The 144,179-nt window shown below is 45.7% G+C and overlaps 1 protein-coding gene across 8 annotated transcripts; it reads left to right on the top strand.

Annotated features, from left to right (window-relative positions):
• Positions 1 to 32,074: 32,074 nt before the first annotated feature.
• On the top strand, positions 32,075 to 134,160 carry MAPRE1 (microtubule associated protein RP/EB family member 1). Of its 8 annotated transcripts, none has more exons than XM_085619476.1 (8): positions 32,075 to 32,216; positions 33,740 to 33,863; positions 49,783 to 49,928; positions 51,250 to 51,454; positions 51,794 to 51,874; positions 52,080 to 52,198; positions 79,375 to 79,527; positions 133,969 to 134,160. In XM_085619476.1, the coding sequence occupies exons 2-8, from the start codon at positions 33,743 to 33,745 to the stop codon at positions 133,993 to 133,995; spliced, it is 852 nt and encodes a 283-aa protein (XP_085475602.1). In that variant the 5' UTR covers positions 32,075 to 32,216; positions 33,740 to 33,742; the 3' UTR covers positions 133,996 to 134,160. The 8 variants fall into 8 exon arrangements, with proteins under 8 accessions (XP_085475602.1, XP_085475600.1, XP_085475606.1 ...); XM_085619474.1 differs by lacking the exon at positions 133,969 to 134,160 and adding an exon at positions 88,148 to 89,446; XM_085619477.1 differs by having other exon boundaries at positions 32,207 to 32,342.
• Positions 134,161 to 144,179: the final 10,019 nt, after the last annotated feature.

The raw sequence follows: 144,179 nt of genomic DNA, 5'->3' as shown, positions 1-144,179 counted from the left end.
AATGTGTGTGAGGTATTAGGGATAAAGCAAAAATTTCACGCTGCAAATCACCCCCAATCAGCTGGATTAGTAGAGTGCTACAATGGCACTCTAAAGCTCAAGCTGGCCAAAATCCAGGCGAGCTCCGGTCTTAAATGGCCTGACGCTCTGCCTCTAGCACTCCTGTCCACCAGAATGACCGTACACTCACGAGTGGGACTTAGCCCATACGAGATCATTTTTGGCCGCCCGGCCAATGTATGGGGTGTGCCAAGACCGACAAAATTCAGCGAAATCGAACATCCAGTACTGCTTGACTATCTGTATGAATTGACGGCTAAATTGCGTGTTTTACACCAACAGGTGCATGATACTCTCCCCCAGGCCTCTGAAGCTCCAGGACACCCTATCGACCCTGGCACGTGGGTTCTCGTAAAGAACTCCCAGCGAAAGAGCAACGATGAGCCCCGTTGGATTGGCCCTCACCTCGTACTTCTGTCAACAAGATCAGCGGTTCGAGTAAAAGGGAAGAAGAATTGGATTCACGGCGCCCACTGTAAGCGGATCCCTTTGCCTCTGCCATATGACCAGTAGGTCCAGGAGGGTATCGCTGATTCTGAAACAGACACTGTACCTCGTTTTGTACCATTTAGTGATGCACGCGTAAGAGGCACAACTTCAGCACAAGAAAGTGACGATATTTTGCAAGAAGCTGTGCCACCGTCAATTCGATTGGACACCACAGAGCCTGAACTCTTGTTTCAAGACCAGACAGTACCTGGCCGTTTCCGCTACAACTTGAGACCAAGGCCTATGGACAAATAAATATTCTTTTCCCTTACTATTTTTGATATTATAGCTCTCCGATCTGAAGGACTTTCTTGATTTTTGTTTTTCGAACCACCATCCGGGTTCAGCCGCAGGGTCGCGGTGCCAAGACTTTGGGGTACAGGCCGAAGACGTTAGGTCAACGGTTCTGGTTGGTCTAGGGCGTTCCCTGGACTGACAGGCGTACTCCTTAGCAGAAGATACTCACCCGCCGCGAGCGGCACGATTAGAGGATGGAGTTTTTCAAGATGGAGAGACCCGCTGAGGAAATGAACTTTAAAACGAAAATATGTAAAATAATGAGGAGCAAACGTTTTGTATTTTTATGTCTGTTTATACTATGTAGTATGATAGTGTTTACTGTAGGATTTGTATTCTTCTCCTCTCAAGAGCCCTTTGCACCCACTGTACAGCCTATACCTCCTCCTACTGCCTCCTTTCACTCTTTTCACCCTCTGCCTGAACATGAACAAGCTAGACGTTCCGAGTTTGTAAATAATTCATTCATCCAACTCCTGCACCAGCACCAACTAGTCATGAATACAACCAATTGCTGGGTGTGTGGTTTAATGCCACATACCATTGACAAAGGTATTCCATATCTAGTGCTGCCGTTTAGTTACAATGGATCGTCATGGGCATTCCAGACCATGTTCCTTTTTTGCATTAGATGCCTACTCCCCGCGACAACCGCGTTCCATCAGACCCAGCACCAATAATAAAGCTTTAATGAAAGGAGTTGCCGATATGAGCAGAGATATCGACGCATACTCATCTATCCCCAAGGATGAATTGCGAGCTTATGTAGGGTGGAACGCGACGGGGTATAGTATTAGTCTGGGTGAAAGGCAGCGAAAAATATCATCCCCAATTTGGGTCGTACCCCACATAGGTCGGTTCTGTTTACAAGGTAATGGCCAGAATCCAAGAGCTCAACTGGGGAAAAGTGACTGTACTGAAACGTACACTTTTCCATCACAGTTTTCCCCTGCATTTTTAGCTGTCAAGGGTACATATTTTGTCTGCAATGACCGAGCATATACATGGTTGCCCCCTGATTTCTCTGGCACATGTTATATTGCAAATTTGCTACCGCCGACTTTTACTACTGCCTCTGATTACCACAAGACCAGAGTTGTGAGAGGAGTGATTAGTAAGGAGGATACTGCCGGTCAGGAAGCGGGAGACTTCTTTTTGGGTTTCCTGCCGTTTTGGGGACCGATGGTCAATAGTAGGAACCTGAGACAACTGACTCGTGTGGTTGAATCCACTGTCAATGTTACGGCTGGTGCCCTTGGTAATTTGACAGCTGAGCTCCAAGCGGATCGCCTCATGACTTTGCAGAACCGTATGGTTCTAGACGTCACACTTGCAGACCGCGGTGGGGTATGTAAGGTTATCCAATCTAGCTGTTGCATTTTCATACCAGATAACGCTCCAACAGTTTATCAAGCCATCTCCAAACTGCACAAAATATCCGAATCCATACACGTGGATAAAGGAGATTGGTCACTGATGGGGTGGTTCTGGGAACTGATATCTGCCTGGGGTTGGAAAATTCTGATGGTCATTGGAATGATCTTAGCCATTCTTTTCCTGTTCTGTCTGTGTATACAGTGTGCTCCTGCGATATGTGGCCTCTGTGCTACATTATGTGTAAGGAAACCTGTATCGAGGGACGAGCTAAGCAATAGGATGATGCTACAGCAACATCTCCATGACTTCATGAATATTGACCTAGACTCGGATTGATATGAGTATAGTTATTGCCTATGTAAGGGCAAAAGGAGGGTCTGTGCTACTTTGGAATTTGGGACCGCGTAGGAGGCAGTACCCTACCCCTGTCTATTCCGGTATTAGCGAACCGCGAATGGTCAATGCGGTATGTACAAGTGCTTTGCATAACATTTCATCAATAAATGCACTATGTATACGATGTTACACATTGACTTCGTGGGTTCCATCTTGGAGCGGTGGCCATCTTATGGTTGCCCTCACATAGGCTACACATTACGAACAAGTACGGGCCTTTAGAACACATGTGCCTTCCATTTGACTTCTCTTTGACCTGTGCAGCTTGGCTCCGCTGCCCCAGGTCAGTCCGGTCCCACAAGCTCCCCGTCCCCTGGCCACCTGTGATTAGCATCAGGGCTTGACACACCATAAAGTCTTTTCATCTCACACGAGCCTCCAGCTAATCTCTTTCACACCTGACTGTTCCTGCTTTATGGCTTGTTTTACAAACAGGAGATGCCCGTGTTTATTGGGGCCTGTTGATATCTGATGTGGGATCTGAGTCTCGCTGGGTAAATAATTGTGGGCTGGCTTAACTGGAATGTGGGATGGTCATCATGACTCTGCCTTTTCGTTTGTAATGGATACATGTGAATGACCATATCGTAAACCAAGGAGTGTGTGCCTGAAGCATGATATTTTGTATTTAAGGAGAAGCCCGTTTCTGTAATTTTAAGCAGTCTCCTGAGAACATACATTGTGTTGTACTTCTCGGACACCTGTAATTGGTCTGCAGCCAATAAATCGATCTTTGACTTCACCTAGAAGACTCTGTGTTTCTGTGGGTCTGAAACAGGAAGAACTCGAAGTCTTAGGGTGTGTCCCCTGCACCGCTGGGTTCTAAAAACCCAGTACTTCACCAGCACCAGATCTCACAACAGAGGCTCGCCTGGACTTTCTGGGAGTTGGGGGGGCCACGGAAGACCAACGGTGCGCCGACCCTGGTACCCCCCCTTACTGCCGAGCACTGGAGTGGGGCGGCTCCTCAGCCGAGATACTGCCAGTCCGGGCGAGAGGACGCAACGTGGGCCCCTGGGGACAGAGGTAGTGTTGAGGCCCCCACCTGCAGGAGAGGTCGATTGTGTACCTGCGGCTACGGGGCACCAGCAACCTCCAACACCAGATAAGTCACGCAGACTTGCCGCAATGGGCGCTTGGCTGACTGGTGTCTGCGCCATGCCAGCTCACACATGCAGATAGCCACGCCTGCTGGGCCTCTGTGTGGGCGAAGAGATACCACCAACCCGAGTAATCACCCCCACCATCCGCTACTAGCAGCAGGCGGTGTGCAGGTGGGGCGTTGACTGGCTATGGGACACGGCACACATACCCTGATCAGAACAAGGAAGACCGCAGACAGACGCCACTTCCAGTAAGCTGCACTAGGTGGGTCCGCGAGATTCCATCCCTTCCGGCGGCCTGCGGTGACGGCACCCCAACTGCCTAACGGACAGCACTCACCTTCCGGGGCGCCCGACACCCACGGTCAAATCTGAGTCCTGCCTCCCTACGGAGCCATTTCCATTTGCACGGGGCACTGCGCAGCAACGGGACACAACGCCAGGAGACCCATCTTCGAGCTGGGACTGCACCTCACCCTGCTAATAATACCCTTCACGTTCGTGGGGCCCCCAACAGACAGCATGGGCAAACCCAGAGCAACGGCGCCGGCCCCCGGGGCTGCATCGGAAGCTCCCGCCAACCATTCCAGTGGCGCCTCCAAAGCCGTGGGACCGTCAGAGGACACCTCTCTATCGGCTAAGCTAGACAAGGTACTAGCGGCAATAGAGCAGTCCAGGCTGTCCATGGAACAACAGTTGGGCACCCTCACAACGGACGTTAGCCTCCTCCGTGATGACCACCGAAAATTATCAGACAAGGTTTCAGACAACGCAAGAGCGGTCACTGACTTCCAACCTATGGAGCAGACACACCAGGACTCGATACGCACCCTGATGGGTCGCGTGTCCACCATGGAAGAACGCATCAATGATCTGGAAGAGCGGTCGCGACGCTGCAATATCCGCGTTCTTGGCCTGCCGGAGGGAATTGAAGGATCTGACGCAGTGGAGTATATGGAGACCTGGACCAAGTCATTCACCCCCGGTGCCGAACGGACAGCGTACTTCTGTATCGAAAGGGCGCACCGTGTTCCAGCGTGTCACCCCCAGCCGGGAGCCCTGCCACGCCCAATGCTGGCAAAATTTCTACACTTCAGAGACCGTGATGCGATGCTCCGGGCAGCCCGAAAGGCTGGACCGCTCCGAGTCGAGAACAAAACCATCATGCTCTTCCCCGACTACTCCTGAGCGGTCCAGCGCCAAAAGGCATCCTTTTTGGAAGTGAAGCGATGCCTACGGACGGAGAAAATACAATACTTCCTGCTTTTCCCTGCCCGCCTTAAAGTCATACACGATGGCACTACTCACTTCTTCGCGACCCCAGAGGAGGTGCATGATTGGGCGGACCAGAACTGTATCGCGGAACGCACCCAGGAGCAACGAGTGAGAGCAACAGGCCCCAGAAGACAGCGCTCACGGCGACGCAACCGACCAGGTGCTTCCGCATCGCTTCCACGCACCCTGGGGTCTCCGGATCTGGAGCAGATAGTTCAGGAGAGACGCAAAGCCCTGAAAGCGGTGGCGGGCCTCTGTCCCGCCTCCCCTACAACAGACATTGAACGGGCCCCCCACATATTTACATCGGAGGAGGAAGGGGACAGTGAAGCAACGCAGTCCGGAGTGGACTCGGTGGCTCTGTCCTCGGTTACCCCGCGAACGGCAGACGACTTGATATGAATGGACCTTTGCAACAAGCTGAGGATTTAGGGCGAGGGGCGATGCCTTCTGCATACTGATACTGATAGCCCTCGTAATACATGCGCCTTCCCGCCACCTTTGGGCATACTCTTCCCAAATGCAAATAGGCAGACCAGCAGACAGTCATAGATTGCGCGCATAGCCCACATGTCGAGACCCCTCGCGGACACGGGCTGGCACCCCTATATTATGTTGATGCTCTCGCACCAATTGAGAGCTAGTTTGGACGTATCGCCCCTGACGATAGGTCCCCCGCGTTGGGGCAGGTTCTTTTCGCCCCACCCCAGTTTTCCCTTACCCCTGAACATACCTATTCCGCACTGTGTCCCCACCCACAAGCCGCTGAGCAGCTGCGCTGACATCCTAGTGGCGCAGGCATTGGAGGAATGGGTTAGAGCTCGGGACATCCGGGGGAGCCCACGGGCCCATCCTGCCCTATACACCTTACGCATGCACCGATGGCACACACTGGTAGAACCACCATCCTTACACTGAATGTGCGCGGTATGCACACCGCACGCAAGAGATACTCAATATATGCTTACATCAAACGCCACCATGCACAAATCGCGTTCCTGCAGGAGACGCACCTTACAGCAGGAGAGGTGGCGAAATTGCGCAGGCTATGGAGGGGTATCATATGTGCCACTACATATTCGGCCTTCGCCCGGGGCACCCTCATATGGGTACGTCCCGGTGTTCCATTTCAGGAGCAGTCTGACACAATTGATCCGGCCACCCGATACGTTCTATTGCAGGGACGGTTGGACGGTCAGGCAGTACTGCTAGGGAGTATCTATGGGCCCAACGCCGACCAAAATAAATTCTGGGACACGCTTTCCACCCCCTTAAGCAGATACACACAAATACCCTGGATCCTGGGTGGGGATTACAACTGCGTGCAAAACATAACACTGGATAGGTCCCATCCTCCCCATCCGACGTCCCCCATTGTAGCGCAGGCAAAACGATTTGTATTATGGGCACAACACTGGTCCCTCGCAGATGCCTGGCAAACCCGGAATCCTACCACTAGACTCTACTCGTTCCATTCAAGACCTCACGACCATAGGGTGCGCCTAGACTGCTTCCTCTGCTCCCCCACTATCCTACCTATCATTTCAGACACGGACTATCTAGGCATAATCATATCAGATCACGACTCCCACACAATAACGATCCGATGGCGCCCGCCGCACCCCCTATTCCTACCTGGCGCCTCCCGAGGAACTGTCTTGACGACCCGGTTTTTAAACAAACTCTAGTGGACCACATACGCCGTTACTTCTAGGAAAACATAAACACGGCCACTACACGCGCGTAGGAGTGGGATGCCTTTAAAGTCAAAATGCGTGGTACCTGCATTCGCCACATCACGGGAGTCCGACAGGTCCTGGAGCGTGACATCCAAAAGGCAGAACAAGCATTGGCCGACCTTACCAAAGAGGTCAACCCGGATAACGCCACACCGGCTCAGATTGCTAGTGCCAAAACTGCCTATGCGGAGGTGTTGGCAAGTATGCGCCGATATAACTTTGCGGTGTATACGGCCCGTGTCCATAAAGAGGGAGACAGGGCGGGCACATTATTGGCATGGCTCGTTAAGCAGGACTCGGCCCTTCCACCCATCATGGCCATTTGTAATGCTCAAGGCACTCTTTTATACTCACAGGACTTGATCCTAGAAGCCTTTCAAGAGCACTACACACTATTATATGTCAGTCCCACCCAGGCACCTGAGGAAACCCTTTCCTATTTTCTAGATCGATTTCAGCTACCCCACATAGATCGCGACACCCGCCAAGACCTCGATGGGCCTATCAAAGCGACAGAAATCAGACACGCAATGAAGGCGTTAGCTACCCACAAGGCCCCTGGTTTAGATGGCCTCCCGCTAGAATTTTACCACGCCTTCACGTCCCAATGGGTCCCCCAGCTGGAGTCACAATTCCAGGCTGCCCTAGATAGGGGTGCTTTACCCCAATCCATGTGTGAATCAGTCATAGTGTCCCATCTTAAGCCAGATAGGGACCCTCACTGGCTGGGCTCCTATCGGCCCATAGCTTTACTGCCGGCAGACTATAAAATTTACGGAAAAATCCTGGCGGATAGGTATGCCACGGTCCTTCCGCAGCTGATCCACCCGGATCAGAATAGATTCGTTCCGGGCAGACATACCTCTTACAACATCCGGCGGCTGTTCCACGTGCAGGATCAGATACGTGATCGATTCCCCCGGGCAGCGTGTCTGGTGTTGGACCTTGAAAAAGCTTTCAACACCCTCTCATGGGCCTACTTATTTCGGGTCCTGCAACGCATGGGCATAGGACCCCGGCTATTAGCCTACACTAAGCTCATTTATTCCGCGCCCCACTCCAGAGCGAGGCTAGGCTCCCATATTTCTGCCTCCTTTCCAGTCCGTCGAGGCACCAGGCAAGGCTGTCCTCTCTCCCCCTTACTTTTCGCCATGGCAATGGAGCCTTTGGCAACCCTCCTCCGTGCCGCGGGCGAGGAGTGGGGTATCCCAATCAACAACTCCACCCATGCAGTGTCACTATACGCTGATGACGTGCTCATTTATGTCCGGGATATTACAGCAGATTTATCCCCTATATTACGGATCTTAAAAGACTTCGAGGAAGTGGCGGGACTCAAAGTCAACTGGCCCAAATCCACTGTATATCCCTTGGTGCAGGCCATGCCCCAATGTCAGTTATGAATGGGTAACGTGGACATCTCATGGAGCCCCCAAGCGGTCCGCTACCTAGGAGTTCGACTATACCATACGCCGCAGGACATATACGAGGGTAACTACCGCAAACTGATTGCTAGCATTCGATCCTCTGTCCACTTTTGGAAAGATCTCCCACTGGCAGTCACAGGGAAGATAGCGTTCGCAAAAATGATCCTCGTTCTGCGCCTGCTATATTTCTTCTCCAATCTTCCGGTGGTCCCCGCACGATCCCAATTTGGTGAGCTCGACACCCTGATGGGGATCCTCATCTGGGGCTCCGGCCGCCGGCGTATTGCCCTTGCAAAACTGCAACTGCCCCTTGACCAAGGAGGACTAGCGGCCCCATCCTATGAGGCGTACTTCTTGGCCGCCCAGTTGCAATGGGTGTCCCGCTGGACGGCGGGCTGGGCACAAAGGGAACTGATCACCACGACAGGGCACATTCAAACCCCTACTATCCACCGTATGCTGCTACCAGGGGCAGCACCGCTGCCGACTAAGCCACTCCAGGTGATGACTGCGCGCGCCTGTCTAGCACGCCTTCATAGAATGAATCGGGCTGCACCTCCGTACTCCCCGCTTCTGCCGCTAATAGGGTTCCCCAAAGGCCGGGTACACTACACAGAGAGAATGCTGCACATATGGACTGACTATGCCTTGACAGAAGTAGGGGCGTTGTATTCTGAGGGACAGTTACAGACGTTTGAGGCGCTTGTCAACGACTTCAAACTTCCCAGGGGACAGTTCCTACTGCATAGACAGCTCCTAGAAGACTGCCGCAAGCAGTGGCACACGATTGACACAGAACCCCCCACACATGCGGTAATCCATGCGATCCTGCAGATGGGGCCAGGGCAACACTTAGTCACCTGGATATATAAAGCCATACGAACTCTTAAACAACCCATGCTTGCACCCCTCAGAGAACAATGGGAAACCGACTTTCGCAGACCACTGCATGACAGGGAATGGACTAGGGCCCTTGAGCATACCAAAAAAGTATCCTGCAACTACTGCTTCAAGAACATACACTTGCACATCCTGCATAGGGCTTACCTCACTCCCGAAACATTACTGAAGTATTTCCCAGACAGCTCCTTTGCCTGCCCCAGATACCTGGAGCCCAATGCCTCATTTTTACACGTGATGGGATTGTCCATCACTTCACAGTTACTGGCACACGATCCACACTGCCCTTCGAACGGTCACGGGGCTACAGGATCTATATACATGGGAGGCTAGCGCCCTGGGTATTCATAAGCGACACAAACACATGAAAGTAGAGAGGCGATTTGCTTCCTTGGTGCTCCTCCTGGCCAAACGGTGCATCACTATGCATTGGAAGGACCCGGAGGGTCCTCCCCTGGCGGCATGGGTGGGTGCGGTCAAAAAGTGGGGTACGGCGGAAGAAGGACTACTCCGAGCGGAGGAAGTCCAGGGTCTTCGCAAACACCCAATTTCCATGCCCTGGGCCATGCTACTACATTCCTTCGCGCAAGAAACAATAACAGAGGCGGGACCGCGGACGATCGGTTCCCCCGAGGCTCCCATGGCCCGTGAGACTACCCAGGGAGACATACAGGGGGTCCAGACACCCGACAGGTCACAACTGCAGGCCACGACTGATTCATCACCACGCCCTCGCACGGGCAGTGATCAGTGATCCCACCTCAACCCCCCACACCTGCGTAACTCCAGCATGATACCTCGCTATGGTATAGCTCTCAGGCAAAATACTATAAGTAACCATCATCTGCGACACAGTGCACCCCAGTTTTATATATCCCCGGTTTGTTCACGGTTAACACACGGCTGACATCCCATAACCCCTATGATAAAGTGCAAGGGGGGAACAGACACACCCCTCAACCCCAGCAAGGTGCAGCGACCACTATGCAAGCTTGTTAGCTATACTTTGACACAGGCCTTTTGGGACTGTCGCCAGCTCAAAGACTGAGTGGGGGCCTACATACTCTAGGTCTACACGCTCTAACGTAAACATAGGGCACGATTGTGTGATATTGCTTGTAAGTCAATATCCTCTACTGAAGAACCGGGTTTTTAGAACCCAGCGGCACCAGGGCCACGCCCAAAGTCTTCGGGTTCACCTGTCTTAGAATACAGAGACACAGGATACTTCTTGGTGGCGTCAGAGATCGAATTTATTGGCTGCAGCCAGTAACAGAAGTCCTAGAAGTCATCACGGTAGGAGTTCTCAGGAGACTGCTCAAATTTACAAAGCAAGTCATCCCTTTTTATACCAAATACATCACATTTCAGACAAACACCCATTCTTTTACAATTTGTCCAATCACATGTAACCATATCGAAGGTATCGCATGACGGTAAAACCCTCTTCTCAGTTGTCCGGCCAATGATCAATCATTGAACAATCACAGCATTCTTCTTTAGACAAGCCGGACAAACCCATAATAAAGAGACCACAACCCATATCGTAAACGGACCATAAAAGAAGAAACAGAAAACAGATAGAAGTAGGATGAGGCATGTTTGTGTGCAATAAAACTTTACGAGGTCCCGTGCTCTGACCCTTTAATCAAGATCAGCTAGCGGGCAGGAACTGGTTTGGCAGGGTCGGCCTCAGGCAACGAGGTCAGCTCACTCAAGTCATGTAGGAGTCAGCACAAACTCGAGCTAAGGTGCGCCTGTCCAAAAAGACTCGTTTGACCACAGTCATCGGCCTATGTGAGGGCAACCACAAAATGGCTACCATGCGCAAAATGGAACCCAGGGTTCGGAACGAAAACCCTAAATACGCAGTGAATCCATTGGTGTAATGTGACGAAAACACGCGTACTAGCTGAACTCACTAGTTACGGTTCGCTGTTACCAAAGTCGTAACGGAACCATGATATTTATAACGCAGATTCAGAATTCACGGAACCTCAGACCCTCCTTTTGCCCTTACATAGGCAATCTCAGTCTGCATCTGAATCGATGTCGATATTCATCAAATCATCAAGGTGCTGTTGAAGCATCATCTTATCTCTCTGTACCCTTCTCAAGACAGGCGGTCTCCTAACACATGTAGTAGCACAAAGGCCACATATGGCAGGACCACACTGTACACAGAGACAACACAAGAAAAGAATTGCTAAAGCCACACCAATGATCGTCAGAATCTTCCATCCCCAAGCGGATAACAGTCCCCAAAACCATCCAGTTAACGACCAATCTCCTCCGTCCGTATGTATTGACTCGGAGATCTTATGTAGCCTGGAGATGTCCTCGTATACTGTTGGAGCATTATCTGGAATGAAAACGCAGCAACTCGATTGGATCACTTTACGTACTCCACCTCGATCTGCAAGTATGACATCTAAAACCATACGATTCTGCAATGTCATAAGGCGATCCGCTTGAAGCTCAGCTGTCAAATTACTAAGGGCACCGGCAGTTTCGTTTATGGTGGATTCAACCACTCTCGTCAATTGCCGCAAGCTCCTACTGTTAGCCATAGGTCCCCAAAACGGTAGGAAACCCTTAAAGAAGTCTCCTACTTCTTGTCCAGCGGTATCTTCCTGATCGAAGACACCCCTAACAACTCTCGTCTTGTGGTAATCTGCGGCAGCAGTATACGTAGGAGGCAACAAATATCCAACATAACACGTTCCCGAAAAATCAGGGGGCAACCATGTATATGCTCTGTTGTAACAAACAAAATACGTACCCTTGGCTGCCAAAAACGGCGGGGAAGACTGAGACGTAAAAACATACGTCTGAGTACAAACACTCTTCCCTAACTGAGCTTTCGGATTCCTGCCAATACCTTGCAGACAAAAATGACCTCGGTGGGGTACGATCCAAATCGGAGGTGCCCTCTTTCGTCTCTGCTTTTCACTCAGGCTAACACTGTATCCAGTCGCGTTCCAGCCAACATAAGCTAGTAACTCGTCCTTGGGAATAGTCCTATACGTATTGATATCCCTACTCATATTCGCAATTCCCTTCACCAAGGCTTTATTACTCGAGTTATCTCTTATGGAACGCAGGGGATAGACTTCGATAGCATAAATGAACATTGTCTGGAAAGCCCATAAAGACCCATTCTGACTAAACGGCAGAACCAGATAGGGAATACCTCTATCCGTAGTATGTGGCATAAGACCACACACCCAACAATTAGTGATGTTCACCACCTAATCTGCTCGTGTTCGGGTAAGATATGAAAAGAATGCAAAGAAGTAGTAATAGGAAAAGACCTAGGTTGGGAAGTGGGTGCAGAAGTCAATTGGGTAGAAAAAACAATCCAACCCACCAAAGCTAACGTCATGCTAAGAAACATCAGAGTGCATGTAATCGGAAAACATTTGAGATGCATTATCCTGCATAGTTTCATCTTAAAGTTCGTTTTCTCAACAGCTCTCTTGATCTCAAAAAACTCCATCCTCTCACCGTGCTGTTCGCGGCGGTTGGTTTTCTTCTGCTAAGGAGTGCGTCTCTCAGTCTAGGGAACGCCATAGGACCAACCAGAACCATCGACCTTGTGTCTACACGGCTGCAATCCCAAGTCATTGCACCGCGACCTTACAGCTGAACCCGGATGGTGGTTCGAAAAAGGAAAAAAAATAGATCAAAACAGTTTCTTGGCTGAGAGAGTGCTGTTCTCAAAACAAAAGGAATTATTTGTTCTTTATTAGTCCATTGTCTCTAGACCGCAGGTTATAACGACTTTTACCGGGCTCTGTCTGACTTTGAAACAACAGTTCAGGTTCAGTGGTGTCCAATCTTAAAGGTGAAGGCACAGTTGCTTGCAAGACATCGTCATCTCCTTTCTCAGACCTTGTCCATACCAACTCAGCGTCGCTAAACGGTGTGAATTTCGGCAATCTCTCAATTTCGGTGTCTGCGATGCCTTCGCGGATCCACTGGTCGTACGGCAGAGGTAAAGGTACCCTCTTACAGTGTACGCCGTGGATCCAATTTCTTTTTCCGAAGACTTTTACAGATGTCCTTGTAGACAACAACACCTGGTGAGGGCCCGTCCAACGGGGCTGATCGTTCTTAGTCCTCTGGAAATTCTTCACCAGGATCCAATCACCAGGATTGATAGTATGACCTGGGTCCACAGATGCTGGTGGCAAGCTATCATGAACCTGTTGATGCAAGACACGCAATTTAGCCGTCAGGTCATACAAATAGTCCACCAACACAGGATAATCGATGTCACAAAATTTTGTTGGTCTCGGCACTCCCCACACATTTGCCGGTCGACCAAAAACAATTTCATACGGACCTAAGTCCAATTCGGGAATGCACTGTAGTTTTAGTTGACAAAAGTGCCAATGGCAAGGCATCGGGCCATTGGAGACCAGAACTCGCCTGAATCTTGGCTAACTTCAGCTTCAGAGTGCCATTATAGCATTCTACTAAACCAGCTGATTGGGGATGATTCACAGCATGGAATTTCTGCTTTATGCCCAAACCCTCACACACTCTCTTCATGATCCTGCCCACAAACTCACTTCCGTTATCACTCCACACCATCCTTGGCAACCCGAACCTAGGGAAATATTCTTTGAGCAAGACTTTAGCTGTGGACAAGGCAGTATTATCTTTTAAGGGGTATGCCTCTACCAATCTAGAAAAGGCACAAACAACTACAAGGACGTATTTCAAATTGTTGCATCTTTCCATGTGGATAAAATCCAATTGCAAAACCTCGAACGGATACGTCGGAGGCGCGAAGTGACCAGCTGGAGTTGGAGTTCCCTTACCAGGATTATACATCAGACACACCATACAATTATTGACCACATTCTCCGCACACTTGGGAATTCCTCCATTCTCCCACACTGGAGCCAACAGCTTACAAATCCCTTTCGCACTGATGTGAGACATTCCATGTGCAATCGTAACCACCGCAAGCACATACGCATCGGGTAACATCCATCTTTGGTGTTCCGACAACTCAACCCAACAACCAGTCGAATCCAATCTACCCGTAGTTTCTCTCCACCCGCTTTTTTCACTCTCCGTAGCTTCGGCCTGAATCGATTTCACACTCTCAATCGTATCCTCACACATTCCAGCCGCACCAATCCATCTCGCAGGGCCTGCAACATACATTCGACCCATCACATTTTTCGCTGTTTCTTTCGCAACTTCGTCCGCAAACGCGTTACCACGACCAACATCATCCGTAACCTTCCGGTGAGCACTACACTTCACGATCGCAACTTGTTTCGGTAAAGTAAGTGACTCAAGAAGCTCATTCACCAACTGTCCATGTTGGATTTTAGTACCATGTGACGTAAGAAATCCTCTCTTTTTCCACAAGCGTCCAAAACTGTGTGCCACACCAAACGCATACTGACTATCGGTATATACATTCACTCTCTTTCCCTCAGGCAAAACACACGCTCTCGTTAATGTGATCAATTCCACTGCTTGTGCCGAATTATAGCTCACTCGTGCAGTTTCAACAATCGTACACAATGTCGTCACGGCATATGCCGCAGTCGTATTACCATTCGGGAGCTTGTAGCATGACCCATCAACCCATAGCGTACCATCTGGATTTGAAAGAGGAGTATCTTTTAGATCAACTCTACCCTTCGTTTCCTCTTCTGTCCTAAGAAAGCAATCATGCTGTTCTTGACCATCCGTATCCACAGAAATCGGCAACAATGTCGCTGGATTTAATACGTTACACCGTTTAATGTGCACGTGACTGGCCAAAAGCGTCAACTCATAACCCGACAACCTTGCACTAGTAAGATGCTGAGTCTTTGTTCTGTTCAATAAAGTATCCACTGCATGTGGAACCATGACAACCAACGTATTATCCATCACCAACCCAGCAGACTGTTGGATGGAAACAGCCGCTGCTGCTGTAGCTCTCAAGCAACTCGGCAACGCTCTAGCTACCGGATCCAAAGTCGATGAGAAATACGCACATAGACGCTGCTTCTCACCAAACTGTTGCGTCAAAACAGACAATGCACAACCCTCTCTCTCATGAACGTAGAGTGTAAAAGGCTTACTGTAGTCAGGAGTACCCAACACCGGAGCAGAACACAACGCGTCACGCAATTCAGAAAAACTTTTATGACAATCGTCAGACCAGGGAAGAGGATTCGGTGTATCCTTACAAGTCAAAGCCAACAAAGGTTTTGCCAACAAGGAAAAATTCGGAATCCACTGTCTACAGTACGACGTGATACCCAAGAAAGCGCGTACCTCTCTCTGCGTACTAGGCACAGTCATTTGAGCAATCGCTCAGATTCGTTCTGGGGTCAACCTTCTTCCCTCCTTCGACAAGAGATGACCTAAGTAGGTCACTTCTTGGCGACAGTACTGTAGCTTTGAAGGTGACACTTTATGATGCAAATCAGACAAATGTTGCAACAACGAAAGAGTAGTTTCTTTACAAGTTTCCTTATCATCAGCAGCCACTAACAGATCGTCAACATACTGAATAAGAGCAGCACCCGCAGGCAACACAAAAGTATCAAGCTGAGTTTTCAAAGCCTGACTATAGATGGACGGACTTTCGCAATAGCCTTGAGGAGCGCGCTTAAACCGGAAGCTTCGTCCTCCTAAAGAGAAGCCAAAAATATCTCTACTTTCTTCGGCTATCGGAATACTAAAGAAAGCGTTCTTCAAGTCTATGACGGAGAACCAGGCAGCTGAAGCAGGAATCAAAGTCAACAAAGCAGTAATGTCCGGAACAACAGGAAACTGGGGCACAACAATCTTATTAACCTCTCGAAGGTCAATCACAAACCGATACTCAGGCTGCTGAGAAGAATCAGTACGCTTCAAGACAGGCAGAACAGGACTGTTACACACATTACCTCTCGTCTCTTCGATCACACCTTTCTCAATTAAATCATAGATAATCGCTAAGAGCGCTCTTTCACGATCACTCGAAATCCGATATTGGGCAATACGAGGCAATCTTTTTTTTTTTTTTTTTTTTTAAACCTTTATTTTCAGAAGTGAGGACACAGCTATTCAGCCGACAACCCGGAGGTTCGGCAGCATCGATATATAGAAACAGAGATGCGTCCCCAGTAGCGTGACAGGAGAAGTGCAAAGGTTCAATTTTAAGTAAACACAAAACACACAACAAACCCCAGCAAGGCAAGAACACTGAAAGCCCATGGTGAAAGCCCCCCAGGGGAGGCCGGACCCCACTCATCTACCAGTTACAGTACAGTGTAAAGAGGAAGAAGGGGGGAGAGCAGAGGCCAAAAAAGAGTCCATTAACCATACTGAGCTGGAAAGAAGGTCAGGAGGAAAGCTGTTCCTCGGGAGGATCCAGATCCGGGGCAACACATATTCCCCCCCTGTATTGATTCCACCGCCCCCAGATGGCGTGCCACTTCCGGGGGCGGCCTCTAGCGCAATATACCGTCTTCTCCCTTAACATGCTCCAGTCCATATTTTCTTTCCACGCGGTCAATGTGGGGGGCCCCGCGGAGCCCCACAGTCTCGCGATATCTCTCTTAGCGACCATGTTGCCCAGAGTCACCCATTGGGTCTGTGCCGCATCGTGGTCAGTGGGCCCCCAGACATTCAGGAGGCAACACCGCGCTTCCGGCTGCATAGCAATGCCCGTCACCTCCCCCATCACTGCATGGACTCTCCTCCAGAATTCCGTAATGACACCACATTCCCAAATGATATGCAGGAAAGTACCCACCATACCACATCCCCTCCTACATAGGCCGTCCTCCGAGAATCCCATGTGAACCAGCCTTGGCCCCGTCACATACACTCAATGCAGTATTTTAAGCTGCACCAGCCTCAGACGCGACGGGATCGCAACCTCCTTAGGAGAGGAAACAGCAGACTGCCAATCCTCATCATCCAACTCGAGGCCATCCCTAGTCCACTGGTCCCTCAGCCCCAGAAGCATGTCCGCCCGGACGTTGATCAGTTTCTTATAGATGAGCGAGATCGTGCTTTCGGGCATATGGCCATCAAGGACCCGGTCCTCCAAAGGAGAGGACTCAGGCACCTTCTCACCCTCTACGAGGACTGATCGGAGGGCGTGACGCACCTGAATATATCGGAAACACTCGGAAGGCCCCAGCTCATACTCCATCTGCAACTCTTCAAAGGACTTTACCTTCCCCTTATTCAGCACATCTCCCACCCTGGAGATGCCGATCAGGTCCCATTTATCAAAACCTTTTGTGTGCCAAAGCCTTCCCAGCATCTCCGATTCAAACAGCGGGGTAGCGAGGGTGAGCCTATCCTTCCAGCCCAGCGAGTCAGTTGCCATCTTCCACACACGCACTGCCACACCAGTGGGCCCCGTGAGGGACGAGTCTAGGGACCGCGAGTACAACGCCCTGTAGTAGTTACCACCACGCAGCAGCCACCTATCCATGGCATACCCAGGGCTGAGGGCAGGGCCATACAACCCATGATTAATCGCGCTCAGCTGGGTGGCCCAATAGTACCGTCGGATGTCTGGGAGCGCAATGCCCCCGTCGTACCATGGAAGCGTCAACTTTGCAATAGCTATTCGCGGCCGCCCATCCCACAGCAACGTTCGTTGGAGGCCTTCAACCTCCCGAAAGTATTTGGCCGGTACCCAGTCCAAAGTATTCTGCAGTGCGTAGAGGAAGCGGGGAAGAGACATCATTTTGAACAGGGCCGCACGCCCAACGAGGGAGAGCGGCAGCCTCCGCCAGCCTTCAACATCCCGCCTCAGGCGCGCCAGGGGGGGGAGCAGGTTCTTCTCATATCGCACAGCAGGGTCCACGGAGATAAAGATCCCCAAGTACACGAAGCCCTGCTGAGCGACCTGTATCGAGCATGTTCTAGGGATCGGTGGTACCTTGCCACTAAGAACATACAAATACGATTTACTCCAGTTGATAACGAGACCCGAGTTCCTACCAAATGATGTGAGTACGTCACAGACCACTATAAGTGATTTCTTGGGTGAGGCAAGATACAGCAGGATATCATCAGCATAGAGCGAAATACGGTCCTCGTGTTCAGGCGACCATCTAAGGCCCCGTATATCCGGGTGCCAACGTATCCACGCAGCCAGCGGCTCAAGGGCGAGGGCGAACAACAAAGGCGACAAGGGACAACCCTGCCGAGTACCCCTCCCAAGCTGAAACGGAGTCGACGCCCGACCATTCACCACCACACTCGCAAGAGGCCCCTCATACAGCAACCTCACCCAGCTCACAAAACCGTGGCCAAAGCCGAACTTGGTCAGCACGGCCCACAAATATGCCCATTCCACCGTGTCAAAGGCCATCGTGGCGTCGAGAGACGCCACAATAGCTGGTTCACGCAGCGTGCCCGCCCTGGCGATTACGCCATGGAGGCGCCGAAGATTTAACGCTGTGTTTCGGTGCGGGATGAAGCCGGATTGATCCGGGTGGACCAAGTCACCGAGTACCCTAATCAATCGGGTCGCCAGGATTTTGGCCAGAATTTTCGGCTCTGCGTTAAGGAGTGAGATAGGCCTATATGAGGCGCACTTATCTCGGGGTTTGCCCTCTTTGTGTATAACCACAATCGTCGCCAGTCGCTGGTCCAACGGGAGGGTCCCACTCCTCCGCGCCTCTACAAACATGGCGCGCAGGTGAGGGGCGACCCCATCCGGAAACAGCTTGTAGAGATTGACCGGCAAGCCGTTCGGTCCCGAGGCCTTGCCCGAGTTTAACGCGCGAATGGCCCCCGCCACCTCGTCAACCGTTATGTCACCATCTAGATCGTCCCTATCTATATCGGAGAGGCAGGGCAACTCGATATCACGGAGGTCACACGAGTCCTCGGGCGGCCTGTCCGACACTGAAGCATAAACCCTACAGAAATAGTCCGAGAAACACTTTACAATCCTCTCAGGTTCCACAATCGCCTCTCCCCTCTCTCCCGTCAACTCTGGCACAACTCTATTGACCCGTTCTTTTCTGTCCAGCCAAGCCAGGAGCTTCCCTGCCTTGTCACCTACATCATACAAACGGCCCTGCTGTTCCCTACTAAGGGTCTTAGCGGCGTTCGTCACCAGGTCCTTATACTCAGTTTGCTTCAAGCAAAGTTCATGCAGTGAGGCCTCTGTAACCTCCTCCTCTAGCGCTCCCTCCAGAGCCGCGATCTCCTCCTCAACCTGCAGAACCTCGCCATCTCTCCGCCGCTTGGCAGCTACTACAAGGGAGAGGGCTTCCCCTCGGAGCACGGTCTTAAATGCTTCCCACAGCGACACTGCCGAGTCCACGGATCCCTGATTGTCCTTGAAGAAATTATCTACTTTCTTTACCAGCGCGCTGCGCATCTTGGGGTCTCGGAAATACCACGGGTTGATAGGGGCCACCCTTCCTCCTCCCTCCCGACCTAGATCCAGCCGGATCCATACTGGCGAATGGTCCGATATACCACGCGCCATGTGCCTCGCCTCGGAGACCAATGAGGCATGCGCAGCCAGAGTGAGTAGATAATCAATCCTGGAAAGGCTACCATGTGCCCCGGAGTGGAACGTGTATTGGCTCTGTGTGGGGTGCCGGAGCCTCCAGCAGTCTATCAGGCCAAGCGTGTCTAGGAAGTCTGGAAGCCACTTCTGAGCCCCCCCTGTGTCTCTGGGCGGGTGTCTATCCAGCAGACCGGAGCCAACAGCGTTGAAATCACCTCCCACCACAAGCATACCCCCCGGGAGATCCAGCAAGGCCCTACCCAGATCTGTGAACGTGGAGGCCTGCAGGGCCGGCGGGACATAAACCGAAACCAAAACCAAAGTTCTTCCTTCCCACCGCCCCGCCACCGCCACAAACCTCCCCCTATCATCAACAATGGTGGAGTCCACCTCAAATGGCAGCGAGGCTCTGACTAGGATGCCCACACCCCTGGACCCGGAAGAGAATCCCGAATGTGCTATGAATTTATAACCCTTCCTATTCAGAGCATAGCACGTATTACCTATAAGATGCGTCTCCTGCAGCAGGGCAACATCCGGCATTGACCGTTTCAAGAATTGCAAAACAATCCCACGCTTAATGCGATCCCCCAAACCATTAACATTCCAGCTTATAACACTTAAACCCCTACCCCCATCCTCAAACGTAAAGAGGCCCACCCCACACCTGAAGAGCCACCATGGAACAGTCCTGGAAATAATCACCATGCCTTGCAGAAATAAACCCCCCAACAACAAACCCAAAATCCCAGAAACCCCCCCCACCCTGCACCCCTGTTGCAGCTTACAAAGCCCCCCCAACTTGCAGTGTGCCTGTCGCCCTACAAAAACCCAAAATCTACAAAAAGTACCCTAAGGGAGGAAAAGAGCACCCCTCGTCCTCCCGCAACCCTCCGCATTTACTGCACTCTATTCAAGTCTTCAAATATAGCCAGATCGAGTCAGACCGGCTCCGAAAAATCAGCCCTGCCCATCCCGGCCACTGTCTCCATCCTCGGCAGTGTCCGCCCCCGTCCGTCGTCGGGGCAAAGCGTCCAGCCATTCATCGGCCATAACAGGAGAGTCAAAGAAGAATGTCCGATCTTCGTGCACCACACGTAATCTGGCAGGGAAGAGCATGGCATACTTCAGATCCCTCTCCCGGAGCCGCCTCTTCACCCCCAGAAAGCCCTGTCTCTGCCTCTGCACCTGCTGGGTGAAGTCCGGATAGAAATTCACCGACGCGTTCTGGAAGGGGACCGGGCCCGTCACCCTCGATGCTTGCAGGATAGCGTCCCGATCCCGAAAATGAAAGAGCCGGGCGACGATCGGCCTCGGCGGGGCACCCGCCTTGGGCCTCCCACCCGGCACTCTATGGGCCCTTTCAACCGCAAAGAACTTTCCAAGACCCTTAGGCTGCAGATGATTAAGCACCAAGTCCTCGACAAGCAGGTCAACCGAAGCCTCATCCGAGGACTCCGGGACCCCGATGACGCGCACGTTGTTGCGCCTGGCCCGGCTCTCAAAGTCCTCCAGCCGGCGGGCGGCGAGATCACTCTCGGTCCTCAGCTTACGAACCTCGGTCTGCAGTTTCGTGACATCATCGGTGAGGCCCGTGGTCTTGAGGTCCAGGTTCTTAACCCGTTCATTCGTTTTGCCCAAGTCCGCACGGATCAGGTTGACATCCACCAAGATGGCGTCCACCTTATGCGCCAGGGCATCAAACTGTCTCCCAATCGAAGTCTGCATCCCTTCGAGCGCGCCCATGACATCCTGTAGTGAGAGCTCCGGGGCCAAAGGCGAGGCCGCCTTCTGGGTATCCAGTGACTGGCTCGACCCACTCGGTGATCCCTTCTGCAGAGCATAGTGGTCCATGCTATTGACTTGGGTATAGGCTCCCCGCCTGGTCGACTTAGCCTTCAGCCGATCCACCTCTGCTTTGCCCGACATGGTTGACACCAGGCAGGTCGGTTCAGATAAGACGGGTCCCTCTCAACGAAAGGAATCAGGAGTGATCAGTTCTGCAGTGGGCCGCCAGAGTAGCCTGCAGAGCGTCCATAGGGTAATAGAGCCACCAAGAGCTCTCCAGGGGCAGGGCTGACAAAGGGAGAGAAAGCGAAAGTGAAAGGACGGGGACCTCCGTCCGACAGTTCACACCTCGCCTGGCCGTTGTTGTTCAACTAGGAGTCGGGCATCCTGCCAACTCTAGCCCCTGGCATCCCCCGGAGATAGGCCGCAATCTTCCGCCAGGCATAAGTCCGGTTCCCGGTGGGCGATCCGACCGCGGGTAGCATCAATCGCCTCCCTGACAGGTCATCCACACGATGCCATGCATACCGACAGGATTAAAGACAGGATAGTCGACGGAGGGCGCGAGGGTCTCGGGAGCTCTGAGCTCACGCGGCCATCTTGGTCAAGCGCTAGGCTCCTCCAATACGAGGCAATCTAACATTCGATTTGAGCGTCACAACATATGGTGGAATCCCCAAAAGACCCACGTCATTAGGACCAGTAGCCCAAAGAGTATCAGGGAGACAACGCAATTCCAGTGGAAGCTGATCTTTAGACAGATACATCGGAGAGATCACTCTCTTACCCAATGTCAGGTGTACTCCCGAAGGAGAACAATACAATGTCGCATGCAGTTTCTTTAACAAATCCAGACCCAACAAATTCTCACCACAACCTGTCGTTAAAATAAGGGGTGCTTCCAATTCACAAGGCCCAATAGAAAGAGACAAGGGACTAGAAACTGGATTACGAACTGGGGCGCCAGAAAATCCCACTGAAACATTCGTTAAGCCAGACAAAGGTGCGCCAGGAAGTTTAGTGTGCATGATAGAACTCTTCGCTGCACCAGTATCCAAAAGAAAAAGCTCTACCACACCCGATGTAACCACTGTAACATAAGGTCCATCCTGGTCTACTGGAACTGACACTACTCCCTCTCTTTGTCCTTGGCTGTCCTAGCAATCATTATAGCCAGTACTCTCACTCTCAACATCGTAATCGTCAACATAATATTGCGGAGATCTGCCAGTCTGTACGTTCTGCTGATCAAAATAATTCATAGACGTCTGTGGGGGAAAAGAACGTTCGTTCTGAGGAAACGCGCCACGTCCTCTACCCCTAGACACCTGCTGGAAACTACCACGACCTCTTGGAGCCAACATACTGCTCAAACGTTGTCGTAAAACAGGGCACTCATTCTTATAATGACCTTCCTCTCTACAATACGCGCACTGATTCAGACCCAAAGGCGGTCTTGGAAGAAAATACTCAGGTTTCTGTGACGGTCTCTGAAACGATGGAGGTTGCTGAAACTGTAGACGTTGCTGTGATTCTTGCTGATTCGAGCGAGGCGGATAGGCCTGCTGCAGAAGAACCTTCGTTTTTAAGTCTTTTGTCTTTTTCTCTAATCTATCTTTCTCATCCTTATCCCTATTCTCGTAGTACTGTGCAGTCGCCAATATCTGGGCCGACAAAGAGACAGCCCAAGAACTCTCGGAATCTTTCAACTTATTACACAGTTCGGGAAGTAAATTAAAGACAAACTTATCTACAAACAGTCTCTGGCCACCTTCCGTACTCATATCTTGCCCGCTATGATCTATAAAGGTCTCTTCAAACCTAGTGAAGAAATCAGACACACTTTCGTCCTTCTTCTGCTTACATGCTGTCAACTTGTCCCAATTCACTCGTAAAGCTGGCATCATCGTTTTCATCATATTAATAATTCTACCGGGTAAATCTGCAATTAGAGGTTCAGGTTTAGCTCCTCCTACCTGTCTAGCATCTGCAGCCGCAATATTCACCCATGTGTCACCTAATTCTACCGTATGATCCTCATGGCGAATCTTCGCCCACAACGGTTGAGGAACATTACCCAATAACATATCCACATCAGCTAGATTCATAATGCATGCGTCGACTGTCTGGGACAACTCCTTATAATACCCCGCGGGATTCTTACGGGGGTCGGGTAAGGTTTGTTTAAGAGCCAAAACCTCAGCTCTCTTCCAAGGGACATGTGTCCAAACTCGTTGGAAATGAGCCAAAATAGGTAGATTAGCGTTTGCGTCTCCCTCTCTCCAAACTGGAGGAACCTCTCTCATTGGATATTGTCGTACCTTCTTCCTAACTGAGGGATTAGGCTCAAACAATGGCTGTGGAGGAAGTGCAGACCTATATGTAAGAAGTGTCACTACCGCAATTTCGACACCAGCTCCCACTATCGTCCCTTTAGCGAACTCACTCTGAATATCAAGCAATCCAACAGGAGCCAACTCCAATTCACCATCTTCCCATTGTTCCCGAAGCAAAGTACACATCATATCAAAAACATACCGCTGCGTCTGCTCTTTCCACTGTAGGAACATATTCAAAACCACTCCCGGATCATACCTAGAAACGTTCGTAACCCACCTACGAGCCAACGAATCCAACACTCCACGTTCCACAGAACCAGGGAGCTGACTACGTCTCTGTCTGTCATCAGAAACGGGGGGTCGTGACTAGCGACCCAAATAGAGGAGTTAAGAAATTAGCAACAGTGTCAGCTACTCGCCGACGAACAGAAGAGGAAGCAGTCATAAGAACAGGGGAAAAGGTACCTTGTGATGGCAAAGAAAAAGAAGCAGAAGTGGAAGAAGTCGAAGGGACAGGAGCGAGGGGCAAAGCAGTCTGAGTGAAGGCAGGCAAAGGTAAAGTAGGCAACCCAGGAAGAGGGGGTGCCGGAGGAACTTGAACCAACTGTGGAACAGGCACAGGGGGTTGCGGAGGAACTAAAGGCTGACCAGCAACCTGTTGTACAACAAGGGGTAATATCGGTGCAGTAGCACCTTGCACGTAAGGGGGAGGTGACTTTAACAAATAAGACATTAATGGATCCTTTTCGGGATCCTTAACAGGATTCACTGGAGGGGGTGACAAAACTGGATAACATTTATCAATAGCCATATGATGTTGCCTATTTGACACCTCAATCACTTTATCTTCTTCATCTTCTTTAAACTGCCTAGCAGCTTGCATTATCGATACACCCTTTTCACTCTTATCTCTTTTAGCTTGTTTTATCTCTCGTTGCCTGGCTTCTTTGCGCCAAAGGCGGAAGGAGTCGAACATTGCCAGCCGGGCTTTCTTCCTAAATAATTTTGCTTCCAAATTATCTAAAATCTCTGTATCAAAACTACCATGTTGGAGCCATCGTAAGACACCATCTTTCCTAGTGTAGCGGACCCATACTTCATTGAACGTAATGGGGCCCATGCCGTGTTTAGAATAGAGCTCATAAGTCGGAGTTCCAACTGAAGGTATCGGACATGAGTCCTCCAATCGGAACTTCCTGTTATAACCACAAAAAAAACAAGTACCAAATTTGCTACGATTAGGCATCTTCGCTCACTAATCGAGCTTCAAACTTCAAGGGGCTATCTCTCCCGATACACTCGTAAATATACGAGACCCTCAGCTTTGGAAATTGCAATTTTCAAATCAAAACTAAGGACCAAACAAACTAAGAACCAAACTAAGTACCAAGCAAAATCAAACTAAGGACCAAGTAAAACTAAGAACCAAACAAATTAGTGGGAGCGACCCACTTATACTTAACCAAGTTGTCTGCTACGCCACCCAGAAGATCCGTCGATCGTCTCGCCTTACAAAGTTTCACAAAAAGAGGGGTGGTCCAAGACAGGGCGACAGTCAGGGCAGCGGTCCTTACATAGCCGTCAGAAGGGGGAAACCTCGTGGAAAAGACCTTCGGTCCACGTTTTCGACATGCAGTGGTCGCTGAAGTGGGGGCCCTCCTCCAGAGTTTCCTCACGATCCTCGGGCTTGGACCGGTACCGCTTGATGTCGCCCCGCGTCGGGCGCCAACTGAAGAACCGGGTTTTTAGAACCCAGCGGCACCAGGGGCACGCACAAAGTCTTCGGGTTCATCTGTCTTAGAATACAGAGACACAGGATACTTCTTGGTGGCGTCAGAGATCGAATTTATTGGCTGCAGCCAGTAACAGAAGTCCTAGAAGTCATCACGGTATGAGTTCTCAGGAGACTGCTCAAATTTACAAAGCAAGTCATCCCTTTTTATACCAAATACATCACATTTCAGACAAACACCCATTCTTTTACAATTTGTCCAATCACATGTAACCATATCGAAGGTATCGCATGACGGTAAAACCCTCTTCTCAGTTGTCCGGCCAATGATCAATCATTGAACAATCACAGCATTCTTCTTTAGACAAGCCGGACAAACCCATAATAAAGAGACCACAACCCACATCGTAAATGGACCATAAAAGAAGAAACAGAAAACAGATAGAAGTAGGATGAGGCATGTTTGTGTGCAATAAAACTTTACGAGGTCCCGTGCTCTGACCCTTTAATCAAGATCAGCTAGCGGGCAGGAACTGGTTTGGCAGGGTCGGCCTCAGGCAACGAGGTCAGTTCACTCAAGTCATGTAGGAGTCACCACAAACTCGAGCTAAGGTGCGCCTGTCCAAAAAGACTTGTTTGACCACAGTCATCGGCCTATGTGAGGGCAACCACAAAATGGCTACCATGCGCAAAATGGAACCCAGGGTTCGGAACGAAAACCCTAAATACGCAGTGAATCCATTGGTGTAATGTGACGAAAACACGCGTACTAGCCGAACTCACTAGTTACGGTTCGCTGTTACCAAAGTCGTAACGGAACCATGATATTTATAATGCAGATTCAGAATTCACAGAACCTCACTACATTAACAGATGTGCTGTTTGTACTATTAAATTAATGCCAATAAAAAGGTTTTACATTTTTTTAAAAAAGCCGTGCTTGGCACATGGTATCGCCCTAGAAAATCACATTGGGAAAGGATTACATCATTGCAGTTTTGTATTCTCTCGCTCTCCGCTTTTCCAACCACTTGTTTCCAAAGGAGCACGTCTTTCCTGGTCTCATGAAAAGGACTTAAACCATACAACTGTATTGGAAGGAAATACAGTAATGGCACACTGTGTTCCCAGCTTTATAATAGACTGTGCTTGGTAGACCCTGTAACAGTGCTGTATGAAGGCTTTTATTTGCCATACGATACTGGTCGCCAGAGTAGTTTCTCAACTCTTTTCTAGACAGGCATAATGCAAGCACAGTTCAATATCAAATCTCCCTCAGTGCCTATCTTGAAGAAGCCATATCTTGAGGCTATGACTGTTTATCTTACATTTGCACAGGTGACCTCTGTTGACCGCAATTGTTGGTACTGGGAAAACATTCTATTGGGGTTCACTTTTCTACTTCTGTACTTTAGCCCGTCTCTCTTCTTTCGTGCTATGATCTCTACATTTCAAAATCCAGAGAGACAATGTCTAAAGATGTTACCCTGTAAAATTTGGCATCCCATGGGGCAGAGATAATATCCTCCACTTTCCTCTTAACTTGAAAAACAGAACAAAAATGAAAGAGCACATTTGCAGATGGACATTTTTGGGTTGCAGCATACAAGACAACACAGCTGTCTGGTTTGCTAAAGACATCTTGGGGACATTCAGAAAGTTTACCTAGGAATGCATTCCACCTGATGCTTACCATTGGTTTCTATTTTCTGGCTTTATTTGCTTTAGGTTGTCCAGCTTGAGTTTGTCCCTCCCATTGCCCAAACCTTGTTTACTGTATTTTCCCTCTAACTCACTTTCTGTCAACAGGCCTTTAAATGTTGTTCTTATCTTGTTACTTTTGCTGTGCATTCAAAGACAGAGGTCAAATGTCAGGCTGTGTCTTCCATGGACCTTGGTGTTAATTTGTCTTTCTCCGGCGTCAAAGTGAGATGATTTATGTGACAATTATGCTGACTGGTGGGAGTCTGCTTGAGGAAGGCTCTACGGATGGGTTTTTTTCCTACCACACAACAAAATTTAAATATCTGAAAATAAATTGTGCTGATGATCAAATAAATACATTGAGTGATTACATGTACACATATTGTTTGTGCTCTGTATACTTTTATCAGTAAAACTGTATGATAGTGTAAATGCAATGGTCATTTCATTTGTAGAGGTGTTGTCTGTAATGGCAGTACACTACCATACTTTGCATACTCCACGTTACCCCACTCCACTCTACTCTACTCTGCACCACTCCACACCACTGCACTCTACTCTGCTCCACTCCACACTATGCCACTCCACTCTGCGTCACTGCACGCTTCTCTGCACAACTCCTATGCCACAACACCACTCTACTCTATGCCAATGCACTCTACCCCACACTACTCTACTATGCACCACTGCACTCTAGACCACTCTGTGCCACTTCACTCTATGCCACCCTACTCTGCACTCTATGCCACTGCACCCGACGCCAACGTACTCTACACCACTTTACTAAAAACCAATGCACTCTACACCAGTGTACTCTGCACCAAATCACTCTACGCTAGTGCAGTCTATGCCACTCTATTTCTACTCTGCGTCACTGCCCTCTACGGTACTCTATTTTACTCTGCACAACAGTATTCTACGCCACTCTACTCTGCGCTACTGCATTCTATGCCACTTAACTCTGCGCCACTACACTCTACGCCAGTTCACTCTAGTCTACTCTGCACCACTGCACTCTACAACACTATACTCTATACCACTGCACTCTACCCCACTTTTCTCTACTCTGAAACAATCTGTTCTGCCACTGCACTCTATGACACTCTATTGCAATCTTCATCACTCCACACCACGCCATTGTACTCTCCGCCACTGCACTCTACACCACTTTACTCAAAACCAAAACACTCTATGCAACTGCACTCTATGCCACTGAACTCTATGCCACTGCACTCTTCACCACTCTGAGCCCCTCCACTCTATGACACTGCACTCTACGCTGCACCACTCTACGCTACGCCACTGTACTCTAAAACACTGCACTCGACCACCATTTCACTCAACAACATTTTACTAAAAAAACAATGCATCCTAAGCCACTGTACCTATGCCAACTGTTACCTCACTGCACTTTACGCCACTATACTCTACAACATTCTACTCTTTGTCACTGTACTATACGTCACTCTACACCATCACACTATACACCCCTGCACTCTATTCTACTCTGTCCCACTGTACTCTACGTCACTGCTCTCTGCAAACCTCTACTCTGCACCACTCTATGCCACTGCATTCAATGCCACTGCACTCTGCATGACTGCATTCTATGCCACTTTACTGCACTGTACACCACTGCAGTCTACGCTTTGCCACTGTACTGTAAACCACTGTACTCTACACCAATGCACTGTATACCACTTTACTGTCAGTGCACCCTACGCGACTGCACCTACGACAACTACTTTGCACCAGCACACTTTACGCCACTATGCTCTACAACATTCTACTCCATGCCATATCACTCTACATCACTGCACTCTACGCCACCCTACTCTACTCTGCACCACTGTACTCTATGTCACTGCTCTCTGCACCACTCTACTCTGCGCCACTCTATGGCCCTGCTCTCTGACACTCTACCCTGTACAACTGCACTCTATGCCACTGCACTCTACACCAATGCACCTACACCACTTTACTCAAAACTATGCATTCTACGCCGGTCTACTCTACACTCTACACCAAATTACTCTACGCTACTCTGCGTCACTGCATTCTACGCCACTCTATTCTACTCCGACAACTGTACTCGCCACTCTACTCTGCACCACTGCATTCTATGTTATGTTATGTTATTTATTTGTTAAAGCGCGAACAGCTGCCCCAGCAACGGAGCGTCCCGGCGCTGACCTAACCAGTACCTGAGGGGAGGGGGGACCAACAGAGGAATTAGATGACAGAGAAGAGATGGGTTTTGAGTTCCTTTCGGAAAGCGATCAGATTGGTTTGGGTACGGATGTGCAGAGGTAGGGAGTTCCATAGCTTAGCCCCTAAGACTTTGAAGGAACGTCCACCCTGTCTGCAGAGCTTAGTTCGGGGGACCATCACGAGGTGTTGTCCCAATGAGCGCAAGTTGCGCTGGGGCGTGTATGGTACCAGAAGCGGGCGCAGGAGTTCAGGACAGTCAGAGTTGAGAATTTTAAATGCCATGGTCAGGGTTTTAAAGTGGATCCGAGATTCAATTGGCAGCCAGTGCAAATTACGGATGGTGGCTCTGGCAGAGCACCTACGTGGGAGACCAACCACTGCTCTGGCGGCCGAGTTCTGGATACGTTGCAGTCTTGCTAGTACAGCTTTGTTTGCCCCCAAAAGTAAGACATTGGCATAATCCAGCCGGGCAAGAATCATAGATTGTATGATGAGTTGGCGGGTTTTGGAGTCAAAGAATCCAAGTATGGGGTTGAGGCTCCTCATGAGACCCACACACGTAGCTGCCACTTTCTTCGTGTGGGACTGAAAGCTAAGTGAGGGGTCGAGCCAGACACCTAGGTTTTTGACGACATCTTTTGGCACGGGGGTGGGGCCAAGCACAGAGGGCCACCAATGATGGTTCCAAAGGGTAGGGTTTTTTCCCAGGAGGAGGACCTCCGTTTTCCCGGCATTTAGCTGCAAGCAGTTGAGTGTCATCCACCTAGCGACTGCTGCGAGGCCATCTCTGAATTTGGTTGCCGAAGGTGATGGACCTTCTGAGAGTGTGATGACCAGCTATGTGTCGTCAGCGTACGACACCAGCGTAAGGTCCCACTCTTTTGCCACCACTGCGAGAGGCTGAACGTATAGATTAAATAGGGATGGGCTAAGCGCCGACCCCTGGGGGACCCCTTGCCCGATGGAGTGGGGTTGAGAGATGTAGGGTGGGGCTGAAACTTGAAAGGACCTGTCTTTTAAGAAGGACTGGAACCATTCAAGGGCTAATTCGCCAATCCCAATGGCCTCAAGTCGTTTCAGCAAGATGTTGTGTGAGACCGTGTCAAAGGCCGCGCTGAGATCCAACAGGATCAGCGCGGCACTTTGACCGGCGTCTAGGATACCTCGAAGGTGCTCCGTAGTGGTCAGCAGAGCCGACTCAGTGCTGTGACCTGGCCTGAAGCCGTTTTGGGAAGGGTCCAGGACATGGTTTTGCTGCATGTGATGGGATAGTATTTTGTTGACATGAGCTTCAGCCAGTTTTGACGTCCAGGGGAGCAGTGAAATAGGCCGGAAATTTTCTGGTTTATTGGGGTCCAGTGTGGGTTTTTTGATGATGGGTGAAACCCAAGCAGATTTCCAACAGGTGGGGACCACCGCTGAGGAAAAGGAGAGATTGAGTAGTTTGGCAAGCGGGGGGAGGAAGAAGTCAAGTGATTCCAAGAATTTGGACGGTCGCATGGGGTCTGCTGGGGAACCAGACTTGACCTGTCTACATAGTTTAGAAAGGTCGTCGAGGGATATGTCGGGTATTCTTAGCAGTTTTGATGTCTCTGCCGTCGGATGGGGGGTGTTAGTGGGCGTAGCATCGTCTTGTGGAAAGGACGCGTAGATCTTCCTCACCTTTTCAGTAAAAAAGGTGGCAAGGTCCTCGCATTGTTTCAGGGAGGTGATGCAAGAGCCTGGATTGGGGATTTTCTGGAGATTTTGGACTAAGTTGAAGATGGTTTTGGTGGGATTGGAGCTGCGTTCGATTTCCTTTGCGTAGAAGGAGGCTCGAGTAGTGCGAATCGCCTTGTGGTAGGTGCGAAGTTTAGATAGGTAAAGGGTTTTGTTAGAGTCTAAGTAGTCTTTCCTCCACTCGCGTTCGGCTTTTTTGCACTTTTTCCACACTCTACTCTATACCACGGCACTCTACACCACTTCGCTCTAGTCTGAAATAATGTACTCTGCCACTGCAGTCTACGCCACTCTATTGCAATCTTCGTTACTCCACACCATGCCATTGCACTCTCCGCAACTGCTCTCTACACCACTTAACTCTAAAACACTCCATGCCACTGCACTCTATGCCACTGAACTCTATGTCACTGCACGATTTGGCACTCTGCACCACTCCACTCCGGGTCTAGCCAGCGCTATATAAAACTCAATAAATAAATGACACTGCACTCTGAAGAAATGCGGGCAAACAATGCTTGCATAGATCTAGTCATAGTTAATAATAATTTCCCCCTGGAAATAGTCAAGATAAACAGTTAAAAGATTTGGTAATGTTAACGGGGAAGTGCTCGCTGCCAGTACTAAAGAATCAGGTATGGACATTTGCAGAATCTTACACAGTGATCAAGAGGTCAGTATTTTTCTCCGGTAAACTGGCAATTACACTACAGTTGGGTAAGGTAGTCGTTATGGTTAACAGCTGCTGAGAGTTGAAGGTACAGAACGCTCAGTCTAATCCGAGCCTCCGGTCCTCCAACTGAGTCACAATTTACAACTGCAAGCTGTTTAACAATAAAAAATTGGTATGCTTTTGTTGGAGCACTGCATGCATATGGCGGCTGCTACAAGCCGTTTCAAGCACTTAACTGAGGTATGTTAGCTTTTACCCTAGCTCTTTCCCGTTGATGGTTTAGTCTTTCTTCTACATCTACAGCACTGGGGACCTACTTGGGATTCCCGACTCTTCCTTGTTCCTTTCAGATGCCACGCCTATTTGCAGGGCGCGCAAAATGGCGGTTTGAATTATTCATGAGATGACGTAAAGCCGCAAAGGAAGATGGCTACTTTGCGCATGACGTCAACACGGGCGGTGCCGGTTTGAAGGCGACGGGTAGCACAGGTAACGGGAGGGCTTTGATGCGAAGGCAGCGGTAGCTAAGGATTTTAGTGTTTCAGAGGGACAGTTTTGTTTGTCGCAACACTGCTGAGTGGAGGCGCTTGCGGGAAGGCCGGTCTGGGTGAAACGGTAGGCGGGACATGTGCTTAAATGAACCGAGGCCTAGAATGTGGGACCGATGTGGTGGGGGACTTTGAGGTTTGCTGGCTGGCTGGCTCCGCGGTGTACTGTATCCCACACAGTACACCGCTTCTCCCAGTCTTTGTATAGAAGAGGACCTAAGAAGTTGACAGCGGCTAGGCCAAGTGGGGAGTCGGGGCGGATGGGGTTAAAATTCAGGACGTGTCTGGATCATGGGATCGTTTCGGTGAAATGAGTCTGTCTGGTCGTTGTAATTCTTAGAATGAGGCTGGCACTCGGATAATGAGAATACAGTTACTGGGTAGCTGCGGAATGTGTTTATGGAGAACGATTAGTAAGGCAGTGGGGCCGAGGGGGGTGCCTGTTATGGGGCTGAGAAATGTCGGTGGGTGGAGCTCGTGCAAACCTACTCGAATGCTATGGGTGGCAAAGACGTGGACTCTAGACGGCTGTTTTGTGGCAGTAGAATTTTTTGTGGCATAATGTACCCAGGGAGGTGGAGAAATGACAGAGCAGTTATAGTGTTAATTACAGGAAGAGAATAAAGGGTCTGTTGGAAGAAGTGCCTTTTGGAATAGGATATAATGTGGCAGTTGAGGTAAAGTTAAAGTGCTGAAGGGGTAAAATTAGTTTTCTTAGTATGGGTTTGGTGGGGGGTTAATCCGAGGGTGCTTGGGGCTAATTGGGAATTTTCCTTTTTAGGTAGGACACAATGCGGCATTCATAATGTAGGGGAGAAAGCAATAGTTGTCAGGTTATTGCTTGGAAAGGATCAGATGAGTGGATTATTGACTGAATTCACGGGGGGGGGCATGAAAGAGTGTGCCCGAAAGAACGGGGGGGGGGGGGCGGGGGGAGCGTTATGAGTCCATATCTGATGATGATGGTAAAGGATTTTTTTGCCGAGCTGTGGCACATGAGAGAATTCTTGGTTTAAACCAGTGCTGGCTAAAACGAGATTTCTTGGTGCAGAACTCTAGATAAAGGAAATGTCTTACAATTTATTGTATTTTTTTTTACTGTAATGGCGCTTAGTTATTAATTAGTGGAGATAATGTTGAAAGATATGTATGATAGAATGGTTAGAAAATGCTGTTTAGAGATAGTGGACTTGTGTAAAGTTGTTTTGGGTTGTGACAGTGTTTTTTCCTTTATAGTATTTGAAATGCGTTTGGGGTATTTCGGTTAGGAACCAGGTTATGCTGTGGTCTAGTTCCATGGCATTTACGCATCAATTATAAAGGGCACAGCTAAACCAATTCATTTCAAATTCAGAATGTGGAAATTAGTGGTTGATGAGGCTCATGTACATGGTACCACTGTAATGTGGATGCACCAACATGTCTCATTTGGTAATGGAGAGGTATATTTTTCTTTTTCTTCAGAAAATGGCAGTCAATGTATATTCCACTTCTGTGACCAGTGATAACTTGAGTCGACATGATATGCTTGCATGGATCAACGAGTCTCTGCAGCTGAATCTAACCAAAATTGAACATCTTTGCTCAGGTAATTCGGAAATAATTGTGATGAGGTGTTAAAATATTAACCGAGTTTCTCAGTTAATCGGTACGTCAGCACTCTTTTAATTTTTAAAGTTTGAAATGTTACTCCATTTTATTAAACTTTGTATCTTTTAGATGGTGTAGCTTGCAAGGAAGATATGATAACCTTGTCCCATGAGTAATAAAACACCGTGCTTGGAAACCTAAACCTATATGAAGTATTTCACTGACTTTAAGACAGTCCTGTGGCCTTTTAAACTGAATCGGGAGCACCTGTCGGATACATTAGCTGGTACTTTCTAGCTGCACGAGAGCATGTTTTACTGGTTAGGTAGCTCCAGGCCCCGTAGTATTTATTTTTTTGGGGGGCAAAAATAAGATGCATTTAAGTTTAGCGTCCTGATTCTGTCACACCCAGTCAGCTGTCATACGCTCTTGTTGGCCTCTCCTGTGCTTACTGTCATATCTGCTCCATTTAGTATGGGCTGACGAAGAGGCACACCGGCTTTCAGTCCATTTTTTCTGTAAAGCATTATTTACCAGAGCAGGATATCAGAGGAATATTTTTCTTTTTTTCTTCCTTTTGTTTTTCCTTCATGTTTTTTTTTTTTGTGTTTTTTTTTGTTTTGTTTGTGCCAGTATTTCACTTTGACCATAACTAGTTTTCCCGTTGACTCGGTTTCAGCTTTCACTTTTCCGAGGAGATTTGAGGAACTGTGGCAGTAAGTTACTCACTGGACTGACTTGTGTGCTGGTAGTATTTGGTTATTCCTCCACCATGTGACCCACCTGTTGCTCTAGCCCGTATTTGCAAATATGTTGCTCAAAGTGCCCTGTGGGATTAGGCTGATGGGCGCATTGATAGTCAAAATGCTCAGGTTATCGTAGATTGGTTTGCAAAATTGTGACCTCAAAACAAACATTTTAAAGTGCAAAATATTTTCGTTTGTGATAGGCATTAAATGGACCTGTTGCTAATTCCATGGGCCGCATGTACTGCCTGCAAACAAGCATCCCTATCTTGCAGCGAGAGAGCTGGGTCGAGGGACATCTCCTTGTGAGGAGTGGTCATGAAAAAAGATGCAAGAGACACTAGGATTAAACTCCTTAAAAGTAAGGCCAGGAGAACAGTTTCCTAAACTGCTGAACCCTGGTCTCCCGCAGCCCTGCTGGCATATGTGTTGTGGCTTTTGGTGGGGATAGAGAAGCATTTGCTAGTATGAGAATGTGCAATGTTTTTGGGGTATTGCCAGAAATGCTCCCTGATTTGAGCGAGCTTTCCATAGTTCATTTAGGATTGCTGGTGGGAGCTTAATCCGTAAATAGTCGTCTTTGGTTCTGTATGTCTGTTACTTTATGAAATCCCAATTCATCCACCAACAATTAGAGTCCATTTAAAGTACTTCATTTTTTTATCCAAAAGATGCATTTACTTCGCAAGACCGACTAGATGAAGTCCTATTAGATTTAATTTTTTAACTTCTAAAACATTACATTAACAAGATCAGTTGGGATTTTTTTTGTCACTGATAGCAGAACTGCCTTTGCTGCTAGGGACATTGCCTTCACAACTCCTACTGCATCTACTCCTATTAAATGCACAACAAGTTGTTTGTTTCACTACAGTAATTATTTTTAGTAGTACTATGAATACTTTTGTTGGTACAAGTGTAGGTTGTTCCTATACCACTTAAGATAGTGCGCCAAATTCTTCCTCTTGCACTAGTACAACCAAAGAATTATTACAGTGACTGCTTCTATTGCTAAAACTACTAGTATCCATGGTTTAGTAAAAGTACTGTTGCACCAGCGTTAACTATTACACAAACTAATCCTGTAGTGTAATGGTACTGCAGTCACTCATACCCTTTGTACAGCCCCCACACAATCATGCTTAATGTAATGTTACATAAAGGACTGGAGGTGATGCTGGTTGTCATATTACTACCTTTATTAAACTCTTAACCATGCTTCAGTAGGACAAATCTGTTACCCTAACCAGCAGTATCCTTTCCTCATTTAGATATTTTTTTTTTATTGCCTCTCTAAAGACTTATTGCGTTGAATGTCATCACTATACTCTACATCCAGTTTATTTCATACACAATCCTCTAAATGATTATCTCAAAATATAATTGGCAGAGAACCATTTAGAGGATCTTGTATGAAATAAACTAGATGTAGAGTGTAGTGATATTAACTCAGTACTGGCTTTTTCATAGTTGTTTAATTTCCAGTCTGTCGCAAGTGGATCTCAGACTGGGTGTTGTCTTTGTTCTTGCTATGTTGGTGAGGAAGGGACGCATTCACATGCTACAAGGTCTGCTGCCACCAGCTGATCCATGTGGGTCAAGTGTGCCCGAATCCCTCTTGTACTGTTTTTCTAATACAGGTACCTAAGACTCTGTCCATGCACACACTAGCGTCCCTTTAGTATTCGTTTAAGTGTTGAAAAAATGTGGGCTTTTCTGCCTCCCATATGAATTTTACTTGGTAGGCATTCTTCCCAAATCTACATTGAAAGTTAGTTACCAGCATGTTTGAAAAATGTTTGACAGTTGTGAAATGACATTAATTGTGGTGGTTAACTCTGCCTGCCAGGACCTGCTACAAATTGTACATCATCTTAGATCTTTTATATATTTTCGATATGTCTGCATTTTAAAAATAATCACATTTGGGACTGTTTTCAGTCTTGCTCACTGCAGTGTTTTTGGAGATTTGTTGATTTATTCATGCTTTTGGTTTATAGGTTGATCATTATGGAATCCCGTTTTATGTCTTATGATCATATCTGTTTAAGTCCTGTAGTTAGTAATGTCACCTGTGCTTGGGAGGGAGTTACCTAGCAGGTTGAGCTGTAGGAACATGCACCTGAGCTTTGTTTGATCCTTGTTAAACTTTGTGTGTGTGTGTGTATATATATATGTGTGTGTGTGTGTATATATATATATATATATATATATATATATATAGTGTGTTTACATTGTCTTTTGTAATTTTGTTCTTACTGTTGTGAGGCTTTTCATGCTGAGTGGCGCTTCATTGTGTTTTTGTCTTTTACATACTGCCCTATCATTTCTCTTATTTCAGTTTCTTTGAGGTAGGTTTTTATTACCAACGTTATTCTGCTGAGCCTATTTTTGTTAAAATTCAGCAGTGTGCTCCTGATAGCCTTCTTACTGGCTGTACATTTTTGGCTTGTTTGTGCGAAATTCAACTTTTTTGCTTGGTCACTTCATATTTTTCACCTTTTGCCGGACCCTATAGTTTTCTGGGGTTAGAACTTTGTGCTTTTAAACCTACTAGCCAGCAGTAAAGTCGCTGTGCTCCCTGTTTAAACTTGGTGGCATTAGTATATGGTACAAAATGTACCTAGCACCTATTTGGTAAATGGCACTAGTGGACTGCAGCACCTATTGTCATCCACTACATTGACAGTGTAAAACCCAGTGTAGCCTGTTGCAGTGTTAAATTGCAACTGACTGTTGCTGTGTTAAAATGCAACTCACAATGTTAAACTCCTGACTGAGCAAACCGTCGTTTTAAATGTTAATCAGTCCCTCCTATGTAGGCCTTGGTCCCAACAAGGCTGGGTGCATGATATTTGAATTAGGACATCTGGAAATTTAATGATAACATGTCCTTATAGTGACCAGAATCCCAAAAGTTATTTTTCACAGAGGCAGGCCTAGTTGTCCTATGTAGAAAAGTACAGTACAAATTAAAATCCTAATATTGTATTTTGGAGAAATAGTGGAACTATTAAATGAAGTTTAAAAAAAAAAGAGCATTAAGAAAATGTAACTGTTAGAAAGTTATTGAAGGCTGATTTTACATTGGCTCTTCCACTAATTAGCATCTGAATAGGTGTAAAATCCCTGCCAGGAACTAAACAATAGGCTAACCTAAATGGGCAGTGATTTTTCCTTTTAACCTCCCAGAATATGCAGGGTGGGGTCCACAAGCATCCTTTTTGACATTAGTGTCATATCCTGCTTGAATGTCAAATCATGATTGACAGGTCTTATGGGTTTACCTCTAACACTTTTGAGTACACAGAAAAGGCTGCAAGAGCAGGATGCGTATTTTTGTGTATCCACCGTCTGGTTGTTGAAGGGCCGGCTTTGTCCCACCAGGCTTCTTGCTCAAGAGTTTACATATAACGCAGTGGGTGCACTTGAAGAGAACCAGAATGCCAGAAAAATTCTTGAGTATTCACTGTCTCGCTGCTGGAAAACCCTACTTTTATTCAACCAAGCTTCTGTCTCTGGGTGTATTTTGGGTACAGTGGCTGCCCCAAACTGGATTTTTGTTTTAGATTGGTAGGACACTGGGGTTACCATTATACATTCCCACACCCACTTCCAGCCCTCGGAGTCCAAGTTTAGTGTGACTAAAGACTTTTGCTACCTAGGAATTGCCCCAAAGATGTATGGATGGCCCTAGGAACTTTTACTCCATTGCATAGGGCCCAGGAGAAGTTGTTCCCACAGACTAGCTCGTGTCAGGCATAAATGTGTACCGGCTATGTAAGGAAGAGAAGAGATTACTGGTCCAACACACAAAGTAATGGTGCAGTGTGTGTGCAGTTCTGACGACTTGGTACAAGCTATCTATTGTGATAGGTTGAACGCAAAAGAAATGGGTTGCCAAGGGCAGCTTTGTTGCGGAGCAAAAGCCTTCACCCACCAACGGTGGCTGATGAACCCCCCCCTTACGGGTTCTGTTAATCATAGGAAGCCTATATGAAAAGATACAAAAGCAGGCTCCTTGTGGGAAAGATGTCCCAGGAGATCAAACGTTCAACATGTCTCGTCTCATTTCCCCCTACATGATAAGTAACAATTAAACAGGATAGTCATTCTGTTGCCTACTTTACTAGAGGGGCTCTGTCCTAACCAGGTGATTTCGCTTGACATAGGCTCCCTATGGTTAAAAGTACCTTCAAGGGGGTGCTTGAGTCAATTTTATTATGTTTTCCTCACCTGCTTGGCCAGTCTACCTCAAACACACTTTGAGTAACTTCGGTCACTCGGGCCATTCTGCGAAGAATTGTGCAAAGAGCTCCCTTGAGCTAGCATTGCAGAGCCAGCCGGATGTGGACCACAGTCCGATAACGAAGCATGGCGCCAGTTGGTGGATGAGGGATTGTGCTTCTCAGCAAAGTTGTCTTTGACTTTTTTTGGCGTTCGGCCTATCACAATAGATAGCTTGAACCCCTAACGGTTAATTTTGTGACTTTGATGGTTCACACTGAGGGTTATGATTATTCCTTGGGGTGGGTAGTCACCCACTGTTGGAAATGGCCCTTTTTGCAGGGTTATCCCTAAACTTTTTGCTTTTTCCTCCTATTTTTTTTCCTGCCCTGTGTGTTGGTTTTAGGACTCTGGGCACTTCACCACTGCTGATCAGTGCTAAAGTGTATATGCTCTCTGTGTAAACTGTGTTGTGATTGGCGTTTCCATGATTGGCTACTTGATTTATGTGTCCATCCCTAGTAAAGTGCCCTGCGAGTGCCATGGCCTATAAATCAAATGCTGTTGGTGGGCTGCAGCACTGAATTGTGCCACCCACGCAAACAGCCTGTAAAGTGTCTAAGGCCTGCCATTGCAGAGTCTGTCATCAGCCTGGGGTTGCAATGTCGACTTGGCAAGTGCAGACACTTGCAAGTCCCTAAACCTTCCCTTTTCTACATGTTAGTCACCCCTAAGGTAGACCCAAGGTACCCCTGTGGGCAGGGTGCATTGTATGTGAAAGGTAGGACATGCCCTGGTGTGTGTGGCATGTCCTGATAGTGAATTACAGCCTACTTCGTTTTTCACCATTGCAAGACTACCTGTTCTCCATAGGCCAGAATGGGCAGTTGGATTATTACATCCTATAATCCTAACTGACCCAGGCAACATGGTAGAAATTCGAGTTTAGTATGCCTGAACTCAGAATGATAAAATAAATCTTAGTGAGGTTGGTTTTAACATTCTGAGTTTGAAAATACCACTTTTAGGAAGTAGGTATTTTCTTGTCTGACCATCCAAACCTGCCTCTGCTAGGTTGTGTATTCCTTGTCTGGAGTTTGAGTGACAGGGGCTGGGGAATTCCCGGAGACTGGGTGAGTCAGCACAGGGCTGAATGGAGAGATCTCATGTAGGTGGGTGGGAGGGGTTGCACCTGGTACCTGAATAGGGCTTTGCTTTCCCTCCCCAATGCTGGCTCCACCTCCTGTGGGGGGTCTGATGTCTCTGCCCTGCGCTCTGAAAGAAAAGGAGTCCTCGTGTAAACTAAGTACTCCAGAACTGGGTTGGACTAGGCAAAGGCCCCTTTGCCCTCAGAGGACAAAGGATTTGCTAGTATAAATATTGGGGCCCAGACCCCCGAGATTGAGATTACTTCTGAACTAACGAACCTGCCAGGAGGAAGGCCTGGGAAAGCTGGAGAAGGAGTACTGCCCCTATGCTAAGTGTTGAGGGGTTTGCCTGCAGTGGTTGCTTCTGGCTTGGGTAGGGAAAGGACTGGACTGTGCTTTCATCATCCTGCTTAAAGTAGAGCTTGCCTCCTGTTGGAAGTCTCGGGGATAGAAAAGACATCACAGATCTCGCTGGAATCAAGGAACCTGCCAAAACGAAGAGCTGCCAGGAGGAGTACTGCCCCATTGCTGTGTTGTTGAGTTGGCCTGCAGCTGCTGCTTCTGCCTTGGGCACTGATAGGACTGGACTGAACTTTCTCTACTAGTGCCGAGTATCTCCAAGGGCCTGAACTGAGCTGGCCTCCAGTTAAGAAGTCTCGGACTGCGAAGACCTCACCAACCTCTGGGTACCGCTCCTGGAACCGCTGTTTCAGTTGCCACAGAGAAGAAGGAACCGTGACCGACTCCGTCGCTGGCCTTGTGTCCTGAAGCACCGCAGGCCGCACCGACACGCCCTGCACCGCAAGCCTTGGTCTCACCGACTCCGTCACCAAGCCGCAACCTGCATCGCTTCGCTTCGCTGGCCTGGGCTCACCGACACTGTTGCTGCTGTGTCGACACCCGTGACCGACTCGTCACGCACAGCTCTCTGACTTGGCCAGTGTCACTTCCCGCCAACCGGCTGTTGCTCACATCGCAACTTGCCAGCACTGCCTCGCCCTGCACCGCTCGCCTTGGTTTCACCGACGCCGTCTGGATGATCGTCACCGAGCTGCTGCCTGCACCACATCGAGAGGCACCGCTGCCACTTTGCACAGTAACCGCAACGGACGCCACGACCGGCTGTCACCTGCACCGCTTCAAGCACAGTCTCGTCCTGCACCGCCTGCCTTGGTCTCGCCGACGCCATCTGGAAGATCATCACCGAGCCGCTGCTTGCACCACACCGTGTACCGCTTACACTTTGCATCGCAAACGCGAAGGACGCCAAGACTGACTCGCACCGCCACTAAGAGGTACTGTGAACGAATCTGTCCCGCTGCTGCTGGCCCGTACCAACGAGGTCAGCTGGAACTGCGAGACCCTGTTGTTTTCAGCATCGCGGTAGGCTCGGACCGAGCTACAGACCAGTACGAACTGGTTTTTTCAACGTATTTTGCAACTTAAAGACATTTTGAGAAGTAACTATTTCTGAAGTACTGTATTGTCGATATTTATCGTATTTGGTCTTGTTTATATAAAAATAGTGGATAGTTTTCTAAAACTGGTGTGGTGTCCATTTGTAGTGCTTACATTGTATTACTGTTGGTTTTGTGCAAATGCTTTACACACTGCTTCTAAGATAAGCCTGACTGCTCGTGCAAAGCTACCAAGGGGGTGAGCACGGGTTATTTTAGGATTCTAACTCCCTTGTCCTGACTAGTGGTAGTTTCTGCCTGGCTTGGGGGCAAACATTAGCCAACCAGAAATCTCATTTCTAACACCCACTCCAACTAATAATCCTGTTTACTACGTGTGCCTCTGGTAGTGCCTTCCTTAGGCCCCACAGAAAGAAAATGTAGTTAATTCTGCAGCTGATGTTAAATGTTTAAGTGTGGTTAATCTTAATTTTCTCTGTCCTGATCATCTGTATCAATCTTTCTATGTCCTCCGTTTCCTTTTGTATTCCTCTAGCTTTTTTTTAATTTCCTGCCCTTTCATGATACAAGGCTGTTCTCATCTAACCCTTGCAGATTAATTCTTCAGCAATCCGTGTAGGTTTCTGGTTTTAAGGATTTGGTCCTGATCTAAATTTGGACTGTGTTGAAACACTTGCAATATTTTCCTAAAACTAAATTTGAATAAAATATGCTACACATTATTTATATTAAAGTATCTTTGCCTCAGACAGGTGTTGGCTGTATCTCAAAGCAGCTTGCATCATTTTGATGGGGTTTTAAAACCCTTCATGCTGATTCTTTCCATCATCTGTGTACTTGGTCCACACCACCGTGAGACAGCATGGCTTAGTCAATTTCCAGCCTTCCTAGTACCACTTCACACAACTCTCACAGAACAGAATAGTATGCATTTTTAGCAAATGTCGTAGGCTTTATTTTGAAAGGCCATTGTAAAAAGTCTGGATAGCACTACTTTTGTCTTAATACATTCACTCTGAACCTTGTAATCTAAACTTACCATGCATTAATGCCGTTTACAATTCAGGACAGTTAGCTGTGCTCTTGACATTCTACTTCAAATTGTAGCTTCCATTGTGCAGATTCTATATTGTTTTTCATGTCCAAGTCCATTACCTACTGAATCACTGTCACCTCTTGCTCCTCTTGAACACATAGCTTTAAGGTTTCAAGGTACAAATTCAATGCCATGAAGTGAGTCCACCCCTCGCAACACCAAAGCTTAGTAGGCTAAGAGACTGATTCACTTAGACTTCTCCATAAAAGCAAAGCTTTCAAAAGTGCAACCAGGATACTGATCTGCAAAATCCCATGCAAGATTAATATAGCCATAATCATGTCTATGTAAGAACAATTCACTAAATGTTATTCTTACGCTTCTGCTGACCATGCCAATCAGTCAATTGAGCATTTCCATCGCACTAACCAAAGGCCCAATTGTCCTTTTCACTGGAAAAAAGCATCCATATAATCTATGGAGAGTATGCACTGATAATCCATTGTGTAAACTACCTCCACACGCTTAAACCCACTTATTGTATACTCTGCACATTCTCATTGAAGGCCTAGGGATCAGTCATTCAATAGCGCTCCAGTCAAGTCTTTTAAATGCGTCTAAATTCTCAATCTGTATAGCCTGCTATCCTTGAACTAAACTACTCCATACTTCACACAGCTACTGCATGTTGCTCCTTTAACTATTTATGATGGTGTCACTCAGTATTGCTGTTCCTTACCCCATCCTTCCAGTAAAAATGGCTCCTCTGTTTACACTTACTGGGACAACACACTACTCCCCTGCTTCAAAGTTTGTTCTGGGACAGGCTGTACATATAGTAGCTGTCTACATTTGCATAATAATGGCACATCCCGTACCCTATTTTCAACACCCATTCCTTAAAGCTATGTGGAGTCCTACCTGTGATGGAAAACTTGGAACTATTTGGAAGGTGATCTGTGAGCTACCAGATGAGTTGCTATGCCTTGTTCACCATATTGTCCTCAACTTAAAAAAAAAAAAAGTCCTCAACTTTAAGTCCTAAAGAAAACACCCAGCTCGGCTGACCAATCTGGCATGTCAAGATTGTAATTGGTTTTAACCTGATGTCCTCACAGGTTTCTTTGTGCTTGAAATCTACAATGCTTTGCAAATCGGAGCATAAACATTACACGTCTACACCTTTAGCGTCCTGTTCAGCATCGCAAATCCCATTATCAACAAAGCTTCTCTGGCCTACAATCTTAAAAGCGCAGAAATGATGGTAGTCTTAATAGAACCAGATAGGACTAAGTTTTCTTGCACTAAATAAGCATTTCAACAAGCTATTAGACTCTGTTGGCCACAAGCGGCAAAGCAGATGTGTATTTCTGAATGTATAAAAACACGTTTAGTGATGCATGGTATGTTGAGGTGTGTGTATATAGATACATAGATATATAGATATATTTGCATGAAATAACACAATAACAGTGCCACATAAGCCAGGTGCCCTCAAAGCCCCTCCCAACCAGTCATTGTTTGTGGATTGGTGCATCTTGTCCAGGTAACAACCCCGGATTTCAGTACCTAAGTTGAGGAAAGTCGTGTATTTTTGTATTTTTAATACCTCTATTCTGTCCACGTACCCGCATGTTTTAGCACACACCCCTGGCCTCGTAGACCAGCTACTCCCTGATCATGAACCAGTCCATACCTCTCTTACACTTAGTGTTTGACAGTGAGGCCTCTGGCGTCTAGTGAAGCACAAAATCCCTTTTTCCTATTAGGAGCCCTACCCAGAGCAGCGCCAGTTTGCAGCGGTTTATTTCTATATCAGCAGTGATATGCTGGAGGATTAACTGATGCATATATTTTTAATGTTCAATCTCCCGAAGTATGGAAATCAACTTGACATTCTAACCCTATTGTGTGTGTGTCAGATCAACACAGGTTTTTTTAGGTGTCTATTCCATGCTTCCCTTGTTAATCAGGCTGCAAATGTTTTCTGTGTCCGTTACAGAAGTGAATCGTGCTAAAGATATCAGACATTGGATAGCTTCAGCAGTTTTGGGGGTCTCAACGGTGATCCAGTAAGAACAAAGTCCACATGATGAATGGACCTACTGGCTAGGAGGCAGGCTGTGCCTTCTGCACACCATTCTATGGCTCTATAATCACAGGAACTACACTGCTAGAAGAAACTTGGGGAGAAGACAGGCAGGCTGAGAGCATTCTAGGCAAAGAAAAGGGTGCAGATAGGTAAGTCTACTCCCAGTAATGACAGAGTATTTCTCAGGTAGTCAGATGACGAATCGAAACTTACTCCAGTAAGTTTCAACAGCTATTAACCATGTTAATCCATGATACTCTTGTCAAAGCAGCGTACTGGGAAATACACGCGCATCCATCGTTTCCTCCTCTACCTGTCACATTGGTGTAAAGCACAGGAACTTGACAACACCAGGAATTCCTTTTGTAAGTGAGTGCTTACCAAGCTAATTTAATGGTTAACTATACATTGCTCAAGCTCGAAACGCCTCAAAGATATGCCTTATAATAGGGTATCCACATATGAAAAAATGCATACACCTCTAATAGCACCTCAGTTGTCAAATGCACAATCTCAAACAGCATACATTAAATTAATCATACACGTCCAGTAGAGTAAACTTTCCAGTGATGGGTAGCCACATTTCACAGTAACACTGCCCACAAAGCAATTCCATAGCACCACCTTGCATCATTGGGTCTTGGGTCAGAAATATACGGTTAGATTGTGCTAGTAATAGGTTATGGCATCTAACAGCATTTACTTCTCCATTTATATGCATTTGCTGGAAATGAGCCTCTGTTTCAAATGAGGAACACTTTAAGCATTTTGGTACAGACCTCCAGTCTTACGAATCAACATCTTGCAAGTCATTAAAGCTAATCCCTAAAGACCACACCTCCATAGAACCAAATCTGCCTCTGGTCTGTGATGGACAGACTTTAAAATACATACAATGGTCTAGCTATAGGCATTGTTAACATAACCGCGTTTATGTAATGGTGATTGTAGAGGAAGGTAGCGTGTACAATGGGTATGCTCTTAATTTTGTTTCTGGTGTAGGGGAAGAGTTGCTCTGTTCTCAGCAGTACACTTTCCCGGTCTTGTGCTCAATTTTCTTAAAGAAAATGCTGTTATCATGCCAGTTTCTGTGGATTGATAGTTGAAGGAATTCCTGTACCTAAAGTTCTTTAAGCTCCCAGTCGGTCAGCTTCACAATGTCCTAAACACAAATCATAGCTAATTTAGGACTTTTCCCAGGAATTTTCAATGTCCTGTCCAGGAGTGGTCACCTTCTGACGCTGTGGAGCGCTACTCCAACTTCACTTCAGTTTTTCAGGTAGCTTCCTTCCCATATGCCACCTTTGTGGGAGCCGACACAATAAATTTGTCAAGCCTTTTGGCAGTTGGTTTAGATAGGCCAACTAGTACTAGTTTCTGTGATTAAAGCTTAGATTGCTGTAAAGTATCACCCCCCTATTCACTGTGCAGGGCTTTTCACAATAACACACTAACTTTCTTCCCCATTTTTACAAGCCCCAAAGGAAATTGTTAGCATTGCAAGTTGTACAAAAAATAACCCTGCCAACTCAATCATCTCTAAGAAACGTACCGATCTGTGAAAGATTTCAGTTGACTTGCACAGATCTAGCCTGCCATGTACTTTGTCTGTTAAATTGATACCAATTTTATGGCCCGACTTTATTTTGTTGGGAGGTAAAAAAAAGAAAACCTCCCTCAACCCTGGATAGACTGAAGGGGAACTATTATTCATGGATCTCAGACCAGCTCCATGGAAAACTCATAACTCTGCGGAAAATTTAAACCCACACTCTGTTTTGAGAACTATATCATATATTTATACCAATAAAGATCATTGTATATAAAATTCAGGCTGGGATGCTTCCCTGTAAAGTCCTTTACACGGAACTGGTTGACCTCCACCTAAAATTCCATCAGACCCTGCTTGCTAGGTGGCATTGAGCTTCTTGTGCACTCTATGCAGCTATGCCCCCATTCTTTGCTTGTGAGGATATTCCTTCGGCCCCTTTAAAAAAAAACAAAAATAAAAAACCTGGCATCAGACACTGCAGAACCGCCATGCACCTATGTTTAAGATCCGACATTTTTATCATTTTCTTTTTGACCCAGTATCCTCCTAAATCTACGAACTTGGAAAGTTAAGCGGCCATTCGTTAGACAACATAATGTTAGTTTTAATCCACCCTCAAGTTGAAAACCTATTTCTGCCAACATAGTTTACTGCACAAAGCACTTTACTTGGGCCCTCTGTTATATTAAGGTCATTGTCCAGTCTTTTTAGGTGGCCTTGTTGTCTTACGTTTTCTTTCGCATGATGACAATTATTCATTGTTTTCACCTTTACTCTTTCCGGACTTATCGTATTAATGCATTAGCTGGTATAATGCTTGAGTACTGAAGTGTTTTAATGGCGGTATTTTTATTTTTTTTAATTTTTTGTTATAAACATCAGTTTATTGGTGCTATTTATTTTTTTCTCAAAGTTTGCAAGGTAAGCATATCTGTGTACAAAATACATGTTATAGAAGAATTACCGCTGCTAAATTTCCCCGGCTACAGTTTCGGCCAAGCAAAGGTTACATTCTCATTGTCATGATGACTACATTCCTTTAAAGCTAACCATATAATGCTTAGTTATGCCAGGACTATCTAATGCGTTGTCTATTGTAGTGCAATTTCTGCCGCGACTGTAGGTGGCTTACAGGTGATAATAAAACAGATTAACACACAGAACTAGAACATCTAAGCCTGGTAATATAGTTGTACCTCTCTACCTTGCGTATCGCCCTGATATGCTGTCCCCTGTTAATGGCAGTATTTTGTTATATCCTTTTTAACTGCGTCCATTTTTATAAGTATACATTTTTAATGATTTTCATTCTCAAACATTTTCTGTTTCTTGCATCTATAACCGTGTGTTGCTAATTCTTAGTTTATATCTATCATTACTGTTTAATGATTATCACAGAAATGTTAATGTATACAGTATATTGTATGGCTTATGTTTATAAGCTGATGCAATAAAAATAAGAGTGCTTACATATGATCTATTGGCGTCACAGGAAAAATATCCGGGTATAAAGCACAAATATAGATGGGCCCAGTGCAGTATTCCATTTATTATCATTGAGCGTCAGGAGGGGTAATGATTTTTGATCGTGGTCCTTCAGAACCCTCAATTGCAAAGAATTGTTGAAAATTTAGTTGTGATTTACGAAATGAGTCCATTAACATTAAATGGCAAGTGTCCCCTGGTTTGCAAGTATTTTTTTTTTTTTGCTTGTACGAAAGGTAGTAAATTGAACATGCAAAACCATTTGATTGGTCTGGTGTGATTACAGGATTGGGGAGTTTTGTTAAGTGAGGTTTAAACCGTCTTGGAATGTCTAGCAGATGTGTAGTTATTCTACATATTTAATTGCAGTTTGGTCTGCAGCAGTCTTAGAAACTGCTTTCTGTTTAACACTTTCAAATTATTTTTGTCCCCCACTCCCCATGTTTTGTGCAATTTGTTTCCCTGCAAATCAGCACACTTGTACCTGTAAATGGTGATACTTCTGCATATTTAAGCCGTGACATACTTGCGTTATGTTCTGCTTTAACTTTCAATAATGGATTACGAAACAAACCAAAAAGATTGTGTTCATATTTAGTTGGCTTATTCAAAAGGAGAATATGCTGTTGGGTATTTAAAAGCTCTTTATGACTTGTTTTAAAATCTATAATTTAATCAAAGATGCTCTGGCCTGAATCACTAAGGGCCTCAGAGGCACACGTGGCAGCGGGCCCCTCACTCTTGACCGGACCTCTGCAATGAGAAACTTCAGTTTAAAGGTCCCGCCACGAGTGCGGATGTCCTCTGTAAATTGGGTCCTGGTTTTTTTTTTTCCCCCTTGATCATGAACTAGTTTTGCAAGTAGCTGCCCGCTTCTCTTATACTTTAAAAACATTCAAAATGGAAAAGAACCCATGTGACTTTATCTAAAAGTTTGGGCAAAGATCATGGCTCTGCGCGTGCTATATACCTACTTGACCAGTGCCCAACCAGTTTGGTATAAAACTCTCTACAGTTGGGAGCGATTTCTAGAAAAAACACTTTCATATCAGAAATGGACATTTAATTTGCATGGATGGTCTTTCATTGCAATTTATTAAGATTCTTTTTCTGTATCACATTTGTTCATTATCGCTATGCCTTCATAACACATTACTGTCCCAATATTTCTTATAATTAAGGAGCGAATATGTATTCCAATCCAAAACAATGATGCAACCAAAATGACTATTGAAGAAAAAGGAGACAAACTCTTGCTTAATGATTATTTGTTTGCCACAGTTCAACTTTTTTCAGCCGACATGCGTTTCGTGGCAACCTGTGCCGCTTCTTCAGGGTGGCTGAAATTTTGGGAAGAAAGAACAGTAATTTAATGTGCTTTGTTCAACTTATGTGTGTTATAACCAAAACACTATGACAAATATACAAATTGTAGACATGAGTATTTTAATACCACACAAAGACCCATTGCTTTAGATTTCCCAAACTGTTTCTGTATACATTTGACAGCAGAACATTTGGTCCTTTACCAAAAACGCAATTCAAGCATAGTAATAGAAAACATTTTTAAATTGCTTATGTAAAATCCCGATTTCCAAAACCAACATAGGATAACATTTTCCTATTCATTGGTGTGTATACACAAGTTTTTGCAAAGAAAGTTAACGCTGTTAACTCAAGTTAGTTTACAGATTATTTAAAATGTTTGATATTTGATTCTCTAGCCTGTGCTTTCTGCTTAGGGATCCATTAATACCAGTCTTATTTTCTCCAAGTATATTGTGTTTACTCCCCTTTCTCTTAGTAATAATGAATTATTAGTAATTTAGTGCGCCCTACGAATTAGATTGTAGTGAGTTTAAGTGTAACTTGAGCCACGTCCATAGATTGAGAATCACTTTGAATAATGTTATAAAAAGATTTTACTATTTCAGTCCAAAACTAATTTTAAAATAGGAATAACTAATGTTCTTTTATAGGACAGATGCTCATGCGTGCAGAAAATTGTTTCTCAGCGTCTCCTGTGAAATAGAAACCACCTTGTAAAGCTGCCTCTAAATAGATGTGCCCAGGTTATAATTTGATTTACATAATCGTCTCTTTACATGTCACCTTTATTTGTAATCTGCTTAAGTTATGGATAATTTGAATTTATGCACACACCTACCCAGCATCCCGAAATGTTGTTATAATATAATCATTGTTGATTGCAGGTAGTGCCTACTGTCAGTTCATGGACATGCTGTTCCCTGGTTCCATGCCACTGAAGAAAGTTAAATTCCAAGCCAAACTAGAGCACGAGTACATTCACAACTTCAAATTGTTGCAAGCAGCATTCAAGAAAATGGGTGTGGATAAAGTAGGTATACTTTTATTTATTTTTTGTGCTACTCCTCACCTTGTACAACGTAATAGTCTTTTGCGAGTTTTATTACACATAAGAGTTAGAAATATAGTCTCTTGCAGAATAGAGTTTAAATAAAAACAGGCCATATTTCAGTGAGGGTCATCGTATCTGATGCACTAGAGCATGTATTACCCAAATTGAAGGAGGTAGTTCACACCTCTGAAGACAAAACCTTGCCTTGACTTAAGAAATGGAAAGTTCTCTTGGTAATGCCTAATGAAAAATCTCATTAAATGATGTTAAAGCCCATAATTGGTGAAAAAGGGGGGATTTACAAATCACCTATGACAATGCACGAATGCTTACCCCAATCAGTTATAAAATGTAATTGTAGAATAGGGTATGGTTGCCCTAATGCTATTCTTAAAACTAACCACTGTATAATACTCTAGCAATATTCTTATTCACTTTTTATTTTTACTGGGAGCAAAGTATTTATTTTTTACATTATTTTTTTCAAATTGGATTATTGCTAAATTCTGTCTATGGTAGACTTGCATCATGGCGAACTCTAGCCAATATTACTGTAATGTGTTACTGTAAATTGTCATTAAATTGGATTTTGTTGCATCAAATCGAATTTTACATGGTGTATTGGCAAACGAGGTAAGTCAGAGCTCACTTACCAAGTGTCCAGCTGTTAGGCAAGATTAGAATGTAGTGCAACAATTTTATATTCGTCCACTTAAAAAAAAAAAAACACACAAAAACTTACCACTGTCCTTGTGTCGCATACACTGAGTATCTCCCTGTTGGTTCTTTGGACTCTGAACTGTTCGTGCCACACCAGCCACCTGCCAAGTAAGTGCTGTCCTCAAGAAAGAATTTTATGTCTTATGAGGGTTCCTCTTAAGTCTGGCTCCAGTCACCTTTTTCCCAGGTCCCCAAATTGTTTAACTTGTAACCACTTTGACACTAGTTATCGTAGAAAATAGAGGTCACTAGTCTGCTGCTCAATGAATATTTTGATTTAAATGTCACAAACTTATCATGACTTAACTCTGGTCACTTCACTCTCTTCCGGGCATGGAAACTCCTTCACTTAATATAAAAATCTCTCTAGTCAAGTTCCCGCTGTTAATCCCCAAGGTTCTTTGTCAAACACTTGAAGGTAAGACCATGAATTGATGGAGGGTAACAGATACAGGTATAATGGAAACTCCAACATTTAAATCTTATTTGGTATTGCTCTGGGTTAATTTGTCAGATACAGGCACTGAGCAGACTAGGTATAACGTCCGCTTGAACACGACTTAATGCTTCCTCCCTGTAGATCATTCCAGTGGATAAGCTGGTGAAAGGAAAATTCCAGGACAACTTTGAGTATGTTCAGTGGTTCAAAAAGTTTTTTGATGCAAATTATGATGGAAAAGATTATGATCCGGTAGCAGCCCGACAAGGCCAGGAGACTGCAGCAGCACCCATTCTTGCAGCACCTGTCTTGAATAAGCCGAAGAAATTGCTCAACTCCAGTTCAGGTGAAGTTACAATACTATCTAACACTCCTATTTAATTGGATACGCAATAATTTTTCCCAAGCCCAGTGGTCTGTGTTCGAGCAGGTGTCGTATGGTGAAACTGCATTCCATTCAACGATTGTATATATTTAGATATGTTTTCAAAACTTGACCATTTCCTTTTTTTTTTTATTTCTTTTATTTTAACCAAAGTGGCGGCATTTGTTAAAAAAAATCCTCTTGATAGTGCCGCTTCCAAATCATGGCATCCTTTTCATCATTATTGATGTCTTTTCTCCCTGCCTTAAGATTTAAACCAGCTTCATAAAACTAACCTGGGGATTGCTGTACTTCTTCCAGATGACCTATTGGTAGGAGCTACAGAAGCAAAGACCGCCAGAAAAGACTCTTCTCAAGGCATTAAGAAAATGGCAAAAATTGGTACATGCACTGTTGTAATACACATTTAGAGCTGGTTTGAAGGCTGACTCTTCTGCACTTCTGTGGTCTTTGAATTTGTCACAATACTTTCGGTGAACAAAATTTAGAGTACGCAAAGTAACAGCACCTGGGTATGAGCTGGCACTATGCTCCTTCAGTCTTCTGAGCTCTCTGTACGTTTTAAGTTATACTTTTTCTTTTTCAGCTCCACAGAGAACGGCAGTCGCTCCCCAAAGAAACCCTGTAGTTGGAAAATCTGGGCCTGCATTAAATAAAAAGGCTGTAGGCAATGGAGAGGATGATTCGGCAGAACTTATGCAGCAGGTTTGTCTTCACTTGTGTAATTGTCTATTTTCAGATGGTTAGATTTTGTCGAGGAGATGCAGTAATTAACACCTAAATGTACAGTACTGTTGCAGTATGAAAAATTGTATATCCCGTATCAAAATTGATTAGAAAAGTGTAGTTTGGATGTGGAATTTTCTCATGAATAAAATGTCAGAAAAGTGTCACTAAAAATACGTTAATTACTACTTGACAAACTGTAGTAGCCTAATGGCACTCAGCCAGAGCTGCATGAAAGCGTTTCTTGCCTTTGCAGATCTTGATTATGCTTTTTACCATAATTGACAGGATATAAGTGCATTTTTATGGTCTTGCTTGACTGTGCAGCTGTCTCTGGATAACTAACACCAGGAGCGGCTTTGGCTCTTCCCACATGTTTGGGACCAGGAGTACATATTTTGATTAGGCAGAAGTTGCGTGCCCTCCACCCAATTGAGCATTCTTTTTTCTTTTTTTTTATACATTTATTATATTTACCTAGCTGTCTGACCTTTAAGTTGCAGGGGCAAACTCATGACATCGTAATGGTCTTTAGGTGTCTTAGATAACTAGATAATTTATGGTGTCCTTCTCTGGCTGCAGCACAGATGGAAGGAGGGCAGTTGTTAGCCTACATTGATTTTTAGGTCTGGCTTAACCATGTAACTGTCACCTGATCTTTTAACTTACACCAATATTATTGTACAGCTTTTTGCTTCCGCACAAATCTCCAGTCTTATTCTGTGTACTTCTTCATATTACCACATATAATTCCTTTAAAGCAAGACCTATTTTCATTGTCAATGCTTCTTAAATATCTTTATACTCTAGGAGAAGTTACTTGCCTTTATTGACTTTTTTCAGTATTGGTATCTTTCGTAGAGTTGTATTCATAAATCATCCCCGTCGTCCAGCTGAGTGCCACAGTAGACATAGTGAGCAGTACAGTGTTAAACATATACAGTATAAATTTTAATATGGCCCAGTAGTAACCTATTCACATCAGCCAATCTGAGCAAAGAACAGCATTTATCTGTCCTCGCTCGGGCCACCATAGTTCAGATTTGATAGCACCTTAGTTGGGGATGAGGGTGGGTCGCATGTGAATCTGTTAAAAAAATGTATGTCTTTCGAACTTCAACTTTTCCCTGAACTTACAGGAGCACGGACCACAGAGTAAGTGCAGATTTTCAGTTTATATCTTCACCAAAATCACCATGACTCGTTTTGACCCCGGAGGGCCTTGATCACATGACACGATGTATAAATACACTTCAGTTGCAGGTTATTATGTCGGGTACAGTCAGCGTAAGGCATTACTTCACCCTAAAAACCCTTCCCGTGTTTTGCAAAATTCATAAGGTTTGCCGTTTTTAGACCAAGCAGGAACTTGCACCACCATTGGCTTCCCCGTTCTTTTACAAAGCGACAGATTCATGCATAGCGGAATTTCAAGATGGCCGCCGGCGATAACTTTGAGGTTGCCGGTCTAGTGTTTTTTCCTCCTCCCCAGTGCAGCTGTGCTTGTGACTTCAATCGCGGCAAACTACACACTTCAACTGCTTTTTGAGGAAAGACGGTCGCGTCTAGCGGCGTTTTTTCACCCAGGCAAATTCAAAGTTTGTGAGTATTGAGGCATTCCCAGAGACGCTGCTTCCGCGGCTGCGGAAAGTAAGGCTATTTTCACTGTGCTTATATTGGATTACAGTCAATTCTGAAGGAATAGTTGCGACAGAGTTGAGGCTCTGACTAAATAAATTCCATAAGTTAGGAGCAACTAGTCAAAAGAAGGATATCTAGTGCTCCGTTTTCAGTCTACATACCTTGCAATTCTCAGTAGGCTGGTTGGGAGAATTACTTGAACTGAGTTTCCCTGATTCTGGTTCCTTGGAAGAAACGTAGGAAGCTGCACATTTCTGCAAATGTGTGGTAGAGAACTTACCTAAGAGAGACAATAAGTAAGAAGTTATTCACAAGGAATCTCCTAGTAGGTGTGGTTATGTATGTGTGTATATATATATGTGTGTGTGTGTGTGTATATATGTGTGTGTGTGTGTGTGTATATATATATCTACTGGCACGGTGCGCAAACGGTAAACTTAAATATATATATTAATAAATACATAACTTAGCATTTAAAAAACGTACAAATTCACTTAAACCATAGGTTTCACACACGTTATAGTTAGGAATTAGCATTTAAAAAAACCTTGCAAATTCACTTAAAAAAAACATAGGTTTCACACAGGTTATAGTTAGGTGGACATTTCACTCGTAAAAAACCAATGAAATTCCCCCGTTTTAGTTAGTTAAGATAATTCGCCCGACCGCCACTCTTATCACAAGGATGTCATCAGTGATGCCACTGACCATGTCATGAGTGATGTAATATGTGACGTCATGAGCAGTGGATTGCGGGCGCACGAGTTATAGTTATCTCAACTAACTATAACGGGGAATTTCATTGTTTTTTTACGAGTGAAATGTCCACCTAACTATAACCTGTGTGAAACCTATGGTTTTTAAGTGAATTTGCAAGGTTTTTTAAATGCTAATTCCTAACTATAACGTGTGAAACCTATGGTTTTTTAAGTGTGTGTGTGTATATATATATATATATATATATATATATATATATATGAAAAAACCATAGGTTTCACACATGTTATAGTTAGCTGGAAATTTTACTGATAAAAAACCAATGAAATTCCCCCGTTATAGTTACTGTAGGCAACTATAACTCACGCGACCGCAATCCTCTGCTGATGCTAATACTGTATTTAGACACTTATTTGCCCATGTCTTCTTCCATTAAATTTTAGCTATACATATTTTACAAATTTTTTTTTTTCATAAAGACACATATGTCATCACCAGAGGATTACGGTCGCGTGAGTTAGTTGCCTACAGTAACTATAACGGGGGAATTTCATTGGTTTTTTATCAGTAAAATTTCCAGCTAACTATAACATGTGTGAAACCTATGGTTTTTTCATTGAATTAGCAAGGTTTTTTAAATGCTAATTCCTAACTATAACGTGTGTGAAACCTATGGTTTTTTCAGTGAATTTGTACGGTTTTTTAAATGCTAAGTTACTTTACGCCATTCGTGGCGTGCACGTCCACTTAACGCAGTTCGTTCCGTGCGCGCATGGTGCGCTTCGCGCACCGCGCGCCCACTTTACGCAGTTAGTGCCGTACACGCAAGGTGGGCACGCAGTGCGCTACGCGCACCGCGTGCCCACGTTACGCACCGTGCGCACATGGAGGACATATTATGCGCTTCCTTGTGATAGGTAATCTGTTACATTTAATTTGTAAGTGATGACAATAATATGCCATGCGCAGTTTTTTTTTAAATTAATTTTTAGCGTAAGCGCACCGTACGGTAAGCGTAATCGGCGAAATTTTCAAAAAATAAAAATTTACCGTTTTTGGCCTTGGGGGATCTTTGAGGACTCAACTAACATGGCTATGTGCATGGGCGCTGTCTAAACAGCCCCTTTATATGTTTTTTGCCTTTGTTTACAGCCCCCCCCTCAGAGTGCGAGAGAGAAAATGGCGGCCGCCGCTTCCTGGTTTCGGCCGATTCGAATGTTTACTAAGATCTAACAGCCAATCAGAATCGCGCTCGCGCACGCCACCGTACACGTACGGTAAGCTTACGGTAAGCATACCGTAAGCTGGCTCAGATATATATATTGATTTAAAGGCTATTTTCTCAGAATCTACTGAACAGATTTACACCAAACCTACAAAAGGTACTTCCTTGACCTGAGGACTACCTCTCTTGCAAATTTCTAGTAATTCTGTTCAGCCGTTCGGGCTGTAGCCCTGTCTAAAGGTCCTATGGAAAAATGCATGGGAAAAACGCGTTTTGGGACCCCCCTTTTATCTCAGCCCCCGCTTGACGAATCCCCCCGAGACTTTCAGGGTAGGAGCGGAGCGTAGCGCCCCACCTATTTTGAGAAATTCGCGAGGATTCGTCGACCGGCGCCAAAGTTATTCAAAATAGAATGTTGCGGATTTCCTATGGAAACAGGGTCCTAACTATAACTACCTACTGGCGACCGCCAGTAGGTAATATATATATATATATATATATATATATATATATATATATATATATTCAATGATTGTCCAAGCTTTAAGGACGCACTCCCACAGCAGTCAGATCAACACGAACTTTATTAAAAGGAACCGGCATTTCTGCTCCGATATTTTTCTTTAACCAACGCGTTTCGGAGTCCTTACTCCATCATGGGTATCGACTGAAATGTTCACAGTGCGCGCCTATAGATATATATGTACTTTTAACTGAAATTTTCTCAGGAACTACTGAACAGATTGACTCCAGATATTTAAAAGGCACATCCCTGACCTGAGGACTACCTCTCTGCCAAATTTCAAGTAAGTCTGTTCAGCCGTTCGGGCTGTACCTTGGACTAAAGGTCCCTATGGAAAAATGCATGGGGAAAACGCGTTTTGGGACCCCCTTTTTTTTTTTTCTCGGCCCCCGCTTGACTAATCACCCCGAGACTTTCAGGGTAGGAGCGGAGCGCCCCACCTATTTTGAAAAATTTGCGAGGATTCGTCAACTGGCGCCAAAGTTATTCCAAATAGAATGTTGCGGATTTCCTATGGAAACACGGTCCTAACTATATAACTACCGCCAATAGATTATATATATATATATATATATATATACACACACATACACGGGTAGCTGAGTTGGGGAATTGAGGAATAGTCATCAGCTCCTGCAGAAGCTTGAATTTCTGGGACTGGTACTTGACATATTAACTTGACCAGTATTGGCTTTCATAGATTCACGTACTTGAATCGAATAGCAAGCAGTAAATGCAAAAGTTATTAGTAAGCGACAAGAGGTAACTAAGCCTAAACACCCATACCATGCTGGAATAAAGGAAGCAGGACCGCTTTCCCTACTGATTAACGCTGAACACAGACGGTAGTGTTGCATAAGGTCTCTATTCGTGTTGCTTCCCTCCATATGTCAAGCATGGCTACACAAGCCCTTGTTGAATGGGCTTGAACGGTCCATTGCAATGGCTGACCTTTCTTTTGAGAAAATACTATAGCCGGTGACCCAACGAACTGTACTGTTTTCACAGGAGTTAGCATTTCGGTTGGTGGTGATAAGCAATAAGTCGGTCCGGCTTTTCTTATCCGCTTTGTCAATGTATAATTCTAAACATCTTTTAATATCAAAAGTGCTCTCTGCTGAATTAGTTGGGTTTGTGGGAAAATAATTAGAGCTGGTTCATTCAGAGGAAAGTTTGATGGCACTTGTGGTATGAAGTACGGATTCTCAAGCTAACTTTGTCTTTAAACTGGTTGAATGATTCTTTAATAGTAAAAGCTTAAATCCCACTGACTCAACTAGCTGATGTGAGTGCTAAAAGAGAGGCAACCTTCCATGATTTGTAATTTAGTGTCATCCTATGTTTTGACTTTAAATGCTTTCATCAGTTGTGATAAAACTATATTTAGCCACCATGGTATGAGGGTGTTTTATCAGTAGAGAATCCTTTAGAAAATTCTTTAAGCCGTTTAGACCAAAGAGCTGGTTGGTTGCAGGTTTCCTTGGAGTGAGGAATAGCTCAATGTACTCTGACTGAAGCTTGATTTGGGTGCAGAAGATGAGGTAAAAGTTAAAGCAGCAAGGTTATCGGATTCCATTTCTTATGCGCACTCCATGAGCAAAAACGTTTTCATTTTCCTTTGTACATGTTATTGGTAGACCCTCTCGTTTCTACATCTTATTTCTCTACAGACTTCTGGTATGTATGATGGCTGGAATTCATTGAATTCAGGAGGCATGCTGACGAGAGCGAGAGTACAGGAGAAGAATTTGTAGCTCCTTGAATCAGTATTGTCTTGATCACAAGGGTGTTATGAGGATTATCCCGCTTGGTGCCCTCCTCATTTTCAATAGCACCCATGCTACCAGCGGGTTATGAGAAATGCATATGCACCGACCCCTAACCAGTTTATGAAAAGGGTATACAAGTATGTGTCCTTTAGGTCCAAAGAGGTCACATCTGCTTTGTTTCAGAGGAATGTTTTTTAAACCCCTGCAAGTCACAATGTAACTTTTGCTTCTTTAGGCATTTGAGGTTTCCAAGATCTAAAATGTGTCCCCACTTTCTGGATTTTTTTTACCTATGAGATAAAAATGGGAATAAAAGCCCCAAACTACTGCCTTTGGAACTAGTTCCATTGCTCCTTTCTTCTACATAATGTTTAATTACTTTTGCAACCGCTGTAGATTGTAATGGTTCATTTTCTCAATATGGTGGTGTTGGTTTTCTACAAATTCTAACATGACCACATTTTACTAGATCGAACACCCAACAGTCTGTAATGTTGACCCAGTTGTTGTAATGAGAGCTTTTCACCTACAGGTGTACTGTGGCTGGCGCCTACTTGTCAGTCAAAGACTGAGTAGGCTTGAGACACTTACGGGGATCTGACTGTTTCTGCAACTGATTTTAATAGGCTGCAGAACCTCTTCTGTATGGCAGCCAAACTAAGTCTTGCCTTTTGTATCGCATAACTAGTGATATGCTTTGCACTTGAGCTCTGAAGAATGGACCTCTCAAACAATTTTGTTTGTTCAATACAGCTGCTCCAGCTTGTCTGAATTTGCTGGATCTAATAGCCACATCAGTAATTTCCGAAAATGTTCATTCTCCTTCCTGTAGATTTATTTTCACCTCTGCTTTTTTATAATCTGCAATTGCACTAGGTTTGCTCCTATGCCTGACCACATTTGATAGTCAGTCATAGTTAGCTAGTTTTCGCTAAAGCGTTTGAGGCCCTGATGGAGGTGTTGCTGTGGCAGAAAATTGTTTGCCAATGTTGTATAGTCTCCTATCTTCTGTCTGGTGCTGCCCGCGGTGATTATGGGTTTCTAGATCGCCTTTGATCAGCTTGCAAAGAGTCTGCTCTGGATGGCCAATGAGACCTAGGAGTGTTTTTGTCCATGCATGGAATCACTGCCGCAATTGTGGCTGGTGCCTTCATAATTTTAATGCCCTCTGCCCAGATGTGATAAATTTATATTATTCTAGAACTGTTCTTAAAATCATAAAGGAAACAGCCATTCTTGTTTGCTACTACTAGAGATTAAAATCTTCCTATCAAATTGTTAGAGCCCTTGATGTCCTCCTTGGGAGACTCCACCATTGGGTGAGTTACTTCACCTGGTGTGGTAGTCACCTAGTTATTCTATCTGGGGGCCTCAATTCTGATAATTTATTAGCAGTCTGACCTTGTTGTATTCCGTATCTAGTGCCTGTGGAGTAATGGGCTATGTGGCTTAAGGGGAATGTATTCTAGGAATTGTTGGATTACTTGGAGGTGGAATCCACACTTTGTGCGTGGTGTGGTCAGTCTTGTTTGTGATCTGGGACACATCCGTGTGATAGGTTTCAAAATCTCCCTATGAGGAAAGCACCTATAGTCTTGACAGCATAAGATGAAGGTCTTTGGTCAAGGTATAAATTGCCTAAATCATCCCATCTTTTGCTGTTTGTATTGTGCGTTAAGTGTCTACAGCATATTGCCTTCAGTCATACTCTTTTTGCTCAAAAGACTGATAAGTGCGCCTTTGATCTGATTTTATAGGCAAGTAAGCCAGTCCAGAGGGTCCTTCCTCATCCTTACTCTGTCAGTTAATGTGGTGTATAGTGAAACATTGCTAGGGGGGAGGAGTGGAGTGGATGGTCCTGGCAGTAGTCATTAAGATGCTGTTGTCAGAAATCAGTAAGTTTCACATTCTGGGGTGTTGAGGTTATATCCGTTCTTGTTGACAGTGTAGTAATTTTTAGCGCAGAAGGTATGGGTAGCTGTCAGCAATAGCATTTTCAGTGACCCTGCTCTCACCTGTATCTTTGTCGTCCTTGTCGACGGCGCTCCTGTCTTCGGTGGAGGTAGTATTTTTGTCAGTGTTGTCTTTGCCACTCTCCTTGTCAATGGTATCAACACTATCAAGTGTTGACTGTACTAGTTGCTGACGCTGATGGTTTTTCTCCTGGACTATGTTACTGATTGCGATACAGATGAGGTTTTAATCTCTGGCAAAGGTGAAGGAGGGTTTTGATGTCTACTGTTCGCTCTGCGAGGATTTGTGTAACTACTCTATGGGTCTGAATACCCCCCCCCCTGCCCTGAAAGCATTGCGTTGTTTTTTGCACGTCATCTTGTAATCGTAGCCTGCAAATGGTTAAAGGCGGGTGCATGTCCCACCTCTTTTGAAAAGGTTCCCTCCCATGGTGTTTTACTGGCGGGAGCGAGCAGCGGCGTGCAGGGTGGCAGCTGCAGTGCCTCCTTGTCTTCCCCTGCACCACTCCCCCATGTCTCCCTGTGCCCCCCACCACTCCGCTGGAGCTGCTTGTCCCTTACATATGTGCGCCATATGTGTCCTTTCATAAAGCACAGTATTTATAAAGAGCCAAACACGCTAGCATCACTTCGCTTGAGGCAACGTGAAGGACACGGATGTCCGTAACATGGTCATCGGCAGCTCATGATGCGAAATGTTGTGCACACTGCAGCGCAGATTTATCTGAAAAAAAGCCCCTGGCAAGCGATATGGCACACACGGTTTCACTCGGAGCAGGGGATCATTTTCACAAGCAAGATCTGAGTAAATGGGTCTTTAAATAGACATAAACACACGCTGATGAACTATGCAGGATTGTGCGTGCCGGAGAAATACTCTTTATTCTGGCGGCCCGTATGTTATACATCACTTTGTCAGCTGGTAGCAAGCTGGGCACAATGGGTCCTGCTTTGGATGAACCACGGTTGGCACTTCACACCCCAGAAGACCAATACTAGAAACCCGCACAGCGAGTGGTTCCTTGGTCCCAAGGGTATCTAAGATATCTTAACTCCCGAGGCGACAACCCTTCAGCCACTGCCTTGAACGGACCATAAAGCAAGTCGATGACAGATTGCGTCAAGCACCCATTGTCATGCAAATGACTCCCCTTCACCTCTCCCCCTGAATGGAAGGCTGGATGACATAATTACAGGTGGTACTTTTCACTAACCCCCTCCCTGAACTCTAAACACTGTAGGCTACCGGTGACTGTTAACCAGACACCCCTCCCCTCCAACCCCCGTGGAAAGGGAATGCTTGGGAAAATCTGCCCTCAAAATGTAGATTTTATAGCACATACAGAGTTGCTCAGCACAGCCCCTGTCCTCAAGTAATTCTTGACAACCTATCACATCCATTAGTTAAAACGACTTTGAACGCCAGAGACAAGCGGGGAGGTAAGAGGGGCATTACTAGAGGCTGTACCACATGATCTCTGTAGCTGTTCCCAGTCCTCCTGCTGCAGATACTATGTACTAAAAATGCATTTCTCTGGTAATGCTAGAATAATGCCTACTATGTACATTTGACAAATGGCATGTTTGTTTATAAAGTTTGTAATGCAGGTTTTTGTAACAGTAAGGAAATGTACCACGCTGTCTTTACCAGAAACTCAAATTCAAGAGGCTTGGAAGGGTGGCGAGAAGGTGGTTTGGATAATAGTTTCTGCCCTTCACCGAATGCTAGCGGTTAGAGGTAGGTGCACTGTGTGCCCTCCCTTCTATAATGAAGAGGCAGAGTGCAGCTTGGGGTAGATAAAAGGTTGATGTATTCCACTACGTAAACACCTACGACCGGGTGCCACATGCGAGCGTCCCCTGCAACTTAACACTACTGGTAGCTTCGCACGACGCAGACTGCGTCCACTCCACGAACACGGTACACCACTCAAATGACGATGTGTACACTGGCATGCGCGGCCTCGTGAAACTAGACCACAGACCCGTCTGTCTCGTGGCTACACAACACCAATCACCACACCTTCCCCTAACACCCCTCCCTTCAAACCATTGCACACAACTGCAGTTCACGCCAAATTTATCGTTGTGCTCCACAGTCAACGCTTGTTGCTTTGCCCCTCCTACATGTTAGTACAGTAAATAGTAAAACAGCCATACAAAGCACATGTTAACCCCTTCGGTGCTCATGACGGAACGGTTCCGTCATGAGCCACGGTTGAGCTGTGCTCATGACGGAACCGTTCCGTCATGACCACGCCCGCGCAAGATTCCGTCAGCACAGCGGCGGAATCTGCGCAGCATGGAAGGGGTTAAAGGGCAATAAAGGAGCCTCAGAGTTCAACACATCGCAAGACTTCTGATGGCATGGACGCCTCACCCCCACACGCACATCTTGCAATGCACTGGTGTGTTAGCTATAAAGTAACAGAGGCGATGACAGCTATGTAGGCCCCTCTGAAAAACATTGACCTTTATCTATCTGCTTCTGGTTGCTCACTAGTGTAGGAAATGAGTTATCTGCCCCTTCAGAACTACAAAACTTGCTATAAATATGCATACCCATTAACTTTTACCCAGATAACTGTGCTGCGGTGTTGCATAGCCTAATTAAAACGTGCTGATAAGTGAATGATCTATAACGAGGGGAGAAATCTGGAATGGGATTAGATTGCACACTCCTCAGTTCTAGGGAGACACTCAGGGACCGGACCCACTTGTAATCTACCTGGTACCACAGTTACTAGTACCACTGATCTTAACACTTTGTGTCACGTTCACGGATTGATAACCGGGACATTCTGAATGAAGCCCAAAATGGTAATGCTAATCTTGATAAGGTGTAAGGCTGTTCCATCCAACTGTGATTTAAAGCTTCACCTGAGAAAGCTGCTCACACAGGTGAGTGCAGGTTTTGGGTCACTTCCATGTGTTTTTCGTAGTTTTCCGCTGATTGGGTGGACAGTACAAGGTAATTGTTAGGTCGAGCCTAGAGGCAGCACGCATGCGCTGCTTTGTGAGGCATGCTGTAATGTCTCTGGAAAGTTAGACGCCCACTGCTTGCGATTGGTTACTTAGTCCGCCTTTCTAAATGCCAGCGTTTTACCTTTAATGACAGCTGTGTCCCTTTCTTTAGATGAGCCGCGTCTAAAGAAACTGAGTTGCTGGCCAAGGAAATAACAAGCGTTATTGCATTGCAAATGTTTATTTCCTTAGCCTGCAACTCTGTTTCTTTACACGAGCCAGGTCTAAAAGGTGCGTGCGCCATTTAAGTGAAAGCGTGGCATTAGGCTCTTTAACAACAAAAAAGTTGTGAATTTCACCAACAAATGTGTTATTTTTTTAAAGCACACAGTGCCGCGCATTCACTTTAAGAATATCTGCTGCGCTTCATTTGTATTACCAATGGCACGCCCGACTTGTTTATATTACCAGTAGGGCCAAGCCTTCTTTCCTTAGAAAGTGCCGACACTGCTGCAGCCACACCTCCTGACTCCTGAGTTGCATTTACCAGCACATACTCAGCCCCCTATGCTCGGGTCAAATTCCTGGTTGTGCAGGTGAAGTCATCGGCACTTTCTGCAGCTGCTCAGGGATGAGCCAGGGAGCATGACTAAATCGTGTGCTGCCTTTCTTACAGAGCCAGCACCTGCACCATGAACTCCGACAGCAGGAGAACAAGCCTGATGGGTGCAGAGTGGGGGCAGGCAGAGGGTAGTACTTCCTTTGTGCGGACTCTGAGCCTGCTTGCCCGGGCTCTGCCAGCTGCTGGGGTTCTTCAGTTGCCGAGCCTTTCGCAGCTCCTGACCCAGCTGGATGTTTAAATTGTTGGCTTTCTGAATTGGAAAGAAGGAAAAGTAAATAAAAAGTCAGATACAATGGAGCCCTGAGTGACAGCAGGAAAACGTTCCAGATGCTTGTCAGAGGTGCTAGCCTCATTCCACAGCCCTGCAGAATCTCACCATCTCAATTCTCTGACCTGTGGCTACCCTTCCTGCTGGTTAGAAGAGAACAGGTGACGTGTGAGCATTTCACGTCACACAAAGACCAAACCGAGCTAAGGATCCCTATTGCTGCAGCCTGCTCTACCTCCAGTCCTGGTCAGGACAACCTGCAGCAGTGGAAATAAAGAAACTTTGTCTTGGTCAGGAAACTTTGCACGATTCTGCAGGAGAAAAGAAATCTTGCAAACCGCTCGTCCAAATGGCAATTCAATTGTTAGCATAGAAATTGTTAATCTTAATAGAATCTCCAAACCCAGCAGTTTATGGCATGTTAATAGGGGTGGGCGGAATTTGCGTAGTCGCGCTACACAAAGCTCCGCGAAACGGTAAAAATCAACACGCGGAATTGCTTGTTCGCGATCGCTGTTTGCGTGCTCGGGGGGGGGTAAATATCTCGCGAACACGCATTTTGAGAACACGAAAAGCAAACAATTCTGCAAAGTCGCGGAATGCAGAATATTGGGCAATTTCGCGTTCTCCACGGAACAAGAAATTACCCAAATTCCGCAAGCGGATCGGAGTTTACCGCCTAGGCGTGTACCTAGCTATTGTAGTGATGGCGTGACACTTTGAGCAGGTTGAGACCGATTAAGGAAACACTTGTTCAGTGGATTTAAATGCATGTGCAGCAAATTACACACACATTACACAGCTACATATTTATCTTGCAACCTGACTACCCTAAAAGCTAACAAGCATTTGCAATGCAATAGGTCTCGCATTAGGAAAGTTTGAGATTTTTGTATTGTAAATTGACTAACTTCTTATTTGTGTTGGTATTGAAAATATTGAAATTACTAGCTTTCTCATGTACAATGTCAATAGTTTTAACTGTTGCAAATGTGACGCCTATAGCATTTGTAATGCAATATGTGTTGTATTTACGTGACTTAGATGTATTGATATTACAAATAACAATGGCTTTTAATTTTTGCAAATAATTAATACTTTAAAAAAGTTAATGTATATTATAATGGCAATCGTTTAAACTTTTGTTAACTCTTGTGAAGATTATGTTTAGTGTATTTAATTGCGCCTAAAATCCAAGAACAGAAGTGAAATCATTTTTTTTTTATGCCATTTGTAATAAAAGCCTAAATATTTAGAGAACATATTAGAGCCAATTGTTGCATGGTTGTACAGATTGATACTGTGGTGGCGGTGAGTGATGCTGTGGCGTTAATTGATGCTGTGGTAGCGCATAGTGATGTAGTGGTGCCCTTGAGTGATGCTGTGGTGATGCGATAGATAGTGCAATAGTCTGATAGATAGATGGATAGATGGATATAGATAGATAAATAGAGTCAGGGCGATAGTGTAATTATGTAGGATATAATTATGTGGCACTGAGTGGCTTTGTGTGGAGTGTATGTTTTTAGTGGCGTGTAATTATGTGGCATTGAGTGTTTTGAGTATCTTGCATTGTAATTAATTGGCACTGAGTTATTTGGAGTGCATGTGGCATTGAGTAGTGTAATTATGTGGTGTGTAATTATGTGGCGCTGAGTGGTATTTGAAGTGTATGTGGCGTTGAGCGCTGTGTAATTGTGATGTGTAACTATGTGGCACTGATTGGTTTTTGGAGTGTCAGTTGTATTGAGTGCATTGTAGTTGTGGCATGTAATTATGTGGCTCTGAGTGGCATTCGGAGTGTATGTTGCCTTGCATTTCTATGGTTCCTTAAACCCTTAGAGGCAATTCTTTTATTTTAACTAAAAGGATGGTAGTTAAATGGTGTATACGGCAGGATGGTCGTTAAATGGTGGCTACGGAGAAGCTGTGTGCTGAAAGGCAAAGAGCACGGGCATGAAAGTGAAAGCGAGGATGAAAATGGAATGAGTGGCAGGATGTTAGTTAAATGGTGGTTACGGGGAAGCGGAGTGCTGAAAGGCAAAGAGAACACGGGCCAAAGCTGGTTGAAAACACGAGATGCGAGAGGCATGTGTGTGTGGCAAACACTGGTGGGGCTTAGAGCATTCTGATGCCTGTGTGAGCGCAGTGGGGCTGTGTGTGTGAAGTGCCTAAAGTTGCAAGAAAACATATGGTTATTTAAATCCTTAGACACAGAATTAATGGAGCTAATGTTATCGACCTTAGAAGGATGAAAAGGGAATGAGCGCGGCATGTTAACTTTGTAAGCGCAGAAATCGTGCATGGCAAACTTATTATTTTGGTTGTTTGATACTCAGATCTGGGCAAAGCTGCAAGAAAACACGGAGGGGTGAGCGGGCGGTGTGCTGAAAGGCAAAGAACACTGGCATGAAAGTGAAATAAATGGATGGCAATGCGTCCGTGAGACTAGCCCTGTGGTGGGACAGTTATGAGAGGCGCCATGAGGAAACAATCTCTCGGCATGCTGTGTCGGGGGAGTGCATTCCAGGCGGGGGAGCGGACCCTTTGAAGTATGAGGCTGTGGCTAAACGTGCACGCGCCAGTGGGCTGAAGCGCTTCCCCAAACGGAGTGCATGGCGGCACGATGCACGTGATTGTGCGCGTGCGCGCCATGCAATCCACTTTTGGGAGCACTTTGAAATGCCCCTCTTACTAGAGTCTCGCATAGCGATTGCGTAAACGCAATAGCTAGGCGAGACCTAAAAATGCTTTCTTGATATTCCAGCTCATGTTCATCTTGATTATCCTGTTTGAGGGAGCATGGGGATGTATTTTAAGTGGATTAAGCATATTTGAAGTATTAGCCATGTGTTTTACCATCTTCCAATTTAGTTTTCGTATATTTTGTTGATGCACGATGCAGAACAATTATGTCAGCAGTTGCCTTTGGTTTAATTGTAAGTAAGTAAATTTTGTATTGTTTGGTCAGTTAAAACCTTAACAATATAAACGAAATTTAAAACATAAAGGGGAAAAAAGGAAAAAAAAATCGCTGTACATCAATTTAAAAACTAAAAAGGAAATTAAAAAGATCGTAAAATGACGTTTGACAAATAATTTACCACATTATTATCCTTTTTCTGATATCAGACCTGGTGACAAACTTTTGTGTGCCTGAGCATAAACTTTCAAATTTGATCAATTTACAGTTTAGTTGTGTGTCCGATGGATTTAAGCTTGCTATTATTGCGGCTCTACAGGATCTGACACCTCATTTAAAATTTGTCTAAGAGTGCCTCTAGCATTATGAAGTTGGTTACATATGCAAATAATATGAATAATCTTCTCTATGGTAACCACAAAGTCAACATGATTTTGGCCCTTTATATAACCAAGTGGGCTGATCCGCAACTGATGGTAATTTTCCGAATCGTATAGCCATTAGTTGCTGTTTCAAGTAAATGGAAAATGTCACATTCAGCTAATGGGCTGGTGCAAGTGTCTTCTAGTTGTTAATCACCATCCAAGCGTGCAACCTTGTCTTGAAGATGTTTTTATTGATTAGTAGTGAATGAATTTTTGCTACTTTTATTTGTTTGTTTGAAGCTTAGATAGGACAAGTTTTTATTCCATAAATCTTTTGTGCAGGTTATTGTCAGGGAATTGTTTAAGTATTGGTTGTAAGGTGATTTCCTGTTCTGTTCGACTTCGGGCTTTATTAATTGGTGATGGTCCCACATTCAATTTCAGTCCATACTAAAGCTTTATGGTGGCGTACATTCTTCCTATTGTTTTTATTAGGCCAAATTCAAGACGGACCTGGGCTGGAGAAGCTGACCGATCTACCTGAAACTTTTTTGTACGTGGAAACGATTAGTTGGTTTAAAAGCTCTACATCCTTGCCATGAAAGGTGGCACTAGCATATGTAAGTAGGGAGAATTTTCGCCGTCATTACCGCTAGTAATGGTTTATATGATGGACCGTTCAACTTCCTTGCCAATTGGCTGAAGGCGAATACAAGTGCGCTAGTTCTCGGAGTCGTATACTTTTTCTGTTCTGTATAATTTTGGAGGCTGTCTATGTAAAATCCCTATTATTTGTAGTTCTTAACTTCTTCTAATTGACTGCTGTGAAGCCAGATTATCTGTTTACTTCTCTGCCGACTTCCAATGACCATTGTTTTTTATGTATTTATCTCTAGATTGTTCTCTGAGATAGTCTGTTTCGTTTAGGAGTCATTGTAGACTGATTTTTGTTACTCATTAGAACCACATCGTCAGCATACGAGGGATGTGGGAGTGCTAGCCCACCTAATATCGGTGGGTGAGTTAGTACAGTCTAGCCTCCGTGCAAGGTCGAATAGGAACAAATTAAAAAGATGTGGCGCCAATACACAACCCATTTTGAGGCCTTTTGTTGTGGTCAACTTTGTTGATAGTCTGCTGCCATCACCTATTTTAATTCTTATCCATGTGTTCGAGTAAAATAATTGTATTCCCTGTATTATCCTTTCGTGAATATTCCATGTTCGCTGTCTTTTCCAGAGGAGGCGACTGTCTACACTGTCTTGGTTTAATTGTATTATTAGCATAACATTAAGGGCTTTAATTTTATTTTACCGTTTATTACTTAAGAATTATGTAAACTTCAAAAATGGAAGTCTATCAAATAGGACTAGAATTGAATTCTACCCATTTGTTTTATTGAAATAAGATACATTTTTAATTGAAATAATTCGTTTTTAGCATCAACTGTTTCTCGCACTCTGAGCTCCACTGCTCTTTCTCTAAACAGGGCTGTACATTTTGTTTTTTCTGGTCACAAATGTGGCTGCTGTCTGTTCCCAGTGGTAATTCCTCATTCTTGGCTCTGTAGCCAGTGCTGCAGCTGGGTCTCTTTGCCCAATGGTAAGTTATCATTTTTAGTCCTCTAGGCAGTCCTGCTACCTGCTTCTCTGGTCTCATCTATAATTCCTCATTCAAAGGCCTCAACACACTGCTGCTTCTCTGGTTCCAGTGAAAAATTCCTCCATTCTAAGTTCTCTACACAGTGCTGCAGCCGTGTCTCTGTTCCCATTGTAAGTCCTCATTCTAAGTCCTCTAGGCAGTGCTGCTACTCTAGTCCTGTAATTCCTCATTACAACACCAATAGCTCTAGCTCTTAATTGCGAGACCTATTGCATTGCAAATGCTTGTTTACTTTTGTAACCTCCCATGAGGACTGCCCCTCTTACATGTGGTGTCACTCAAGTTTATTACCTCAGGAACTCGCTTGCGCCCTCTCCTCGTTATTCTGAACAGCTGCTGGTCCTATTTGCTAACGTTCGCTCCTCCTTGGCCACAGCTGCTTTGGACGTCGCAATTTATCTTCAAATATAGTGGCAGCGCTGTTTTACAATTTACTACAGATGGGCATTTATGTGGGTGCTTGTGCGTCCGCTTTATATTTACAAAAAGCGCACGTCGCGCTCTAACTTAAAATTATAAATTTTTTTCAGAATTTGTCACAACTCGCTCAGCTTTAACATGGCGAATGCACACCTTTTAGTGCTGCGTGGTTCGCTTAACTCTACTTTTAAAACATTATTTTTCTACAGCACACCATGTTGCGCTTTAACAATGGCGGCAGTGCACCTATTGTCAGCAGCTCACCATCTATTTAACATGCGTGCTGTCCTCACGGCCAGCTCCTTTAATTGGCCAGTGCCTGCACCCTTAAATTCTAAATTCCTGTCTTGCAGGACCACCCACAGCACATCGCATGGGCTTTGAGCAGCTTGCAACAGTGAAAGTTTAAAGAAAGTGGTGTGAATGGGAGAACAGCAGTGTCGGACACTCGTTTAAGCACTTTTAATTTGTTTTAGAAAAACATTTATTTTCATATCGCAATCATGCTTTCATTGCATGGTTGCATGCATTCACAAATCCCAATTACTGGGCATATGGCAGTGTTCAAATCATGTGAGCTTGGTGTACATATATTAAGCCTTTACCTTTAATCTCCTAAACCATGTTTTTTAAAGAATTCATTTTAGAGCCCACCCCAACTTTACTCGTCTCACTTAACTGCTCTCTGAACCCCCCCCCCCCCCTCTGCCCCTTTCTCTCATTTCCCAGGTGCACTAAGCCAGTAAAATGCATTTTAAAAGTAATTTTCGACGTCAGCAGCTCTAACGTTAACAAATGCGATACCTATTGCATTGCTAATTTCTTTTTTAGGCTTGAAGCAGATAAAGTTCAGCAATTGTTTTTCTGATGTTTCCAGTAGGTCCTTATGTCTGAGGAAGGGCTAAATTTGTTCTCCTGGACTGTACATAGAATTTGTGTGCTTCCCTTTCAAGGCTAACCACATAAGCAATCTTTTTTTATCATGGTCTCTTCAGTCTTTTTTTTTTTTTTAAAACCTTTATTTATGCCAGTCTGGAACACAGCTATTCAGCCGACATCCCGGAGGTTCGGCAGCCCATTAAGTACAACACGAGTGTCCACAGCTCTGGAACAGGAAAAACAAAGGTTCCTTTTTAAGACAAACCTAAAGTAAATAACACACGCAAGGCAGTACACACAATGAACTCGTGCCAGTTCCCGGTGGGGGCGAGGCCCCATTCCCAAAGTCAGAGCAAAGCCACCGGCCGGGTGGATGAGGGAGAAGCAGAGGCGCTAACATTCAAGCATATAATCATCATAAAAATCCCAAGTTGGAAGTGAAGCTAGGTTGAAAGTTGCTCCTCTAACGGTTCAGAGACCGGGGGCAGACATATATCACCCCAATACTGGTTCCATCGCCCCCATATCTTGTGCCATTTCTTAGGGCGCCCCCGGGCACTATACACCGTTTTCTCCCTAAACATGCTCCAGTCCATATTTTCCATCCATGCTTCCATAGTGGGAGGTCTCTGGGAACCCCACAATCGCGCAATATCCCGCTTCGCCACCATATTTCCTAGGGTCACCCATTGAGTCTGCGCCGCATCATAGTCAGTGGGACCCCAGACATTCAAAAGACAACGCCGTGCCTCCGGCAGCAGTGCAATACCCGTGACCTCCTGCATCACATCATTAATTGGTTTCCAGAACTCCGTGATCACACCACATTCCCAAATGATATGTAGGAAGGTTCCCACCATCCCACAGCCTCTCTTACATAAGCCATCCTCGGAGAAACCCATATGAATCAGTCGGGGCCCCGTGACATAGACTATGAAGTATCTTAAGCTGCACCAGCCTCAGTCTTGCCGGGATCGCGACCTCCTTAGGAGAGGAGATGGCATACTGCCAGTCCTCATCATCCAGTTCAAGGCCATCCCTAGTCCACTGATCACGCACCCCTAGGAGGAGGTCAGTCCGGACATTAACAAGCTTCTTGTAAATTAAGGAGATTGTACTCTCCGGCATATGGCCATCCAGGATCCGATCCTCCAAGGGAGAGGACTCAGGCACGGTCTCCCCCTCGACGAGGACGGACCGCAGAGCGTGGCGTTCCTGTGCATACCGGAAATATTCCGTACCCTCCAGTTCGTACTCCGTCCGCAGCTCGTCAAACGATTTCACCCTGCCCTTAACCAGCAGGTCCCCCACCCTGGATATCCCAATCCGGTCCCATTTCTCGAACCCCTTCGTGTGCCAAAGTTTCCCCAATGTATCGGATTCAAACAGCGGAGTAGCGAGGGTAAGCCTATCCTTCCAACCCAGCGAGTTCGTAACAGCCTTCCACATATGCACCGCCGTCTTGGTTGGCCCCGTAAGGGACCCATCCATTGACCTGGAGTACAGTGCTCTAGAGTAATTACCCCCGCGCAACAACCACCGATCCATAGCGAAGCCGGGGCTCAGCGCCGGACCGTAGACTCCATGGTTAATCGCACTCAACTGAGTGGCCCAATAATATCTTCTAATGTCAGGAAGCGCGATACCCCCATCGTACCACGGAGGGGTCAGCTTTGCAATAGCTATACGCGGTCGGCCCTCCCACAGCAACGAGTGCTGGAGGCTCTCGACCTCCCGAAAATAGCTGGCCGGGACCAGCTCCATGGTATTCTGCAGGGCATAAAGGAAGCGGGGAAGAGACATCATTTTGAACAGTGCGGCGCGGCCTAGGAGGGAGAGCGGCAGCCGCCGCCAACCCGCCACATCCCGCCGCAGGCGCATCAATGGAGGGAGCAGGTTTCTCTCATATCGAACAATTGGATCTGTGGAGATATAGATCCCTAGATACAAAAAGCCCCCCATGGCGATCTGGATCGAGCAATTCCGCGGGAGGACAGGGACGTCACCACTTGGGGCATACAGGTACGACTTCCCCCAGTTAATGGTGAGACCCGAGTTCCTACCAAAAGAAGTCAGAACATCAGACTACTATGAGGGATTTCCTGGGTGAAGTGATGTATAACAAAATGTCGTCGGCATAAAGAGAAATGCGGTCCTCATGATCTGGTGACCATCGGATCCCCCTTATGTCCAGGTGCCATTGTATCCATGCTGCTAGCGGTTCAAGAGCAAGGGCAAACAACAACGGCGACAGGGGACAACCCTGCCTGGTGCCCCTCCCCAGCTCGAACGGGCAGGACGCCCTACCATTGACCGCGACTTTAGCCAAGGGTCCTTCATACAGTAGCCTCACCCAGCCAACAAAGCCAGGTCCAAAGCCGAATTTTGCAAGTGCAGCCCACAGATATGCCCACTCCACCGTGTCAAAAGCCATCGTGGCGTCAAGTGCAGCCACAATGGTCGACTCCTGCAGCGTCCCCGTCCTTGCGAGCACGCCGTGGAGGCGCCTAAGGTTCAACGCAGTGTTACGGTGCGGGATGAAACCGGATTGGTCCGGGTGGATCAGGTCCCCGATCACCCGGATCAAACGGTTGGCCAGTATTTTAGCGAGGATTTTCGGCTCAGCATTAAGTAGCGAAATCGGCCTATACGAGCTGCATTTATTCCTGGGCTTGCCATCTTTGTGTATGACCACGATTGTCGCCAGGCGTTGGTCGAATGGAAGACATCCTGTCTCCCGCGCCTCCACAAACATAGCTCGCAAGTGTGGAGCGATCTTGTTTGGCCGGAGTTTATACAACTCAATTGGCAGGCCAATCGGGCCCGAGGCCTTGCCCGGGCGCAGTGAGCGAATAGCACCCGCGACTTCGTCAGCTGTGATGTCACCATCAAGATCATCCCTGTCTGTCAGAGGCAAGGCAGAGCCAGATCGCGCAGAAGTTCACGGTCTCTTCAGTCTTAATTGGTAGGCTCCCAAGCTCTTCCTTCCTTATCGCAAGGAATTCAGAAGGCACATCCAGGTGCTTTTTTTTTTTTTTTTTTTTTTTTTTTTTTTGGGCAGAGCTTCAGGTGCCAGGCTACTGTGCTGTGACGTTTCAGGCAAGATTCGCTTTCAAGTTCAGGTTGCTGTAGAGCGCCTGCATTAGAGGCAGCCGCTAAATGCAGTTTCTTCACAGGACTGGCCATTAATCTGACCTCTGCATACGGGAGATAGCTCAAGGTTGTGACATGATTTTCTTTCAAGCACTGCTTCTGGACCTGTGAAAAAGCCTATATTCAATTGATAAGCATGCTGAACACATTGGCATGGTACAACGATGAATCGTCAAGGGTGAGGTGTCCTGATGTGAGATGAGAAGTTTCTGAAAATTGAGGGGTTGGAGATGATATGGTCCAAAAACAATTGCCTGACAGTTTGCATTTTCATCTCTGCATGCCCAAATCTTTGTAGCCTTAAAACCTGATCTTTCCAGACTTTACACTTATGAGTAAGGAAGCACGGATAGCCTACATTGTAGTGAAGAATGCGGAGACTGCCAAGCTGTACCCAACCAGATTCAGCCATAGGTGTTATTTGCAGATCTTTCTTAAACCCCAGGCAACCATGACATTTCACATTTCCCGTAAGGTTACAGGTGCTGAGCAGGAGAGGAGCATCATGCTTCCTGGATAGCAGTGATGCCATTGTAATGCTGCCTGCTGTATAGTCAGTTGGACATGAGGGGGAAGCTGGTATAGACTGAGATGGTCTGGCACCCTGTGATGTGCAATTTATTTTCTATGTTCTCTAAGTGAACTGACTTAGACTAGCAAATTTGGACACCTTATTTTCTGTATTCGCTCTGTATAAAATTCAGATACTTAATTGGCAGCTCACACTTTCCCAGAGAGGGCTGTTAGTTCATGTTGGAACCTAAAGGGACAATATAGAAATACAGAAACTGGTATATCATGTTCCTTCTGTGCCCCTCTCCTCTTGCTTTGTATACTGTATTGTTGGTATTTGGGACATTTGGCAGTAAATAGAACAATCCCTTGGGCTCTGACATGTTGACGTAGGGTGACACCATAGCTCTAGTTCAGTGTTGACTTGGAGGCAATATGGACAGCTCAACCGGGCCGTGTCGGGATCTGGTGGTGATGATGGCCCACATTGGGTGTAACGCATTACATGTGCTGTTGTAGTGCTGTACGCCTTTAAAGTGCTGTATTTTTATTTCCTTTTATTCATGCTGACTTTTAATTTTGGGGAGAGAGAGTTTATTGAAGGTTTGGGTGGGAGGCACCTGTCGACAAGGACTTCTACTGTGGCATGATGGAAGACTTCGGAGGCATTGGTGGATTTTGATAAGGCTTGGAGTGAGTGGCCCAATAGGCATTCAGGGTCTAAGACTGATACACCATTTAAAAAGAAGACACACGATTTTCAATTTACCAACCTTTAGTCTGTAATCTTGACTACTGTCCTTTTTACTTTTTTATCGAGTAATAAAATATTTCTCAATGGTGGTTCTTTCTTTCATTGACTTGGGGAACAATCCAATATTTTTTTTTATTTTATTTTTTTATTTTTTTTGGGGCCTGTGACATTTTCTGCTCTTTGAAGGTGTATGGCACACTAAAGGTCTTTTAATACCTAGTCTACCTTTTCGGTGTCTGGTTCTGTTAGATGGATGTTTCCTATAATGCAATTAATATAAGGAGTGAACATACTTCTGTTTTAAAGTTCTCTTTACGTAAAATGATTGAGGGGGTAATTCATTAAAACAGTGTATTTGACTACCCTCTACTCTTGAATAGAAGTCCACTTTGTGGGGGGGGGGGGGGGGGGGGTGGATAAAATCTTTATTGGTAGTCACACGATGGGACGTTATGCTGATTGCTCCAGTAGAAGCTTTTCAGGTTGTGTTTGATGTTAGAACAGTTTCTGAACTTGCTAATCCATACGTTTATCCTTTGTGGAAACCAATCTCCCCAGATGCCATGGACACCAAGCTAGATACATTCACCATTTCAGCAAAAAGTGCAATAGGAACGCTGGCTGCAAATACGATCGATTTTTATGCAGAAGTAGTCTCCATGAAGTTGCACTGCTTACCGTGTCCCAGTCGAACTACTTTGCTTGCTTAGCATCAGCAGATTGAATAAAAACCAATTACAGCATTCTCACATGTGCATATGTGTAATTTATTGCACAAAAGGCAGTAGTATAAAACCTATTTCAGTGGTAGTATTCCACAAGGACAGCCATTTTCCCATTACAATGTTCATTTGTAAGAAATCCCCTTTTTTGCCTGGTTGCCCTCACTTTTTGCCTGACCTCTACTGCAACTTGACTTGATGTGCCCTGGCACCCTACTAATATTTCCCCAAAACTGTACCTTTGTTCACACAATGTGCACCTCTATGGACACAGGTAAGTCCCTTGTAAAAGGTACCATGGGTACCACGGACATTGCCCAGGGAGGCCTCTAAGGCCTGCATCACATATTGTGCCACCTTTAAAGGTCCTGTATCTTAACATACCCACACTGCCGTTGCAGGCTGTGTGTTTTGGTGCGGAGAAAAGTGAAGCGTCAACTTGGCACTCATTCCTGGGTGCCATGCCTGCAACCCACTGCCTGAGGCCTAGGTAGTTTACCCCTCTAGCAGGTTGCACTTGCCCACAGGTGAGGATATAGTGGCATGAGCCCTGTACCTCAGTGTCCTTGTCCATTCTTGGACCTTGTAAGTGCAGTAAAGCCATTAAGAGTATATTGTCTGGGAGTTGGTCTTTACGAACTCAAACGTTCCAATAGCTTTAATGAAACCTGGAAAGTTTGGTAGCATACATCTAAGCACATTAAACCCACACTGATGCCAGTGAGGGATTTAATGCAAAAACGACCAGCCCTGGTGTGGTTCCTGAATGGCTGTCTGCCATTTGCCACCACCAGACAGGTTTCTGGACCTCTGAACAGAGGGCCTCCACTCTCTGGGTCCAGAAACCAATCCCATCCTGGGCAGAGGTGTCATGCCTCCTCTCCCAGGATGGGCTGGGTCCACAAAGGGAAGAGTCAAAGGACCTCCTATGTAAATTGTCCCTGCTGTTTGCTGCCTCCAGCAACTGGCACCCACTGGTTCTGACGCCGACTTTGGGTGGGAGAATTGGCGGGAAAACCAAGTTAGGAGGAGAGGTGTGCCCACCTTTGCCAACCCCACCCCTCAGGTGGCGAGGTGAAGCACACATTTCGGTTCCCTCCATCTTGAAGATAAGGGGACACAGTCAATTAGGGAGAAACTCATGCTCCTCCCACTGGAGATTGGCATTATCAGGGTGTGCTCACCCCCAATGAAGGGACCCATTGGTCCTGACCTGCACACTCCTTTGCCGCCCCTAAATGTAGTATTTAGGGGCTACACTGAGCCTTGCAGCCTCAGATTTGACGAATAAAGGAGGACCATAGCGTTGTGCTGTCCCAGGAAGGAGGACACCAACTGCGTTGGGCCCAGCCCTACCAGTCTTTTCTGAGACTGACCTGCCTACAGCGGAAACGCTGGCATAAGCAGCAGCCACACCGAAGCTCCCCTCCCCCCCTCCCCCCCCCACCCCCAAGAGCCCTAAAGACCTGCCCTGCACTCAACTCACCTTACCGTCTGCCTCCTTTGAGCACTGTATTTGCTTAACAAAGGCTCCAACCACAGAATCCGGATCCAGGTGGGTCAGGGATTCTGCACCAGACGCCCACAGCCTAAGTTAGTGTCCCAACAAGGAGGTCTTCCCGGCGATCCTGACCTGGGATTTGGTGATCCCTGACCTACCTCAAGCTTCTAGCAGACACCTGCAGCCTCAACCTGAAGGGTCTCCCTGAGCGCGACTGGAGCTGTTAAGATCTGATGCCAAAAAAAAACCTTACTCCCCGCTGCCTTGGGTGGCCTAACCAATTGTGTTCAGGCATCCCCCAAGAACCAACTTACCTCTACAGGCGGTGATTGCCTTCAGGACGCTTTCCTGACCAAGCCTGCAGCATCTTTTCCAAACCAGATATCCCAATTGCCAATCACAGAACTCACTACTACTTCTTGGCACGCTGCATCCGGCCTCCTCCACGCCGCTGGTGGTGCAGGTCCTGTGCAGTTTGTTGACCCCTGCCTTGCTGATCCTAACCCCTGGAGCTTTGCTCCCGCACCAGAGTGGCCTGCTCATAAGCAGCCCCTGACCGAAGGCCCCCTTAGCTCCATTGGCTAACAGTGAGCCCCTGCACCCGGAAGCCCCAGTGCCGCTGATGGTGCAATTTGAGTGCCCCGTTGAACCTTGAGGAACCTTGATTCTAAACCCCAAAGACTATTCTTGCAGGTCGATCACTTACCTTCAAACCTATAACCTCCCTTTTCCCATAGGAACCAATGTTACGAGTTTTGTTCCTAAAAATGTTGTTGAACTGTTTGTATGAAAGAAAAGTAACTGTACTTTAACCTAAAAGTCTTTGTTCTTGCTTGTAAGTTACAAGCGCCTTTGTGTGATATCTCGGCATATCACCTCAAATACTCTAATTGAAAAGTAATCCAAAGTAATGTCTGTATTCTAAACTGTAACGATGCCAATTCCATTCACCATTGCATTGCCTTATAAAGCTTTGCATTTGAAAGTGTATATACACATTACCTACCTGTGCTTGGTTCTAGAAATTAAACTTAAGTATACCTTTTTTATAATTAGATAAGTGGTCTAGATTCTGAGTGTTTTCAGTCTTTAGTGGATACAAAGGCTCAACACACCCTCCTGATATGCCTAACTGCTCGACCACACTATCGCAAAGAGCTCTTAGTGATTATCTAATCTAGCCTCTGCTATACCTCTGGAGATCCCTTGGACTCTGTGCACACTATACCTTACTTTGGTATAATATATACAGAGCCAGCTTCCTACAACATTGTTCAAATCAAAGTCTATGTAAAGGTACCCAAAACCAAATTTCAGTCGCTGTTCAGATCTCTTCTAAAGCTAGAATAGTTATTGAACAAGGCAAATGGAGGTTGTAGGATATTTTTGCTTTGTGTGGGTGGGGGGGGGGATCATCCTGGATTTGTTGCTTTTTGGCAGACCCTAATTATCTGTAAAGAGAACCTGGTTGGTGAAACCAACCTGTGTTCCATCATGGTCAGCAGCAAGTTGTTCCTGTGTCTTCCACAGTGACTATTGACTATCATTGGCACCTTATGATTATTTATTTTTAAAGATAGGAATATCACCAACACTCGGATCTCCAGGTTTCTCCAAACCCCCTCCCTTACCCCCACCCCAAAATAGTTTATCTTTGTATTCTGTCTATTAAATTGTAATCATTTTTTCCAATTCTTGAGTTTTTTTTCTTGTTTTAAATTTCAACTTTACTACTTATGCAGTACTGCATAAATACTTTATACGTTGCTTAAGTTGAGCCTGTCTGTTCTATGCCATAGCGACCAGCGCTCAAGCTTATGGTCACAAAGTTTCCCAAGATAAATATGTAGTTTCAAAGGAAATGATGTCCATTATCTCACATGATGTTTCTGGTGAAATTTACAATTCACTTTGGCCTTCTGTTTAAGCACTAGTGATATAAAACACTGATAGTGCATTATTCATACTCCACTTCAAAAATGGTTCAAGTTTTTTGCCTTGATTGACGCTTGTTCCTTCCAAATTCCATCTTTCATTTATGTCTGCTCCCTTGCCGCTCTATCTTCATTACTCTAAAGCACTACAGCAAAGGCTCCCTAGCCTGCCGCAGACCTATTTTTGTTAAATGTAAAGTCACACTGGTGTACTCAAGTAAGCCTTCATTATTGATCTGCATTTTTCTGCTACACCAGCAAAACTGATGTTCCCTTTCTATCGTACTTTGATCACACCAGGAAACAAAAACAGAATTCAGAAGTGAGCCTCCAATTGGCCTTAAGATTATTTTAGAATGCAAGTTTTTTTTTGTGTGGATGCGAGAGCGCAGCTTAACTGCCTACATCAGACTGCCGGCAGAGCGAAAAGTCAGGAGAATGACCTTTAAGATTATTTTAAGAATATTCATGGAAATCTAAATCTGTTTTCAAAGGAGAATGCTTTAATATAAAAATGTTTGTGCACAAGGTAAAAGTGGGTATTTGGCCTGTAGAGTAGAATTTTTAGTTGCGTATTTGAAAAACCTTGCTATTTGGTGTCCATAATAGCACTGACTTTCTTTTCAGATTAACATACTCAAAGTAACGGTGGAAGACCTGGAGAAAGAGAGAGACTTTTACTTTGGGAAGCTGAGAAACATTGAGTTGATCTGCCAGGAGAATGAAGGAGAAACTGACCCAGTACTACAGAAGATCATAGAAATTCTCTATGCCACAGATGTAAGTGAGGCTTTGGGGGTGGGGGAGGGGGGTTGGCACAAAACACCAGCCAACGTGACCTTGCTTTCTAGCTCCTAATAGTGAATGAGACCGTGATTGAGGAACATGTTTATTTGTAAAACCGCCAGTAAAAGGAACTTAATGGAAACGTATGGGGAGAATTGCCAGATCTTTGAATGTAGTTTTTGTCAAAAGCTTGTAAATAGTCTGTTTAGCTACTGTTTCATGACTGAATGTTATGTTACCTATAGGTGTGCCTGTTGAAATTCAACTGTTCTGTCAACTTTTGGTCAGGCTACATACAGCTTTAACTGTCGGATTTTGTATATCTTCAAAATGCAAGTGGGGCTTTCAGTTAGCCCACTTCCCTCTTTGGTGTTGAAACCCCTCCCCCGCCTCCCCCTTATTTAGTGCTCCCACCTCTCCCATCTGAAACACTGGCTTTGCTATACTATCTCGTAAGTAACGACAGTGAAAAGCCAATAAGTGCAAGACCACAGTTCTTCATGGTGTGGTACTTCTGAACTTAACCAAGCCTCTGCATCATTCTACAGTCATGAATAACTATGTTTCTGATGTGTTGTAAACAGATTCTTCTACCTGTTATGCTGAACGTGTTAACCCATCTCAAGGAGATGGATCTTGACTTGCTGGTGCTGCCTCCTCAAAACCTTAAACCTGTGCCAAAAGATAGCAGGTTCACAGCAGGACTGAAATCCACCAAACACAACTGCAGGCAGCACGAAAGGAACTGGCGTTCCAGCAAATGCAGGAGACCATACCACCTCCTGAAAGAAACAAAACTCCCTAGGAGACTCATAGAAGCTAGCGTGAACCGCCGCAAGGGGCTCTACGCCATTGTGAAGGAGTTCTCCAACCCTGCAGCTTCAGAAACTAAATCGCTGACCTCCCAAGAACGGTGACACCCTCCAACCACCACCACCACCACTACCATCGGCAGCAGCAGGCTGCTGACACCCACAAACACCTGCTCACCCATTGGAACACTCTTTACTGAAGCCACGATCTCCTTCATGAACTTGTGCACTCTGGAGCACCCTCGGATCCCTGTCCTCACCACATCTTCAACCTCAGGAGCAAGACGATTGACAACAAGCTCAAGTGTCCTGAACACCTCCATCTTGACCTCCTTCCTTGAAGGCTGGAAAACCACAGAAGGGGGACCCCTCCTGAAGAAACCGACCGACCCAGCAGAACTAAAGAACTACTGTCCCATCTCCTTGCTCCTCTTCCCAGCAAATGCTCTAAGAGGGCAATCCACCAGCGGCTCACCAAATACTTGCAACACAAAAACCTCCTGGGCCCCTCTCAATCCGGATTCTGAGCCATTCACAGCACTTAGAGAGCCCTGATCGCAGCCACTGATCACATCAGGGCCCTCCTGGACAATTTCCCACTGCACCCAGCAGATCCTTTCTAGCTTTAATGTGCTAATGCATGCAAATCAGATGGCCATCCACATACATTTTAAAAGATACCACTGTGAATATCTTAGCTTTAAAGGGTGCAGAACAGTCTTAAAATCCATTTCCACTAGATTGTGTAAACAGACCCTCCCAGCACCAGCATTGAAGGAAGATAAACACAAACTTGGAAGCAAAGTCAAGAAGGTAGTGTTTTTGCAACTGACTCTCTGAAACCTGAATTGTGTGCAGGTTACAGCTCTGCTCCCTACCTTTTCTCGTTCACTTTTTCCATTTGCCTATCCAAAAGTTATTCTACATTAACTTCAGGGATATTGAGTTTCGGATGGATAAGTCTATCTGCAGATACATTGCCTTTAGGTTATCACCACATATTCCTTGAAAAATCATAAAAAATATTACTAGACCTGCAGGTCTAGTTACTTGAATAATTGGCTCGACCTTACTGCAATTTACTTCACCCGTAAACTGGTCTCAAATAGTGTGATCCTATGCAAATATTTCATTTTATAGAGTTGGCGGTTTCTTTTTTGTATCCAATAAAAGCACCTGCAAGTTCAGCATTTCTTCTGTACAACTTTTTTTTTTCCCCCACTAAAGTTTGCTCCATGTACAATAAGAATTGGGCCGGTATATAGGGTACACGTGACCCCTGACTTGCCTCTTAGGCCACTAATAGCATGGTCATTTGGGCGGATGCAGGAATATTACTCAGTTCGTGTTTAGAAACTCAATTTTAATAAATTGCTAAAACCTGATGTGGTAGTACACTTATTTGAAGGCAGCACATTTTCCATTGAAATGGTCACAATATTTGCCCCCAACATGCAGTTTTACTGATAAAACTATGTAGCGTTCAAACCATGTTTGGAAATTAGGTTCCAGCAAAGATGATACTGCACTGAGGTACTACTGAAAAGTATCCAGATCCAGTCGGACGCCTGGGGAATAGTCCAATGAGGAATCTGCTACGAGCAGTGTTACCTGGATGCGCTTTGCATGAGCGCCTGCCCTTTGATCAAGCGGCTGCTTTGAGAGGATCTTCTGCCGCGGCAGCAAGGCAGGGCTTTGCACCCTGGCCTGCACAATTTGCGTCTTGCATGTTGATTCTACCTCTTGAAGTAGTGGATGTGATCGTGCCAGCCAGGCGTCCTTCTACAAAATCTGATTATGCTGGGCCTACACAGCTTTCTCCTGACCCTGAAGACAGTTTTTGCATTGAGATCCCATCAGCTTGTGAGTGAGCTTCGTTTCAGTATAGCTGTTGTACACCAGCTTTTCCGAGGACAAATGGTGCTGTGCACTTGAGTAGCCTTTCTACCGGATGCTGTGACTTTTTTTGTTATCCAGTCCATCTTACTCCTGTTCTTTGCTCCACCTCTCTTCTTTGAGATGGGGGACTCAGTGGAAGTTCAGTGCTCTTTTGGGATCCAAACAACTGTCTGGGTGTATAGTCATAAAGATCTGCCCAAGCTGGCCAAGATGCAACACTCTTAAGAGGTTGAGGACTCACTCTACCAGTACCCAAGACTGCTACTGTTGCGATGGCATGCATATAGCTGGTCTCTTAATAATTGTCAGGGTGCTACCTGGGCTTCTGGCTGTGGTGTCCACGCTTTAGGGGATCGACAGATTATCGTAACTATCTTCCTTGATCACTTGAAGCAGCCCTGACCTAGTCAGCGACTCACATCCGCTCCTGCTAATTGGTGCATTCTGCAATACTCCATGCCCCACACATGAGATGGTTGAGCACTCTATCTCCAAAACATGGCTACACCCCACATCCTTGTACATGATTCTTATCCATTAGTCCTGCACCATAGATGACAGCACTCAACTTCATGGGTCTCTTCACATGCCGCTTTCAGCTCTGCAGCTCAGAACGCCACTTCATTTACAGGTTTCCTAAACATCCTTGCCTCTTAACACGTTTTTGCCACCATCAGCTGCAACTTCAAACTTCTGAACAACTCTAGCCTGAAAAGACCCACATTGACACACTCAGCTGGTACAGTATGACACCCAATCAACACCGTAAAGGTCATTTCTTCAACCTGGTCTATTCAACATTGCCAGCCGTTCAGTGCAAGTCTTCCATGCCTCTAGACCTAACCGACCACCTTGCCATCCCAATCGCCCTCCTCTGCTCAAGGATTTCTCAAAAGGCAACTTAAAGCTCACTTCTTACACTGCCCCCTCTACATCTGACAAAAGTACCCTTCTAAACTACAACTTTTTTTTCTACCAAAACACATGTGCAAACTAAAACCTTCAACTCCTGGTTACTTCAAATCCCTGCGGAGAACAAATGCTCTAGCTCAGATGTGAAAGAAAAGATGAAACAGAACCTCCTGCATGGCCTTATGCTTCTGAAGTTACTCCATGTAGCAAGCACACAACTAATCACATCAGCCAAATACTATACCACAACCGTCAGTGAAGTTGCCAATAAAAACTTTGTAGATAAATGCACTGGATCTATACCTGCCTGACCCTCAATTCTCCCTGGAAAGCACAATGCCATCAACTGCTTTAAATAATACAGTAGGTCTGATAACACAACCTTATTGTTTCAACATAATCGTCAATGGTGTATCCCAAACTGGTTGTTCTTCAGTCCCCTTTCTTTTCGAAGACCTTTCTGACCTAGATTATGTCAAAGCCACCGTCTATTAAGATGTATCTTTATCGAGAGAGGACTTTATTCAAGGCCATCTCTGGTGAAGCTGTCATGCCTGCTCACAAGAGTCAACGTCTTCCTAATTGGCAGATCCTCTTTCCTGACAAAACCCAGGCTAGATCTGTGTCCTTGCTAAATACTAACCATTCATTCATCTACCTTTCATTGAAGGTCACATTAACCATCCTGCAGTATTATCAATTTGACTTCAGCTTTTGCTTTAGAAACCAAGATGGCCTCCTGACCAGAGATGAAGATGAATGCTGCCTCCTGGTATTATAGGACCTTTCACCTGCCTTCGATACAGGCTACCAACCTACCATGGTCAATACCTTGAAGTCCCATATGGGATTTAAAGTAAACTTCCTTCACTGGTACACCTACTGTCAGTCTTGCACCAGTATACTCATATGGGTACTTTGTCATAGAAGATGTTGATTACCTGCAGAGTTCCCATGGGTTCCATTGTGCCCCCTTTTATCTTCAACCTGTACATCAAGCTTCATAGGACTCTGCTCGCAGACCAATAAACAAATTCACGAACAGACCCCCATTGTAGTTGAAGGTCTCCTCTGCTCCAGAATCCAAATGCCTCACTGCTTTCCCCCATCCAGACCTGGATGTCCAGGACTCACCTGAAGCTTACCACAAAAGCAGAATGTTTGTAGCATGTCGTAGATACATTTGCTTTGTGTATGCCTGCCATCTAATGTTGAGAATAGATGTTTGTAAATCATTTATTTTGGACCTAGTTTGCAAGTCACAAGGCTTCTTGTGGGTCATCTGTAGCCCACGGTGCAACAAGACTCCTACACAATTTATCTTTTTCTGGCATTGGGAAAGTCAAGTGCCAGCTCTGGAACCAATGACATTTCTGAACTTGGATCTTCAGTGCCAGATGAGGGGACCTACATTTCTAGTGACAAGATATTTGTACCAGACTGTGACCAAGGGCACCCCCCCTTGGAGCAGTGTTTACTTTGCTCCTGCAAGGGTTCTGGTCTTATTTGGGGAAAAACTGATGTGAAGGTGTTATAGAGAACACGGTACAAATTTCCCTGGTCAGACCAACATAAATAAGGTATGTAACCCATGCTTGTGCCACAAGCACAAGTCCACCTTCTTGGTGTGCAAAGTGTTCTGGTGCAGGAAGATTATCTGGCACCTCCACAAGCACCACAGTACACACCACAAAATAGTGATAGCATTTGCCTGAGACGACATATCTGGGAGGCTCTAGTGTTGCTACAGCCCAGGACTCAGTACACCTTCCTATGCTGAAATAACGAGAACTTGTTGCAGGACAGGCCTTTTACTATACTAACGTCCACAGGTGTCAATTACCATGGATTCCTCACTTTGACTGTAGAGGAACCATTTATTCAGGTTGTCGAATGGTTTTATTGACAAACCATTATTCCTACCCAATGTGGTTTTCCCCTTTTCACATTTGCCGGACTATTTACCTGCCCATCTATTTTCCACACTGATTTTGTAGTAGAAAGAGCAGCAACCACTTTAGATGTCAAAAGGTTACTTGTATAAAAGTGACAGAAAAAATCCATCCCCAAGACAAAGCAAGTGCCTTTTCTGAAGCGTCACATAGGAGACCTAATTTCCAAGGCAGGCATTGCTGGATGCATTGTTAAATGTACGCTAACATGCTTATGGTAATGCCAACTCAAAGGAAGCCACTATGGCTCTTTTCCTAAACCTTCCTTAAGTAGACGTTTTTAAGGCTACTATCTGGTTAACACCACATTTCTAAATCTAAAACAAATGTGGTTGCAGATAAACTGTTACATAGCCTGAAAACATCTGTTCCTAGCATGTAGTGCTGTAGATCCACATATGCCCCACTCTTACCCAGAAGCAGACTATGATCACACATGGCTTAACCATGATCAGTACTATTACTATTCAGTTGTCATTACTCCGCATACACTACTCACCTGCTGAGCAGAAAAGTGTTAGATGAAGTCTTTATCCTAATGTATTGTGGGCGAAGGGTAGTCGCAACAGACCTTGTGACTTAACAGCTTGGAAGAAAAATAATTTCCAAACATTTTGTTCCTAATACTAAATGGCACGAGTATGCAGAGCATGTTATATAGAGGACTACATGCTACAAACAGTTACATGGTAAGTAACCTCTTTCTGCTGTTAGCCAAGAACTGGAAACAACTAGCCTAACCCATGCTTAATGACATAAAGCAGTGTGAATTTTAACCCTAAACTTTCACCTAATGCAAAATTACTCTGATTTATCCTGGACACTATCTTGCCCTCAAGCACCAAGCAAGTTAAGATCGGCCGATATTGGCTTTCTGTTTACACTCCCCTCTCACCAGCTAAACCTCTCTGGTGGCTCTTGGCACACTTCAGTCAAGACACTATCAGACTGGAGACTTGGGGCCATATTTATGACCTGGTTTGTCACTCTTGCACCACACGCCCCTAAAGTCCTATTTTTTTTTAAGCCACGCAAAGCCACATTGAATGGCTTTAAATGGCTTAAATATGGAGTAATGCAACACAGCACGAATCGCTGCGTTGCATTCTGCGCAAGAGGTGTACATGGGCGTTGTGTTGGTGTTTCCACGCATGATGCATTCCCAGATTTACCAAACCTGGTAAACATAGGAATGCGCCAAAAAGATACGTCTCCCCCAGGTGAGGTGTAACAAAGAGAAATATATTCTCTATTTTTTTTCCTCTGTGTGCCTCATTCTGCTGCAGACATAGAAAGGGGGGGGGGGGGGGGGGAAAGCCTCTCGTGATTGGTTTTGTGCAAGAAGGTGCTGCTGCCTACCAAACGGGCACTATGGTGCATGGGTGCCTGTGTTGGCGCTAGGCTGGTAAAACTGCTCCAGTGCAAGAGGAAAGGATAGGAATGCACCGTATTGGATAAATATGGCGCATTCTTGTCCTTTCCTTGTGACGCAGGGCAGCGCAGTAAGTTGACTTGCTGCCCTGTGATGGAAGGGTCATAAATGTGGCCCTTAGTGTGAAAAGTAATAAAAGCAACAGGACTTTCAAATCTATGCTACAGCGTCTGGAACAGTGTCCCAGTGTTCACCAGAACAGCCCCAACTCTGATTCAGTTTAGGAAAGAGCTGAAGACACACTTTAAAGAATATTACATCATCCAGAAAATCATCCTTCAGTCTCAGAAATTGGCTACCTCTCCAATCACATGTTGACATCTTTGCCATTGATCCTGTACAGCGCACTGCTGCCTTTTGGTTAAGTTTGTGTTGTGTAAATGCGAAGAGTTATGTATATTGGTCACTCATGATAGGACATCTTTGTGGGCTTTGCTTGGGCAAAAAACAATCAAGGTGGTAACAATGTACACATTTAAAATGGGGTTCTTTCCATAGAAATCTGCCACACCTTGACCCCAAAAAATCCTTAGTCTGCAACCACTTCTTCCTTGCGTACGTTTGCAAAACATTGCCTCGCATCTCTGGCACAAAGTGACAGATGCTTTGCCAGGGATGAGCTGTGCGTCTTCAATGGTTAATCCAAACTGCTCAGTCCCTCCTGCCGGAGTGTATTACTATGGCATTCATTCCGTGACCAATCTGCAGGAAGAAGGATCGATCAGAAAGTTACTTTCTTATGGTACTGGTATTTCTCGTGGATACTTTTTTAAAGATTCCAAACAGTCTGTCCGACTCCCCGGTGAGCAAAGATCATATGTTATGCATGTTGCTGTCATTTTGTTTTCTTGATTCGTATCCACACGCCTCAGTAGTACATGGGCAAAAGTGCCAGTTGACACCTTTTTGTCGTCGCTTTCTGGATGGGCAAAGTGTGGCTGAAGCCACATGGCAGCACTGGAGAGCTGTTGCTTGGTCTAGTTTCATGATCTAGCCTGGCACCTGAAACTGAGCAATCTGCTGAAATGTATAGTATCCAGCAAATACTGTTACTGAAAGCAGGTAACTTTTTCTTCAGGTACTGGGGGACCCTATGGAGTACCGTTCCAAATTCTAGGCTTGCCCAACCTGCTTATCTCTCCTACCCTAATCCCAGACCCCCCTTAATACTCTAGGAGTTTTTTTTATTTTATATAGCTTATCAATAACATGCCACATTACACCGAGGCTACTGGTGCTTATTTGAATTTGTAGCCTAGTTAGTATTGGGATGAGCAGGCTATATTAAGCATGAAGTGGATTATTGGTTCATGGTGGTCCTATGCATTGAATCTACTCCACCTGCCCCAGCTCCTTTCCAAATCAATACATTCCTGGGAACGCTTACCTTTTTGACATATTTGGTTTAGCGTTTTGTAACTTTCACTTCAACAATAGAGCAAAATATTCTTCTTTGGTGTAGACTGTCCTATCCCAGTTTGCCACACACTGTTGGGGCTAGTAACTTTATTTTGTTTGAGTTTTGTCCTTAAATTTAAGGCCAAGAGGCAAACCTGTAAAACCAAATCTTTTACACTTAAGTAATTAAACTACTTTTGCATTTTTAGGAGGGTTTTGTGGTACCAGATGAAGGAGCGCCTCCAGAAGACCAAGAGGAATATTAATGCCCATCAAAACAGCCTAGCTATCATCGGAATTCTTCACCCCAAATCATGTGCTTATCTGTAAAAATATTCCCCTTTTTTATTATTCTCAGAGGACTTTCTTTCAGAAACAAAAGACCTCACTCCTTAAAGTGCACTTGCTGAAGTTTCAATCCTTTTCCAGTGGGGTTGAGTAGGAGCTTTTTCTCATTTCTTAGAGCAGTATTAACATCTAGCAGGTATAGTATGTGCAGCAAGGTGTCAGCATTTTGTTAATCCAGAATGGTTTATGCAGATGATGGCCAGGAAAGCTGGAGATGTCGTGGGTGCATGAAGCAGGCCGTGATGGATGCTTAAGGAACAGAAGTTAATTGGACCTAGATGGCCGAAATGGTTAAGCTAGATCAAAGCGAAATGGAACTTCTTGATAAATAAATGCCTTAAGAGTATTTAAAGTATGCTTCCAAGCTGGTGCCGCGGGATTGACTGTCTTACTCCCACAGCACACCCAAGGATCCGTGGGCCACATCGAAGGGCTTGAATGAAGTCTGCATCATGCCTGTAACTAGAGGCTCGCAAGTGTCTTGTGGTTTTAAGATTTTCCCAAAGCTACCTTCCATACAGTCTGAAATGAACACTCCTATGTGGCCACAGATAAGACTGTATGTGCTAGTTAAAAGTTGGAATTAGCACCCTACAAATTTGATTTTACAATTTGTTTCCCTTCTTAGCTGTCCGCAGTTTCTCATTCTCCTACCCGACCTTCCATATCTATGTCATGTCAAGAGTTTAATATTTGTATTTAAAATGATTTGTTCTTGCACTGTCTCCTTGTGCTATTTGTCGAGCCTGTTTCATTCATTCCTTTCCATGTATCTTGCAGGATTTTGGTGGGTGGGAAGGGGGGGGGGGGTTCTAGTACGCAGACTGATTGATCCTGATGTGCTAAAAACAATTATGATGGTAAGTTGTCCTAAAAGATGTAGTAGAACGCAAACCTTGGTTATAAAGCAGTTGTGTAATGCATGATATCTGTATGGAATCCAGAGAAAAAACCCGTCAGTTAAGAATATATAATGCCAAAAATGTGATTAACTAGCCATTGTTTCCTCTATAGTGGTGCTATTTTTGATTATCATGTGGCCTTTTAGACTTTTGTTGCCCTGAAAAGCTCATTTAACTGAAGAAACATGTTCCACTTTGACTTTATTGACAGGGTTTTTTCTACTTGAAAATGTTTCTAAATAAAAGTATGTATTTGAATTAACTAGTCCACTTTGACATTTGTTTGGATCTTCTAAGCCAGAGTTTCGGTAGGAGTCTCTCGTGGCTATTATATATTGACATCTGTGGCTGATTATAGTGCCAACCTTCTTGGAAATCCTGCTATTATGTTTAGAGCACCACTACAGACAGGACTTGAGCTGAAGTAGTTGATCATTGGAGAGCACTTAAACATTCAACCTAAAAATTATAGAAGTAAGAATGTGGAACCATAATATTCATCATATAGAGTTCTAGGTCACTGCTTGGGCTATGTAGAAACATGTCAATATTGCTGACAATATGTAGGGATGAAGGAGGAATCGTATTAGGGGTTTAATGTTGGAGCAGCCGGGGTTGGCTTTAGGAGTGACTGGTGATCCTGTAGGTTCGAGGCATGTGGGCTGCTGAATTCATATCTGTGCCTAGATCGCCGCCTAGTGTTGGGTCCGGATGATTGCACATTGTTGTCCTGGAAGAGTCTTCGAAGTATCACGAGATAGGTGGCTCCTCCCCTGGACTACAGTGCGCATGGGCATCCTCTCCATCCTTAGATTGTTTTTTTCCGCCATTGGGTTCGGATGTGCTTGTCTTAGCTCAAGTTAGGAAACTTTAGTTTAAGGCCAAAAGTCCTTTAGATCTCGTCGGTACTGTTCCCGTTCGGTATCGACCAGTTTCTTTAGTGTTTTAGCACCTTCTTCACGCCTTTCGGATCCGCTTTGGTCCGAACTTCGATCGACGATGGAATCGAGGACTCCCTTCAAGAGATGTCCTTTATGCCACGCGAAATACCCACACATCGACGTCCATCCGGTATGCAACAAATGTCTCTCACCGGATCACGATGAGTCAAAATGTATGGCCTGCGCCCGGTTCCGCTCGAAGAAGACTCTCCGGAATTGACGGGCAGCGAGATTGGAGGCACAGCAATCGGTGCCTGCCCCGGCCAACATCTTTAGCACCGAGGACTAAGTCGCGGAGAGCGTAGAAGACGTAGACTCCAGCCACGCTTCCGAACACGACTCCCGATCGGAAGACGACGATGAGGTGATCTTTGAAGGCGAAGACGTCGTCGAAGAGGTAGGAGACTACAATGAGGCCCTTGGGGCCGAGGAAGATAGCTCCAGCGAAGAGCTAGGCCAACCCGTCGATACGGAGGCCGAGAGACTAAGTCGTCATAAGGCTCAGGTCGAGGGATCGCCTGCGGGCCTTACCCAAGATCAATCACACGGTTCTTCGGCCCCGCCCCAAGGCCCGGCCTCGAACATTTCACAGGAGCCATTATCGAAGACTGGATTCCCTTCAGTGAAACCGAAACCGTCCGTCGCACCGGTTACATCGAAACCGAAAGTGAAACAGGTTGCGATCGGATCGAAGGCCTCGAAGCCCTACACTCCGACGCCGGCAAAAATCATCGGCACCGACCGCGCCAAAAGAGATTTCGGTGCCGAGCTCACCGCGACGGGTCCGGGCGCCGAGCCAAAGAAGAAGGCCCTTGGTCCCCACAAGGCGCCTCGGCCTATGGCACCGAAGATTACGGCCCAACCCACCAAGGTCAAGGTGGCCGACCCGTCGACGTCAGACGGCGGTGCCTGCCAAATCATCGACTCCGAGCGTCGATACCTCCCTTTGGATCGACGACCCAAAGACTGGAAATAAGTCGGATGCCGCTTCGCCTACCTCCAAGGTGCCGATCGGTTCCAAGGCGCCATCTGCGTTCACCTTGCAACAGGTCTCAGCATCGTTGCAACGCATCAGACAGGGGCAACCCTCCACTCTACGTCGGGTCCCGAAACGCACAAGGCCGCAAAATCACACTCTGCACCGGCGCACATCACATTTGGATTGCCGCCACCCACGGCACCGAAGATGTTCGAAATTCGGACACGTGTCTGCCAAACACAGTCCCTATCCACTGGACAAACCGATATCGAGCCTTCACAGGCACACTTTATCGACGCCGACACTGGTAGGTTGATGCTCCGCAAGCGGAAAATCACGCCAGAGAAGGGCTTGGACTCATACAAAATTCCTCTGAAACACAAATTGCCGGCAGGTTCCGAACCAGTGCTTCATGAACACTTTCAACCCTTCCATCAGGATCCGCCGTCCTTTTCTCCTACACATTCAGAGGCAGACGCAGAAGAGGACTATATAGGGGATGATACCACCTACCCTGGGGATATCGATCCTGATGATCACTTGCAAGACCCAGATCAGGCATGGGATGACCCCACCGACCAGGGTAACGCACCAGATACTCCTGACACGCAGCTTTACAATATAAAGACATCTCCCACAGAAGACACTGCTGCCTTTAATGCCCTCATAGAACGGGCTGCTGCCAATCATGGGGTGGAACTCCATTCTGACACTGTAGAAGAAGACTTCTTAGTGGACACTTTGGCCTCCTCTGAGAAAACCGTCAAAACTCTGCCAATGTTGAAGGGAGTTCTAAAACCTGCAAAAGACATTTTTAAAGAAACAACCAGGGCACGGGTGCTGAACCCCAGAATCGAAAAGAAATACAAGCCTGCACCCGGAGACCCTATGTACATTAGGGGTCAGTTACCTTTAGACTCCATGGTTGTTGCTAATGCTCGCAAACTAGCCCATTCACAAACAACGGGTGATGCTCCTCCCCCTGACAAGGAGTCCAAAGTGCTGGAGACATCAGGCAAAAGAATAGCAGCACAAGCGGCAAACATCTGGCGCATTGCCAACACACAGGCACTCCTGGCCCGTTATGATAGGTCCCACTACGACACACTTGAATCACTGCTACAACATTTGTCAGATGAATACAAAGAGGCAGCGGAGCGCCTTATCAGAGAGGGACAACTCCTTACCAATGCGCACTGGATGCAGCCGACACTGCAGCAAGGGTGATCAACACAAGCGTCATGTTGAGGAGGCACGCATGGTTGAGAATCTCAGGCTTCAAGCCTGAGATTCAGAACAATATCTTAAATCAACCGGTCAACCCAGACTATTTATTTGGCCCTGAAGTTGACACTACCCTCGAAAAAATTAGGAAAGACACAAATCAATGGGGGCTCTGCAGTCGCAGCAGTTTCGTAGTGGCTCCTTTCGTCGCCCCGGGAATAGAGGAGCAGCAAGAGGTCAGGGGTCCCAGCAGCAGTACAATAAAGGGGGCACACAAAGTAACTATGATAAAACCACCAGAGGTGGATATCGTGGATCCAGCACCAAAGGCAGAGGACGTGGGTACGGCAACACCAGGTCCTCCCCCAAAAACAAACAGTGACGCCTTCTCCCTGCCCCCCGACCACATAACACCTGTCGGGGGGAGACTCCAGCAGTTCCTGTCAGTCTGGAAAACCATCACCACAGACAGGTGGGTCAGGGACATTATCCAGTACGGTTACTGTCTAGAATTAACGTCCACTCCACCCAACATACCGCCAAAGCACCGTCCTATGTCCGTAGACCACTTGTCATTATCCAGTATTGGGGGTGTCTTTCATAGATTCACATGCCTGAATCATTCCCCGTCGTTGAGACTGGAGCCTCCGGTACATAGAAAAGTAATGTCCTATAGACATACATAGAGAAAAATAGGCCTAAGGGCCTCCCCTTAGTGGCCTATCCTTGTCCTTATGTAAAAAGGACCAAACTCTTAGAGCCAGCCAATCAGCCATCACCTCCCTCTAGAACCTTCCTGACAGGAGCCTCAGTCCCTCAGATTTTCTACTGCACGTTGTGCTAGGGAGTCTCCAGCCTGAGTTCTCCTCAGGATCTCTTCAACCAACTTGTTCACTTTTAAAAGTGATTTATTTCTTCAAAGACTTGAACAGAGATTACTTCAAGCCACTTATCACTGCAGTGAGTAATTTATTTCTTCTAAATTTTGGCATGTCTGAATCCCAGAAGAAAGCCCTTTTCAGGGCCTGCTCTTCATGTGGGAAGAAAAGGCTACATGTGGACGACAAGCATGACCTCTGCCTATATTGCCTTTATCCTGACCACGTACCTAAGGACTACGATATGTAGGTCTTTCCCTCACAAGACCTTGAGGGACAGAGAAGGTCGTCTGCTCATCTGGCTGGACAGGCTTAAGGACAGGGAGAGTGTGGTATCCTCAGAGGGAAGCCTTTCGAAGACCTCTGAAGTCTCCTTGAAGAGACCAAGAGTGGCGTCTCCTGGCCCCTCAGACACTCCTCCTATGAAGGCAAAAAAGAAATCTTCAGTGTCTGAAAAGGATTCTCCGACTTTTAAGAAGCCTACCCAGTCGGCCAGCAAACTTGCGACAACCTCCTCAGCGCAAAAAAGAGTTGGGGCGCCAGTTTATATCTCCACAGCGACCACAACTGTGTCAACTACGACAGCGTCATCAGTCTTCTCGTCGACGACTACCACTCCATCGTCGTCAGCAGGTAAACCTATTCCATCTGTAATACTGCTAAAGCCGTCGTCGACGTCTAAAAGCTCGACGACGAAGATTGTTCCGTCGACTACTACATCGTCTATGAAGAGCCCCCCCGTCGACGGGAGGGTTGACGACGAAGACGACGACGAAAGCGTCGTCGACGAAGAAAATATCGTCAACGGGGGCACCGTCGACGAAGGTCATGCCGTCGACGAGAGTACAGTCGACGGAGGAATCGTCGTCGACCATGGGTATTACTGAGCCATGGAGGAAATCCAAGCTGATAGAAACGTCGTCTATGACCCTACCACCGTCAAACACCACGGACGACGGCAGGGGATCCTGCAAAAGATTCTGTGTATGGCAAACTGACCAGGAAGCAGATTACACCAGAAACAACATCACCAAGTAAGGTGCAAACTCATTTGCCTATGGAGATTCTCCAGAGTGAGGAATCTGAAGAACTACTCCTGGATCAGGCTACCTCCCCTTCAGAGCTGCACGTGAAATGTCAGAGCACGGATGAAGAACAGGATGAGATGAGCTACCAGGAACACTCTTTCCGGGATCAGGTTCACACGGAGGTCACCCCGATGGTATGCCTTCCCGTGTCAATTGTCAATGACCTCAAATACCTTATCCGGGACTACAAACGTTTCCCGGAATCTCCGGCAATTGAGACAGGGGGCCCGACGCCTACTACAAATACACCAGCGACAGCCCCAAAACAGACACGACCAACTACTCGGGTCCGCCAGGAGAAAGTGCCACCTCAGGTGATAGATTCATCAGATGAGGAGGCTGAAGAAATGGAAGAAGGTGAAGTCCAGGAAGACCAGACGGATCACGATGAGGGGGAAGAGTATGTGGCATCCTCCCCAGCTTCTCCACAACCGCGCCAAGCAGATTCACCGCCAGTGGACATTGGCGGTTTCCATAGGATAGTGGAAAGGGCAGCGACGCGGTTTCATATGGTGATGGAATCGACTGAGACAGAGTGCTTCTTACATGACTTCAAGGAGCAAACAAAGACAACGAAGTCGATCCCAATAATAGACTTTCTCTGGGACCAGGGAAAGAAGCTGATGCTGACGCCGGCCTCTGTACCTGCGGTTGTTCCACGCCTGGATAAAAAGTACAAGGCTCCAACCACGGCGCCAGCTTGCCTTAATGGGCACCCGAAACCGGATTCGGTCGTAACCCAGGCGGCCCAGAAGAATTCTCGCAACCCTTCCTCTCTGTCAGTCCCACCAGACAAGGAAGGCAGAAAGTTGGACACGATTGGTAAAAGGTTTACTACGACATCGGCCATGACCATCAAGGTGGCCAACTCCATAGCCCTGTTAGGGCGTTATAACCGCCAGCTTTGGGAAGATATAGCCCCATATATAGCGGAACTGCCGAACACAGTTAAGGCACTACTTACGGAGGGCCAAACCTCGGCAGCTGAGATCATCGATTGTGCCATAGATGTGGCCATGACGGGTTTTCGACAACTAGCTGGGGCAGAAGTCCTGCGCCGTCAGGGATGGCTTAAGGCAACATCATTCAGGCAGGAGGTGCAGGCGAAGGTGCTGGACATGCCCTTCGACGGCCAACACCTTTTCGGGGACAAGATTGACGAGGCGCTCCAAGCAATCAAGAAAGACACTGATACTGCTAGAGCACTTGGTACTTTGCAGGCAAGGAATCGGTCCTTTCGAGGCAACAAATCCAGGGGCCAGTCCTCCTACAGGGGATCCTATCAAAATAGGTCTTCGTATTCCTACCAGAATAAATCCCAATACCAACAGAAGCAGCAACAGGGTCGTCAGACTTCTTATGGGAGATCAAACTTCAGGGGTAAAAACCAGAAGAGGGGCACCGGCGGACGCCAGTGACCAATTACTCCAGCCATTCCAGCGACTATTTCCCTCATTAAAGATTGGAGGAAAATTGACCCATTTCCTGGAAAATTGGCATCTCATCACCACAGATCGCTGGGTACTTCAATTAATAAGATTCGGCCATTCCCTGGAATTCACCACGATCCCACCTGCAACCCCTCCCCGCAGGCTTCCACACAAACATCTGCGACTGCTGCTCCGAGAAATATCTGCGATGTTGAAGAAAGGAGCGATCGAGCGAGTTCCATCGTCTCAAAGGGAAAAAGGATTGTATTCCCGCTTCTTTCTTATACGCAAGAAGGAGAAAAAGTGGAGGCCCATACTAGACCTCAGGGCACTCAACTCTTTCCTGAAGAGTCAGTCGTTCAGGATGGTGACGATCCAAGAAATACTAGGCATTCTAGAAAAAGGAGATTTCATGACATCTTTGGATCTTCAGGATGCCTACTACCACATCCCGATTCTCAGGGGGCACAGTTTCTGAGATTTGAGGTGGCAGGACAGCACTACCAATTCAAAGTCCTACCGTTTGGCCTCAAATCCGCTCCGCGGATTTTCACCAAGTGCCTTTCACCTGTGGCAGCTTTCCTGCGTCAAATGGGTCACCAAGTCTTCCCCTACCTCGACGACTGGCTGGTAAAGGCACCTTCAGCTGCAGGCGCGACCGAATCCTCCAACGCCTGCACCAATCTTTTTCAACATCTAGGATTGACTCTCAATCACGAGAAATCCTACATGTCCCCAACAAGAAGCATCACCTTCCTCGGGGCGACTTTGAACACGGAATGCACAAGGGCATTTCCTTCAGAGGAAAGGAAAAACAAAATAATATCTCTGGCCACGGCGGTGGCATCAAGGAAGTCCCTTAGAGTTCGAACCTACAAATCACTCCTAGGAATGTCTTCTTGCATACTCCTCATCCCTCACTGCAGACTCCGGATGCGTCCATTGCAAGAAGCCCTCACAAACCAATGGACACAGAGTACAGGTTCGTTCGAAGACATTGTGAAGATAACACCGCAAATATCCAAGAGCCTGGAATGGTGGAGAAATCACAGGAATTTGTCTATAGGACTGCCATTCCTGCTTCCAGCAGCACCGCTGGTGATCACCGATGCATCCCTGGAAGGCTGGGGAGCCGTCCTACAGGACCTCCAAGTAAGCGGCAAATGGACAGATCAGGAGAAGCATCTCCAGATCAATCTTCTGGAACTGAGGGCTGTGTATCTGGAGCTGCAAGCCTTTTTACCAGGCATCCAGAACTCCCAGGTGCTCGTCAGAACGGACAACACCACGACGATGCACTATCTCAACCAACAGGGAGGAACGCGTTCGCTCACTCTCACGCGAATCGCAAAAGGTCTGGAACTGGCTTGTACTCCATGGGATCACGCTCGGGGCGGACTATGTCCCGGGCAAGGACAATACCATTGCGGACGCTCTAAGCAGACAGAAATCCCTCTCCCACGAATGGGAGCTCGACAAGAGTACGCTGGATCACATTTTCTCAGAATGGGGAGTCCCAGGAATCGACCTGTTTGCCACCAAGGAGAACGCCAAATGCCCAAACTACGCAAGCTGGCGTCCCCAACCAAGGTCACTCGGAAATGCCTTTTCCATAGGTTGGTTCAGCGTATTTGTGTACGCTTTTCCACAGTTTCCGATGATTTCCAGGGTACTCAGGAAGATGAAGGCGGAGCCCTGTACCCTGATCCTAATTGCCCCGTTCTGGCCGAGGCAGCACTGGTTCTCGGATCTTCATCGCCTCCATCAAGACACCGATTCGTCTGAAGCAGCACCCGAACCTGCTGACAATGTCCAACGGGCAGGTGCAATACCCGAATCTGCAATCGCTCAGGTTATCGGCCTGGCTCCTGAGCACAGAGTTCTGTCATGTAAACATCCCGCAGGAATGCAGGGACGTGCTGGCAAAAGCAAGAGCGGTCAGTACCAACAAAACCTACTCTCTAAAATGGAAACGATTCTGCACATGGTGTTTAGAGAAAGGCCTGAGACCACTCCATATCACACCCGAACAGATATTGCCATATCTACTACACTTGGCACAGTCAGGATTGGCGCACGCATCCATAAAGGTGCATCTGGTGGCCATTTCACGATTCACCAGGACTTACAAAGGACCGTCTCTCTGGTCCAGTAGGCTTATCAAGCAGTTCCTAAAGGGACTATATAGGTCCTTCCCAAGACCTAGACGGGTCCCACCAACATGGCACCTCAATTTGGTCCTTAACCAACTCATGAAGCACCCTTTTGAGCCCATTCATCAAGCATCCATCAAGTACATCTCATGGAAAACGGCTCTGCTGCTCGCTCTAACATCTGCCAGGAGAGTCAGCGAGCTACAGGCTCTATCCATTCAGGAACCCTTCATGCAGTTCAAACAGGATAGGGTGGTGCTGAGGACAAATCCCAAGTTCATACCAAAAGTGCCTTCAGACTTTCACCTCAATGAACCGATGGTTCTACGTTCCTTCTTTGCTAACCCTACCACCGCAGCAGAAAGGACGCTACACTCCTTGGACCTCAAAAGGTGTCTAAAGTTTTACATAGACAAAACAAAGAGCTTCAGGAAGTCATCACAGCTATTTGTGGCCTACAGTAGGCCAAGGATGGGTATGCCTCTAACAAAACAGAGCATCTCACGGTGGATCTCCTCAGCGATAGCATTCTGCCATGACGGGGCCGGACGGCCTTTGAGAGCTAGGGTGGAAGCGCATTCCACCAGAGCGATGTCCACATCAGCAGAGCTGTTCGCTGGAGTGCCGATTTTGGACATATGTAGAGCGGCGACGTGGGAGTCACCGCACACCTTCTCCAGACACTACTGCCTGGATGCTGAACTTATGAAGGATGCAGCAGTGGGCCAGGCGGTGCTTCGCCATCTATTCCCGTGAGGTGAGCCTTCCAACATCCCGCCATCCTGGTATGCACATCTCTTGCTGCTATGATATATTGATGTATGCCAATGTTTCAAACTCGCATGGTAATATGTGTATTATCTAAAATGACTATATGGCATGATTACATCAGAAATGTGCATAATGTATTGCTGACTACTCTGATTCAGGCATGTGAATCTATGAAAGACACCCCTAATATTGGATAAGAAACGCGTTACCTGTAACAGCAGGTTCGAGGCATATGAGCTGCAGATTGTACACTTAGCATAGATCGCCATCTGGTGTTGGGCCCGGATGTTTGCAGTTTGTTTTTCTTCTTGGACAGTCTTTGGAAGTCACGAGTTTGGTGACTCCTCCTTCGGTCCGTACTGCGCATGGGCTTCGGCTCCATCCTCAAATTGTTTTTTTTCCGCCATCGGGCTCGGATGTGATACTTCGTGCTCCGGCTTCGAACTTCTACGGTTCCAGCCTCGACGGAAAATCCTCGATTCTTCGAGTTCCTTCATCATCTTCATCTCTCGAAGCGGCACTTTCTCCATCCCGTTCATCGACACCGGCCTTCGGGCCCTCCGCGACTCCGGTCCCGGCCGATGGAAAGGACTCCGTTCAAAAAGTGCCCAAAATGTGGGTCTAAATTTCCCCACACCGACCTCCAGGTGTGTGACCTTTGCCTCTCTCCGGAACACGAGGCTAGAGACTGCCCCGCCTGCAAGTCTTTTCGATCGAAGAAGACCATCCGAGATCGAAGAGCTCGACGCACCATGGCGCACTCATCCTCCGCAGCTCCACCGGACATCTTCGGAGACGACGCCGAAGCTTCGGGGCAAACACACACCGAACAGGAGGAAGACGTCGTCAGCGCTTCCGAGGCCGACGACTCCGACGTGGAGGACATTACACCAGCGCAGCGGGCCGTGAGTAATATGCCCCCTCCTACCCCCACGCCGAAAACCAAAGAGACTCAGGTTACTCCCTCGCCTGCCGGCCTGGGCAAAACCAAAACTTCGATCACCCCACCTTCGGGCCCGGTGTCGAAGCTCCCAAAGTCTCATGGCAGCTCGGGATCGAGCCAGCCGACACCCGGTGCCGAAAAACAGCATCCGGCACCGAAGACTGCAAAATCCAGCTCGACTCCGAAACCACCGGTGCCGAAGCCTGGACACTCGGTGCCGACCAAACACAAACACAAATCTGTCGGCACCGATGCTCCGGCGCCGTAACATCATTCGACGCCGAGACACCCGGAGACCTCAAAAAAGCATGGCGCACACAGACCATCGAAACCCCCGGTTCCGAAATCACCGGTGCCGACAGACGACTCGACACCATTGGCTCTGTTTACACCAGACCCTTTACAAAAGACTTTGTCCAAAGATCCTAAGACTGGGCTTTTGACTTTAACTACCAAGAAAAGACGCCTTGATGCTCCGGCTCCTCCTCCTCCACCCAAAAGGAAGGACTCTGCTACTTCTCCCCTCAGAGTGCCCTCCCCACTACCGCCTCCCCTACCCCCTCCACCTCCTCCTCCACCTCACAGGTCTCCGCCACCTGTACCTCACTACGATCCGACCCCATCCCCAGATCCGGATGATGGGGATCCGGACAATTACCCGGCGGACGCCCCAATGGATCCCACTCCACCAGGGACCCCAGATCCATGGGAGGATTACAATAACCCTGATATACCCAATGTACCTCAGGACGACCTATACCCATCAAGGCCGTCTCCTCCAGAGGACTCCTTAGGGTTTCACCATTTAGTGCAGAGAGCAGCACACTACCATGGGGTGGACATGCACAGTGAACCAGTAGAAGAAGACTTCCTACTGGATACATTTGATATACAAGACAAATCCACTTCCATTTTACCCATGCTTAAGGGTGTCACCAAGCACGCTACAGAGGTGTTCAAAGACCCTGTCAGAGCCAGAGTACTGAACCCTAGAATAGAGAAGAAGTACAAGGCGGCACCCACAGACCCTACTTACATCAAGGGCCCTGCTCCCCTAGATTCCCTAGTTGTCTCCACAGCTAGAAAGCGGGCTAACTCCCATTCCTCAGGAGATGCCCCACCGCCAGACAAAGAATCTAAACTTCTGGACGCGTCTGGTAAACGCACCGCCTCCCAAGCTGCGAACATGTGGCGCATTGCAAACACACAAGCACTGCTTGCGCGATATGATAGAGCACACTATGACGAACTAGAGGCTCTTATGCAGCACCTTCCAGAAAAATACAAGCACAAGGCTCATGACCTGATACAGGAGGGTAAACTAATTACAAACACCTCCATTAAGTGTGCCCTCGATGCAGCCGACACTGCTTCTAGGGCCCTAAATACCAGTGTCCTGCTTCGTCGCCACGCCTGGCTCAGGATCTCAGGGTTCAAGCCTGAAGTCCAGGCATCCATACTCAATCACCCCTTTGACCAGGAAACACTCTTTGGGCCAAAGGTAGACGAAGCGCTCGAAAAGATGAAGAAAGACACAGACACAGCAAAGTCTATGGGGGCACTCCAAACACAAGCCTCCAAACGTTCCTTTCGACGCTCGTCCTTTCGTGGCACAGGCAGAGGCTCCTCCACCGATAACGCCTCTACCTCCTACAAGTCCCCTCCTCAAAATACCTTTTCAAAGGGCAATCGGAGAGGTGGTTACAGGGGTAACAACAATAAGGGCAGGGGCAAAACCAACAACACCCGTTCTGCCACCCCCCCCGCACAATGACTCCCCTCCGCTCCCCCCAGACCATTCCACTCCGGTCGGGGGCAGACTACAAAACTTTATCCACGTATGGGAGTCCATAACATCGGACAAATGGGTAACCCAAATCATTCGGTCAGGGTACTGTCTCGAACTAACATCTACCCCACCCAATATCCCACCAAGGCACCGTCCAATGTCTCAAGAACATTCCACACTGCTCAAACAAGAGGTACTCTCACTCCTCCAAAAACACGCTATAGAGCAGGTCCCCGTCAATCAACAAAATCTAGGGGTCTACTCCCTATATTTCTTAATACCAAAGAAAGACGGGACCCTCAGACCCATTCTCGACCTCCGGCCTCTAAATGCCTACATACACTCAGACCATTTTCACATGGTCACCCTACAGCAAGTCCTCCCACTCCTCTGCCAGGGAGACTTTCTCACAACCTTGGATCTGAAAGACGCATACTTTCACATTCCAATACACCCCTCTCACAGGAAATACCTCAGGTTCGTGGTGGACGGACAACATTACCAATTCACGGTTCTCCCCTTCGGGGTCACCACCGCACCGCGGGTGTTTACCAAATGCCTAGCAGTAGTAGCAGCACACCTCAGACGTCAACACATTCACGTCTTCCCTTACCTGGACGACTGGCTGATAAAAGCCGCGTCCTACGACCAATGTGTGCAGCATACAAACAGCACCATCCAACTGCTCCACCAGCTAGGCTTCACGGTGAACTACCAAAAGTCCCACCTCATACCATCTCACACAAAGCAATATCTCGGGGCCACTATAGACACCTCCAAGGGTATTGCCTATCCAAACTCAGCCAGAATCACAAGCATTCAAGCCTTACGCAAAACATTCCTTCCTCAACACTCTCTTCCAGCAAGAGTGTTTATGAAGCTCATAGGAATGATGGCGTCTTGCATCTTCATAGTGCCCCATGCAAGACTCCACATGCGTCCACTTCAAGAGTGCCTAGCACAACAGTGGAACCAGGCCCAGGGTCAGCTGACGGATCTGGTGTTGGTGGACGGCCGCACACATCACTCTCTGCAGTGGTGGAACACCACAAACCTTTCCAAAGGGCGGCCGTTCCTGGACCCGGTTCCTCAGGTGATTCTAACAGCGGACGCATCGCTCTCCGGCTGGGGAGCGCACCTCCTACACCTCACCATGCAAGGTCTATGGACGCCACAGCAAAAATCGCTCCACATCAACCACCTGGAGCTCTTGGCGATCTTTCTAGCCCTAAAATCTTTCCAAAAACAGATTTCGGGCAAAGCAGTCCTCATTCGCACAGACAATATGACTGCGATGTATTATATACAAAAACGGGGGGACACACTCTCCCCAGCTCTCCCGCTTAGCCCAGAGCATATGGAGATGGGCAATTCCCCAAAACATCTTTCTCCTGGCACAGCACGTTCCAGGCGTACAAAACACCATGGCAGATCTGCTCAGCAGACAAACACAACAACTACACGAATGGGAACTGCAGCCACAAGTTCTTCACCCATTCTTCCAACAGTGGGGGCATCCTCAGATAGACCTCTTCGCCACCCACGAAAACAAAAAATGCCCAAGCTTCGCCGCCAGATACCCACACCCATTGTCCAAGGGCAATGCGATATGGATGAACTGGTCAGGCAGATTTGCATACGCCTTTCCACCTCTCCCACTAATTCCATTAGTGGTCAGGAAGCTACAACAGCACTCCCACACTCATTCTGGTAGCTCCGACGTGGGCCAGGCAGCCGTGGTACACCACGCTACTACAACTGTCAGTGGTACCACATCAAAAATTGCATCTATCCCCATGCCTCCTAACCCAGAACCATGGAGAAATCAGGCACCCGGACCCAGCTCAGCTCAACCTGGCGATCTGGCTCCTGAAATCCTAGAATTCGGATACCTTAACCTTCCCCCCCTGATTGCATGAACATCATCATGGAAGCCAGACGTCCTACCACTAGAGCATGCTATGCCGCAAAGTGGAAAAGATTCGTAATTTACTGCCGTAACAATACAATCAACCCTCTAGATGCATCCATACAGCACATAATATGCTATCTGCTCCATCTTCACAGGTGTAACCTGGCATATTCATCCATACGCCTACACCTAGCAGCGATCGCTGCCTATCTACAAAACAGGCAGCATTTATCACTCTTCAGAGTGCCCGCTATTAAAGCCTTCATGGAAGGCCTTAAACGAATAATTCCTCCCAGGGCACCACCTTCCCCTGTATGGAATCTAAATTTGGTTCTTACACGTCTAATGGGTCCGCCCTTCGAACCAATGCACAAATGTGAGCTACAGTTTCTCACCTGGAAAACAGCTTTCCTTGTAGCTATCACTTCCCTTAGAAGGGTTGGTGAAATACAGGCGTTCACCATACAGGAACCCTACATACAAATGCATCACAGCAAGGTCATACTTCGCACAAATCCGAAGTTTCTGCCCAAAGTCATTTCCCCCTTCCACCTCAATCAATCAGTGGAATTACCTGTCTTCTTTTCGCAACCCCAATCTGTTGCAGAAAGGGCCTTACACACGCTTGATGTAAAAAGGGCGTTACTATACTACATACAAAGAACGCAACCCTTCAGGAAGACTAAACAATTGTTCGTTTCCTTCTCTCCACCACATAAAGGCAACCCCATTTCAAAATCAGGGATAGCTAGGTGGATTGTAAAATGCATACAAATTTGCTATCAAAAGGCAAAGAGAACATGATCTGTTCCCCCTAAAGCCCACTCTACAAGAAAGTTAGGGGCTTCTATGGCTTTTCTAGGGAATATACCCTTAGATGACATCTGCAAGGCAGCCACATGGTCTACACCGCACACCTTCACAAAACACTACTGTGTAGATGTGCATTCCAAGCAGCAAGCTAGGGTGGGCCAGGCTGTACTAAAGACACTTTTTCAAACAGCTGCAACGGATACCGGTGGTCGCCGCTAGGGTTGGGTACTGCTATATAATCTATGCTAAGTGTACAATCTGCAGCTCATATGCCTCGAACGGAATATGCTACTTACCAGTATGCATCTGTTCTTGGCATGTAGAGCTGCAGAGTTGTACACGCCCACCCGCCTCCCCGGCTACCTGTATCCGTTCCAGTACATCTTATTTAGATACAACACATGGGTTTCTCACTGTTATTACTACGCTCCATCATTTCCCTGTTGGCGAAAAACAATCTGAGGATGGAGCCGAAGCCCATGCGCAGTACGGACCGAAGGAGGAGTCACCAAACTCGTGACTTCCAAAGACTGTCCAAGAAGAAAAACAAACTGCAAACATCCGGGCCCAACACCAGATGGCGATCTATGCTAAGTGTACAACTCTGCAGCTCTACATGCCAAGAACAGATGCATACTGGTAAGTAGCATATTCCTTATCCAGTATTGGTGTCTTTCATAGATTCACATGCAACCCTCCCGCCTCCCCTGGAAGGACTCACGTCTCTCTCGAACTGTATTACGCCTACCTAGCTTAGTGTGTACGAAAATCTGAGGGACTGAGGCTCCTGTCAGGAAGGTTCTAGAGGGAGGTGATGGCTGATTGGCTGGCTCTAAGAGTTTGGTCCTTTTTACATAAGGATAGGCCACTAAGGGGAGGCCCTTAGGCCTATTTTCTCTATGTATGTCTATAGGACATTACTTTTCTATGTACCGGAGGCTCCCGTATCGACGACGGGGAATGATTCAGGCATGTGAATCTATGAAAGACGAATACTGGATAACTGCTGTTACAGGTAAGTAACGCGTTTCTTATTGCAGCAGGAGGTACTAAGTATTCTGCAAAAAGGTGCAATAGAAGTCGTGCCCGTCAACCGACAGGGGTGTACTCTCTGTACTTCTTAATCCCAAAAAGGACGGTTCTCTCAGACTTGTACTAGACCTGAGACCCCTCAACCACTACATTCTATCAGAGCATTTCCATATGCTCACCCTACAGCAGGTTCTACCGCTACTCAGTCAGGGAGACTTCCTAGCCACACTGGACTTGAAAGATGCGTATTTCCACATACCCATACACCCATCGCACAGAAAATATCTCAGGTTCACTATTCAGGGGCATCACTACCAGTTCAAAGTTCTCCCCTTCGGAGTAACGACGGCACCCAGGGTCTTTACCAAGTGCCTATCAACAGTGGCTGCACATCTACGGAGACAGCACATTCACATCTTCCCTTACCTGGACGACTGGCTTGTTCAGGCAAAGTTAGCCCAGCAATGTGCCAGCCACATGTCCCTCACCATTCACCTTCTTCACAGTCTGGGATTCTCACTAAATTACCCAAAATCACATCTTCAACCCGCACACGTACGACGGTACCTGGGCGCGACCATAAACACTGACAGCCACAGCTCAGCCAAATTTAGTGAGGATCAACAGCATGCAACTGCTGATCACGAAGTTCAAACCTCAACACTCCCTTCCTGCGAGAGTGTTCATGCAGTTGATAGGCATGATGGCCTCCTGTATTGTCATAGTCCCCCACGCGAGACTACATATGCGCCCGCTTCTGGAGTGCTTAGCACGTCCATGGAATCAGGCTCACGGACAATTAAAAGGCCTAGTGTTGGTGAGCGGTCGGGCATACAACTCTCTGCATTGGTGGAATCCACAAAACCTTTGCAAGGGCCGACCGTTCCAAGAGCCTGTTTCGCAAATAATACTGACAGCGGACGCCTCTCTCCAGGGATGGGGAGCTCATGTACTCCACTACACAGTGCAGGGACTATGGACGACACAGCAAAAGAAGATTCACATCAACATTCTGGAACTGATGGCAATCTTCCTGGCAATGAAGGCATTCAAAGTACACTTGTGCAACAAAGTCGTGTTGATCCGGACGGACAACATGACTGCCATGTACTACATACAGAAGCAGGGAGGAACACACTCTCCACAGTTGTCTCATCTGGCTCAGAGCATGTGGAAGTGGGCCATTCAGAGGAACATATTCCTCATGGCGGAACACCTCCCGGGCAAGGACAACCAGATGGCAGATCTGCTCAGCAGACACAGCCACCAGATGCACGAGTGGGAGCTACATCTGTCAGTACTCCAACCGTACTTCCAACAGTGGGGTCATCCAGAGATAGACCTATTCGCCACAAGCGAAAACGCAAAATGCCAAAGCTTTGCCGCCAGGTTCCCACATCCGCAGTCACAGGGCAATGCAATAAGGATGAACTGGTCCGGCAGATTTGCGTACGCTTTTCAACCAGCGCCATTAATACCGCTAGTGGCACGCAAACTGCGACAACACTCACTGACTCATCCTAGTTGCTCCCACATGGGCATGCCAACCATGGTACACCACCTTTCTAGAACTTTCCGTGGTGCCGCCTCAAAGACTGCGGCTAACACCCAAACTTTTAACACAGAACCATGGCGAAATTCAGCACCCAGATCCGCAACAGCTGAATCTGGCTCCTGAAGTCTTAGAGTTTGGCTACCTAAACCTGCTACCAGAGCTTGCTATGCGGCTAAATGGAAGAGGTTTGTCATTTACTGCAACAACAATGACATTAACCCGCTGGACGCATCCATTCAGAACATCATCTGTTACCTCTTACACTTGTACCGATGCAATCTGGCATACAACTCCATACGTATACATTTAACCGCGATAGCAGCCTATCTTCAAAACAGGCAGCACCTCTTTATTCAGAGTGCCTGCCATCAAAGCCTTCTTAGAGGGACTCAAACGAGTGATTCCCCCAAGACACCCACCGGCACCAGTGTGGAACCTCAATGTGGTCCTCACCAGATTAATGGGTCCACCGTTTGAACCTCTCCATTCATGTGAGATTCAATTCCTCCCCTGGAAAGTAGCTTTCTTAGTGGCAATCACTTCGTTAAGAAGAGTTAGTGAACTCCAGGCACTAACCATTCAAGAGCCATTCATACAGGTTCACGCAAACAGTTGTACTACGTACCAACCCCTATTCATGCCTAAAGTGATATCGCAGTTCCACATGAATCAGACTATTGAACTGCCTGTTTTCTTTCCAAGTCCACAAAATGTCGCAGAGAGAATGCTCCATACACTAGATGTAAAGAGGGCCCTCGTGTACTATATAGACAGAACAAAGGATTTTAGGAAAACAAAACAACTTTTCGTTGCCTTTTCTCCACAACACAAGGGCAACGCCATTTCCAAAGCAGGGATAGCCAGATGGATCGTTAAATCTATTCAAATTTGCTATCAAAAAGCTACGATTCCTCCACGAGCCCACTCAACACGAAAGTTAGGGGCGTCCATGGCTTTCCTAGGAAACATTCCTTTACAGGGAATGTGTAGAGCAGCCACATGGTCCACTATACATACATTTACCAAACACTACTGTGTAGATGTACACTCAAAACAGCAGGCAGCTGTAGGACCGGCTGTTCTCAGAACTCTTTTTCAGACTGCAGCAGCTGGCACGGGCAGCCGCCGCTAATGGAGAGACTGCTATATAATCTATGCACAGATATGAATTCAGCAGCCCACATGCCTCGAACTGAATATGCTACTTACCAGTATGCATCTGTTCTTGGCATGTAGGGCTGCTGACATTCATATCGCCCACCCTCCTCCCCGGCGCCTGTAGCGGCTGCAGCACTCAATTACTGTATAGCATGGTCATCACTTACTGTATCTACTCCATCACTGCCACAATGGCAAAAAACAATCTGAGGATGGAGAGGATGCCCATGCGCACTGTAGTCCAGGGGAGGAGCCACCTATCTCGTGATACTTCGAAGACTCTTCCAGGACAATGTGCAATCATCCGGACCCAACACTAGGCGGCGATCTATGCACAGATATGAATGTCAGCAGCCCTACATGCCAAGAACAGATACTTACTGGTAAGTAGCATATTAAATCTTTTGTATTGTAAGATTTGATAAGGCTATGCCGTGGGATTTTATTTCTTTTAATGTTTCTCAATCCAACCATATAGATGACATTAAACAGCAGAAAAAATAACAATTCTTTCAATACCTTTTTAGTATGACTCCAACCTTTTTTTTTTTTTTTGCAGTATCTCCCTCAAACCTTAGTTTTTAGTTATCTGTGAATGTGCAGTGTACATATATCATTGTAGAAAATGTCAGCCAACTTCCTATTTCCCTTCAAGTAGAATTTCCATGTACACCCTACTAGGTGGCCTTGTTTAAAGTCCAATGGTGTTAGTTCTATGTATTCCGTTTGCTTGAGAGGTTTTGTATATAAGCCAGTTTAGTACATCTGGTGTTGCTGCTCTGTTAGTGGAAAGAAATGGGCCAGTGCCCCGGCATCAGGGTCTGGATGAGATGGCCCCGTGTTTTTTGTTTTTTTAACCATCATAGTTGTGTGGCCTATTGAAAGTGACTATGACATCAAGGACACTAGTTGGCGTGTCAGGAATACTGTCTAGAATGACATATCACCTTCATGAGAGGACCAGTGCTTAGACTGTAGCTATGAAGTACGAAGCTGAGTGGTGGAGTTGCAGCAAAGAGGCAAGCTGGTACTAGATTCAAGTGTGGGAATGGGGGGGGTGGGAGTATGCAGTTGTTCAGGTGGGGAGTTGGTGCATTAAGGTTTATTTTGGACAGGTATGTCTGGATCTTACTTGTATCTAGTGCTGCAGACCATGTTTTTGTTTGAGTTCTGGGTTACTACTTGGTAATCTAGTCTTGGGTCATGAAGACTCCGCCTCCTAGCCTAAGAATGCCCTTGCTGGAGACTGCTTTGGGATAATTTTCTCGAACTGCATTAGTGTTTCTCTGCTTGGCAAAGGCTACTCTAAGAACCTGCAATGTAGGGCTAGAGTACAGATCCCGGAGGTACTTAGCAAGTAACTGGTATCTATCTGGGAGATTTGTTCAGTGTGTAGGGAGAGGGAGTTCTAGTAACTCAATTGAAGTTTGAAATGCGTGCTTATTGGCAAGTTGAGGAGCAGCTATTGATGGATATCAAGAGGCAACAGTGCAGTTACTTGGGAATCTCCATTGGTGAAGAAAACCATTTTGTCCAACAGGGATGGTTCCATTGTTTGTGCTGAAGCATACAGTAATGCAGACCAGCCCCTAATAATCGTCAAGTAGGAGGCAATTGTTTTGGTTTTTTTGTTTGATGATGGAGGATTGGTTGTAATTCTGGTGTCATGAGTGGTCTGTGCTTCCACTCCTGGTTTATAACTTCTAAAAAAGCAGAATGTCGAACAAAGAAAAATTGATTGACATGACTAGAATAGTAAGGTAATCCCCACAAACCGTGGTAAGAAGGTTCCAAAATGGTGAAGTCTGTAAAAGTATGCAGAACATAACAGTGAGCAGGGCTTTACCCACAGTCACCGGAATATTCTGTGCAAAGCGTGCAATCTGGGAATACCATACCCAGTCTAGCCAGCAGGAGTTTCAACCTTCCATGATGATTTAACTCCACTGTTGATGAGGAGAAAACCTTAACCAAAAACCATGCTGCTATACTGCTTTGACTGGCCTCTGTGTAGATAGATTAGTCCTAGTAGGAACAAGCTTATCAATTTTTGATGGATTGTGCTTCTTGTTTTCTGGTCCATTAGACCCTGGCTCCATTAAAATCTACCAGAAATAAAAAGCACTGTTGTGACCCTTGAACTGAGTGAGTTGAAAATATTAGGAGTAGACTTTTTTTAATTGCAATCCTTTTAATAAAGTTCCGAATATTTGTTTTTAATAGATCGGCTCAGGAGTTTGAAGTTTTGTTATTGCAGTAATTTTAGGATGGTACTCTGTGTTCTGGCATTCTATGTCTGCATTCAATTGTTAATCACGGAGACCCCTCGTGTTGAGTGACTTCCAGGAACCTATTTTGGTTATGAGACACATGGGCCATCTCAAGTGATCTTCCTCTTAACCATCAAATTGAAGCAGCAAATACTTTCCACTCCATCTTTGGATGGGCCTTTCCTGACAAAAAAAGCATTGTAAGGTCTGTCTAGGCTGGACTATTGATATGGGCTATACCTGGTGTGTCCTAAGATACCGCTTACCTTGGTGTAGAAAAGTTCCCTTTTTTTGACATGGTCAACCCCCACTTTTTGCTTGGTATTTGATGTGATTTCGACTAGAAGTGCACTGGGTTCCTTCTAACCAAGCCCCCAGTGCCTGATCTCTTTCCATAAACTGCAATTGTACTCCATTTGTCAATACCTTTAGCACTCCCTAGTAAGTGGTACCTAGGGCAAGGAGGCTAAAGAGGGTCCTTAAGGGCTGCAGCCAAACTTGTTCCACCCTAAAGGACCCCTCGCAAAAACAAATAGACTGCCACTGCAAGCTGCATGTCTTTGTGCTGACAAAAGTGAACACATGGCACACATCCCTGTGCCATGTCCACAGACACTACATACAGTTTTAAGGACACGTGCTAGACACTGGTGAGAAAGTTCCCCAGCTATATGCCTTCAATTAACATAGGGTGTTTGGTATAAAAAATCTTGTATTGTTAAACCCATAATGATGCCAGTGTTGGATATATTAATACATGCACACAGAGGATTCCAGAGGTGTCCCCTGCCACCAGAGACCAGTTTCTGACCCCGAAAAGGTGAGGGCCTTTACTCAAGAGGCAAGAATCAGTCTGCTTGGGCCGAGGGTGGTTACACCCCCTCCCACAGGATGAACTGCATATTAGCATTCCAAGGCAGGGGAGCTTCAAAGAGCCTACCGTGTTTGGTAAGCAAATCTGGCTTCTCTCACAGGAGAAGTAACCCCAAGCCCCCCGCCGGTCCAGAGTCCTTTAGTATCTGGACGGGTGGGAAAATTACGGAGTCAGACAGGCGTGACCACCCTCTGGCTAGTACCACCCCTCAGGTTGGCTACCTGAAGTTGAGGTGACTTTTCAAAGTTGGCTATCTTAGTGATGGCAAACATAGGTACTCTGGGAACCGGGCTCTGGAGCTGTCAAAACCGATGCTGCCAAGCAGGGCCGGCTTTAGGGTGGTGTGACCGGTGCCACCGCACCGGCTGCTGGTTTCCTGGGGGCGCCGTGTTTGCAAGTTTATTAAGCTTTTGAAGCACCTGCTGCAGCGTTTCTTTCCGCCGGCGATTACCAGGCCTCACATAAATTTCAAGAAAACTCTTGTGATTAATTATCTTCCTGGAGAGAGAGCAGCATTTTGTATAGTTGAGGTTTTGACTTGTGTGAAGTTAGTGCAGAGGGTTAATATGCCTGCTGCAAAGAACGTGTACTAAGTAGATTATAGAGTGCATATGATGTAAACCGATTACTGCTTTCAAAAGAGACATCCTTCTGTTACTTGCCATTTATAACTTAAAGTCCGAATATAGAATAGTGAGCTATTAACTTTCATCCCAGAACTGCATACACACTGCAAAGTATACATTATTAGAACATTGATTAATGTTGCAAAAAGGGTTAATTTGGCTAGAAATCAATTCGTATTCTTAAAGAAAACTCCCAACTATGCTGTTTCTTTTTCGACTGTTTGTGCTTCTCCACTCCAAGCACTCTTAAACTATACTGCCTACCAGTATGGATGACGTGACTCCTACACTTTCAGTCCTTTGGCTTATGTAACATTTCCTATACACTGATTTACACTCGTATGATTGTTTCTCTGTGTAATGTGTGTGATGCAAAGTGCTCGGACACCCTACACTAGTATGAGTGGCGCTATATAACTAATTCAATGCATCTGAGAGAGTGTGGTTATGGTGACTTGGTGACTGTTAAAGGGTGCTAGTGAGGGAATCCGTGGCAGAGGTGGTCATTGGAGGGGCGCCAACAAACCTTGTCGCACAGGGCGCCACCAGCACTAAAGCCGGCCCTGCTGCCAAGCATCATTGCACCGAGCCCCTCCAGCTCGAGTCGAAGTGGGCCAACACTGCCAGTGTTGTCCCCGAGCCTTCCAAAGACAACCCACTTTGGTTTTACCCCTTGTGAACGCCCGACTTCATCTGCAGCCTGTTGGCAAGCCCCCTCAACCACGAGTGCTCCCGGACGAAGACACCGGACACCTCAAAGACCCTTTGCACCTAGCTAGCCCCAATGTCTATAAGGCCCTAGCATCGCAAGACTCGAACCCTCCGGTTGGTTCAACCTCCCTGGCCTCCCAGTTGAAACCTGCAGCCTTTTTTCTGGCAGACCAATCCCCATCGACTTAACATAGGGCACCAAACGCTGTATTGCACTACTGCACCTGGCTGCCCCAGTACTGCTGGAGGTGACCTACTAGTGCCGCCTTGGGCCTAGCCCCTTACTCTCCATGAGTCCTGGAGATTGGTCTCGTAAGTTGCTGTACTCTACCCGAATGCCGTACTTGTTTTCACTCCCATAAATATATTGCAGCTTCTGAAAGATGCACTCTTTTAAAGTTTTTCTCTTGAAAAATGTACTTGATTGTATTGATTCTGGTTCCTAAACATGTATGAAGTTGTGTTCTTTTTATAAATTGGTGTGAATCTCTTGTTTGTGAGAGTGCATCTTTCTTGCATGGTATGCCCCCACTTTTTGCTAAATTGCTGAATGTACTTTGACTGAGTGTACCCTGGAGTCCTGCCAATCAGGTGCCCAGGGCCTATGTTCCTTCCTTAAAACACACACACTCCAAATTGGCAAACCCTGGCCACATGTCAGCCCCTGGTAAATGGTACCCAGGGCCTTGTGACCAGGGAAGGCCCCTAAGGGCTGCAGCACTCATTGTGCCACCCTTGGAGGCCCTGTACCCTTACACACACACACACTGCCTTTGCAGGCTGAGTGTCTGGGTGCAGGACAAAATGAAGAGTCGACATGGCACACATCTGTGTGCCATGCCCATCACCTACACTGCCAAGGCATATGTCAGCCACCCCTCTGGCTGGGTGCCTTATGCCCATGGTGTGGGTACAGGAGCAGGAGCCCTGTGCCCCTACAGTACCCAGGTCCATTCCCGGGCACTGTAAGTGCAGTGCTGCCATTTAAGAGTACATGGTGCTGAGAGCTCGTCAAACACGAGCTCCACAGCACCATAATGGAAACACTGAAGACTGGGAAGTTTGGTATCAAACTTCTCAGCACATTAAACCCACACTGATGCCAGTGTGGGATTTAATGTACCAAGCACCCCAGAGGGCATCTTAGAGATGCCCCCTTACAACTAACCTACAATCCACGTCTGTTCTGAGGCTGCCCAGGCTGCCACACAGCAGACACGTTGCTGGACCCCTGGGTGGGAGAGCCCCTGCTCTCCCGGGCCTGCAACAATGCACATCCTGGGTGAGGTGATAAATCTCCTCCCCCAAGATGAGCAAAGGGAAGCTTCAAAGGCCTGCCGCCTCTAGGAGTTTCCCCAGGCCACTGCAAGCCCTCACTCTGGCGGGAAGCTTGGCCGGAAACCCCATACAAGGACGGGGGATGTGCCAGCCTGCCCACCCCACTCATCAGGTGGGGGAGGCGAGGTGAAGCACATCTCCGGGCTCTCGCCATCTTTAAGATGGGAGGCCCTACCCTATCAGGATTAGGCTACTGCCCCCCTCCCACAGGAGAGAGGCAGGATAGGGGGTGTACTCACCCCAGGACAAGGACCCATTGGTCCCTGGCCTTCACCTACCTGTAATGCCCCTAAATCTAGTATTTAGGGGCACCCTGAACCTTCCTTCCCCAGATTCCAGATTCCTAAACTACAAGAAGAGCGAGAAGAAAAGAAGACCTGCCCTGCAGCTGCGAAGGAGAGGGAGACACCAACTGCTTTGGCCCCAGCCCTACCGGCCTGTCGACCTCGGTCCTGCTCCAAACCCGGCATCTCTTGTGGCCAGCAACCTCAAACCCCGGAGGACCTGGCTACCTTTGAACTCTGATCCCCTGGGACTCCCATGAGTAGAGGCTCTACTCAGAACCTACCTTTCACCCCTGGCAGCAGCCCGGAACCGCGATCCCAGCTCACTCTGCACCCGCCAAGCCTGGCTGGTGCCGGAGTGAACTAAACCCACGAGGACGACCCCACGGCGGCTGACCCAGAGTCCGGCACCCAAGGACCCCCCTCGACAATCCTGAAGAAGCCTGCAGCCTCAGAACGAGTGCCACCCCAACGCGATCAACAGAGGGTAAGATTTTCCGACACCAAAAGGCACCCCTGCACCCGGCGCCCCACGGCCCGCTGTGTCCAATCCCGGGGTACTTACCTATCCTCCAACTACCCAACTTACCTCTCGAAGTGGTGGTGGCACCTGAAGAGTCCTCGTCCCCGAGCCTGCAGTCTTTTTCCAAACCGGAGATTTCCCATAGAAATCAATTGAGCGCCCGACTGCTCAAAAGCACCCTGCACCCAGCCGCCCGAGTGGCCCTGGCCGTGAAAACTCTACTCTAACCTACTTCCCCCACTTGCCCTGAGTAAGTGACCAGGAGCCCAGCTCCCACAGCCGCGTGGCTTGCCAGACAGCAGCCACCAAACCAGGCCCCCCTATCCCTCATAGGATAACATTGGGCCTAACTCTCTCTGCACCCGGCCGCCCTAGAGTCGCTGAGGGTGAAACAAGTATACCTACCTGACCCTGGGAGACCCCAAAGTCTGTGCCCAGAACCTCAACTCTGCCAGTCGAGTACTTACCCTTAAACCGCAAACTCTATTTTCCTCATAGGGTAACATTGACTGGCTTTTTTGTGAAATTTCTTCTAAGTGTGGACTTTTCAAATCTTCAAATAATCACCAAAAATCAGCCGAGTGACAAACTAATTTACTCACCTGCTCTTAGGTGCGCTCCCAGTGCTGGATCTTGGTGCCCAGCACTGACTCTGAAAAGTACACACAACTATACTTACCTTTAACTACTTTTTCTTCCATAGGAAACCATTGACTGCTTTTCTGTGAAATTGCAGAAATCAACACTTAGAAGAAATTTCTAAATATTCTTCAAAAATCGTATAACATCTGAAAACGTAATTACTTACCTGTTTTGGATAAAGGTCCCAGTAGTGAGTCTAGGCACCCAGTACTGGATTACAAAAGTAACGATAACCTACTGTACCTGTAACCTAAATTTTCTTCCATAGGGAATCATTAATTGTTTGCTCTGAAATATTTTGTAAGTGCTAACTTTTAAAATAGCTAAATATTAGTTAAAAATCATTACAGTACCAAATTCGACTTTCAACAACTGATTCTGATAACTGACCCAGGACTGGATCTAGGATCCAGGCCTGGAATTACAAAAGTAATCTAAAAAGTAATCTGTTGCATATAATTTGAATTTATCATTGAGCTCAATGTATTGTGTTTAGAAATAGAGTTGCTTATTGCAACTACTTGTAACTGTTTACTAAAGTCTATTGCCTATACAAGTATTTTTATGAAAAATCTCCTGTCGAGAAAGTATATTTTAATTCCAAGTGTTGGTTCTAAAATAAAAACAAGCATATATTTTTTATATACAAACCATTGGCCTAGAGTTCAGTTATTGAGTGTGTGGAACTATTTGCTGACTGTGTGTACAACAAATGCTTTACACTGTCCTCTGATACTGCCTTACTGCTCGAGCAGGCTACCACTTTGGAGAGTAAGGTTATATCTAACTTTAACCTCTGTTAAACCCTTGGGGTCTGTGGACTCTGTACACCCTGTACCTATTAAGGAACAGTATATACAGAGCCACTTTCTCACATTGAGTTGTCATTTATTGACTATTGTGTGTATTTGCAGATATCTAACACTCCCTCTGAAACGCCGAAGGCTGCTCGACCACACTACCGCCTAGAAGAGCTCATTGGGACTACTAGAGCAAGTCCCTGTTCATTCTCAAGGGGAATACCTGGACTCTTTGCACAATTTACCTCATTTTGGTATATATGAGCCAGCTTCCTACACTTAGATCTAGAGATTACAGGCTAGTCCTATTTCTTGGAATCAACGGCTGATCCCTTGTTTTTGTCAGTGCTTTTAACACCAGAGACTTTGGTGTAGGCATTTTTGGCTAAATGGAAGCGTTCCCCAAGTTTCTTTGACTGTCTAAAAGCAACTTAATTCTTTAACTATATTTGCATATGGTAGTCTGGTATTGCAATGTTGTGATGCGAACTGTCTGGGCAGGCTTTCTTAGGCTGTTTATTAATTAGTTTTATATAGCACAATCGATCTGAAGGTATCAGAGCACTGTACGTGAGCACCCGTTGCTTTACTGAAGTACACGTTCATTTTGTTAGGCACGGGGAGATGATGCGATTTGCCCAGAATCACAGAATGTTGAGCGTCCGTGCTAAAGACTCCAACCCTGTTCCCCAGCTTTGAGGATGACTGCTCTAGCCGTTAAGCCTCATCCTCTCCAACTTTGTAAGAGTTGGTTTGTAAAGCACTCTGCCGCTTCTATGAGCTCTTAAGGAATGCTTGTATTGTTGAGGGATGGTATGCAGGTATTGATTTTTCCCTGAAGTGACTCCAGACTGCATTACACAATCCCAACTTTTTACTGTAAGCTTTAGTGGCAAATTCATTGAATTTGCCAATGCTTGTTCGAGGTGAAGTACTTTGTCTTGAGTTTGATATAAAAATGCAGTCTAGTTTTATAAATTGGTGTTTGATTTCTTGAGTGTCAGGTTGATTTATTCAATTGTCTTGGTGCTGTTTAAAAGCTTTACGCTAATTCCTCTGTGTAAACCTGGTTGCGAAGTGCCACAGCTACCCTGGTTTGAGCTGGGGAATTGACAGACAACTTATCGTAAACAGGAAATCTTTGCCCTGCAGAGCATATCTCAGTTTTATCTGTTTGGCATTCACTACAACACTCAATGACCGCATTCTGTGCCCTCCAGTCTCTGTTGCATGGATCTTTGAGACATGTGTCAGTTGGAGAGAATTTCACCTACAGTACGTGTCCCCATAACGTTGATGCCTCAAGGTCTAAGGAAAGTTTGGCAGGACCACGTCCAAGTCGCCAAGAAGGGTGTGAGATCTATATATACCCAAGACACCTCTCCCTGTCTGCTCTCCTTCCTCTTGGTGTGCAGGCACACATTGACCCCTAGAAAGCAACTTTAGCTAATATCCTCAAATTTGTATTTTTCTTGTTTGCACTGTTGGAACAATCAAAGTATATTGCTGCCTTGTCTGCTTTTCTGTCTTCCCTGCCAACTTCCTTTATCCAAGTCACCGGTGGTTGTTAGATTCTTGAAGAGTTTGACGAAGATACTTTCACTAGTCCCATAGGTCATGCCACAAAGGGACTTGCATATTTAGTGTTGACATTTCTAATAGGTGCTCCGTTTGAGCCCCTTCATAGTTGTCATTTGAGGCCATAGGCATCATTTTGCCAAAATGCCTGGTGTAGTGGAAGTGACATCACATACCCTTTGACCTTAATGACACCACAGGAAATTACATCATATGACCCGAAGTACGCCAGACCTCTTGGTTTCTTCCCCAGAGAAGAAATGTAAAGGAATGAGTTGAAATGGTGCATTTCAAAACACAATTTTAACATAAATTTGCTAAAATGCTATTGATACAGAAAGGGTACTCAAATATTCAAATCCTTTCATCGTGCGCCAAACCAATGAAACCTGACACTCCACAGGAGCTGACTCCATATTTGTTTTCGAAATGTGGTATGAGTGTCCACATTGTGACAGTGTTTTGTCATAGTATCCCAAAAAATTACATAAAATAAGCCAGTGTTGGAATATTGCAATGTGTGTCTTCCATATACCATAGGGGACCTATATGCCAAATATTATGTCAGGGTTGGCATTTTGCATGGTTGCCTCCCTCCCATATTCCAGGTTGTACCACTTTATGCCAAGAATTACCTCAATTGTGCTAGTTCCAACTTTGTGCTACTGGTGTTAATATACCAAGAATGTACTCTTGTTTACCAGTATTTTTCCATGGGTTACCTACATGCCATGAATTGCCTTTATACCAGTATTTTACCATTGGTGCCTTTTATGCCAAGAATTTCCGCACTGTGCCGGTATTTTGTCACGTCTGTCATGCTAATAATGGCTGAAGAATGATCGTGCTAGTATTTTGCCTTGGGCGTGTCTATTAAACAGTTTTCTTCAATTTGCCAGAGCCAATGACAAGCTTGCAAGCATCGCATCCTTGCTCACATACTTTCTCTTATTCATTGGCACTCCTACTCTTGCACCCCCTAACACATTTATTCTTACTCTCTTGCATTCACTCTTAGTTGCACTGAGCTGTCCGTCGCAGTTGTAACAATGGGTAGCCTTGCAGTATTTGGGCATCTTCGCCTGGGCCTTATGGAGCTTTGGTGGCGGCTCGAGCCGCTACTGTAACATGTTTTCAAATCACTAGAAAGGTGACCTGCCACGAGCTGCAAATTACCAGCCATTTTAAGACTGAGTTTCTGCCTCATCAGGCAGCGAGATGAACAATCCATTACACTGTTTGAATTTAAAAAGATCAAGGAAAGAACGAATGTCTGTTTATTCGAACTCTTTTTCATTCTTTAAAAATGTTTTCTCGAATAACAAAGGATGCAGTTTGTATAGCATATTTAAATATTATATTAAATATAAACCATGATTATGATCTACCTTTCTCCGATTAAAACACTGCAGTAGCTATTAAGTCAATACACGCGCACACAACACCCAGGCTCGCCTCACCCAGCAACTTATCGTAAACGGGTTGGTAAATGTATTGTTCAGTGAGATGGCGCAACCATTTCATATGATACATCCCATTTCCTCACACTCTACAAATTGGTTCTAGTGCAATGGTAGCGACATGTCACCAGCTAAGAAGTTGGATTAAAAGCTGTGCCATAGGTGTGACTGCCAGATGTCCATCACTGATCCACACACGGAATATGTCTCTGCTCCAAGCATGGCTCTTGGTCTTGCAACCTCTGCCTCCACCTGAACCCTGAAGCTCCACTAGAGATGATCGTAGGGGTCGTTAACAGTAAAGGTCAAAATCTAGAGCCAATACGAAATCCAAGTCACAATCTTGTTCATCCCCCAGTGTCTCAATCGTCTAGGAAAGACTAAGCACCATAAAAAGACGACACTACTTTGCCCCAAACGTCAATCAACAGGTATGGTTTTGCTCTCCCTTTCCAGAACCAGAATTGATGGTGTCTCAGTTGATACTGGTGCTGTCATATTTGCCTGTGTCAGGTGGCAATCCAGTTTCTTCAAGACATGTTAGACATGTTTAGGAGAGCAGCAGTACCATCTGGTGTCTGTTAGCCCATTTGGAGTATTTTGGTATTCATTCCTGTGCCAAACCCTCAGTGCAGTATGTTTTGCCTGGTGCCACAGAGCCCTGGATTTCAGCCAGGCCGTGGCTGGAACCACTCGCTCAGATGTCACTTTTCCCTCCATTTAAAGCATCACCGCATCCAGTGCAGTCTGACCACTTAGACACCACATGCGGTTCCATTTATGGTGCCACTACCTCCTGCAGTGGCACCTATGGTTTCCTCACCAGCCTCATGATCTAGAGAAGACGAAGAGGTCTTCAAGAGGCAGAGTGCTTCTTCGAACAGGACAGTATCGAAGGAGAAAAGGCTGTGGCATAGTAACAGGCCACTTAACATAATTGTTTTAACGCAGATTCAGACCAGCAGTTCCCAGGCTGCCTTGGCAATGCAGATCAGCGCTAACCCTTTGTCTTTCGCCAGTAGTTTGAATTTATTGACCCTTAAGAACACCAGTTTGCTAGATGTGGCTGGAAATTGGTATTGACTGAGTCTACGGTCCAGCTCCTGCAAAGATGGCAAGCCTTAATGTATTAAATAAAGCATCTAAAGATTTAGAACGTTCTCTTCCTTCATTGGGGTATCGCCCCCAAAGTTTTGGAGGTTTTATTGAAGTCTATTGTCACAGTGGTGTCCTGGTTTGCCTTGAATGATGCCGTCATTGAAGCACTTAAAGAACCATGTTCTAAACTATTGTCATGCCCAGTAGTCAAGCAGTTGATAATCTAAAATTACTGACCACCACGGGAGAGCCTGCCTTCTTGCCTCTGCATCAGTATCTTTAGAGTTTGGTGGTTCATGCCTAAATTAAACTCTGGAGCTTTCCCTACTTCCCCTCCCTATTAGGAATCTTAAGAAATCGGAAGGTGTGGGGTTGACTTTTTCTGTGGGTAGCCTAGTGTTAGACTTCCAGAATTTAGTTTGAATTTTGGTTCAATGCTCCCATGTCCTTTGGGACATAATATCGGTAGTCCTTCTACTGGAACACCTATGAGGCCTCTTCTTATGGTCTAGGATGGATTTGATTCCTCATGTCACATCGATTACCTTGAAGGTGCAGCTCACTGTGCTCCACAGGCTTTTTGGCAGATGTTCAAAATACATTAATGGACCTGCCATTTGATGGGGTAAACGTTTTTGGTCAAAGGCAACATGGCGTTTGAGTAATTTAGGAAAGGGAGAGCCACAGCAAGGTCTGAGACTTCTTGAGATTTTTGCCCCTTTCAAAAACCTGATATCTTTGGCAGAACAAACAGCAGCAGAACCCTCTTTATTTTTTTTTTGTCAGTACAGAGGTAGATAAAGGAGATGCAGCTGACAGGCCGAACCTTCCAAATCCCCCACCCCTTAAACGCTCCCCACCCCAGTCCACCAGGAAGTCTTTCTCTGTGAAGGACCATGTCATGCACGTGGGAGGGCAGATTAACCTCTTTTTCTACGTGCCTGTTAGGCTATTACTTTGGACCACAGGGTCCTACAAATAGTGAAGGGATATAAACCACCCTTCTGCCAGTGACCACCACCTTCTTACCCCAACACTTGTTTTCTCCAAGAGACTATCTTCAAGTCTACATTACAGTGGTTGGGAATCCCAGTGATTTCTTAAGTGGACAACTGGCTACGTTTTGTTCACTGCTGATGGCATTTGACCCCTGGTTGTTGATGGCTTCACTGCTGTTCAATTTAGCATTTTCAATTACTTTACCAAAATATCACCCGGAGCTTTCAGTGTCCTCTGTCCATGGAGGCAGTAATGGATAAGACGCTAGTTTGTGAGGTTTGTGAATCAATGGGAAATGAAAGTTGAGAAACCACTTTGGAGGAAACCAAATCATGGGAAACCAATTTAAGGAGATAGTAAAAACTTGAATATTAAAACATTTAAAGGAGAAAAAAATCTGAAATTACTTTTAGTTTGGTTGGAGGTTAGGACTTCTGTGGGATTTTTGGGTTTAGTGAAGGTTAATGTTTAGGGTGATGAGAGGGTATTGGTGGTCAGGAGTAATTGGCTTTGAGCCATAGAGGGGTTTTTAGGGTTCACGGATGGGTGGGGTTTAGGTGTAGAAAGGGTTTTTTTTTTTAGGGTTCAGGACTGAGTGGAGGTAGGAGTATTGATTGATTTTGTGGTTCAAAGATTGTGGCTTTTTGGGGTAGAAAGGGCGTTTAGGCTTCAGGGAAGTGTAGTTTAGGTGTGGTGAGGTCTTTTGGGGGGGGGGGGGGGCAAGGATTTATTGTGTTTCGGGGTTGTGAGCAGTCAGTGAATTAAAACAATCTTATTAAGCTTTTGAAAATCTAAATGAAGTAATGTCCCCTGAAGTAAAGAATGTAAAAATATCTGACAAAACTGTTTCTGAAAGACATGCAACTGTTGCATTTACGCTTTAAAAAAAGCAAACATTCAAAAGCATATTTCGAACAAAAAGGCAATCAAATTTGTTTCTGTGAAAAGGTAAATGCCATTCATTCTGAATTTCAATTAAACGGTTTAGATTAAATGGTTTCTCAATGGTATTCCATGAAATTGTTTTACTGTGAAGTCACATGCAACCACTATTGTGGGGTTTATCTCCTCTTGAGTATCCGGGACATGCTTCTAGTTTGGCAGGGTGATCGGGTTTCCAGTCATGGGTCTTGCATTTGCTCTATTGGCTTTTTATATTCTCCTGGCCAAATGCATGCTGGCACATGAGGGTCTTCCACTAGTGCCTCCAAAATCAGTGGTTGTCACATCGCAGAGATCTGGCAGATTTAATTGTAATTTCCCGTTATGTCGCAGTGGATTTGTGCTGGTGGGGACTGGAGGAGAACCAGTCTAAAGAGAAGTCCTTCTGCACCTCCCCCCCGACTGTGGCTTCAGTAGTAACTGGTGCATCCACATTTGGGTTGGGGGCATGCACCTGGCACTTTCTAGTAACCAGAAATGCAGAACTTGCCACATCAGTCTGGTGGAATATAAGTCAATCTGGCTGGCATTCAAGTCCTGCCTTCTGTCCCTGCATGATCGACCTGCCCAGGTATTGACTAATAATACAACTGCAATGTGGTACTTCAGCAAACAAGGTTTGGACTTTGGTGTACCAATTCAGGTTGTGAGCCAACCATCTGGCATGTTCATGCAGCATCAGAACGAACACTGTCTGCGACATCTTGCCAACCATGAGTGGCATCTCTGTCCAGATTTAGTACAGGAAATCTTTGCCCTGCAGAGCATATCTCAGTTTTATCTGTTTGGCATTCACTACAACACTCAATGACCGCATTCTGTGCCCTCCAGTCTCTGTTGCATGGATCTTTGAGACATGTGTCAGTTGGAGAGAATTTCACCTACAGTACGTGTCCCCATAACGTTGATGCCTCAAGGTCTAAGGAAAGTTTGGCAGGACCACGTCCAAGTCGCCAAGAAGGGTGTGAGATCTATATATACCCAAGACACCTCTCCCTGTCTGCTCTCCTTCCTCTTGGTGTGCAGGCACACATTGACCCCTAGAAAGCAACTTTAGCTAATATCCTCAAATTTGTATTTTTCTTGTTTGCACTGTTGGAACAATCAAAGTATATTGCTGCCTTGTCTGCTTTTCTGTCTTCCCTGCCAACTTCCTTTATCCAAGTCACCGGTGGTTGTTAGATTCTTGAAGAGTTTGACGAAGATACTTTCACTAGTCCCATAGGTCATGCCACAAAGGGACTTGCATATTTAGTGTTGACATTTCTAATAGGTGCTCCGTTTGAGCCCCTTCATAGTTGTCATTTGAGGCCATAGGCATCATTTTGCCAAAATGCCTGGTGTAGTGGAAGTGACATCACATACCCTTTGACCTTAATGACACCACAGGAAATTACATCATATGACCCGAAGTACGCCAGACCTCTTGGTTTCTTCCCCAGAGAAGAAATGTAAAGGAATGAGTTGAAATGGTGCATTTCAAAACACAATTTTAACATAAATTTGCTAAAATGCTATTGATACAGAAAGGGTACTCAAATATTCAAATCCTTTCATCGTGCGCCAAACCAATGAAACCTGACACTCCACAGGAGCTGACTCCATATTTGTTTTCGAAATGTGGTATGAGTGTCCACATTGTGACAGTGTTTTGTCATAGTATCCCAAAAAATTACATAAAATAAGCCAGTGTTGGAATATTGCAATGTGTGTCTTCCATATACCATAGGGGACCTATATGCCAAATATTATGTCAGGGTTGGCATTTTGCATGGTTGCCTCCCTCCCATATTCCAGGTTGTACCACTTTATGCCAAGAATTACCTCAATTGTGCTAGTTCCAACTTTGTGCTACTGGTGTTAATATACCAAGAATGTACTCTTGTTTACCAGTATTTTTCCATGGGTTACCTACATGCCATGAATTGCCTTTATACCAGTATTTTACCATTGGTGCCTTTTATGCCAAGAATTTCCGCACTGTGCCGGTATTTTGTCACGTCTGTCATGCTAATAATGGCTGAAGAATGATCGTGCTAGTATTTTGCCTTGGGCGTGTCTATTAAACAGTTTTCTTCAATTTGCCAGAGCCAATGACAAGCTTGCAAGCATCGCATCCTTGCTCACATACTTTCTCTTATTCATTGGCACTCCTACTCTTGCACCCCCTAACACATTTATTCTTACTCTCTTGCATTCACTCTTAGTTGCACTGAGCTGTCCGTCGCAGTTGTAACAATGGGTAGCCTTGCAGTATTTGGGCATCTTCGCCTGGGCCTTATGGAGCTTTGGTGGCGGCTCGAGCCGCTACTGTAACATGTTTTCAAATCACTAGAAAGGTGACCTGCCACGAGCTGCAAATTACCAGCCATTTTAAGACTGAGTTTCTGCCTCATCAGGCAGCGAGATGAACAATCCATTACACTGTTTGAATTTAAAAAGATCAAGGAAAGAACGAATGTCTGTTTATTCGAACTCTTTTTCATTCTTTAAAAATGTTTTCTCGAATAACAAAGGATGCAGTTTGTATAGCATATTTAAATATTATATTAAATATAAACCATGATTATGATCTACCTTTCTCCGATTAAAACACTGCAGTAGCTATTAAGTCAATACACGCGCACACAACACCCAGGCTCGCCTCACCCAGCACATGCGCTGGTCTGGCGTGACTTTTAGTAAGGGCTTCAAAAAATGCTACCATGGCCGGCCTACAGCTTGCGTGCATGTGCGCGGGCGAGCGCTTGCGAGCAGAGGCGCCATATGGCTTTCCTCGTCATGCTCATTAAGCGCATCGCTCGTGCACTTGATCGCGATTACTTTCACTTTCGCGCTGTTCTCAGGGAGCCAGTATTGTGCTCGCATCATTTTCTAAGCTGGGCTGGTCTTGTTTGTTTACTGATACCCAGCGACACTGGGAGGAGTGTGGGCACAGTGTTTCCAGATTAACTGGGACCAATATGTGGATGTGCTATTCTGTAAACTTTGTCTGCTGTGCTATGTTTTTTTTGTTAGAATATTTGTATGTCTATCCTTTGTTTTTTCAGAACTTTGCTTGTGCTACATATGGACTTTACTGTCTGTTTGGTTGACGATATTGCGCTGTTGTACGATTTGCAAAGTTTGTTTATGGCTCCTGTATAGTGTTGGTCTCTATTACCTGCCTTTACTCAACACGATCCTTAATATAACCAAAAATATTACTAATTTATTTTTTATAAAGTTTTCTATTTACTTTATACTAAAATAATAAGGCAAGGCTTGCATCATTCGAACTCCCCATTCGAAGGTCACATGCAATGGCTGCCTTAAGCAGCCGATATGCTGCCAGTGTGTTTTATGTCTGATCTACTGGACTGACTACCTAAACAAAATAAACCGCTAATGTTTTTCATTTAAATAGAAATAGCCGCCTATCTGCATCACTGTTTGAAGCCTAGTTATCAGGTCTAGTAAACGGGATGTGCAGGACACAACAGATGAATACACCAGTGCACCCACACTGATGTCTTCGAGATACAGACGGTTTGACAAGAGCACTGCTTTAATTATAAGACAAAGATTCTGGTGAATTTGTGACTACATTTCCGTACCAGGAAAAGGATGAAAGAAAACATAAGTGTGATATTTCGCTGCTCGACGATTTTGGCTGGAAATTACAGGGTTTTCAGTGCTCTGCCACTCTAGACATGTCAGGAGTTGACCAGCATGACTAATCAGTACTTTGGGGGTGTTTTTGATGCTCTGGAAAAAGTCACTGCAGGGACCTAATGCCTTTGCTTGCGAGATTGTTTAGACACTGCGACTCTTCCATCATCCTGTGAAAACGTAAGCAACTGAAGTTCCAAGAGCGCGAGCGTCCCAGGCCTGCCAACAGCTCCAACTGTTTTCAGCATCAACAGCCATCCAAATCGCCACCATCAGTTCAACGGCTGCCAGTGCCTCATCTCCCACCTTCTGGTTTTATTCCTTAATACAATACGCCATGGCAATAAAAAACAAGCACTATGCCAATAGGTCTCGCCTTTGGGACTTTACAAGTGTTTAGCCATGCAACAGTTGATGTTGTCACACCAAGGATATTGTACTGGATAACTAAACACTTATAAGATCCCAAAGGCGAGACCTATTGGCCATGCCAATGCTTGTTTAACTTTGAGCTCGAGGCGCGCACGCGGGCAATGCTTGTTGCATTTTTGCCAGGGCTGCCTTTGCTTTGTTTCCCATTTCGGCCATTCTGAGCTCAGCTGATGAAGCCCTAGTGTGCCTCAGTCAGTGGAAATGGCAGTCCTACTAATACGTTTGTGGAACATCCTGGCTTTTGATTTTAATAGTTTCATTATCTCAACACCCTAGCCCCTAAAGAGATTACAGACCCTCGCGGAAAATAATTTTTCGAATTAGGTTGAGTGTATGGTGCTTGCCGGCCGACGGCCCCTTAAGCGCTTTATGAGGGTGTTGACCTGTAATGAATATAAAGCGATATGTGGGAGAATAACGAGAGGGGTGAAGGCAACGGCGCATCATGGGGGTTTTTTATGCACCTTCCATTCTGTATTTCGACCCCCCCCACCTGTATATGAGCTCCTGCGTTCATTAACATCAACCTCTTGTTTTCTTTTACTCAATTGCTCCTTACCTGGATTCTTAACCGCCTTCCCTAATATTAAATATCCGGTTGCCGACGATGCTCTAAATTGAAACCATATAGAGCCACATCATGAGATGCCAGCAGGACTGCCTCATTTGAGAGAACATACTGGCATACACTTTTTTGAAATCCCAGTGACCTTTTTATGACGGTGCAGTATAATTGACCTCTGTATCAACCGTCGTACAAAAATTGTCCATTCAGAAATATTTTTAACCTGGCACCCCTTTGCTCTAATTTATCATAACTTTCCGTCTCTTTCAGGTTCCATTTTCTCAGGTGCAAATGTCCCGTCCCTGCTCTTTCACGTATTTCCACAGTGATCTCACTCGTCACTTTGGTGCGCTTTCATTCAGTCCTATGCTCAGTGTCTTTTGTCTGCTCAGTTTCAGTGTACGTACTTTCTCGCTAAGCCATTCCAGACGCTGCTTCGGTATCATTACGAAGTGCTATTTCATGGTCCCCCATCTGCTCTTTATTTGAAGACGTTCGCTTTTAGTTCATGTCACTCTTCTGCTTGCTCTCTTACTTTCACATGCAAAGTATTTCCTTCAGTGCCAGGGTCTAGTATGGTAATGTGTGCTATGTGAAACAATACTTTTGCTTTCAGCCAATGTTATTTTTAAATTGCGGACGACCTGCAACCCCTGCCAGTCCATCCCAAAATGTTCTATGAAAACCTTAATGGATACAAAATGGGCACTAACAGTAAACAAGCATTGGCATAGCCAATAGGTCTTGCTTTTGGGACCTTATAAGTATTTAGTTATGCAGCACAATATCCTTGGTGCACCAACATCTGTTGCATGGCTAAACACTTATAAAGTCCCAAAGGCAAGACCTATTGGCTATGCCAATGCTTTTTTCTTTTGCCCCAAGGCAATCCAAAAGGGGGCAGATTAAGGGCAAGGCCCCACTCTGCCTCCTGGGGTGGGGGCAGATAGACTGTACTGTCCTTTTGGTGTGGGGGCATGGTCCTGTGCCACGTGGAGAACCTATTCTTTAAAAAGAAATATATTATATATATATATATATATATATATATATATATTCACTTAAAAAAACCATAGGTTTCACACATGTTATAGTTAGCTGGGCATTTTCCTCATGAAAAACCAATGAAATTCCCCCGTTATAGTTAGTGCAGGCAACTATAACTCACGCGACCGTAATCCGCTGCTGATGACGTCAGATATTACATCACTGTATTTACACATTTATATACCCATGTCTTCTTCCTTTTTTTTTTTTTTAGCTATACATTTATTTTTTTCAGAAAGACACATGTCATCAGTGATGTAATATCTGACGTCATCAGCAGCGGATTACGGTCGCGTGAGTTATAGTTGCCTGCACTAACTATAACGGGGGAATTTCATTGGTTTTTCATGAGGAAAATGCCCAGCTAACTATAACGTGTGTGAAACCTATGGTTTTTTCAGTGAATTTGTACGTTTTTTTTAATTGCTAAGTTACTTTACGCCGTGCGCGCACGATGCGCGCACGCAGTTCGTTCCGTGCACGCACGGTGCACTTTGCGCACCGTGCACGCACGGTGGCCACGCAGTGCGCTAAGCGCACCGCGCGCCCACGTTACGCTTAATGAGCCATGTACACACGGTGCGCTTCGCGCACCGTACGCACAAGGAGGACACATGATACGCTTTGTTAAGGGTTTTGGCATAAACTGTTATTGTTTCATAAGCCATGCACGCACACGAAGGGGGGGGGTTGACCTTGCGATTTTATTTTAAAGCGTTTACACCGTGCGCGCACGCTGCGCGAACCTCGCGGAATTTTTTCATTTCTATAGTGCTCGCACGCTTTGCACACTCTGCGATTTACCGAAAAAAATTAAATTTTTTTAATTGCCCTTGGGGGTCCTCCTGGGACCCCTTGACCCCTGCTAGGGGGTCAGGAACTGTCCAGCGTGCCCCCTTTACATGTTTTTCTCCTTTGTGTTTCACCCCCCTCTCAGTGCGAGAGACAAAATGGCGGCCGAAACTTCCTGGTTTCGACCGATTCGAATGTTTACTAAGATGTAACAACCAATCAGAAGTGCGCTCGCGGACGGCCGAGTGCGCGCACCCTGCGCGTACGCTGCGCGCGTATAGATATATATTGATTTAAATGCTATTTTCTCAGAAAATACTGAACAGATTTACACCAAACCTGCAAAAGGCACCAAACGGACCTTATGGCTACCTCTCTGCCAAATTTCACGTAATTCTGTTCAGCCGTTCGGGCTGTAGCTGCGACTAAAGTCCCTATGGAAAAATCCATGGGGAAAACGTGTTTTGGGACCCCCCCTTTTTCTCAGCCCCCGCTTGACGAATCACCCCGAGACTTTCAGGGTAGGAGCGGAGCGCCCCATTAGTTTTGAAAATTTCGCGAAGATTCGTCAATCGGCGCCAAAGTTATTCAAAATAGAATTTTGAGATTTCCTATGGAAACTCGGTCCTAACTATAACTATCTACTGGCGACCGCCAGTAGATAAAACAAAAATATATATATATATATATATATATATATATATATATATATTTATTATTATTATTATTATTTTTTTTTTTTTTGCTCCTTGGTATCTAGTGGGCGTTCTACCCCCTGGGAGGTTAGATTGGGGCAACCCCCAATATTTATACCTGTGGATATATAGCAGTTATGCTTGAATCTGGCCTGAATGTGAGCCTTTCCTGCCTATGTTGGCCCTTTTGGATAGAACTGGTCTGCCTGTATGTGGTGCATTTGTGTATAGCATTGATTTACTTTCTTGCATGTATATTGATATTTTTATTTTGTACATGAGGTATCTGTTTTTTGGGAATGCATTTTGATTGTTTAGGGTGCATAGCGTGATAGATGGTGGCTCTTATGAACACATGGTGTCATTCTGAAGCTTAGGCTTAACATAAATAATAGAAAATGTACAGATAATGTAAGGTTCATTAAAAATTTGCTTTGTGATAATGGTCGTTTTTGATTTTACATTTTTGTAGATAATAGATGCCCTTTAATTTCTAATGTATGCTGGTCCTGAAGGTTGCAGTAAAGGAACAGTAGCCACTGAAACGTGTTGGACGCTTTTGTCTGTGGTTTACCGGTTGAGGCCCAGCTGTGTGTGATGCATTTGGAATACACACAGTACGCCAATTTCTATGTTGGGACTACGTGATGTCTGGGATCTTTGGGTTTTATATAGGGTATGATGGACTATGAGTGTACCAATGAATGAATTGAGAGTTCAGGGTATAGTCTATTTCTGAACAAATTAATATATGGAAAAATAAGACATTACCTTTTGAGTAATTGACTACATCCATATAGGTAAATGTATATTAAACTGTTTAAGTGGATTGTTTTTTCCCCTCGTATCTGTATTGGGTTATTCAGCAGTATACATAGGATTTCACCTACCCATCTCAACAACCATTATGTTGCATAATTTACAGGGAAAAGTCATGTACTGCAGGTAGTCAAGTAAGAACGTGTAACCTTGCTCGATTAACCCTATTTCTCCCCCCCCCCCCCTATAAGTAGATTGTTATGGTTTTGTGTACGAACACAGATTGAATATTTGCCAACATGCCGAGTAATGTCAGATCGTTCAGATGGTACAGGCTGAGCGTGTTTTTTATTCTCTAAGAAATTTCTTGAAGTTGTAAACTACCCACCACTTCCCTGACCTAATGAAAGGTGTAGATAAAATCACTTGGTCCTTATCAAAATGGAAGCAGCTGCCATGAAAAGGCATGATGGGATATGTAACTTGACACTGCTACTTTGACATTAGAAAAGGAAACTCCTGGAGCGGCTGCCTATGTAACTTTGTTTCCTAATTTTGTTTTTCTTTTGGAATTAGAGCCACAGCGATATCTTAAGGCAGTCTCTATCTTTTGAGAACCAATTGGTTATGATTCACAAGAAAAACTAAATTCAGCAAACTTGACCTTGGATATGGTGCATTATTTGTCTGCATTTAAAAATGCCTGCCTTTTCATATAAATAAAAAAATGTAAATAACAGTGTTGAGGGAACCTGTTCCTACACAGGGCTATTCGAGTGCTTCTGTCTATAATGAAGATCCAAGGTAACTGGTCAAATTGGGAGGACTACTGGAACTATGCAGCACTGGGTGACCAAATAACCGGCAAATTGACTACGTTTTGCAGCACCTTCTGTGGCAGAATGTCTATTTTGACACTTTAAATCACTCATACAACACAGATCCCTATGCTGTAGGAAATTGAACCATTTCTTAAGCAAGTAAGACTCTCATTCAGCAAATGTCTTACTATGAAATATTTACCAACTTTGGGATTGTCTTGCATTCAAAGCACAAGAACGTGACTATATTAACAATATCCTTTCTCCTGGCCCAAATAGAAGCAAAATGGTACGTAACATACAAAGTTGCATTCAGAAGAAAACAAGGCTATGTATACACAGGTCAGCAGGGAAAATGTCCTGTATTATTTATGCACACCAGGTCATCTGCAATGTATGTGCAGCAAATTGTCCTCTCAAACTGGCCATCCCTCCATATTCTTTCGGACATCCTCTTCATAGTCCCCCCGCCCCCAAACCCTCTTTGACCACTCTTCAAATCATCTACACGTTAATGCACCTCTTGCAAACTTACACTGTACCCACAAATATATGGATTGTATCCCAAACCAGCTCCAGCTAGTCCTAATCACCTGCACCCAAGTCAATTTAAGCCGTCACTTGCTTTTATCAAAGAATTTGGATTGACCACTAGACTGTTCATATATAGGCTGCATCATTTGTCTAAACTTTGGCAGAAGGTGTTTACACACCTGACAGTCCTTGTCTTTATCTCAAAGCTAAGGTTACTCGCAGGTTCTTTTCCAACAGTACTCCTAATTTTTTCACCCTGTGCTTGCCCCAGTACCTTTTCCCATTTCCCATCACTCCACCCCAACTCTTTTACTCCTATTCTGTCGTCCAACCCTCTCACACTTGCACTTCTCTCTCTCTCCCCCCTCTCCCCCCCTCTTCTCTTCCTTACTTTTTGATCTCTTTTGCTTGGTCTTTTTAATACGCTATTCACCTTCTGTACACTTATCTTACTCGCTTTCTGATCATCCTTAACACACTCCCCTGCTTCTGTAATCTTCTATTCTGCACTTCCCCTCTTGCAGTTTCCTTGCCTATCATCTCTTCCTTGCACCAGTCTTTTATTCACAACGTATTGCTTGCACTTTCTCTCCATCCACTCTTCCTTTAGCTTCGATCTCACTTCCATCCATTTCGTGTTGTCTTCTCCATTCTATTGCACCCCTAAGTTCTCCTTTTTCCCACCTCTCCCCTTTTTCAAACTGTTTTGTCTCCTTGTAGAGTGCGTATGTCAACTTTCCCTCTTTTTTTTTTTTTTTTTTTTTTTTTTAAATCTATTCTCTCATATCCTCCTTGGACTCCACTCTCCTTTACTGCTCCTATGTTCCACCTTGTCCTCCCTCACTTCCTTTCCATCTCCCTCCCTTTCTTTCCATCTCCCTCGCCCTGCACACTTCACTGTTTTTTCTTGCACCGCCTCTCACCACCTTTCTTTCACACTTCCTTCTATTCCTTCCTCTCCTGTCTTGTACTACTTTTTTCCCCTCTAGTTCCTTTCTGTCCTGTCCTGCTATCCTGCATTCTAAACTACTGCTAATTTCCTGTTCTCGTTTCTAGCAATAACAGCCGTTTTATCCACCTCCATCTTCTTTCAAAAACTGTCCCCTCCCTTTTTAGGTCTGGCCTACTCAGAGCTTTAGCTCTATTTTGTTGAAAACCTATTGTTTATATTACAACATACAGACTGGTCTGTGGGTCAGACCCTTGCTCATGAATGGACGCATTTTTTGGGTCCGTCAGTTCCTTGCTACTAATTCAATGGTGTTTCTCCTTATTCTGACTTGTCCTGCCCACGGAGCTTAATTTCTTCAGTTTATCCTCTATAGCTGATGTGGGTGGTCTACATTTTAGTTCTGTTTTAGCACTCCAAGGGAGTTCAGCACTCCCACCTCTCCTGTCTTCTCGCTTATGCCTGTTCACCCCCCACTTTAATATTTTTATTTGTTCTTTTCCCCTACCCTCATGTTAGAATGGTAAATTAAAAATGGCCACCGGTGCTTAATGATGTATGTGCAAGTACACTGGTTATTTTGGAATGGAGAGAAAACATTTTAATCATTCTAAGATGGCCGATGTGCGTATGTGAACTGCATGGCCCACACCCATTTAAAAGCAGTAAATTAAAAAAAAAGACGTGTAGGAGTGCCACTTAATTATAAAATAATACTGTGGTAAAGCCAATACGTTGGCACTTGCCTTTTTACCATGAGACCTAATGGTTTTGCCAGTGCATGCTCCTTTGGTACACTGACAACACACACCCTTGTGTCATGCACTCCTCTCTATTTCTCCTACCTTGCCATCAACCCACTACCTTCTCTGCATTCTTCACCCTTTTCACTTTTCTTTCCTTTTCACTTCTTTGAAATTACCTGTTCTTGCCTAGCTGCAGTCTTTTCTCATTCTTTATTTGCACGTTTTCTTCTTCCTTTCTTGTAGCCCTAGCCGCAGTCTTTTCTACCTTCTCTACCCTTTTCCCACCAGCCATCAATAGCCAGATCTCTAGCACCACCTGTAATATAATGTGGTGCAACACAATAAAATAGAACTAAGCTTACTTGAGTGTTACACCATGTAACGTCACACCACTATTAATTTTCCTTTACTCAAACACAAAACCATCTCTCCTCTCATACTAAGACTATCACTACAACACCAACTTTAACATTCGTATCTCAAATCTCACCATCATGCGCACACACACATCCTTGATGTCACATCATTTACATCCTCATTAGAAGGCCCATCTTCCACCAACATTTAGACTCTAATTGAGACTCTGAGAAGATCCACTACTTTGTTCCCACGCATACCAACACACCCAGTACTTCAGCGAGGTACATTCATACTATTCAATCCTGACACTCTAAAAACATCCAGAACCTTCAACCTGAATGGCTTCCAACACTAATTTAAAAAAGTCTCTCCACACCAAGTAGGACATAGAGACGTCTGAATGCGTGAGAGGTCGGGGAGCAACTAAAGGCTTGAGCCTGGCTTATTTGCCCCATATGGAAGTGGTCTCCAAAAATATACAATATATCCCGCTGTATATTTATTTGGACTATAGATGTGTACCTATATATGTGAATTGCTTTGTATAAATATGTATCGGTTTTTCTAAATATAGATATTTAGTAATGTCTAACAAATATACATATTACTCTCCCACAGGGTCCTGCCACGGTCACAGATTATTGATTGAACCATGCGAACTATGAAAATTGTCGATTATAGTTCTTCTTTTTATGTATAAATCCTGAAACTGCACACTATGTAAAACAGCCTATGATGTAATGTCCGTCCTTTTCTCCTTTCCAATGTAATGATGCAAAATATTAAATAAAATTTATTTTAAAAAAAGTACATATTACTCCGTTACATTCTGTTTTTAAACATTTATGTAAGTGACTGCATAAATAGGTAAATCTTTTATCATAACCATCTATCTACAATTGCTTCACTACTGAATTAAAAAAAAACACTAATTAATTTAAAGTACAACACTTGAAAGCTGGAGTTTATTAAATGCATCTTTAGTTGCATATATTACCTTTCTTATGCATATACATCTTCCATGTACTTATGTATCTACATATTTATTACTTTTCTTCTTCAGCATATCCAATGCACTACCCTATTTCTCACCCTATACCGCTCTCAATATATCCTCTACCTGCTCTTTCATCCCAAACTCCATACCACTACTATGATCCCCCCCCCCCAAATAACCCTTTCTAGACTTTCCTCATTTATCCCTCCTTGCATCATCTACTACCTCTTTCAATATTCAGACCCCCAAACAAGCCTTTCTAAACCCTTCCCTCTGACTCTTCCCCCTCCACCTGCCCTTTACCCATTCCAAACCCCCTCTTACTGCTATGATATTAAAAAAAAGAAATTCTAGACTGTTCCCTCTTCTCTCTCCTGACCTCTTCTATCCCTCCACTATTCCTTTCCAATCCAAAAAACAGAATAACTTCCACCATTCAAATTAATATCCTATTTCCTTATACTAAATCACTCTCCTCCACCTTGCCTTTATTCACCCTAACAGAATTGTTTCTCCTAGTAAATCCTTACAAATTGTATGCTATAGGGACACCCTGTTCCTTTAAAGCAATGTGCACTCATGGTCCCTATATACCCATGTGTTTCTCTTGTTTTTCGTAAAATAAGATCAGTGGTTGCCTTGTTCACCACTGGCTCTCGGAACTTTGGCTTTGCAAGGTTTTGTTACTTTGGATCTATTTGACAGGTATCAAAACACTATCTTGTAATGCACTACTGTCTTCGCGAACCTATACCCCAGTATGTTCAGAGTCGTCCACAGTTGTTAGAAACACTACCAAAAACTGCAAATAAGCTTTTGCAGGTGTACCCCTGAAACATCCACAATACACTCCTGCAATGAGATTGAATCACACCTAAAATTGTAGCATAATGGTGTAATTCTACTTGCGAAAAAATGTATTTGTAAGTGCACATTTCCGGTTTTTGTATAGCAAAAGTATATGTGCCTCATTAATCTTGCTCTTTGTTCACCTGAGTATTGCATTTGTATACTGCATTCTTACCCTTCAAGAGCCCCTGAAAGGTTTCTTGGAGGATAAGTTAGTCAGTTTGTTCGCCATGATTGATTCAATGTTAGTATGTAGTGTAGTATATTTGGTGCTGTGTGGGATGTTTGGAGGTGGTCTCAAGTAATTCTGCGGCAAGCTTGTGGCTGTGCCTGAGCATGAAGCAGAGAGATGTGAGGGAGATCAGGTCCCTTTGTTTATACTTGCCACCCCCTAAATAGGTGTCTAAATAGTTTGTGAATCGGGCCCTCAGCACTTTAGTTCCATTCCACTGTGCTTTCAGTTTGAGAATTCCAGACTCCTTTAGGTAAGGGGAGGCAACACCAAATTAGTTTTCATTTAACTTCAAAATTAATTATTGGTTCAAAGAAAAGATTTACTTCAAAGATTCTTAATTAAAAATGTTGCTTTTTTTCAAATTATTTTAACCTGTTGGAATAACCGAACTGTTGAACTGAACACCAAGAAATACATTTTCGGAGCACTATTATTATAGGCATTATTAGGCACAGGGTTTGGACCACCAAAGATACGGTGAAGTGGAATGGAGAAAGGCTGCATAACCTATAAATCTCAGAATAAGTGATATAAGCTCTGCTCAATACTGGATATGCAATTTCAAATAGTAAAGATTGTGCAGTGGGCTATCCTTCACGATTGACCTCTTAGTGATCTGAGATCACTAGTGAATCTGCCAAGTCATAATCAGCCTTCCATCTTTCTGTGGTTTGTAAATTGAGTATCATTGAATTGGATATCAGTAACATTAAATTGGGTTATAGTATATAGTAATGTCTGTTATTTGAGCCCCCTAGACGTGGCATTGTATGAACTGCTCTATAAAAAAAAAAAAAATGTTATTGTCTATTCAGCAGAACCAAGTCACCACCACACCAAACTGTTTGCAGGAGTCTTCGCTATTTATACCTGCCTCTTTACTTTTCCTTCATAACGGGCCCGATTCACAAATTCATTTTGGAGAATGTAAAATACTATTCCAGTAGTACTATCTACTCACTATTTAATACAAATCACAAGCATACAGCCACATACTTCCGCCTTGCCTGTCTTTTCTGTACAGAGATCTCCACGCACTTCATAATACATTTTTTGCAGTAAATATGGGAGGAAAGAAGGGGAGTGGCTTGAAATTGGGAATAAATACTAAAAAATGGGTGGGGTTTATGGCTGTGTTTAGGGAGCAGCATGCTAAACCAAAAACACATCCACAAAACAATAAGACCATTGTTATTTACAAAATAAACTTCGAATTCTGCTACAGGTCTAATAGTGATGAAACCGGATCCAGTGTGCTCCAGCCAAGCCTTGGAGTACGTCAAGCAACACACCTGGTCAATCAAAAGTTCTGCAAATACTGCAGCAATGGATGTGCTTACGGCACATGCATTGTTACTCAGTATGCTTGCAACACCTGTCTGCAGATGGTGACTTTCTCAACGCACTGATGGAATGATCAGTTGCTCAAACTTATTTGGTAAGAGGTTACCAAATTAGTTTTGGGGGCATTGGGTCAAAATATTTAACTGTTGAACATAGCATCCTTGGCATAGTTCTCCCCTAACTTTGTCTTTGGAGCTCCTGTTTTACAGACTGTTTTTGCTGGATTTAGGACTATGTGCACGTTATCACTTCTAACCAGTGCTGAAGTGCTTGTGCTTTCTCATTAAAACACGACTGATTTATACCCAAATGGCATTCTTGCATTTGTTTGTTTCTAGTACAGTGGCACTACCAGTGCCCAGGCCCTGTACATTAAATGCTACTAGTGGGCCTGCTATAATAAACAATTGGTTCTGTTGGGTGATACAATTGCTGTGCTGTGTAATCAATACAAAAGCGACCATATATCTCAAATTTCTTTCAACAAATTACATTTTAAGAAAACATATGATAGGCACACACCAAATAGACATGAGTTGGGAAAACAGTGTTTTAACTTTTCTTATTTACAAGGAAGTTGAATATGGCTGTCACAAGCACAATTGAATCTCGGCGAAACAAAGAAGGTGACTATTGTGAAATTGGGTGAAATAAAGTGACAAGTGAAGTCAGTGATGTGCTATATACTTGACATAAGTGACATAAATAAATTATTTTTGATATTTCTGTCCTATACTCCATTTCATGAAATGAATTCACAAGACCAGTATTGATTTTTTTAAGTAGGGTCAAAGAGACTTTGGACATGAATGACAATAGCGTCAACGTTTTGACCCCGAAGACAAGGCAGAATGTCATGCGTCAAGGCGGGTCTTCCTCAGGACTGTAAAAAACAAAGTGGACAGCCACATGAATAGAGAATCCGATCAGTGGATTCTAGTGATGCTTTGTAACTTGCGGAGATCCAGTGCAGGTGTCCACCAGAAGATGGGGATCGGGTAGTCCTACGTAATTGGACGTGGTTGGGAACCTGTAAAGGTATCCGATATTGGTTCTATATGAAACCAGAGTTGGCTTGAGTCAAAGGATTAGAGATGTCCACCATCCGGTTGGAGTCTGATGTGGAATAATCGCTTGAATGATTGGAGACATCCAACATCTGGTTGGAGTCTTGTAATAATGGAATTCAATCGGTAATTGAGGCAACCAGAACGGTCGGTAACTTCAAGAAACAGCTATGAATACCATGCAACTGGAATTCCATACTGATTGTGCCATCCACTTCAGTAGCACTTTTAAATATGCCTCAAGTCTGCCATTGCAGCCTGTGTGCAGTTTTAAAACTGCCTTTTCGATCTGGCAAAATCTTTTGCCAGGCTCAAACCTTTTAATACATATGTCACCCTTAGGATAGGCCCTGGACAGTGCAGAGGGCAGGGTGCAGTGTATTTAAAAAGTTGGACATGTACTTTTAAGTTTTACCTGTCCAGGTAGTTAAAAACTCATTTGTTTTTTCACTGCTGCAAGGCCTACCTCTCCCATTGGATAACACTGGAGTTACCTTATTACATTAAATACACTAACTTCCAAATGGGGAAAAAGTAATTCATTCATGTTTGGTGTCTTTGGAATTGTAATGAAAAACCCTAATTTGTGGTGGTCAGATTTTAAATTACAATTTTAAAAATGCCAATTTTAGGACCTGGGCATTTTCCTGCCTTAGCCATTTGGTGCCTGTTTCTGGGTCACATGACTGGATATAGTTAACAGTTGGGCTTTATGTATTACTCCTAGAAAGCCAAACACAAAAGGGGGCATAGGTGTCCCTGGATGGGTCATCACAGGCAGGATGGCATGGAGGAACTGGGCACAGCCCCACTTACACTTGAATAGGTTTTGTCCAGCCTGCACACAAAGGGCTACATACCACCTGTAGTTAGTCTGGAGCCAGGGCAAGGAAGGCAGGGAACCTGTGCGAAGGCAGAAAAGGAATGCCTCTAAAAGCTTCTCCCACTTTAAAGCCCGAACTGGGTATAAATATTGAACCTCAGACCCTAACTCCTCAGTACACTTCTGGACCTGTGAATACTCTGTCATTAAGAAGGACCCACGCAAAGCTCCACAAATCAAGATTTAAGATACTTTGTTCAGCGGGCTTACCTAGGTGCCTGTAGCTGGGCCATGCCCCATCGCAGTTAGCCTGAACTTGTGATTTTGTCTTAGTCTGAAGTGATCAGAAACGCACAGTTGGCGTTCTGTGTGTTTTGGCGCTATTTTCACTGAACTCTTTAAAATTGCATATCTTTGGTTCCACTGATTAGATTTTTGTTCCTATTTTATTTATTAAAAACTGCTCTATTTGTCTAATCTGGTGTGGGATCCTTTTTGTGTGGTGTAATTCTCTTTATTATTGTTTGAAGTGTTGCACAAATACTTTATGCATTACCTCGAAGTTAAGCCACTGTGCCAAGCTACCAGAGGGTTGAGCACGGGTTAATTTAGGGTTGGCTTGTGCCTCACCATGATTGTGGTTGCTGCTTGACTAGGGCTTACATCCCAGTCAACCAACGACCCAATTACTTACGATTACACTATTAAATATTTTGGACGCATCTTGGCATAATAGATTCTTAAATACCTTAATTAGTCTCAGAATTGGCAAGCTTCAGAAGCCACGGCTGTGAGGACATAGGTCTCCAGGATGGATGTGCATGGGTTGGTAACCTTCAATTTACAAAGCTTATGGATGCGCTTATAAGATTCAGGGGTCAATGGCTGCATTATTTTCATGTTGGTGGTGACTCTGTAATGATATTGTCTAAAACCAAACTATAACGGATGTGCATGTTTTGACCAATGTGGAATCCGCTTTCTGCTTGGATTCTGCTGCTACTATTATGTTTGCCAGACTCGTCCTCGACCTCTCAAGAGGGGCCCACATCACCTCTCACCTCAAAGCTTCATTGCCTCCCCATCAACAAGAGGGGTCAGTTCAAAATGCTAACCCACACCTACAAGGCCCTTCACAATCCTGGACTGGTGTACGTTAACCAGGTGAACCTCCACCAGCCCCTCCAGACAACTGCTTTGCACCTCCCTCTTCCAGACTCCCTACATTCACCGGGGCAGTGGCCGCTCCTTCTCCTACCTGGCTGCCAAGACCTGGAATGGCCTCCGCCTACCTGCAGGACTTGAGAAAGGGTCTAAAAACCTGGCTGTTCAACTGACTACACCTAGCAGCAGAAACCCCCAGCACCTGGATACTCACTGGTGGAAAGCAGCACTATACAAATCCCGATTGGTTCTCCAAAATGCCAATAAAATTAATGGTTAAAACAAAGTTTAACCATTCCTTTGTTTTTATTGGTTTTCAAAACCTCTTCAGCTTACATGACGTCGCATTCCCATTATGCATACTTCAAATACAGTTGCTTTCTGGCATAATTAGTAAAAGTCCCCTGTAATTAAGCTCCCCATCCCCTCCTTGAGTTGCGATTGAGTTACGGTAAGAGTGTAGCTGGGTGTTGCTAGGTCTCTGTAGGTCATGTCTTGTTTCAAAGTGTTGAGGCGCTGATTATTCTTGGCCCGCCTGATCGCCTCCCGTTCCTTGCTGTCGGTTGCGGGGAGTCTGCCCTGCTGGATCCCTGCCTATCGGCTGTTAATTCGCCTATGAGCCATTCCCATACCCTCTCCTGGTCCATTTTACCTATTCCCCATCTGGCTTCTCTGAGTAGGAGTCTACCTTCCACCCGCCCTTTTTTCCAGTTCTTTTTTTCCATGTGCATATCTGTGGTGATCCTGCCGTTTTCCAGTTCTTTGCTATCTCCCCTTTGGCCAGAAAATAAGCCAGGTCCTGTAACTTACCAGTCATCTTGTTTTTAGCCGTGTGCGGGAACCATCCCAACAAGTAGTGGTTTGGGGTTTGTGGTATCTTTGTCAATGAGGCCGCCTGTTGTGTGCCTCATCTCCTCCCAAAACGCTTTGTGTGGGGGCAATCCCAGAACATGTGCATCATGGGGGCTTCCCTCTCGCTGCATCATGGGCATGCTGCAGTCTCCACTCCAAAGTGTCGCCTAATGCTGGACGTGGTAAGATGTTCTCTGTGGAGTATGTAAAAATGTATTAATTTTTAATCTGGCATTCCTAGATGCCTTCAGGGTCTGTTCCAGTATCGTGTCCCAGTCTTTCTCTGGGATCGGTTTCCCCAGTTCCTCCTCCCACTGCAGTCGCAAGTGCCCCAGAGGTCTCTGCATGTCTTGCTTGATCGCTTTGTAGAGCCATGAGACCATTTTTATCGTCCCTGCCAACAATGCCATAGATCTGCATCCTACCAGCGCCCGAGGCTCTGCAGTGCAGTGCTTTCTAACCCTCCAAGTGAGCGCTCTATGCCTCAAAAATTGACTCCCGGCAAATCATGTCACTTGCAACTCCTGTGTCTCCTTGTATATGTCCCCCATCACTTTTAGGCCGGCTTCTTCCCAGAACGCTCTAGCCCCGACCAGTGCCCTACATGCGGTAGGCAACTTAACATTGTTATTGGTAAGTCCGTACAGTAAGGGGTTCTGGCTCCCACCCGCCTCCGATTTCTGGCCCAGCAGCGCACCACGACCCTGGTTTTTGCTGTCTCTCCTGATAGATTCCTCTGCACCCGCAGTAGTATCTTCAAGGGTTGGGGTGTGCGGCACGGCCAAGTACTGTTCCCTGTCTGGATTTCGTTTGTCTGCCAACCATTGAATCAACCAGTACAGCTGGGGTGCTATGTATATACCTTCAAAGTCAGGGACTGCCAGACCTCCCTCACCCAAGGTGCGTTGCAACGTGGTCAGCGCTACACTCCTGCATCCCGTCACCCAGATAAAGGACACTGTAAATGTTGCTCGCGGAAGCACCAAAATAATATAGAAACCTCTGGAGTGCTACCATCTTCAGGACTGCCACTCGAATCAACCACCAAGAGTGGCAATGTCCCCCAGAACTCCATAGAGGACCGTATTGAGTGTTTTGCTCTGCCTGTATTACCCTCTTAACAGTTCAGCTGTGCCATGGTATATTTTGACTCCCAAGATACGGCAGGCAGGCAGTCAGGCTCCCACTGTTATTAGCCTCCAAAGGGTAAAGTCTTGATTTTTGCCAGTTAACCTTAAGGCCAGAGAGCTCACCAAACTGGGCCAGCATGTCCCGCAGACCTCGGCTCTGTGGTTGTGTTGCTGAGAAACTACAGGAGGTCGTCTGCAAACACGGCTATACAGTGTTTCACTTCTCCTGTCCGCAGGCCACCATAGTCCTGTCCCCTTCTCTCCCCGCCCTGCATGCCAGAGGTTCCATGGTGAACAGCAGCGGGGACAGGGGGCCTCCTTGTCTCGTTCTTCTTTCCACCCTCTGCCTAAGCAAAATAGTTTTCCCGGCACGCACTCTGTCTTTAGGGGTTGCATAGAGTAGTCTAAACCATGCACGAAAGCCTCCACCTAGTCCCAGCTTGGACAAGACCTCAGAGTTACGCCCACTCAAGGCTACCAAAGGCCTTCTCGATGTGCACTGCGAACACCGCCGCCACCTGCTTGTCATACTCGAGTCCATAACAGTCACAAGTTGCCTTATATTTATAGCTGTGTTCCGCCCCGGGATCAACCCTGCTTGGTCTGTATGGACCAGTGTTGTCATGTGGGGCAATAGGCGCATTGCTAGTATCTTAATATTTTATAATCCATGTTCAGCATGGACAATGGTCTGTGAAGTTGTGGGCCTGCTTCCTGGGCTTTGTAACCGGGACGATAAGAGCCTCTCTGGTGCTCAGTGTTCCTGTGTCATGAGCCTCCTGATATAATGTGACCAATCTAGGCGCCACCTCCTCCACGTATGCTGCGTAAAACTTCAGCTGGCAGGCCTGCAGTGCTTGGTCTTATTACGCGCCATGCACTTGATACCGCTGCCCTCGCCTCTTGCTGTGATATCTGCTCCTAGGCTCTCGGACTCATCCTGGTCCAACCTTTTCATCTGCAATCCTGCCAGAAATTCCCATACCTCCTCAATATCACATTGTGCTTATCCCTTGTACAATCTGGCATAGTAGCAAGCGAAGATCTCGTTGATCCTTCCCTGCGTATAATGCCTGACTTTTGCCTCATCTATTTCCACAAGTGTGGGGTCCTTACTCACCGGGTTCGCCAGCCATGCTTGGCCTCTAGCACTGCTTGGAGGAGCGCTGGGTGTTCTGGCTGCCTACTCTCCAGTCCCCTGAGGGTCACCTCTGCCTCTTTTACCTCGCTCAGGAGGGTGCGCCTGACCCCTGTATTGTGGGCTATGAACTGGCTTCTCACGACCACCTTGAAGGCGTCCCATTCTTCATTCTGTGAGGAGGCTTTCCCTGTGTTGTTCACAAAATATTGTGATTTCTCCCCTGATCTCCCTAAAGACCTGGTCCTCCAGGGTGTCTGTCTGGGCGAAGCCTTCAGGTGGGAATCTATGCCATGGGGTGCGCCCATCCCTACGACAGGACCACGGGATTATGATCAGATATTGTGCATGTGAGATATTTCATAGAAAGAACTTGGTGCTGTATGTCTGCCGTGCACAGAAAGACATCCAGTCGTGCGTGCACTTCATGGACCGCAGAGAAGCAGGAGTAGTCCCTCTCACGAGGGTGTAAGGTTTTCCCGGTGTCTGCAAGCCCCCAGCTCTGTTGCCATGTATTAAATGCATGTAAGGCGGGGGCTGATTGGGAACCTCTCAGCAGGGGGTGGGATCTGTCCATGTTAAAGTCTCCCCCCCCATTAAGGTAGCCCCAGTCTAGTTTGGAGTCAGGCCATTGCTCAGTCGGGCGAAGAAGGCAGGCTGCTCTCCATTAGGGGCGTAAATACTCACGGTTTAGTCCCTGACCCTACAATCGCCCCCGCACTGCTACGTAGCGACCCTCCGGGTCTACTAATGAGTCCACCATTTGGAACGGGACCCCTGCTTGGATCCATATTAGTACTCGTCTTGCGTATGCCAAGTGTGCAGTGTAATAGTCGGACCATTCAGCGCGGCTGTAAAGTGGCCCCCTCTTTCTGTGAGGTGCGTCTCCTGCAGTAAGGCTATCTGGGCCCCGCGTCTCCTTGTGTAAGAGAGAACTGGATATCTTTTCGGCATTGTGTGCATGCCTTTAATGATCCACGTCATGCACTTGCATTTCTGTAGGTCAGCCATATGGTAATGCTAGAAGTCTCAGGCCCGTTCCCGCTCCAAACCCTGCCCCTAGCATGCACTCCCCAGTTACTGCATATTTAATCTCTACACATTGCAACTCAAGGTGTTCTCCCCCCCCCCCCCCCCTTACCAACAGTCAACAATACTCCCAACTCCCACTCCCCAGGACAAGTAGGAAAGCACCCATCCAAACTAAAATTTTCCACAAGAGACTGCTTG

Source organism: Triturus cristatus, chromosome 7 (assembly GCF_964204655.1).
Source record: "Triturus cristatus chromosome 7, aTriCri1.1, whole genome shotgun sequence".
Lineage (NCBI taxonomy): Eukaryota > Metazoa > Chordata > Amphibia > Caudata > Salamandridae > Triturus > Triturus cristatus.
This window is presented reverse-complemented; position numbering and strand designations above follow the sequence as displayed.

Excerpts from the sequence above, each read along its gene's own strand:
- MAPRE1 (XM_085619474.1), top strand. The coding sequence starts at position 33,743 with ATGGCAGTCAATGTATATTCCACTTCTGTGACCAGTGATAACTTGAGT. Across the intron at positions 52,199-79,374 it reads CGGCAGAACTTATGCAGCAG|ATTAACATACTCAAAGTAAC; the intron begins GTTTGTCTTCAC and ends CTTTCTTTTCAG. Across the intron at positions 79,528-88,147 it reads AAATTCTCTATGCCACAGAT|GAGGGTTTTGTGGTACCAGA; the intron begins GTAAGTGAGGCT and ends TTGCATTTTTAG.